The 112126-nt window shown below is 48.0% G+C and overlaps 6 protein-coding genes and 1 long non-coding RNA gene across 11 annotated transcripts; 3 read left to right on the plus strand and 4 right to left on the minus strand.

Annotated features, from left to right (window-relative positions):
- Positions 1-4417: 4417 nt before the first annotated feature.
- On the minus strand, positions 4418-35958 carry FAM229A (family with sequence similarity 229 member A). The gene is made up of 3 exons (XM_075606613.1): positions 35317-35958; positions 9887-10030; positions 4418-4674 (listed from the first exon to the last, which is right to left on the minus strand). The coding sequence occupies exons 2-3, from the start codon at positions 10009-10011 to the stop codon at positions 4572-4574; spliced, it is 228 nt and encodes a 75-aa protein (XP_075462728.1). The 5' UTR covers positions 10012-10030; positions 35317-35958; the 3' UTR covers positions 4418-4571.
- On the plus strand, positions 26764-32346 carry TSSK3 (testis specific serine kinase 3). The gene is made up of 2 exons (XM_075604691.1): positions 26764-27171; positions 31474-32346. The coding sequence occupies exons 1-2, from the start codon at positions 27018-27020 to the stop codon at positions 32139-32141; spliced, it is 822 nt and encodes a 273-aa protein (XP_075460806.1). The 5' UTR covers positions 26764-27017; the 3' UTR covers positions 32142-32346.
- On the minus strand, positions 33488-50077 carry BSDC1 (BSD domain containing 1). Of its 2 annotated transcripts, none has more exons than XM_075604690.1 (11): positions 50013-50077; positions 49496-49556; positions 48939-49055; positions 48260-48427; positions 45416-45470; positions 39482-39597; positions 38926-38994; positions 37732-37813; positions 36892-37368; positions 36089-36186; positions 33488-35119 (listed from the first exon to the last, which is right to left on the minus strand). In XM_075604690.1, the coding sequence occupies exons 1-11, from the start codon at positions 50021-50023 to the stop codon at positions 35087-35089; spliced, it is 1287 nt and encodes a 428-aa protein (XP_075460805.1). In that variant the 5' UTR covers positions 50024-50077; the 3' UTR covers positions 33488-35086. The 2 variants fall into 2 exon arrangements, with proteins under 2 accessions (XP_075460805.1, XP_075460804.1); XM_075604689.1 differs by lacking the exon at positions 50013-50077 and adding an exon at positions 49919-49968.
- Positions 50078-51830: 1753 nt separating this feature from the next.
- On the minus strand, positions 51831-84345 carry LOC142497208 (oligodendrocyte transcription factor 3-like). Its single transcript, XM_075604697.1, has 4 exons — positions 84098-84345; positions 71437-71533; positions 54165-54494; positions 51831-52961 (listed from the first exon to the last, which is right to left on the minus strand). Exon 4 carries the CDS (start codon positions 52924-52926, stop codon positions 52249-52251), a length of 678 nt encoding a protein of 225 aa, XP_075460812.1. The 5' UTR covers positions 52927-52961; positions 54165-54494; positions 71437-71533; positions 84098-84345; the 3' UTR covers positions 51831-52248.
- On the plus strand, positions 52177-95558 carry ZBTB8B (zinc finger and BTB domain containing 8B). 2 transcript variants are annotated; one of them, XM_075604695.1, is made up of 4 exons: positions 52177-52416; positions 88236-89178; positions 91633-91811; positions 92558-95558. In XM_075604695.1, exons 1-4 carry the CDS (start codon positions 52369-52371, stop codon positions 92846-92848), a joined length of 1461 nt encoding a protein of 486 aa, XP_075460810.1. In that variant the 5' UTR covers positions 52177-52368; the 3' UTR covers positions 92849-95558. The 2 variants fall into 2 exon arrangements, with proteins under 2 accessions (XP_075460810.1, XP_075460811.1); XM_075604696.1 differs by lacking the exon at positions 52177-52416 and adding an exon at positions 84282-84367.
- LOC142497209 (uncharacterized) lies at positions 87639-110846 on the minus strand. 2 transcript variants are annotated; one of them, XR_012802200.1, is made up of 2 exons: positions 110761-110846; positions 87639-88529 (listed from the first exon to the last, which is right to left on the minus strand). It is a non-coding gene; the product is annotated as an uncharacterized LOC142497209 (long non-coding RNA). The 2 variants fall into 2 exon arrangements; XR_012802199.1 differs by lacking the exon at positions 110761-110846 and adding an exon at positions 99841-99950.
- On the plus strand, positions 99092-111547 carry LOC142497206 (zinc finger and BTB domain-containing protein 8A.2-like). Of its 2 annotated transcripts, XM_075604694.1 has the most exons (4): positions 99092-99562; positions 100267-101205; positions 101670-101839; positions 109449-111547. In XM_075604694.1, the coding sequence occupies exons 2-4, from the start codon at positions 100296-100298 to the stop codon at positions 109779-109781; spliced, it is 1413 nt and encodes a 470-aa protein (XP_075460809.1). In that variant the 5' UTR covers positions 99092-99562; positions 100267-100295; the 3' UTR covers positions 109782-111547. The 2 variants fall into 2 exon arrangements, with proteins under 2 accessions (XP_075460809.1, XP_075460808.1); XM_075604693.1 differs by lacking the exon at positions 99092-99562 and having other exon boundaries at positions 99759-101205.
- Positions 111548-112126: the final 579 nt, after the last annotated feature.

The raw sequence follows: 112126 nt of genomic DNA on the forward strand, positions 1-112126 counted from the left end.
GGTGTGTTTATATGTATGTGTGTATGTATACTGTACATATGTATATGATCACTGTATGTGGTGTGTTTATATGTATGTGTGTATGTATGTATGTATACTGTACATATGTATATGAACACTGTATGTGGGTGTGTTTATATGTATGTATGTATACTGTACATATGTATATGAACACTGTATGTGGTGTGTTTATATGTATGTGTGTATGTATGTATACTGTACATATGTATATGAACACTGTATGTGGGTGTGTTTATATGTATGTGTGTATACTGTACATATGTATATGAACACTGTATGTGGGTGTGTTTATATGTATGTGTGTATGTATACTGTACATATGTATATGATCACTGTATGTGGTGTGTTTATATGTATGTGTGTATGTATACTGTACATATGTATATGATCACTGTATGTGGTGTGTTTATATGTATGTGTGTATACTGTACATATGTATATGATCACTGTATGTGGTGTGTTTATATGTATGTGTGTATGTATACTGTACATATGTATATGATCACTGTATGTGGTGTGTTTATATGTATGTGTGCATGTATACTGTACATATGTATATGAACACTGTATGTGGTGTGTTTATATGTATGTGTGTATGTATACTGTACATATGTATATGAACACTGTATGTGGGTGTGTTTATATGTATGTGTGTATGTATACTGTACATATGTATATGATCACTGTATGTGGTGTGTTTATATGTATGTGTGTATGTATACTGTACATATGTATATGATCACTGTATGTGGTGTGTTTATATGTATGTGTGTATACTGTACATATGTATATGAACACTGTATGTGGGTGTGTTTATATGTATGTGTGTATGTATACTGTACATATGTATATGATCACTGTATGTGGTGTGTTTATATGTATGTGTGTATGTATACTGTACATATGTATATGAACACTGTATGTGGGTGTGTTTATATGTATGTATTTATACTGTACATATGTATATGAACACTGTATGTGGGTGTGTTTATATGTATGTGTGTATACTGTACATATGTATATGAACACTGTATGTGGGTGTGTTTATATGTATGTGTGTATGTATGTATACTGTACATATGTATATGAACACTGTATGTGGTGTGTTTATATGTATGTATACTGTACATATGTATATGAACACTGTATGTGGGTGGGTGTATATGTATGTATGTATGTATACTGTACATATGTATATGAACACTGTATGTGGGTGTGTTTATATGTATGTATACTGTACATATGTATATGAACACTGTATGTGGTGTGTTTATATGTATGTATACTGTACATATGTATATGAACACTGTATGTGGGTGGGTGTATATGTATGTATGTATGTATACTGTACATATGTATATGAACACTGTATGTGGGTGTGTTTATATGTATGTGTGTATACTGTACATATGTATATGAACACTGTATGTTGTGTGTTTATATGTATGTGTGTATGTATGTATACTGTACATATGTATATGAACACTGTATGTGGGTGTGTTTATATGTATGTATGTATACTGTACATATGTATATGAACACTGTATGTTGTGTGTTTATATGTATGTGTGTATGTATGTATACTGTACATATGTATATGAACACTGTATGTGGGTGTGTTTATATGTATGTGTGTATACTGTACATATGTATATGAACACTGTATGTGGTGTGTTTATATATATGTATGTATACTGTACATATGTATATGAACACTGTATGTGGGTGTGTTTATATGTATGTATACTGTACATATGTATATGAACACTGTATGTGGGTGTGTATGTATGTATACTGTACATATGTATATGAACACTGTATGTGGGTGTGTTTATATGTATGTGTGCATGTATACTGTACATATGTATATGATCACTGTATGTGGTGTGTTTATATGTATGTGTGTATGTATACTGTACATATGTATATGAACACTGTATGTGGGTGTGTTTATATGTATGTATGTATACTGTACATATGTATATGAACACTGTATGTGGGTGTGTTTATATGTATGTGTGTATACTGTACATATGTATATTAACACTGTATGTGGGTGTGTTTATATGTATGTGTGTATGTATGTATACTGTACATATGTATATGAACACTATGTTGTGTGTTTATATGTATGTATGTATGTATGTATGTATGTATGTATGTATACTGTACATATGTATATGAACACTGTATGTGGGTGTGTTTATATGTATGTGTGTGTGTATACTGTACATATGTATATGAACACTGTATGTGGGTGTGTTTATATGTGTGTGTATGTATACTGTACATATGTATATGATCACTGTATGTGGGTGTGTTTATATGTATGTGTGTATGTATACTGTACATATGTATATGATCACTGTATGTGGGTGTGTTTATATGTATGTGTGTATGTATACTGTACATATGTATATGAACACTGTATGTGGTGTGTTTATATGTATGTGTGTATGTATACTGTACATATGTATATGAACACTGTATGTGCGTATGTTTATATGTATGTGTGTATGTATACTGTAAATATGTATATTCATTTTTAGATAGCACAAACAATGTATGCAACTCTCGACAAAAGAGAAATTAGAATACATTGAATTCTAATACAAATTACGTTCCAAGTCAGACGATAGGAAAGGAAATTCCTGCCCCGTGTACGTATGTACGTATGTATGTATGTATGTATGTATGTATGTATGTATGTATGTATGTATGTACGTACGTATGTATGTATGTACGTATGTATGCATGCATGTATGTAAATGTAGGTGCACACCTCTACTCTCTGCCTGCAGTCAGTACTTCCATGTCTCCATCTAGTGGTAACGTTTTGTATGTACAGTGTGGAAATCAGTGTGGGGTCAGACCATGCAGATAGATGCCACTTTGGAGGAGATTCCCTCAGGTTCGTTGTGAGACTGACACATCTGATCCGGCAGTAACTGCCATTCAAGTCATCTACGGTTAACGCTGTATTAGGCTTGTTACCCCATAACGGAAATCTGGTGCTGTTTTTTGTGGCTCTGTTTTTGCCGTTGGGAGACTCTCACACACAAACCCCATTCTCTCCGTCTCCCAACACCAAGTCCGGGTCAGTTTGAGAAACGGTGGCACTTTCTTACATTGTATTTTTTTAGATTTGTTTTCACTATATGTATTGGGACAAGAGTTCGCAAACGTTTCTGCTTGCGGCCCCCTGTCTGCTCTCCCCCCCCCTGCTCGCACCCCCCCCTTTTACCGGCTCCGTGGCATGGTGGCATCATATGATGTCACAATGTCATGTGACATCGCGTTGCCATGGCAATGCATTGCCATGTGACCCCGCGGCGTCATGGCGAGAGGCGGCTGAGACCAGGAAAGAGAGACTTACAGAGGCCTCGCGCCTCCCCCGGCATTTCATTTCAATGCTTTGGGGAAGAGCGCGGGTCCTCTGTAAATGCCGCGCTCCCCCCAATAAATCTCAAGTATTAGGATACTTCTGTTTTTTGTTTAACCAGTTTTAACTGCACTTGTAGCTCACCCATAGCACATATTGTGCGCCTATATTTTAACGCCTTGGGCATCGCACACACATATCCCCCATCCCTTGCGGTTTGCTTTATTATTGTTATTTTCCCCTTCTCTCTATGCAGTGGAAGAAATAAAACAGACTGTAACATTGGCAGTGCAGGAGCTGCTGGCAGGGTCTATCTAACCTTTACATGGTGGCAGACCTCACATGTTTTGGGCAAAGGATTGAACTAAACGACCCATATTTATGAGAAGAAAAAACCATGTAGTAATGAACTAAATAATGTGTCATATTTGATGTGCCACTGGGACTTCTGTGTTTATTTTCTTACCCTGGATCATATACAGAAAGTTATAAGTAGGAGAGGAAGGCTCCCTGCATAACACTCTAACAGCAAGGTAACTGCATGATAACTGTGACCAATGTCTTATTCTCTAATCAAACTCTCCCGGCTGCAGAGCTGGGAGAGAGGGGGGGGGGAAATCACCACATTTTTCAATAATAATAATAATAGTTTTTCCCCCTTGTATAACACCGACAATGTACGCAGCGCTGTACATAGCATGTTTGCAGGCATCAGTCCCTGCCCAGGTGAAGCCTGAGGCACAGGGAGATGAAGTGACTTGCCCAAGGTCACAAGGAGCTGACACCGGGAATTGAACCAGGTTCCCCTGCTTCAAAGTCAGTGTTGTTGTTTCTTGGACTCAGCGCCTTTACTCACTGAGACGCTCCTTCAATGATTTGTCTTTCAGTTATCAATCTGTGGCAGCTTTTTGCAGCTACAAATATTGCACCCAAGTTCCCGCTAAGTGCCCCCCCCACCCCAAGTGCCCCCCTCCCCCCTCCCAGCCCTCACACTGCACAGAAGGAAGATTCCCACAATGCCTGGAATAGAAAACATTTGAAGATGTCCATTTATTAGAATGTACAAAGCGTCCTCTCGCTGGCCGTTCTGCGTGTTCTCCCGGTCCCTCGGTGGCCCCTCATGTTCCCAGCGCCTCCCCGCCTCCCCCCCTCCCCCCCGCCTTCACTCTCAGGTGGTCCGCACCCTGCGGTTTCCCCCCATGGCGAGGTATACGTCAATGGGGACGTGGGGCAAGGTCAGGCAGTGACACCCCGGGCATCGCCTCAGCAACCTGCAGAGCGAGGGAGAAGACGGGTTAATAGTGGGATGCTACATACACAATCTAATATATATGGGCTTATTTCTTGGACACCTTCCTTTTAACCCCGTCTCTGCAAGAGGAGCCTGCAACGCACTGCTCTGCATGTTATACTGTCCTGCATGTTATTATACCCCTCTGTATGTTATTACACTCTGTATGTGATCATATTGCTCTACATGTTATATTGCTCTGCAATTAGTTGCTGGCCACCTGGTACTAAACGAGCTAATTAATATCCATATTTGTACAACACAGAAAACTAATGAAAGGGATTTATACAAACGTCCCCCTCCCTCGCCCCTGCCTTTAGAGTTGGGAAGGGCTCTGGTGGTGAGGAGCAGCAGAGATAAGGAGGTGTTAATGTGCCATCAGTGACACAGACACAGTGTCTGCAAAGAGCAGACCAAACAATTTAACAGGATCATGGAGTGAAAAAAGGGGCCTTTTTGCATCTCAAGTGTCCCAGCACCTGGGACCTCAGACGTGTTAGTTTGGGGAAGGGCAGAATGTTTCTGGGGCACCTTTTGGGACAAGGTAACTCAATTAACGTCACACTGATTGGATGAGAGCAGGGACGGGGCAGACAGCATATGTCACTCATTGTGCAAGAAGAGAACAGCAACATCAAGAGAATAACATCTGATCCAGTTGTATCTGCGTAACACCTTAGGCCGCGCTTATAGTGACGGCGACGCGATGTCGCCCGAAAACAAATGCATTGTAGCCGCCGCGTGCGCTTATAGTATGCGCGACGGCGACAAAGCGACGTGGCGACGCGATTTTCTGAAGCCGGGAATAATTTGATTTTTCAGGGGCTGTCGCCTCATGTGACAGCCCCTGAACCAATCAATACCCGGGTCGCCCGCGATGCCGCCGCAAAGCGAAATACAACTTTCGCTAGCGGCGACGGGTGGCGTTGCGTCGCCGTCGCGGGCACTATAGGCGCGGCCTTATTCTGTGCCAGGGAGTGCGATTTCTTTTACATCAAAATGGGCAGGACTTTTAAAAGTCATAAACGGCCAATATATTAACAGGCCACAGATTCCCCAATCCTGTATGAGTTTGTATCCAGGGTTAGGAAAGAAAGCTTATGTATGTATACATGGGGGCTGGAAATAGGGGGGTGGGGGTTATACATTTTTACATTGTGGTAATGTATGTATGTTACTGATTTCGTATGTACAGCACCCCACACACAAAGTAATTCCTGCCCTCCTGTCTTTATGGATAGTTAGCAGCAGTGTGGCTATATGTAGTTTACAATTTTTCTTTTGTCCTATTTTAATACAAAAGACATTTAAAAAATGCAAGATGCACACTGGATAAATACGCCGTCAGCAAACAGAGATTTGGGGGCCTATTCACTAAACTTCGATAAGTGCCTTAACGCTTGTTAAGTGCACTTTTCAAGCGATATTGCCGGTGTAGCTATTCACAAAGCTTCTATAACATGGCAATATAGCTTGAAAAACTGCTTTTTACTATGCGTTAAGACTCTTGCTATAAGAAGCCGTGCATTTATTTTTTACCAGTAACTGCTATTCACAAAGCTTCCAGATGCAGATCGCTGGTTAAACACTCACATTTTTTTATCATCACCCAAAGGGTGGCGAGATCGGAATCGTGATTTGCATATGACGGAGTTTATTTTATTTTTACTGCATAGGATTGAAGCTTGAGGTCCCTGACGCTGAACTGCATTCATTTCAGCTCCGAAAATCCCCGGATTCAATCCTAGGTAATAAAAATAAAATTACAGCCCAGCTTCATTACCTTAGTTGCTAACCCCTAAGGTAATGAAGGGGTTAAATAGCAGGAACTGCCTTGTTGGTGGTAGAGGGAGTGGGTGAAGGGGGTAGTTGCCCCAGGGTGGGTGGTTAGGCCTCACGGAAGGTGTTAGCCTCTTCATTGCCTTAGTGGTAGTAACCGCTAAGGTAATGAAGGGGTTAACTCCTACTGCAACCCTCCCGGGAGGCCTAACCACCCACCCTCGGGCAACTGCAAGTTTCACCCACCTCCTCTACCAACAACAAGCGGGGTAAATCTATTTAACCCATTCATTACCTTAGCGGTTAGCCACTAAGGTAATTAAGGTGTGTTTTCATTTTAATAACATAGGATTGAAGCAGGGTGTCTCTGGAGCTGAACCTCATTAGTTTCAAGTCTGGGGACCCCCTGCGTCCTGAAGTACAGACCTCCGTAGGGGGTGCGGGTATTTCCTGCAAGTGTAAATCGCCTGCGTCACGTGACCGGGACATTTAAATTTGCAGGAGATACCGGCACCCCCTACGGAGGCCTGAACCTCGGGAAGCAGGGGGTCCCTGGACCTGGAATGAAGGCGGTTAAGCTCCAGAGACCCCCGGCTTCAATCCTATGTTATTAAAATGAAACCTGCGCGATCGCTTGTAAGAGCTGCGCAGGGAGATGCAGCTGTCTTTGTGCAGCTCTTACAGACTGCAGGAGCCAAATCGAATGTTAACTTCATTGAGCTTGTGCGGCATGGCATGTTATTATTAGCAAATGGGTAAAACAATAGCGATTTGTCTTAGTGACTACCATTTGTACACAAAATGCATAGCGTTCAGTAGGAACATGCCAACCCCATCGATGTTGCAATTAACTTATCGAAGTTTAGTGAATAGGCCCCTTGGTATTTTCATTGCAAAATAGAGACAGTAAAAAAACAGCATCAGATGTAATTAAAAATCCTATTTAAAAGCGCAGTTATTGTGAATGTTGTTGTGATAATCCTAGCACTATTTTTTTTTTTTTTTTTAACACAGGCTCATGTCCCGGTTTCACAGCCAGGTGAGTTGGATATAAAAAAAAATCCCCATGCATCATTTATGGGGATACAGTACATGTAAACTGAATAAGGGTCTAAAGTAAAATAAAGCCCCATCCTCCCCCGGTCTTGCCTCAGTCTCAGCCTGTCCTAAGAAAAATATTGGTTGGTAAAGATCTATTTAAAACTACAAAAAACATGCCCTAATATTTAGATATCTTCAGCTGAAGAACTTTGTTACAAATAAGGGCAAATCTAATAAGATCAAACCACTTGAATGGCTCTAGATAGAAGCTAGAAGCACTGCATCTGCCTGAAGAATAGACCGAGCAAAAGTAAGGTACAGTACAAGTGAAACCTTTAATAGCTAGTGGTTAAAAAGGCTCAGGAACACAAACGGCCATTTTTCATGGCAAAACTCTGCCTAAAGAGGGGACCTTTGTGGTCTTGGAAGCTTGCACTCTTTTTAACCACTAGTTAGCTATTGAAGGGCCCACTTCTTTGAACGGCGATGTTATTCTGCTTTTGGCAGGAAGGGCCTGACGTCCATGTTGTATTACACATTGGCACCCTCTCTCATTGCGGATTGAAATGATAGGTAAATGCTTAATTGGGCAAAGGATCTTAGACAGCCCCTCCCAATGGAAGATTTAGAGACAATCTGGCATCTAATGTAATCCTTCTCTATGTCTCCTGGTCTAAGAAAAGTCATACTACCTGATTTATAGGTGACGTTTCCCCTCTCTACTGGAGAGAGCGCGGGCAACTGGGCTGCCCTATTACACATCTGGTGGAATTGCCCCAAAATGTCCTCACTCTGCATTAAGGCTGTAATTTAGCCACTAAGGCAGTGGTTTCTAACCTTTTTTTGGTTAAGGAACCCTATGTAAAATTCTAAGGAACCCCAACCCTCTCTAATAGCGCGTCAGAGATCAGATGCATTGTAAGGAACCCCAACCCTCTCTAATAGCGAGTCTGAGATCAGATACATTGTAAGGAACCCCAACCCTCTCTAATACTGCGTCTGAGATCAGATGCATTGTAAGGAACCCCAACCCTCTAATAGCGCGTCTGAGATCAGATGCATTGTAAGGAACCCCAACCCTCTAATAGCGCGTCTGAGATCAGATGCATTGTAAGGAACCCCAACCCTCTCTAATAGTGTGTCTGAGATCAGATGCATTGTAAATCTTTCTGTATTTGGTACAATTTTCAAATGACCTAGACAATTTCAGGGAACCCTTTAGGGATGCCCAGGGAACCCAGGGGTTACTAGGAACCTCTGTTCAAAAACACTGCTCTAAGGTATTACAGAGTCCCAACATAACACTGCTAGGTTTGCCTATTGCGGGCCTTTGCAAATCTGAATACAGCCTCCTATATCCAATCAGACTGGCTACCAGACACGTTACTGCGGCCTCCTGGGAGCGTCTAGAAGATCCTCCGTCAGATCAATTGTACAATCTGGATTGTCATGACCATGGACATGCAAACTCATTATCTCAAAGGCTCTATCTGTACATTCTTCAGAATATGGGGGCTATTGTCTATACAGCAACATTGTACAAAACGTGTATTGTCTCAGTAGGATAGGTTTTCGACTATTGAGTGAAGTCTCGTTATACATTCTGCATACTCAGCATGTCATACACCCCTCTCCTCCCCTATCACCTGTAGCAATGCTCTGTGAGCTCCCTTTATGTGCCTCTCCCCCTTTAAACATGTTACCTGTATCACACTGGATTACATTTGATATGTCAGTATATTGTATTACTTTTCCATTTGCTTTTGTTTATATGTGAAAAGAAAGAGTTGAAAAAAACCACCTATAATTTGGTAGAACATTAAACACAAAGCAGTCTGTCACCTCCGGCTCCTTTCACAAGTAGTCACCGAATAAACCAGGGACTCAGACGGGAGGGGACAGGCTGCCCGGATATGCAGCTCAGTAATGTGTCACTTCTCAGAGACTTAGAGGTGATCTCATTAACCCCTTCACTAGTATCCCTCTGTATATTAGATTGGAAGCCCTGTGGGCTAGGAATACATTGATTTATTTACCTGCATTGCTCTATAAGAGTGTGAGCTCTGTGGGATAGGGTTCTTTGCTAATGGATAGATTTCTACCTGTTTTCTACCTCTATCCGTCTGTATATTAGAGTGTGAGCTCTGCGGGACAGGGTTCTTTTCTAATGGATACATTTCTCCCTGTATTATACCTCTATCCCTCAGTATATTAGAGTGTAAGCTCTGCAGGACAAGGTTCCTTTCTAATGGATACATTTGTCCCTGTAGTGTCCCTGTACCCTGTGTTAGTTGTTGCAGTGTGTTACGCAATGGTAAGTTTTTTACAGTATAATGGTATGTGCTGGTTATGAAGCCCAAGGCCCCCTGTACCTGACTGGGGGAGTCCCAGGCATGGCAGGCTCAGGGTTTTCCTGCGCAGTGGACAGGCTGGGGGAGTCTCCCGCTTCGATGGGGAATCTGCGAGTAGCCGGACTATCCAACTCCTGGAAACTCATATCTGATCCCCAGCGCTATCTGGGGAAACACATAACTCAATAATAACACCTGCAGCATATAATGATATCAAGTATCTCTATACATTAATATTGTACACACTGTACTGTATAATGATGATGAGTATCTGTATACCGTGATAATGAACATGCTGCGCTGTATAATGATGCAGAGTATCTGCACACACTGATAATGAACATGCTGCGCTGTATAATGATGCAGAGTATCTGCACACACTGATAATGAACATGCTGCGCTGTATAATGATGCAGAGTATCTGCACACACTGATAATGAACATGCTGCGCTGTATAATGATGCAGAGTATCTGCACACACTGATAATGAACACGCTGCGCTGTATAATGATACTATCAATGTCATTATATTCTCTGAGTGAATGTTGAGGTGTTCAGTGACTCACAAGTTCATAAAATAGAGGGAACAACCCACAACATAGTGCAGCTGTGTGGTATACAGCGGGTCAGACAGGATGTGACTAATACTATTCACACTTGGTGAGTATATAGTACACAATAGAAATACCAATCAGTGATCCTAATGAAAACGCTGGAAGATTGTTACAAATAGAAAGATGGAGCAGAACAACACAATGGTGTCAGTCTGTTTGCTAGAGACACACTGGGGGTATATTGCGTATGTGTGAGGTCACTTTCCCAGTAACACTCCAGTTGATGTAAAAAAAATATGGAAATACTTTGGAATTGGGTTTTCGAGCTTGGTTAGATTCTGTATAGATGCAGCCAGCATTACTGCAGCCCGTGGCGCGCTGAAGCATTCACACTGCGCCAGCGGGAGAAGCGGCCATTGTTTTGAATCACCCGTGCATAAGGGGACGGGGCTATCCTGCCATTTCCCCCGCGGGATGCAATAACGTTGGCTATATCTAATTGTACATTGGGTGGAGGTCTGTTAGCCCTATTAAGCGTAAGCTTATCCACCCGTATTTAATCAGCAGGTCTAAGCACACACCGGTAATAACCGTGGTCATTGAGCGATTTCTTTCCCCGGGTAAAGGTGGAAATAGACACTCGCTGCCGCCGTATTCTTAGAAAGTATGTGTGTTTCTTGCGCAAAATTATTATCACTTTGTCCCCCTTGTTTAGGGCGCTCCTGTTTTTTTTAACCAGCTTTTATTGCACCGTAGCTCACACACAGCACATATAGCTGCAGATCCACAAAACGGTACTAAGCTTTAGCAAACCTTTACCGCCACTGATATGAATGGGAGCTGAGGCGTGCTAAAGCTTAGCACACTTTTGTGTTTAGGGTCCATAGTGCATCTAAATGTTAACCCCATAGACACTGCACACAGCACACATCCCATGCTATTGACTATATCAGAGGGGCGCAAGATTTTTTTTTGGGGGGGGGAGGGGGCACGGTGGTTACAGACGCCCTGCGCTCTTCCCCAAAACGTTTAAATTAAATGCTGGGGAGTGAGCGCAAGCCCTCTGTAACTCGCTTACCTGGTCTCCGGCAGCTTCTGGCGATGCGTCGTCATGGCAACGCCACATGACGCCAGAGAACAGGTAAGAGGGGGGGGGGGAGAGCAGACAGGGGGGCGCACCCCTGTACACTATGTCATTGTTTTGTTTCATTTTTTCTCCATGTAGTGGAGGAAATTCAAAAGACTCAGGTTTTCAGGATATCCCTGCTTCAGCACAGGTGGCTCAGTCATAATGTCTGAGCCACTGATTGAGCCACTTGTGCTGAAGCAGGGATATCCCTATTGCCTGACCTGTTGGTGGCCATTGAGGACTGAGCTTGGTCACCCCTGGCCTATACCTTGTCATGGTTGCAGCTTAACATGTTTTGGCGAAAGGATTGAACTAAATGAGCCATACTTATCAGAAAGACATATACACGGGAATGCAGTCACTTGGCACATTGGATGGGTATTGGGGCTTCTTGGTTTACTGTGGTATATTTGAGGTGATTTTCCCAGTAGCACTGCAGTTCACACTATTGAATATAGAGATATATAATACTGTGGGACTGGGTTTTTAGGTTAGCTAACATTGCGTATTTCTAAGTGTGTATCTAAACACTGATAATGAACACTTTGCGCTGTATAATGATACTGAGTATTGCTGTATACTTCCTGCCCCTCATAATGAACGTGCTGTGCTGTATATTAATGTTGAATGTCTCTTTACATTGATAATGAACACCCTGCATTGTATAATGATGATGAGTACTGTATATATACATTGATGATAAACATGCCATGCTATATAATGATACTTTGTGTTTCTATACACTGAAAGTAAAAATGCTGCACTGCATAGTGGTGAGTTTCTATCTATACACTGGTAAAAAAAAACATGCTGCTCTGTATTGTGATGCTGAGTGTCTATACACTGATAATAAATATGCAACACTGTATAATTATATTGAGTATCTCTGTACACTGATAATAAATTTCCCTAGCCAATTCCAGTCTGGGTTTCGTCCCAAACACTCCACCGTAACTACCCTGCTAAAAGTTTGCAATGAAATCCAGTGTGGAATGGAACGGGGACAACTCACTGGTGCAGTACTCCTAGATTTTGCAAAGGCTTTTGACACAGTTGATCATGTTATCCTGCTTAACAAACTCCAGAGCTCTGGAATAGGGAAACATGCTTTAAACTGATTTCAGTCCTACCTATCAGGAAGATCCCAACATGTGTCCATCTCAGGCTCTAACTCCAACCCCCTGGATATCACCTGTGGTGTCCCGCAAGGCTCTGTTCTGGGGCCCCTACTCTTCTCAGTGTTCATTAATGATCTTCCCACAGCTTGTAAGGAAGCCTCAATACACATGTATGTAGATGACACAATCCTATATGCACACAGCCATAGCCTCTCTGACCTTCAACACATACTTCAGTCTGACTTTTTGAGACTCGAAAACTGGATTTCCCAAAACAAACTGTTTTTAAACACTGACAAGACTGTAACAATGGTATTTGGGACCAAGACTAAATTTGTAAAGATTCCAGTGACTGAGCTCCTGATTAGAACCAACGCTAACACCACCCTAACACCCGTCACTAGTTTTAAATACCTGGGCTTATGGTTTGACTCCCATTTAACATTCGGGATGCACATTGATACCCTGACAACCAAGACCTATGCCAAACTAGGGGTACTTTACAGGAACAAATCCTCCCTAAGTCTCCTGGTCAGAAAGCATATTGCACAGCAGATGCTAATGCCAATTATTGACTATGGAGACATAGTATATGGCTCGGCTCCTCAAACCCACCTTAGCAAACTTGACACCCTCTACAATTGAATTTGTCGTTTTGTTCTGAAATGCTCAAAGAACTAGATTGGTCATCACTAGAGTCTAGGTGCAAAGTTCACCTTTCCTGTCTCACCCTTAAATACTTTCTGGGCAAGCTACCCAGCTACCTGAACAAGCTCCTCACCCCTACCTCATGCAGCACTTATCACCTGAGATCAGACTCCAAAAGACTATTCATGGTCCCAAGGCTCAACAAAGTGTCCGGACGTTCCTCCTTCTCCTTCCGTGCACCCCAAAACTGGAACAACCTACCAGAGACTCTCACATCCAGCACCAGTTTAAGTTCTTTCAAATCTAAGGCTGTCTCACATTTTAACCTGGTCTGTAACTGTTTCATACGCTCATAATATATATTTTCTTTAACTGTGCACGCAATGTCTCTGTATATAATGTATACCTTGTTCATTTATGTAACTGTACTTGTAACCATGTATTATTTGTTTTACTCTGTGCCCAGGACATACTTGAAAACGAGAGGTAACTCTCAATGTATTACTTCCTGGTAAAATATTTTATAAATAAATAAATAAAATAAACACTGCTCTGTATAATGGTGCTGAATATCTGTAAGCACTTCAAGTCCTGGACAATGAAGCCTCTGCTCTGTATAATTATGATGAGTATCTCTATACACCAAGTCTTTTATATTAATAATAAGCACTCTACTTGTATAATGATGCTGAGTATTCCACCCCTGGTAATTAAAGCCCCCCCAAAAGGAAAGACATGAGGACCCCCCAAAAGAAAACCCAAACTAGTATAGGGATCCTCAGCCCTCTCTAATTTTAACCTATTTCCCCATAGACCTCCTATTTGGAGACCTGTTGATTGCATTGTCATACTCCCTGTGTATTGTGACCCCAAATAATCCCTTCTCTGTTCCCATTTACTGGCTACTTTTGGGGTCACCCTGTGGGATTCTGTACCTCTGATCCCCCGAGAGTACTCCCCGGGGGTCCCAGGGATGAGGCCACCTGCAGAGTCCGCTCCTCCAACCGGCGCTCAGTGTCAGCGCAGAGAATACTAAAGCCCGGACACCCGCACAGGGTATCCGGGTTCAGGCATTGTGACCCGCGGCAACGAGGTCACAGAGGGGGTGACACCGTGTAATGTCACCTCTTTACAGCACCCACAGTGTAATTAATGTCACCACCTACTATATCAACCTGTGCTCTCTCCCAACCAAATCTCACCCTGTGCTCTGTCCCAACCAAATCTCACCCTGTGCTCTGTCCCAACCAAATCTCACCCTGTGCTCTGTCCCAACCAAATCTCACCCTGTGCTCTGTCCCAACCAAATCTCACCCTGTGCTCTGTCCCAACCAAATCTCACCCTGTGCTCTGTCCCAACCAAATCTCACCCTGTGCTCTGTCCCAACCAAATCTCACCCTGTGCTCTGTCCCAACCAAATCTCACCCTGTGCTCTGTCCCAACCAAATCTCACCCTGTGCTCTGCCCCCACCAAATCTCACCCTGTGCTCTGTCCCCACCAAATCTCACCCTGTGCTCTGTCCCAACCAAATCTCACCCTGTGCTCTGTCCCAACCAAATCTCACCCTGTGCTCTGTCCCAACCAAATCTCACCCTGTGCTCTGCCCCCACCAAATCTCACCCTGTGCTCTATCCCCACCAAATCTCACCCTGTGCTCTGTCCCAACCAAATCTCACCCTGTGCTCTGTCCCAGCCAAATCTCACCCTGTGCTCTCTCCCAACCAAATCTCACCCTGTGCTCTGTCCTAACCAAATCTCACCCTGTGCTCTGTCCCCACCAAATCTCACCCTGTGCTCTGTCCCCACCAAATCTCACCCTGTGCTCTATCCCCACCAAATCTCACCCTGTGCTGTCCCAACCAAATCTCACCCTGTGCTCTGTCCCCGCCAAATGTCACCCTGTGCTCTGCCCCAACCAAATGTCACCCTGTGCTCTCTCCCAGCCAAATCTCACCCTGTGCTCTGTCCCAACCAAATGTCACCCTGTGCTCTCTCCCAGCCAAATCTCACCCTGTGCTCTCTCCCAGCCAAATCTCACCCTGTGCTCTGTCCCCGCCAAATCTCACCCTGTGCTCTGTCCCCGCCAAATCTCACCCTGTGCTCTGTCCCCACCAAATCTCACCCTGTGCTCTCTCCCAACCAAATCTCACCCTGTGCTCTCTCCCAGCCAAATCTCACCCTGTGCTCTGCCCCCACCAAATCTCACCCTGTGCTCTGTCCCAACCAAATCTCACCCTGTGCTCTGCCCCCACCAAATCTCACCCTGTGCTCTGCCCCCACCAAATCTCACCCTGTGCTCTGTCCCAACCAAATCTCACCCTGTGCTGTCCCCGCCAAATCTCACCCTGTGCTCTGTCCCCGCCAAATCTCACCCTGTGCTCTGTCCCAACCAAATCTCACCCTGTGCTCTCTCCCGGCCAAATCTCACCCTGTGCTCTGTCCCAACCAAATCTCACCCTGTGCTCTGTCCCTGCCAAATCTCACCCTGTGCTCTGCCCCCACCAAATCTCACCCTGTGCTCTCTCCCAACCAAATCTCACCCTGTGCTCTGTCCCAACCAAATCTCACCCTGTGCTCTCTCCCAACCACATCTCACCCTGTGCTCTGTCCCAACCAAATCTCACCCTGTGCTCTGTCCCAACCAAATCTCACCGTGTGCTCTGTCCCAACCAAATCTCACCCTGTGCTCTGTCCCAACCAAATCTCACCCTGTGCTCTGTCCCAACCAAATCTCACCCTGTGCTCTGTCCCAACCAAATCTCACCCTGTGCTCTGTCCCAACCAAATCTCACCCTGTGCTCTGTCCCAACCAAATCTCACCCTGTGCTCTGTCCCAACCAAATCTCACCCTGTGCTCTGTCCCCACCAAATCTCACCCTGTGCTCTCTCCCAGCCAAATCTCACCCTGTGCTCTGTCCCCACCAAATCTCACCCTGTGCTCCTTCCTAGCCAAATCTCACCCTGTGCTCTGCCCCCACCAAATCTCACCCTGTGCTCTGTCCCAACCAAATCTCACCCTGTGCTCTGTCCCAACCAAATCTCACCCTGTGCTCTGTCCCAACCAAATCTCACCCTGTGCTCTGTCCCAACCAAATCTCACCCTGTGCTCTGTCCCAACCAAATCTCACCCTGTGCTCTGTCCCAACCAAATCTCACCCTGTGCTCTGTCCCAACCAAATCTCACCCTGTGCTCTGTCCCAACCAAATCTCACCCTGTGCTCTGTCCCAACCAAATCTCACCCTGTGCTCTGTCCCAACCAAATCTCACCCTGTGCTCTGCCCCCACCAAATCTCACCCTGTGCTCTGCCCCCACCAAATCTCACCCTGTGCTCTGTCCCAACCAAATCTCACCCTGTGCTCTCTCCCAACCAAATCTCACCCTGTGCTCTCTCCCAACCAAATCTCACCCTGTGCTCTCTCCCAACCAAATCTCACCCTGTGCTCTGTCCCAACCAAATCTCACCCTGTGCTCTGTCCCAACCAAATCTCACCCTGTGCTCTGTCCCCACCAAATCTCACCCTGTGCTCTCTCCCAGCCAAATCTCACCCTGTGCTCTGCCCCCACCAAATCTCACCCTGTGCTCCTTCCTAGCCAAATCTCACCCTGTGCTCTGTCCCCACCAAATCTCACCCTGTGCTCCTTCCTAGCCAAATCTCACCCTGTGCTCTGCCCCCACCAAATCTCACCCTGTGCTCTGTCCCAACCAAATCTCACCCTGTGCTCTGTCCCAACCAAATCTCACCCTGTGCTCTGTCCCAACCAAATCTCACCCTGTGCTCTGTCCCCACCAAATCTCACCCTGTGCTCTGTCCCCACCAAATCTCACCCTGTGCTCTGTCCCAACCAAATCTCACCCTGTGCTCTGTCCCAACCAAATCTCACCCTGTGCTCTGTCCCAACCAAATCTCACCCTGTGCTCTGTCCCAACCAAATCTCACCTTGTGCTCTGTCCCAACCAAATCTCACCCTGTGCTCTCTCCCAGCCAAATCTCACCCTGTGCTCTCTCCCAGCCAAATCTCACCATGTGCTCTGTCCCAACCAAATCTCACCCTGTGCTCTGCCCCCACCAAATCTCACCCTGTGCTCTCTCCCAACCAAATCTCACCCTGTGCTCTGTCCCAACCAAATGTCACCCTGTGCTCTCTCCCAACCAAATCTCACCCTGTGCTCTGCCCCCACCAAATCTCACCCTGTGCTCTCTCCCAACCAAATCTCACCCTGTGCTCTGCCCCCACCAAATCTCACCCTGTGCTCTGCCCCCACCAAATCTCACCCTGTGCTCTGCCCCCACCAAATCTCACCCTGTGCTCTGCCCCCACCAAATCTCACCCTGTGCTCTGCCCCCACCAAATCTCACCCTGTGCTCTGCCCCCACCAAATCTCACCTTGTGCTCTGTCCCCACCAAATCTCACCCTGTGCTCTCTCCCAACCAAATCTCACCCTGTGCTCTGTCCCAACCAAATCTCACCCTGTGCTGCCCCCACCAATCTCACCCTGTGCTCTGCCCCCACCAAATCTCACCCTGTGCTCTGTCCCCACCAAATCTCACCCTGTGCTCTGTCCCCACCAAATCTCACCCTGTGCTCTGTCCCCGCCAAATCTCACCCTGTGCTCTGCCCCCACCAAATCTCACCCTGTGCTCTGTCCCCACCAAATCTCACCCTGTGCTCTGCCCCCACCAAATCTCACCCTGTGCTCTGCCCCCACCAAATCTCACCCTGTGCTGTCCCCACCAAATCTCACCCTTTGCTGTCCCCACCAAATCTCACCCTGTGCTGTCCCCACCAAATCTCACCCTGTGCTGTCCCCACCAAATCTCACCCTGTGCTCTGTCCCCACCAAATCTCACCCTGTGCTCTGTCCCAACCAAATCTCACCCTGTGCTCTCTCCCAACCAAATCTCACCCTGTGCTCTGTCCCAACCAAATCTCACCCTGTGCTCTGTCCCAACCAAATCTCACCCTGTGCTCTGTCCCCACCAAATCTCACCCTGTGCTCTGTCCCCACCAAATCTCACCCTGTGCTCTGCCCCCACCAAATCTCACCCAGTGCTGTCCCCACCAAATCTCACCCTGTGCTCTGCCCCCACCAAATCTCACCCTGTGCTGTCCCCACCAAATCTCACCCTGTGCTGTCCCCACCAAATCTCACCCTGTGCTCTGTCGCCTACTATGACCCCTGTGTTCTGTAGTATCATCTCTAAATGGCATAGTAATGTTAACCCTAATGTAGTGTCACACGCACAGACACTGAAGCTGTCACCTCATAATACACTTCCGGTGTAATGTAACGCTGCAGCTCAAGCAATATCCTACATGTGTATTTTTATAATAAACTAGCTGATATACCCAGCGTTGCCCTGTCTCCCCCTCTGTCTCTGCTCCCCTCCCCAGCTCCATTCCCCCCCCCCCAACATTCCCAACTCCGTTCCCCCCTCGTCAAGCTCCGTTCCCTCCCCCCTTCACAGCGCCACACATCAATCCCCCCTGCACCTCACATCACTCTCACCCTGAAACCCACATCACTCTCCCCCCTGCACCACACATCACTCTCCCCTCTCTGCACCTCACATCACTGTCCCCCCCTGTACCCCACATCACCCTCCCCCCCCGCACCCCACATCACTCTCCCCCCTGCACCCCACATCACTCTCCCCCCTGCACCCCACATCACTCTCCCCCCTGCACCCCACATCACTCTCCCCCTGAACCCCACATCACTCTCCCCCCTGCACCACACATCACTCTCCCCTCTCTGCACCTCATACCACTGTCCCCCCCTGTACCCCACATCACCCTCCCCCTGCACCCCACATCACTCTCCCCCCTGCACCCCACATCACTCTCCCCCCTGCACCCCACATCACTCTCCCCCCTGCACCCCACATCACTCTCCCCCCCTGCACCCCACATCACTCCCCCCCTGCACCCCACATCACTCTCCCACCTGCACCCCACATCACTCTCCCACCTGCACCCCACATCACTCTCCCACCTGCACCCCACATCACTCTCTCCCCCTGCACCCCACATCACTCTCTCCCCCTGCACCCCACATCACTCTCCCCCCTGCACCCCACATCACTCTCCCCCCTGCACGCCTCATCACTCTCCCCCCCTGCACCCCACATCACTCTCCCCCCTGCACCCCACATCACTCTCCCCCCTGCACCCCACATCACTCTCCCCCCCTGCACCCCACATCACTCCCCCCCTGCACCCCACATCACTCTCCCACCTGCACCCCACATCACTCTCTCCCCCTGCACCCCACATCACTCTCTCCCCCTGCACCCCACATCACTCTCCCCCCTGCACCCCACATCACTCCCCCCCTGCACCCCCCTTCACTCTCCCCCCTGCACCCCCCTTCACTCTCCCCCCTGCACCACATCACTCTCCCCCTGCACCCCACATCACTCTCCCCCCTGCACCCCACATCACTCTCCCCCCTGCATCCCACATCACTCTCCCCCTGCACTCCACATCACTCTCCCCCCCTGCACCCCACATCACTCTCCCCCTGCACCCCACATCACTCTCCCCCCTGCACCCCACATCACTCTCCCCCTGCACCCCACATCACTCTCCCCCCCTGCACCCCACATCACTCTCCCCCCCCTGCACCCCACATCACACTCCCCCTGCACCCCACATCACTCTCCCCCCTGCACCGCACATCACTCTTCTCCCCCTGCACCCCACATCACTCTCCCCCCTGCACCTCACATCACTCTCCCCCCTGCACTCCACATCACTCTCCCCCCTGCACTCCACATCACTCTCCCCCCCTGCACCCCACATCACTCTCCCCCCTGCACCCCACATCACTCTCCCCCCTGCACCCCACATCACTCTCCCCCCCTGCACCCCACATCACTCTCCCCCCCCTGCACCCCACATCACACTCCCCCTGCACCCCACATCACTCTCCCCCCTGCACCGCACATCACTCTTCTCCCCCTGCACCCCACATCACTCTCCCCCCTGCACCTCACATCACTCTCGCCCCTGCACCCCACATCACTCTCCCCCTCGGCACCTCACATCACTCTCGCCCCTGCACCCCACATCACTCTCCCCCTCGGCACCTCACATCACTCTCGCCCCTGCACCCCACATCACTCTCCCCCCCTGCACCCCACATCACTCTCCCCCCTGCACCCCACATCACTCTCCCCCCTGCACCCCACATCACTCTCCCCCCCTGCACCCCACATCACTCCCCCCCTGCACCCCACATCACTCTCCCACCTGCACCCCACATCACTCTCTCCCCCTGCACCCCACATCACTCTCTCCCCCTGCACCCCACATCACTCTCCCCCCCTGCACCCCACATCACTCCCCCCCTGCACCCCCCTTCACTCTCCCCCCTGCACCCCCCTTCACTCTCCCCCCTGCACCACATCACTCTCCCCCTGCACCCCACATCACTCTCCCCCCTGCACCCCACATCACTCTCCCCCCTGCATCCCACATCACTCTCCCCCTGCACTCCACATCACTCTCCCCCCCTGCACCCCACATCACTCTCCCCCTGCACCCCACATCACTCTCCCCCCTGCACCCAACATCACTCTCCCCCTGCACCCCACATCACTCTCCCCCCCTGCACCCCACATCACTCTCCCCCCCTGCACCCCACATCACACTCCCCCTGCACCCCACATCACTCTCCCCCCTGCACCGCACATCACTCTTCTCCCCCTGCACCCCACATCACTCTCCCCCCTGCACCTCACATCACTCTCCCCCCTGCACTCCACATCACTCTCCCCCCTGCACTCCACATCACTCTCCCCCCTGCACTCCACATCACTCTCCCCCCCTGCACCCCACATCACTCTCCCCCCTGCACCCCACATCACTCTCCCCCCTGCACCCCACATCACTCTCCCCCCCTGCACCCCACATCACTCTCCCCCCCCTGCACCCCACATCACACTCCCCCTGCACCCCACATCACTCTCCCCCCTGCACCGCACATCACTCTCCCCCTGCCCCCCACATCACTCTCCCCCCTGCCCCCCACATCACTCTCCCCCCTGCCCCCCACATCACTCTCCCCCCTGCACCCCACATCACTCTCCCCCTGCACCCCACATCACTCTCCCCCCTGCACCCCACATCACTCTCCCAACCTGCACCCCACATCACTCTCCCCCCTGCACCCCACATCACTCTCCCAACCTGCACCCCACATCACTCCCCCCCCTGCACCCCACATCACTGTCCCCCCCTGCACCCCACATCACTCTTCCCCCCCTGCACCTCACATCACTCTCCACCCCTGCACCCCACATCACTTTTCCCTCCCCTGCACCCCACACCACTCTTCCTCCCCTGCACCCCACATCACTCTCCCCCCTGCACCCCACATCACTCTCCCCCCTCTGCACCTCACATCACTGTCCCCCCTGTATCCCACATCACTCTCCCCCCCTGCACCCCACATCACTCTCCCCCCCCTGCACCCCACATCACTCTCCCCCCTGCACCCCACATCACTCTCTCCCCCTGCACCCCACATCACTCTCTCACCCCGCACCCCACATCACTCTCCCACCTGCACCCCAAATCACTCTCTCCCCCTGAACCCCACATCACTCTCCTCCCTGCACCCCACATCACTCTCCCCCCTGCACCCCACATCACTCTCCCCCCCTGCATCCCACATCACTCTCCCCCCCCTGCACCCCACATCACACTCCCCCTGCACCCCACATCACTCTCCCCCCTGCACCGCACATCACTCTTCTCCCCCTGCACCCCACATCACTCTCCCCCCTGCACCTCACATCACTCTCGCCCCTGCACCCCACATCACTCTCCCCCTCGGCACCTCACATCACTCTCGCCCCTGCACCCCACATCACTCTCCCCCTCGGCACCTCACATCACTCTCCCCCCCTGCACCCCACATCACTCTCCCCCCTGCACCCCACATCACTCTCCCCCCTGCACCCCACATCTCTCCCCCCTGCACCCCACATCACTCTACCCCCCTGCACCCCACATCACTCTCCCCCCCTGCACCCCCCTTCACTCTCCCCCCTGCACCCCACATCACTCTCCCCCCTGCACCTCACATCACTCTCCCCCCTGCACTCCACATCACTCTCCCCCCCTGCACCCCACATCACTCTCCCCCTGCACCCCACATCACTCTCCCCCCTGCACCCCACATCACTCTCCCCCCTGCACCCCACATCACTCTCCCCCCCTACACCCCACATCACTCTCCCCCCCCTGCACCCCACATCACACTCCCCCTGCACCCCACATCACTCTCCCCCTGCACCGCACATCACTCTTCTCCCCCTGCACCCCACATCACTCTCCCCCCTGCACCTCACATCACTCTCGCCCCTGCATCCCACATCACTCTCCCCCTCGGCACCTCACATCACTCTCGCCCCTGCACCCCACATCACTCTCCCCCTCGGCACCTCACATCACTCTCCCCCCCTGCACCCCACATCACTCTCCCCCCTGCACCCCACATCACTCTCCCCCCTGCACCCCACATCTCTCCCCCCTGCACCCCACATCACTCTACCCCCCTGCACCCCACATCACTCTCCCCCCCTGCACCCCCCCTGCACCCCACATCACTCTCCCCCTCGGCACCTCACATCACTCTCCCCCCCTGCACCCCACATCACTCTCCCCCCTGCACCCCACATCACTCTCCCCCCTGCACCCCACATCTCTCCCCCCTGCACCCCACATCACTCTACCCCCCTGCACCCCACATCACTCTCCCCCCCTGCACCCCCCTTCACTCTCCCCCCTGCACCCCACATCACTCTCCCCCTGCCCCCCACATCACTCTCCCCCCTGCACCCCACATCACTCTCCCCCCTGCACCCCACATCACTCTCCCCCCTGCACCCCACATCACTCTCCCCCTGCACCCCACATCACTCTCCCCCCTGCACCCCACATCACTCTCCCAACCTGCACCCCACATCACTCTCCCCCCTGCACCCCACATCACTCTCCCAACCTGCACCCCACATCACTCCCCCCCCCTGCACCCCACATCACTGTCCCCCCCTGCACCCCACATCACTCTTCCCCCCCTGCACCTCACATCACTCTCCCCCCCTGCACCCCACATCACTTTTCCCTCCCCTGCACCCCACACCACTCTTCCTCCCCTGCACCCATCACTCTCCCCCCTGCACCCCACATCACTCTCCCCCCTCTGCACCTCACATCACTGTCCCCCCTGTATCCCACATCACTCTCCCCCCCTGCACCTCACATCACTCTCCCCCCCCTGCACCCCACATCACTCTCCCCCCTGCACCCCACATCACTCTCTCCCCCTGCACCCCACATCACTCTCTCACCCCGCACCCCACATCACTCTCCCACCTGCACCCCAAATCACTCTCTCCCCCTGAACCCCACATCACTCTCCTCCCTGCACCACACATCACTCTCCCCCCCCCTGCACCTCACATCACTCCCCCAGTGCACCTCACATCACTCTTACCCCCTGCACCCCACATCACTCTCCCCCTGAACCCCACATCACTCTCCCCCTGCACCCCACCCACATCACTCCCTCCTGCACCCCACATCACTCTCCCCCTGCACCCCACATCACTCTCCCCCCTGCACCCCACATCACTCTCCCCCCTGCACCCCACCCACATCACTCCCTCCTGCACCCCACATCACTCTCCCCCCTGCACCCCACATAACTCTCCCACCTGCACCCCACATCCCTCTCTCCCCCTGAACCCCACATCACTCTCCCCCCTGCACCACACATCACTCTCCCCCCCTGCACCTCACATCACTCCCCCCGTGCACCTCACATCACTCTCACACCCTGCACCCCACATCACTCTCCCCCCTGCACCCCACATCACTCTTCCCCCCCTGCACCCCACATCACTCTCCCCCCCTGCACCCCACATCACTCTTCCCCCCCCTGCACCCCACAACACTCTCCCCCCTGCACCCCACATCACTCTCCCCCCTGCACCACACATCACTCTCCCCCTGCACCCCACATCACTCTCCCCCCTCTGCACCCCACATCACTCTCCCCCTCTGCACCTCACATCACTGCCCCCCCTGTACCCCACCCACATCACTCTCTCCCCCTGCACCCCACATCACTCTCCCCCCTGCACCCCACATCACTCTCCCACCTGCACCCCACATCACTCTCCCACCTGCACCCCACATCACTCTCTCCCCCTGCACCCCACATCACTCTCTCCCCCTGCACCCCACATCACTCTCCCCCCTGCACCCCACATCACTCTCCCCCCTGCACCCCACATCACTCTCCCCCCTGCACCCCTCATCACTCTCCCCCCCTGCACCCCACATCACTCACTCCCCCCCCTGCACCCCACATCACTCTCCCCCCTGCACCCCACCCACATCACTCTCTCCCCCTGCACCCCACATCACTCTCCCCCCTGCACCCCACATCACTCTCCCCCCCTGCACCCCACATCACTCTCCCCCCCCTGCACCCCACATCACTCTCCCCCCCTGCACCCCACATCACTCTCCCCCCTGCACCCCACATCACGCTCCCCCTTGCACCCCACATCACTCTCCCCCCTGCACCCCACATCACTCCCCCCCTGCACCCACATCACCCCCCCCCCCTGCACCCCACATCACTCTCCCCCCTGCACCCCACATCACTCCCCCCCCCCTGCACCACACATCTCTCTCCCCCCTGCACCACACATCACTCTCCCCCCTCTGCACCTCACATCACTGTCCCCCCCTGCACCCCACATCACTCTCCCCCGCTGCACCCCACATCACTCTCCCCCCCTGCACCCCACATCACTCCCCCCCTGCACCCCACATCACTCCCCCCCTGCACCCCACATCACTCCCACCTGCACCCCACATCACTCTCCTCCCCCCTGCACCCCACATCACTCTCCTCCCCCCTGCACCCCACATCACTCTCCTCCCCCCTGCACCCCACATCACTCTCCTCCCCCCTGCACCTCACATCACTCTCCCCCCTCTGCACCTCACATCACTCCCCCCTTGCACCCCACATCACTCCCCCCCTGCACCCCACATCACTCCCCCCCTGCACCCCACATCACTTAACCCCTGCACCCCACATCTGCACCCCACACCTGCCCCTGTGTGTGACGTCACCCCGCCCCGCAGCCAATGGGAGAGAGCGCCAGCGAGACGGGCCAACCAATCAGAAAACGCACAACACCACAGACAACACTACAGACAAACATTTCAGTTTTATATATAGATCAGTTCTGAGAAAATACTTTAAGCATTTAAAAAAACATTTTTAATATTTGTAATGTAGGAAGCCTTTTTGTTTCTATAGAAACCATTTACAAAGTCACACCCCCTTCCCCTTTTGATAGGCTCGGGCTCTTGAGCCCCACCCTCTCTCTAGCAGTGCACCAATTGTATCTAGTAACTGCCTGGTCACAAGATCTTCCACACTGAACTTTGCATTGTGGGTAATGTAGTTCAGCAATAACTGAATTAAATAACCCTGAGCAAAGCGATTGATTACAGGAGAACAGATCGATCTGCAGCTTAGCTAATCACTTGTCTGTGTGCAGATTGTATTTATTTTTTTTTGTAAAATATTTTTATTGGAAATTCTGCAGACTTGTACATACATGGATGATAACGCGTGTATCTAGAGAGGACTTGTACATACAGTATATTTGTAACATGCACAATGTAGCAGATTCTTATACAGGTATCTCTTTATGTTCCATACAATATTTGTTTTGCATTATTTCCTTTTTATTTTTAATATAGTAACACTTGAACCTTCAACTCAACTTGTAAACATTTACTTGTACTATGTCAATCCGTTATATCATTTTACCTTCAACTTATTCCCTCTTGACAGTATTATACCCCAGCCTTTGCTTCGTCTGTTTTGAACCTCTGACAGACTAACCAAGTCATTTATATAAGGGCCCTTCCCTCCTCCAGTATGTTTGTACTCTTTTCGCCACTCCATAAGACTAGTGAAATAAATACCTCAGGATATCAGACAGAGGTGTATGGGTCGAACAGGAACCGAACTGCAGATTGTATGGATGCACACGTTGTATAGAAAACAAATATAAACGGCAGCTTGAACTGCAGCTTTTTAACCTCTTTAGTGTTAGAGGTCTGCAGCCCGTTTTAACATCACCGCCATGTATTGTCACCTACTTATGTCACATATTATGTAATGCCATCTCTATGTATTGTATATTGTCACCTTTAGTTTAATGTCACCTCCCTCTGTAATGTCACCCCCTCAGGCATTAGCTGTCACTCTCTGCATAAGCTTTGCCTCTCTGCTTTCTGTGTCGCTGCAAGTGTCACCTCCTGTCACTGCCCCCTCCGTTCTGGATTTCTGCCGCTCAGTGCTTTTCCTCACATACATCCCCTGTCACTGGCAGGTGAGGGGACCCAGTGAGGCTGACCCCCGGGGGACATGTGCTGCGCCTCAGGTTACATCACAAAGAGGACTTTGGGTTATCGTGTCCCAGATATCCCCCTATCCCCTCACCTAGTGCCCCCCCCCCCCAGTTGCTGCGAATGATTCGCAAGCTCAGCTTCCTAGCTGTGTCCCCACGCGATGTGACACAGGACAGGGTCGTGCAGCCTGGCGGTGGGTGACATGGTGACTCAGCGTGCAACGCTTGGCTGGAGCGGAGGATGGAAGATGACCATGATTTTTTGCTTTCCAACGGCTACCAGCTCGGGAAGACTATCGGGGAGGGGACATATTCCAGAGTGAAAGAGGCCTTCAGCATTAAGCTGCAGAAGAAGGTGGCCGTGAAAATTATAGACAAGGCCGGAGGGCCGGAGGGTGAGTGCAGGACGGGGGAGAGTCCCGACCCTGTGATAGAGAAGCTATGCCTGCAACGCATTATGAAGCAATATATAAATATAACATGCAAAGCAACACGTTGCACACTCCTCTGGCAGTGCAGGGATCATATGCAAAAATCCCCTCTATAAATGTTTAGAGCCAAGATCATAAGTTTTTTGTTCCTTTTGTAATTGCTAATGATAGTGGCGTTGTACAAATATACACAACCCATTAATTTGAGACAGGGGCAGACCAGAGCTTTGGATAACAGGGACAGCCCTTGTGGGCCCTAGCATCAGGTTGGCCATGATTAAGGTCCATACTGGGACCATGAACAGTCTTTTGGAGTCAGATCTCAGCTGATAAGTGCTGCATGTGGTAGGGTGAGGAGCTTGTTCAGATAGGCGGGTAGTTTGCCCAGAAGGTATTTGAAGGCAAGACACGAAATATGAACTTTGTGCCTAGACTCAAGTGATGACCAATCTAGTTGTTTGAGCATTTCGCAGTGATGTGTGTTGCAGTTGTATTGGAGGACAAAACGGCATATTGAATCTTGAAGGTATCAAGTTTGCTAAGGTTGGAAAGCTGTATGTCTGTTTGCTATGCATTTGGAGACCTTTTAAGATATCGTAATCAAATTTTGTATGATAGTTCCTGTATATTTGGATACAATTGGACGCCATTTTGAATCAAGATGGCAGACTAAACCTTTAAAAACTGCAGATGTTAATCAAATTCAGCAGAATTGTATTGTGTGTGTGTGTCTGTCTGTGTATGTGTGTGTATATGTATGTATATGTCATGGTCTTGAGCTATGGTTGACAGACACACAGGCTCTTTTATTACAATACACATATTCACTTATACACAGACACACCATACACACAGACATATATACACACATATATATATATTATATATATATCGTCGTTGTAGAGGTACAAGTCATTAACTACATTCTTTGAGTACTGAGGAAAAGGTGATTAAATATTATTTTTAACATTATTAAAATCATATTTAATGAGTTTCATGTTTTGGTAACTCTGAACTATGACTAAATAGGCACTTAATGAGTTTTTCAGTAGAAATATCAAGAAATTCCAAGTCAGGAAGTGCATTTAGTGAGCTTTTGCCAAAAATGCACTTAGAGTTTTACCTCTACAATGAAGATATATTCAATTGAAAAAACTTGGTAAAAGTGTAGTTAAGGTTTGTAAGAAAAACCCTTCGAAAGTCTGGAAATGTCTAAGTTAAGGTGACACGTAACCTTACCTCCTCCCCCATACTTTGTTGATGTCATCATACATGACATCACTAATGTAACCCCTCTTTTATTACTGTACCTCAGACTGTACACCTGGTGCTGAGGTGGGGGCCTAAGTCCATAAACCTATGTTAGCTATCACATGTGCGTGGAGCCAGTAAGGGGGGACAACACTTGGATATATATAACAGATTTATTTATAGGGTGTGTGTGTGTATATATATATATATATATATATATATATATATATATATATATATATATAATGTGTGTGTGTGTATATATATATATATATATATATATATATATATATAATGTGTGTGTGTGTGTGTGTGTATATATATATATATATATCAAACAGATATTAGAAACATTGTGATCCTTAGAAACAGGATCAGCGCACACAAGTCACAGCACACATTAACACCACAGTTCACATAAATGCTGCGTGTGTGTGTGTGTGTGTGTTATAGTCAACTCAATAGGCTTCCCAATCCTGGGTGGTCAGGCCTATATGTGTAGTACCATTGGAGCTTGTATGTGATAATTGTGTGTAGCAGACCTGTACTTTGCAAAGGTTTGTTTGTGTACCACTTTATCTCATGACCCGTCGGGGGATGCCCTCCGTTGGCAGTCCCGCTTGCTTCATGGTCTCTGCGGCTGATCTGTCTGGTTCGTTAGGCTGTTCCACGTTCTATAGCCAATGTAGTCTCCATGTGGGATGCATGCAGGTTGCTTTTCAGTGCTGACTCTCAATTTACAGAAAAAAACCGTGTACAAGCTCCAGGAGGTCTAGCAATAGTGCCTTAAAGCATGCATATATAAGATAATGAAGGGAGTTGACACCGGAAAATGAGGATTAGAGGGCTATGCAGTTTGACAGAATGATTGCGGATTACTGGGGGTAACACAGTAGGGACAGATAGGTGTGACATAGAATCACTAAGTCCCCCTAGCCCCGGCTATGCCCGGTGTGGAGTACCCTCTACTCACAAAGAACACCGCCTTGATCCCCCTCCTTCCAGCTGCTGCCCTGACACTGCCAGAGGCGTCTCCTGTTTGGCCTCCGGTGGTGAAACAGATCCTCTCAAACAGTAATAGAAAAAGGTAAGGATCGAATATCCAACCGCTCCGAAAAAAGAATATAGGCACTCACCAGCAAAAAGGGGTTACAAATTAACTTTAATGGTCTACATAAAAAAAACCAGTACTGACTACTCTCCCACGCGTTTCACGCCCACTGTGGCGCTTTCTCATCATTCTCGAGAAAGCGCCACAGTGGGCGTGAAACGCGTGGGAGAGTAGTCAGTACTGTTTTTATTTTTTATGTAGACCATTAAAGTTCATTTTTAACCCCTTTTTGCTGGTGAGTGCCTATATTCTTCTTTCGGAGCGGTTGGATATTCGATCCTTACCTTTTTCTATGACTCTCAATTTATCCTCACTCTTTCAGCTCCACACTGGCCATCCCTCCTATCATGGCTGCCCCCCTTTTAAAGCTCACTCTTCTTCTTAGTCCCTCCTCCTTCACAAGGCTTTCTAATGGCGTATACAGTCACATGTCGATAGAAAGGAACCTGCTAGGGGCTCAGCATACACAGGGGTTACACTAAAGACATCAGCAATTACGTCACAGATTGCATGATCCCATCACATCAGAGACTCGAATGTCATTGAACTAGTCTTGACCACACGTCATTGAGATCTGAGCAATCGACTTAACAATGAAATGATGAGAGAAACTATTTTTCTTTCATTAGGAAACTAGAAGTACCCGGCGTTGCTCAGGAATTCTAAAAACAAAAAAATACTGAGCTAGTTAATTATTAATTAGTTGATTATAAAAAAACAGCACTCAACTGAAAAAAAAAGGCACTTGCCCCCCCCCCCAATTTTTTTTTATCAGACTCCCTAGCTCTCACGCCCCTCATTTTAGCCGCTGGCGAGACTTACCGGCAGCGTGGGGTGGCATCTCCTGCCTCTCCCCCTGCAACAACTCCCTTGAATATGGTTGCGCGGCGTCGAATTACACCACATTGCCATGGCAACATGATGCTGTGACATCGTGTAGCGTCCTGTTGTCGTGGTAACGCAACGTCATTTGACGCCGTGCAGCCATGTTCAAGAGTTGCAGGGGGAGAATCAGGAGAATGCCGGGAGACGTCGCCGGTAAGTATCGCCAGCGGCTAAAATGCACTCGCCCCATGCGAGTGCATTTGTCGATATATATATATATATATATATAACTGTTTTGTACTGGGTCCTTGGTAGCACACTCTATATATAAATATACCACCGATTTGAATAGAACTGATTTCTTCTGCAGCACATTGAAGACAGCTTCCCAGCACCTTGACTGCTTTACATTCCATTCTAGTTGGGCCTGGTTTATAAGACAGGTCAGGTTTACTAGATTGGTCATCACTAGAGTCTAGGCGCAAAGTTCACCTTTCCTGTCTTGCCTTTAAATTTTTCATGGGCAAGCTACCCAGCTACCTGAACAAGCTCCTCACCCCTACCCCATGCAGCACTTATCACCTGAGATCTGACTCCAAAAGACTGTTCATGGTCCCAAGGCTCAACAAAGTATCCGGATGTTCCTCCTTCTCCTTCCGTGTACCCCAAAACTGGAACAACCTACCGGAGACTCTCACATCCACCACCAGTTTAAGTTCTTTCAAATCTAAGGCTGTCTCACACTTTAATCTGGTCTGTAACTGTTTCATTCGCCCATAATATATATTTTCTTTAACTGTGCACGCAATGTCTTGTATATAATGTATACCCTGCTCATTATGTAACTGTATTTGTAACCATGTATTATTTGTTTTACTCTGTGCCCAGGACATACTTGAAAACGAGAGGTAACTCTCAATGTATTACTTCCTGGTAAAATATTTTATAAATAAATAAATACTATAACTGTAAAGCCAATTTCCATGTGAAAAGTTGCACTTAGCAGCCTAAGCAACTACCGTGAAAAGTCAGAGGATCTCTGCCCCATGTAATCTCAGCCCCGTCTCTGTCATCCCCAGAGTTTATCCAGCGCTTCCTGCCACGAGAGCTGCAGATCGTGCGCCACCTGCACCACAAGAACATCATTGAGGTGTACGAGACGCTGGAGCCCGAGGACAGGGCCAAGATTTACATGGTAATGGAGCTGGCGGAGGGAGGCGACATCTTTGACTGCATCCTGCAGAGCGGGCCGCTGCCCGAGGACCGTGTCCAGGTGCTATTCCGCCAGCTGGTGGAGGCCATCCGGTACCTGCACAGCTGCGGCGTAGCGCACCGCGACCTCAAGTGCGAGAACGCGCTGCTGGACCAAGGCTGCACCCTCAAGCTTACAGACTTTGGCTTCGCCAAGCTGTTGCCGGCCTCTTACACAGAACTGACACGCACCTTTTGTGGGAGCACAGCCTATGCTGCCCCCGAGGTGCTACAGGGGGTGCCACACGACAGCCGCAAAGGTGACATCTGGAGCATGGGAGTGGTGCTGTATGTCATGCTTTCTGCCAGCCTGCCCTTCGATGACACCAATATTCCCAAGATGATGTGGCACCAACAGAGGGGCGTCACCCTTCCTGGGAACCTAGGCATTTCCGAGGAGTGCCAGGATCTAATGAAGCGGCTTCTGGAGCCAGACATGCTGCTTCGACCGTCCATTGACGAAGTCAGCTGGCACCCTTGGCTGGCGAGCCCATGATGAATGATTCATGCGTGCCCTCATGACGGTCCCTCTCTATTCTCATACTATGTGTCCCCCCCCCCCTCGTATCATTACCATGGTAAATGTGACCGATGACCCCCATGTACTGGGGAGAAGCAGACACAAAATGGGATGTTATGCTCCTTCCTGTTACGCTGCAAATAAAGCAGAGGTGTCGGGAATGCAGAAACCGCTCCTCCTGTCTGTGTTACTGAAAGCGATCAATCACTGCACGCAGTTATAACACAGCAGTGTAGCAAACACAATACGTATTATGCCATTGGTGGACAACAGGCAGCCCGTGGCAGCTTTACCTGTGGCCCCACCCACAGCCCTCTCCCTGGGCCCACTGCAGACCCAAGGAAATCCCCGGTGGACCCTGACAGGCCGCTCTCCCTCTCACTGGTGCAGAGGGAGAGAATACATTGTTGCTGCGGTCCAGAGCTTCTCCCGCTGGCCGGCAGATTTATAACTGCAGTCATGACTAGTGTCCTACTTCTCTCCCGTGCTCAATGCTAGGAAAAGACAGGATTGGGACAGTATTAACAAACTGATCAGGGAGGGGGCGGAAGTGCCTACTTGCTACTGCAGAGGAGCTCTATTCTAGTCCTCAAGCCCTGCCAACAAGTCAGGTTTCCAGGATATCCCTGCTGCAGCACAGGTGGCTCAGAGGCTCAGGAAGCTAGGATATCCTGAAAATGTGACCTGTTGGGGAGCTTGAGGACTGGAGCTGAGCACCCCTGCGCTACTGCAACATCTCTGCCCTGGGAAGAGGTGGAGACCCCCATGTCACTTATTCAATGTCACCCCCTTCATGTTCTGTTACTTCAGTGTATGTTAAGGGTAGCATGTAGCATGTAGCCTTTTGAGGACCCTTGAAGTATATATCGTCACCCACCAATGAGGGCGAACCGCTCACGTGACGTCACGGCTCCCCTTAGCCCGTAATTAGATGGCCAGGAGTCGCCCACGCAACATGAGTGCCTGACGTCACGGCGCTCGGGCGCCAGCGAGAGCGTTCTCACCCTGGGCGAATATGCAGTAGATGGTAATCTCTGGTGAAGAGAGCAAATGCATTTGGAAAGGGCTGTATGTTGAGGCATTTTGTAATAATAGATTGCCATCTTAAATGTGACCAACAGAAAATGATTCAGCACTTTTACTTTTTACGTTGAGCTCTATCTGTTTCAGTGAAGACTTTAATCTAACAATGTCTGACATTTTATTTTTGCTTCTATAAATGAGTAATGCCGTTGCAGGAGCTCCTTGCCACACTAGGGGTTAATGCACTGGAAATTCTGACATCACCCCATGTCCTATTCCCCATCACAAAGACACAGCCACACACCACATAATCTCTTTAATAGCAGTTAAGTGCAAGTTTTGTAAAAGATTTTAGGAGAAAGTTAATTACAAACAAACAAACAAAAAAACAAACTAAGAAAGCTGTGAGAATTTTCTTGTTTGTTTTCTTTTTCCAGCTACAAAAGAGGCCCTGGAGAAGCCCGATAACTTAAAATAGATAATATATATTGCACGAACGACCACCAGGCAAACCATACTGAGGAATTCATTACAAGAGGAGCGGGGCATTACAGGGGCTTGTGACACATTGCAGAGCCAGAAACCTCCCATGCCAAGCAATGTGCTACAGGCGGCTCTGCCAGAGAGGAAGCTACAGCAGCATTTTATGGTCAGGCAGAAGAGGTGGAATCTCACTCACGCCCTCCTTGAAACGGAACACGCTATGCTGTATGATGACAGAATATCACTACGCATGTCCTCAAAGCATCATAATCCCCTAGCAAAAAGTAGCCTGCTGCACCAATGCTATGTTGTGTCCTTGTGGCGCAGCTGTGGACAGGCTTCTGGGGGGGGGGGGGGGGGAAATTTAAGTATTTCTTTAGGGTCCTTAAGGCAGCAGACTGTTTAGGTTAGACGTGTGTAGATAGCTAGTAATGCTTTATGTTGTCACACTTTAATGTTCATTCAGAGTGAAGATCCACTTACAAATTGATGACTCCATGTATCAAGCAGGCATTATTATTATTATTATTACTCTGTATACAGATCCCACCACCCCACATAACCCCAGCTGCATCTGTCAGACCTTTGTGCAATGCAAGAAAGAGCAGTAAAGGAAAGCAGGACAGGGCAGCCCCAAACAGAGGGGGATTGGGACCCTTAACCTTCAGGGGCACAGAGGAGACGTCACAGAGTAGGCAGACAGCACATTTTAACTGAGCAGCCGGGTACAAGCACAATATCTGTGGACTCGTCTGCATTATGCACCCTCACAATAGAGCTCCAGGTTAGAAAGATGTCGCTAGCAGCAAAGGTAGGAGCAGTACTGTGGATGAGCTATTGCTCCAACTAGCAGGACAGTGTCAATCTTCTGAACTAGGAGCATTAGCAGGCACTGCGAAATAAGCTACACACAAGATCAGGCAAGCCACTGTGACCCTAAACCACCAGGATGTGTTTGTATACTTTGCTCTATCCTAAATTATTTTGCAATTGAGTGTACTGTACTCATAACTCCTTCAGTAGCAGAAAGGCCTGCAACGCATTGTACAGCAAGGTTTAGCAGGCTGCTCTGGTGCTGACGGTGTTAAAAATAATAATAATGAGCAAAACAGAATCAAAAGAGAAGTATCCAAACATTCATTTCTTTTATATCCCGCCACCCACCCCTGGGAGATGAAGCTGCTGATTTAACCCTCTCGTGCACGCGTCCGTGCTGTGTGTCCTGGTGCAGCAGTAGCGGTCACAGTATCTGCGTATACGAGTTCCTCAGGTTAAAAGGGAGGGGGGATAAGATTTTGGCAGAGGGAGGGTGGCAGAAGGAATTTACACGCTCAGACTCCTGACTCCCGCTCAGTCTGCCCTGATGTAGTGTCCAAAGTAGCAGGGGGTGGGAGCAGTGACGTCCACTGCTCAACTTATTCCCAGTTTTCCCAGTCCTCATCCTCCAGCTAGAAAGAAAACCCAGAGTGAGTACTGGTAAGTGATGGTCTGTGTGTGTGTGTCCCTCCCCTTGCTTCTGGGACACAGGAGGTCCCATCATTCAGCTCTCCTCCGTCACTATTCCTTACATGTGAACCTAACAAACTCACTCCAAGGGCAAGGATTCCCCTCAGTCAGGAGCAACCAACCTTGTGCATCACCTTACCTGGTCATCCTATGATTGTCCTTCTTTGACACCGTCCTCTCTGCTCCTTCTTACCATCACTATCCCTTTATTCTCCTTCCACCTTTGCTCCTGACTATCCCTTTCCCGTTGTGTCTTTGGCTCGCTCTCTACTTCATGTGTGGATGTCACTCAAGAAGCCTTGGTAACTGCCAAGCTACACTACGCTAACTTTCTATGCCCTTAAATGTACCAGGGACCCGTGCAAGATTCAGGACTCCATGACTGTCCTCTATTAACCCACCCAAACCAGAGTCAGACCCAGAGCACATCTGAGACACGGTAGTTTGTTTGTAAATGGTGCTCAAAGTGCTGGGGCTGTGTGAATGGAAGGGAGCATACACTGGTACATTTATATATAAGCAGTACTAAGCCTTAAGTGGGCATAGGATACCCTGAAGGTTGGGGTGGTTGTCCAAGGACACCCCCCCTTTCCTCATTGGGTTAGCCCCCAGTAATGTACTCACTTAGTATTCTCCTTCCCAGGGTCTCCCTTCCAATGCGTGCAGCTGTGTGAGGTAAATTCCAAGAGCCAGGGTGTGCAGCGCACAGCAATGATGAAAGAGCAGGTCTTGCAATAAAATTCCTTTATTTTTCAAACATCTGGTTGTGGGACAGCAGCAAACTTCAACGCGTTGAAGTTTGCTGCTGTCCCACAACCAGATGTTTGAAAAATAAAGGAATTTTATTGCAAGACCTGCTCTTTCATCATTGCTGTGCGCTGCACACCCTGGCACATCTGAGACACACTGACCTCTCCAGACACCTCCACCCGGGACAGGGCCATCTGCACCTCCTCCTCCGTCATGTCAAAGTCCTTCTCCCAGTCCTCACTGACGTCCGTGCTGGATCCTGCGAGCACAGGGGAAAAAGACTGACGCACAGAGGAACCCGCCCATCCTGGTTATCGCAGCTTTCTGCTGCGTCGGACACCCTCATGTTTATGCTTCGGCATTGAGGCACTCAATGTGATGGTAGAAACGTATAAACAGTTTTTAAACCTTGCACTGCCAGAGAGGCCTAAAACACATTGCAGGGCAATGCATGTCCCTGAGGCAGTGATAAGGTTAAGTATGTCAGCAAGAGTATGAGTCTAGGACTGCATTGCTGGAGGGTTACTACACAGCAATGATATGCAGCACTGGTTTCTGTCATACTGTAAGAATCTCCAACATGGATGACCCCTGACTTTGCTGCCTCCAGCAACATGGCTGACGAAGCAGGAAGTCAGCCTCTATTTGAGCTTCCATTCTGCTCTCCTTGCCTCCTGTTGGAACCTCTGGTTGCTGTTTTGCTTGCCTCAGATCCCTGCCTGCCTCTGGACTTCTCTGCCTCTCTCCAGCCCGGACCCCGACCATTCTGCGACTCTCCTACCTCGACCTTGATATTGTGACCTCTACTCAGCTGCTGCATTCTGCCCTGACCCCACTATTCTTACTGATTCAGGATCTAGATCCCAGGTACGGGTCAGTCTAAACACCCCACCTCTGCCTAACGGGTCTGTCTCCGGGACAGTACAAAGTGACGTATACAAACTTAACACATACAAGCGCTCACCTTTCTTGCCATTGTTAGAGGGGGTGGATTTGCCACTGTCACTATTCAGCTCAAACACCCGCAGGTCGGAAGGTGCCTCCTCTCTCTGAGTCTGTGAGCGGGTGGGTGGTTTGGCACCCGGCTCTTCATGGGTCGCAGGGACTCCCAGCCGATCTGCAGAGGTGGGTGCAGAGCCCTGGGCAAGCTCTGCCTTCTCCGATACTGGTCCCTGCAGTTCTTCAGGCAGGCTTGCACTGGGCTCTGTCGGTGTGGTGGGGCTGTGGAAGGCTGGGTTGGCAATCTGGGTGACAGGGGAGGCGCTCTCGCTGCTCTCTGAAGGGCTTGTGGCACAGGTGGGGTCTCTGCTCTGCTCGTCCGGCTGCTCACAGCTGCCTTCAACTTGCAGGGTGGGGATTGCAGTTGCTGGGGCTGGTGCGGGTATCCTAAACTTCTCCTCCAAACTGAGGCAAGACACAGAGGCTGCCCCTACAAACTCCTCTAGGGAGAAAGGAAAACAGCCAATCAGCTTCCAGAATCCTCAGTGTCCAGTTGACATTTAGATTGTAAGCTCTTTGAGACAGATTCATTTATATGTGGTGCTCTTGTCCAGTAGTTTGATAATCCCCTGTATTGAAATGTCTGTTCTGAGAAGTGGTATACAGATTAACATATACACACATACAAACGTTATAGGATGAAAGTGACAATTCCACTAAAAAATAAAATAAACTCTCCGCTAGTAACAAGATTGCATATATTTCTAGGGAGAGGGAAAATAGAACAAAGCTCCGTATAATACCATTTAGTAGTAGCAGTGAGATGCTTGCACTGTTTCCTTAAGACTCTCTCCCCTCCCCTTACCCTCCTCTTCCTCCCATCCAGGCTCCTCGGAATGTACGCTTTGCTCTGCTCTCTGCTTCAGTGCGTCCCTCCGCGCCTCCTCCTGGAAAGGGAACGCAATTACCCATGTGACACGGTCACTGTGCAGGGCCAAGGCCCATCATCGCCCTGCACTTCTGCAACGTGTCATTTAATACGGGGTGACAAGATGTGCAGATAAGCAGAGGGGATGCTCATCTTGTTCCAGAAAAAGGCTGATGACACTAGGGTTGGGCAATAACAAAAAAAAACTCCCACGATAGATATATATATATTTGTTTAAAAAATAATTTGATTTTAAAAAAAAAAGTCTGAAAATGTTCTAGTAAAATCTAAATAAAGTGTTCTCAAAATAAATATATTTTCTTTAGATTTACTAGAAAGGGCCTTTGATTTCCAAACCCCTTCCATGTCTGCAATTCTCATTTTCTTACCTACACCGCTCCAATCCCCCTCATTCATCCACCCCTCTCTCAGATACTCCATGTAAAATCGCAATTAATAAAACGTTAAAAAAATATATAAAACTGATTTTTTGACAACTAAGAAAATATTTTTATTAATTTTTTTAGAACAGTTAAGAATTGTCGAAAAAAAAGTTTTCATTTATTTTTATCGTGGGTTCTAGTTCCCCAGGCGGAGGATGTGGCTGGAGGGTTTAAAAGAAGGAAAGTGAGGAGAGGTGTTACCTTTCACTGCTGCAGCTACTGCGTCACACGCTCTCTCCCCAGGCTGCCTGAAGCTCCTCCCCCCTTCAAGTCTGCATTCAGAAGCAGGAAGGGAGGGAGGACTTTGGGAGAGACAGCCTTCACAGCGCGGCAGCTTCAAAGCCGCACCTTGACCACAAAAGCCGGCACCATGTAATACCGCGATAATAAATAATTTCCCAAATCGGCACACCGTCAGATTTTATTATAGCAGCATTACTATGTATGCTTTCCAACCCTAGATCACTCGTTTTGGGACAGTTGGGAACATTTGCTAGCCTTTGTTTGATTTACAGCTCACAACCTGTGGAAGGTCCCCTACCGAATTAAACATTGGTTTATAATGTCTTAATTCATTTCATCCTGCTTCTTGATCCCCAGCAGGTCAGCGAATGACGGTGCGCCAGTAATACTGAATCAGTCACTGCAAGAGATACTACCCACCGCCTCCCACCGCTCTTCTCCTCACCTGCTCCAGCTGATACAATTTATAGAAGTATCGCTGCCAGAACTCTGAGTGGGAGACGGCCGCCGGCACCTGAGGGAGAGAAGATTCCACTGGTCAGATCAAAGTGCGGATCTAATCATGTTCCCTACCAGCTACAGTCTCACTTCCCCGTGTGATATTTCTGCGCTCCAGGAATATCTGATGATTTCTCGGCTCCTTTGTGCAGCGACAACCTCCAGATTTTTTTTAAATCATATTTAATTACTTTGTGCTCACAGGGAATTAAAAAAAGGCTCCATTGTATCACTTCAGAATAGGGATGTTGACTTCCTGTGCAGCAATTGCAATGTATCAGTGATGTCACGATGACACAGAGGAAGTTAGGTTTTACAATATAAACAACGCAGTGCAGCAGATAAACTATTCTCACAACAGATGTGATCTCCCCAAACCCCAGGCTTTTACACAGTATACACTTTGCCCTTAGTTCTCTTAGCTGGTGTGTTATGCAGGAGGTCGCAGTGCGGGAGCCTGTGCAGGGGGTGAGAACTGCTCCAGAGCACGCGCGGCCCCTCACCATCTTGGTGTACAGTGCTCGGATGGATGGGCTGTTCATCAGCAGCTCGGAGACTTCCACCTTGTGCTCCTCCGGGTCCCAGTGTGACAGCCACAAATCAAACTGTGAGGGAGGTCCTGAAACAAACACAGGGCAGGTAAAAAAAGAAGCTGCAGAGGATCCCCAGTATTGCTACCTGGCGCCCAGCGAGGTATGTATGTATATCTTTATTTATATAGCGCTTCACAGCAGTAATACACGTGCCGCCCAGCGAGGTGCGATGCCGCCTTACTACCCTCCGCCCAGCGAGGTGCGACGCCTTCCAACTACCTGCCACCAAGCGAGGTGCGATGCCGGCTTACTACCTGCCGCCCAGCGAGGTGCGACGCCTTCCAACTACCTGCCGCCAAGCGAGGTGCGATGCCGCCTTACTACCTGCCGCCCAGCGAGGTGCGATGCCGCCTTACTACCCGCCGCCCAGCGAGGAGCGACACATTCTTACTACTACCCGCCGCCCATCGAGGTGCAATGCCGCCTTACTACCTGCCGCCCAGTGAGGATGCCTTACTACTACCAGCCGCCCAGCAAGGCGCGATGCCTTACTACTACCCGTTGCCCAGCAAGGCGCGATGCCTTACTACTACCAGCCGCCCAGCAAGGCGCGATGCCTTACTACTACCAGCCGCCCAGCAAGGCGCGATGCCTTACTACTACCAGCCGCCCAGCAAGGTGCGATGCCTTACTACTACCCGCCGCCCAGCAAGGCGCGATGCCTTACTACTACCAGCCGCCCAGCAAGGCGCGATGCCTACTACCCGCCGCCCAGCGAGATGCGATGCCTTCTTACTACCCGTCCGACACCTTTCTACACGCCACCGAGCGAAGTGTGACAACTTTCCTGTTACCCTCCTGCCCAGCGATGTACGGCGCCTTCTTACTACCCTCCTACCCAGCGAAGTGCAAAGCCTTCTTACTACACACTGTTGTGGGATCTGTGTCTTTATTTGTATAGCGCCATCCATAGACATGGCGCTTTACAGCAGTAATACACGTGACAGGAAAAATAGGAACAAGCGCTTCTGACTTAGAAATCAACATTAGGAAAGGAGACCCTGTCTGAAGAGCTTACTATCCAAGATCTGTAACGCACTACTATTACGCAGTGCTGTACGATCTGACGCACTACTATTACGCACGGCTGTACGATCTGACGCACTGCTACTACGCAGTGCTGTACGATCTGACGCACTACTATTACGCACGGCTGTACGATCTGACGCACTACTACTACGCACGGCTGTACGATCTGACGCACTATTACTACGCAGTGCTGTACGATCTGACGCACAACTATTACGCACGGCTGTACGATCTGACGCACTACTACTACGCAGTGCTGTACGATCTGACGCACTACTACTACGCAGTGCTGTACGATCTGACGCACTGCTACAACGCACGGCTGTACGATCTGACGCACTGCTACTATGCACTGCTGTACGATCTGACGCACTACTACTACGCAGTGCTGTACGATCTGACGCACTGCTGTACGATCTGACGCACTACTACTACGCAGTGCTGTACGATCTGACGCACTGCTACTACGCACGGCTGTACGATCTGACAAACTGCTACTACGCAGTGCTGTACGATCTGACGCACTGCTACTACGCACTGCTGTATGATCTGACGCACTGCTACTACCCACTGCTGTACGATCTGACGCACTGCTACTACGCAGTGTTGTACGATCTGACGCACTGCTACTACGCACTGCTGTACGATCTGACGCACTGCTACTACGCAGTGCTGTACGATCTGACGCACTGCTACTACGCACTGCTGTACGATCTGACGCACTGCTACTACGCACTGCTGTACGATCTGACGCACTACTACTACGCAGTGCTGTACGATCTGACGCACTGCTGTACAATCTGATGTACTACTACTACTACGCAGTGCTGTACGATCTGACGCACTGCTACTACGCACTGCTGTACAATCTGATGTACTACTACTACGCAGTGCTGTACGATCTGACGCACTACTACTACGCAGTGCTGTACGATCTGACGCACTACTACTACGCACTGCTGTAAGATCTGAAGCACTGCTACTACGCAGTGCTGTACGATCTGACGCACTGCTACTACGCACTGCTGTACGATCTGACGCACTGCTACTACGCAGTGCTGTACGATCTGACGCACTACTACTACGCAGTGCTGTACGATCTGACGCACTGCTACTACGCAGTGCTGTACGATCTGACGCACTACTACGCAGTGCTGTACGATCTGACGCACTGCTACTACGCAGTGCTGTACGATCTGACACACTACTACTACGCAGTGCTGTACGATCTGACACACTACTACTACGCAGTGCTGTACGATCTGACGCACTACTACTACGCAGTGCTGTACGATCTGACGCACTGCTACTACGCAGTGCTGTACGATCTGACGCACTACTACTACGCACGGCTGTACGATCTGACGCACTACTACTACGCAGTGCTGTACGATCTGACACACTACTACTACGCACGGCTGTACGATCTGACGCACTACTACTACGCACTGCTGTACGATCTGATGTACTACTACTACTACGCAGTGCTGTACGATCTGACGCACTACTACTACGCACGGCTGTACGATCTGACGCACTACTACTACGCACTGCTGTACGATCTGATGTACTACTACTACTACTACGCACTGCTGTACGATCTGATGTACTACTACTACGCACTGCTGTACGATCTGACGCACTGCTACTACGCAGTGCTGTACGATCTGACGCACTGCTACAACGCACTGCTGTACGATCTGACGCACTGCAACTACGCAGTGCTGTACGATCTGACGCACTGCTACTACGCACGGCTGTACGATCTGACGCACTGCTACAACGCACTGCTGTACGATCTGACGCACTGCTACTACGCAGTGCTTCACGATCTGACGCACTGCTACAACGCAGTTATGTACGATCTGAAGCACTGCTACTACGCACGGCTGTACGATCTGACGCACTGCTACTACGCAGTGCTGTACGATCTGACGCACTGCTACAACGCAGTGCTTCACGATCTGACGCACTGCTACAACGCAGTTATGTACGATCTGACGCACTGCTACTACGCACGGTTGTACGATCTGACGCACTGCTACTACGCAGTGCTGTATGATCTGACGCACTGCTACTACGCAGTGCTTCACGATCTGACGCACTACTACAACGCACGGCTGTACGATCTGACGCACTACTACTACGCAGTGCTGTACGATCTGACGCACTACTACTACGTACTGCTGTACGATCTGACTACTACGCAGTGCTGTACGATCTGACGCACTACTACTACGCAGTGCTGTACGATCTGACGCACTGCAACTACGCAGTGCTGTACGATCTGATGCACTGCTACTACGCAGTGCTGTACGATCTGACGCACCGCTACTACGCAGTGCTGTACGATCTGACGCACTGCTACTACGCAGTGCTGTACGATCTGACGCACTGCTACGACGCACTGCTGTACGATCTGACGCACTGCTACTATGCACTGCTGTACGATCTGACGCACTGCTACTACGCACTGCTGTACGATCTGACGCACTGCTACTACGCACTGATGTACGATCTGACGCACTACTATTACGCACTGCTGTACGATCTGACGCACTGCTACTACGCAGTGCTGTACGATCTGACGCACTCCTACTACGCAGTGCTGTACGATCTGATGCACTGCTACTACGCAGTGCTGTACGATCTGACGCACTGCTACTACGCAGTGCTGTACGATCTGACGCACTACTACTACGCAGTGCTGTACGATCTGATGCACTACTACTACGCAGTGCTGTACGATCTGACGCACTGCTACTACGCAGTGCTGTACGATCTGACGCACTGCTACTACGCACTGCTGTACGATCTGACGCACTGCTACAACGCACTGCTGTACGATCTGATGCACTGCTACTACGCACTGCTGTACGATCTAACTACTACGCAGTGCTGTACGATCTGACGCACTACTACTACGCACTGCTGTACGATCTGATGCACTGCTACTACGCACTGCTGTACGATCTAACTACTACGCAGTGCTGTACGATCTGACGCACTGCTACTACGCACTGCTGTACGATCTAACTACTACGCAGTGCTGTACGATCTGACGCACTACTACTACGCACTGCTGTACGATCTGATGCACTGCTACTACGCACTGCTGTACGATCTGACGCACTACTACTACGCACTGCTGTACGATCTGATGCACTGCTACTACGCACTGCTGTACGATCTGACGCACTACTACTACGCACTGCTGTACGATCTAACTACTACGCACTGCTGTACGATCTGACGCACTACTACTACGCAGTGCTGTACGATCTGACCCACTGCTACTACGCACGACTGTACGATCTGACGCACTACTACAACGCAGTGCTGTACGATCTGACGCACTGCTACTACGCAGTGCTGTACGATCTGACGCACTACTACTACGCAGTGCTGTACGATCTGATGCACTGCTACTACGCAGTGCTGTACGATCTGATGCACTGCTACTACGCAGTGCTGTACGATCTGACGCACTACTACTACGCAGTGCTGTACGATCTGATGCACTGCTACTACGCAGTGCTGTACGATCTGACGCACTACTACTACGCAGTGCTGTACGATCTGATGCACTACTACTACGCAGTGCTGTACGATCTGACGCACTGCTACTACGCACGACTGTACGATCTGACGCACTACTACTACGCACGACTGTACGATCTGACGCACTACTACTACGCAGTGCTGTACGATCTGACGCACCGCTACTACGCACTGCTGTACGATCTGACGCACTACTACAACGCACTGCTGTACGATCTGATGCACTGCTACTACGCACTGCTGTACGATCTGACGCACTGCTACAACGCACTGCTGTACGATCTGATGCACTGCTACTACGCACGGCTGTACGATCTGACGCACTACTACTACGCAGTGCTGTACGATCTGATGCACTGCTACTACGCACGGCTGTACGATCTGACGCACTACTACTACGCACGGCTGTACGATCTGATGCACTATTACTACGCACGGCTGTACGATCTGACGCACTGCTACAACGCACTGCTGTACGATCTGATGCACTGCTACTACGCACTGCTGTACGATCTAACTACTACGCACTGCTGTACGATCTAACTACTACGCACTGCTGTACGATCTGACGCACTGCTACTACGCACTGCTGTACGATCTGATGCACTACTACTACGCACTGCTGTACGATCTGACTACTACGTACTGCTGTACGATCCGACTACTACGCACTGCTGTACAATCCGACTACTACGCAGTGCTGTACGATCCGACTACTACGCACTGCTGTACGATCTGACGCACTACTACGCACTGCTGTACAATCTGACGCACTACTACGCACTGCTGTACGATCTGACGCACTACTACGCACTGCTGTACGATCTGACGCACTACTACGCACTGCTGTACGATCTGACGCACTACTACGCACTGCTGTACGATCTGACGCACTACTACGCACTGCTGTACGATCTGACGCACTACTACGCACTGCTGTACGATCTGACACACTACTACTTCACAGTGCTGATCGATCTGACACACTACTACCACTACGCACTACTGTACGATTGGACGTCCCACTACCACACACACTACTGTACGATCTGTGACACTACTACGCAGTGCTGTACGATCCGACACACTACTACCACTGCGCACTACTGGACGCCCCACTACCACACTCTACGATCTGTGACACTACTACTAGTACTACACCATCAGCAACATAACTACACACAACAGTAAAAGTGTTAAACTGACCCGCCGAGTCCATGGAAACACTGCATGTTGTAGTGCGAGTGAACTTACCATCAGGCTCGTTGCAGTAAGTGGCCGGGTCAGACTGCAAACTGTACAACCGTGCCTGAAAAATAGGGGCAACATTACCAGAATATTAGAAACACATGTAAAAAAAGTAGTTGTAAAAATTATCTTTTTGTTGAATTTGTAGCCCAGATGCGCACACACACACACACACACCCCACACACGCAGAAGTATTCACCCCCTATCAATAATGTCACAAGTTGTTGAATTACAAATAATGTATGCACAGTTTTTAAAACGAATTATTTTTATTCAAAGCTGTCGTGGTTAAATTGAACACGGTTATATAAGGAGGTTAAATGTCAGCAAAGAAAAAAAAAAGTGACATTTACTGGTTGTATTCAGCCCCTTAATTCAGTACTTGGTAGAAGCACCTTTCGCAGCAATTACAGCTATGGGTCTTTTTGGATCGGACCCTACTAGCTTTTTTTACATTAGGATGCTGAATTTTTGCAAATTCTTCACGGGAAAATTGACCCAGTTCTGATAAGCTTGTTGGGGATCGTCGATGGAGACTGTAATCTTCATGTCTCGTCATAAATGTGCGATTAGATTCAAGTCAGGACTTTGACTGGGCCACTCAAGAACATTCATTCTCATAGTCTAACCATTCCAGTGTGGCTTTGTGCTATGGATCATTGTCCTGCTGAAATGTGAATTTCCTCCCCAGTGTCAAGAGTCTTGACTAACAGGTTTTCCTCAAGGATTCGCCTGTACTTTGCACTATCCATTCTCCCTCCTATCCTGACAAGCTTCCCAGTCCCTGCTGTAGAGAAGGATCCTATTAATATGATGTTGCCACCACCATGCTTGACAATTGGCATGTTGTTGACTGGGTGATGTGTTGGACTTGCGCTAGATGTAACGCCTGGAATTTAGACCAAAAAGTTACATTTTTCTTTGCAAAAATATAGATGATACTGCAGACATGTGGATCAAGGTTTTGTGGTCAGACGACATAAAAATGTATCTTTTTGGTTTAAATTCCCAGCGTTACGTCTGGCCGCAAGCCCAACATTGCACAACACCCAGTCAACACCATCCCAACTGTCAAGCATGGTGCTGGCAACATCATGTTATGAAGATGCTTCTCTACAGCAGGGACTGGGAAGCTTATCAGGATAGAGGGGAGAATGGATAGTGCAAAGTACAGGTGAAACCTTGAGGAAAACCTGTTAGTCAGCCACGACTCTGACACTGGGGAGGAAATTCACATTTCTGCAGGACAATGACTCAAAGCACAAAGCCAAACTGGAGTGGTTGAACAAGAAGAGAATTAATGTTCTTGAGTGGCCCAGTCAAGGTCCTGACTTGAATACAATATTTATGGCGAGACATGAAGATTGTAGTCCATCGACGATCCCCAACAAAACTCTTATGAGAACTGGATCAATCTTCTCATGAAGAATGGGCAAAAAATGTCACCATCCAAAGCTAGTAGATGTCGATCAAAAAAGACTCATAGCAGTAATTGCTGCAAAATGTGCTTCTACCAAGTACTGAATTAAAGGAGCAATCCATACCAGCAAATGTTTTGGTGAAGTATATAAATATATACATATAATTGAAGCAGGGGGTCTCCAGAGCTGAACCCCATTCATTTCAGCTCCGTGGACTGCTGCTTCCGGAGATACTTACCTTCAAAGTAGGTGCGGTAGCTGCTCCGGCTGAACAAGCAGGACTTTAAAGTTTAAAGCTCCTGCATCACATGGGCCAATAGTAAGCCGCTCAAAATCTTTGGTCAGCGGACATAGTGAGCCCTAGTAGGAAAGGAGAGCGCTACCAGCACCTACTTCGGAGGCAAGTACTGTATCTCCATAAGCAGGGGGTCCCTGGAGCTGAAATTAATGGGGTTCAGCTCCGGAGATCCCCTGCTAAAATGCTGTATATAAAAAAATAAAACAATTTGCAAATAAAATCTGCTGCCATGGATTGCCGCTTTACGGGTCTGGATACTTATGCAAACAATATCACAAATGTTTTCACCCTTTGTTGATATTTAACTTCCTCTTCATATAACAGTGCTCAGTTTAACCACCACAGCTTTGTTGCTTTGAATAAAAAAAAAGTTTGGGGGGAAAAATGTGCTTTCGTTATTTTTAATTTAACAACTTGCGACATTATTGGTTGGGGGTGAATACTTCTGCAAAGCAGTGTGTGTGTGTGTGTGTGTGTGTGTGTGTGTGTGTGTGTGTGTGTGTGTGTGTGTGTGTGTGTGTGTGTGTGTGTGTGTGTGTATGTATATATATATATATATATATATATATATATATATATATATATATATATATACACACACACACATACACGTAGGTATGTGTGTGTGTGTGTGTGTGTATATATCACTTTTTTTACTCACCATAACTTAACTAAGTATGGTAAACCCCATCCTCATCGCTTCATTGCATAGCCAGTTAACCAACACCACACTGATAAGAGCCATTAAGGTCAAAACAGCTGTCTGTGGGTGGGTTTTCTGGCTATGCATCTTAACCCTGGCTGTGCTCAAAGCTGTGACCATGCAGCAAGCTTAAGCCTATAGGGAACCATGTCTAAAATGGTTTTTGAAGCAAAAAGTGGCACTGTGTGCTCATTTGCATGTCATTTCCCAGAATCCCTTGCTGCAGTGGAAGTGCTGTGTGCTGGGTGATAATGGTGAAAGGCGGGGTTGCAGACCTGCCTAAGACATGCAAATGAGCATACAGTATATTTACATTTGCTATATGCTTTGCTCACTTTTTTTACTCGCGATAACTTAACTATATATATATATATATATATACATACATACACAATATGAACTTGAACACAAACACAGCTACTGGTACCTTGGTACTGTCATAAGGTTCTGTTGTACCGGAGGCAGTGGCCATCAGCGTGATTACATCACAGTCAATGGTTAAGTCAGGGGGTGGGGCCAAGGTGTCAGAGATAACTCCCAGGAAGTCAGACAGACCTTTCTTTACCTTTTCTGTGGTCCCAGAGGAACCCTCCACCTGAAAGTGTACAGAAACCAGCTCACACATCATGTACTACCACCCACTGCCACAAGAGAGCACAAGTACCCCGAGAAGGAGTCTCACAAAGGTTATCACACAGAATTTCCACATTTCAGGTCTGTGCAGATTTTTGTGCTGCCATTTAAAGCAGCCATACTGACCAAACGTCCTGATTCTTATTAACTTCCAGCAGTACAATAAGATTATTCTGCTATGTTCTATTCTCCTCCTTATACACCAATCCCAGAACCCTAAATATTTAGTAATGTCATACCCTATGGATGTGAGGAAATAGGTGTGCAGCAAAGGTAGACAGAAACAAGGCACATGTACATGAGAGTTCCTCACAGTATCAAACACAAAGGATGGATCATTAGACTTATTCAGCTACACATTTCCCTCGTTCCTCTAGACTTAGCTTCTGTCACTTTCAAATGTTCCCTCGTTCCCATCCCAAGCACTGTTCAATTCCTTTACTGATGCTACTTCCCGTGCTCCAGATACTCACAGCCAGCTTCTCCTTGACCACGCTAGCTGTGGCTGCAATAGTGCAGGCCGTGTCATGCTGGACCACACGACCGAACTCCGTCAGGTCCCTTTTCATGAACTCGAGAGCCTCTGCAGACTGAGCACAGGGATACCCAATTACCGGCCGGGTCACCCCATAATAGTGTAACACGCTCTATGTTATATTGTTAATGTTCTACATCACGTTATTATAAATAGCAATCAGTCCTATGGTAAAGATCATTTACACCCAAGCATCTCAGAATGGTCTCCCTGTGTCTGGCCATATCCCATGCTGCTCTGCACATTGAGCCGTCTCCACTGTGCCTATATATATGTGCCACTTCTATTCTAAAGGATCGGTTATTTGTAGTATTGTTTTTCACTTCCAGCTCTCTGTACTTTGGGGAGGGGGATTCATAATAAGAGTCATTGGAATTCGATCAGCGTTAACAACAATTCAAAACGATGGTAGTTAACAATTGGTTTATGAATACTGCCGATTGTGTCCCCCATCCTAGGCAGACATACACCCCCACACTGACAGGCTACAAGTACCTTGTCCCGCACGCTGTTGTAACTTTGCTGTAACCAGCTCCTCCACCAACCCCCATCTTCCCTGAAAAGGAAAAACAGACAGGCTGAGGGCGAGTGTGGAAACCCACATAGGACACCACAGGACAACCGAGTTAGGTTCATATGGGGAGTGGGGGCCCTCACACCGGGAGCACAACCCCTTGGCGTACAGGACAGGGAGCAGGGTGATCAGAGGCTGGGGAAGGGCTGCTCTCTAACCCCGGCATGCATTGCCCGGGTGGGAGCAGTTTGGGGGTGAGAGGCATTGATGTGACTGAGGGATGAGCCACGGTTTGGGGCATGTGAGTGTATTGTGACTCAGAGAGCAGGGGCTATGTGGGTGTTTTGGGGTGAGCAGGGTCTCCCGGGCAGCCTGTTTGAGTCCGGGTGTTCTCGGGTGAGTACTTGGAGTGATGCTGGTGTTCCCGGGTATAGTGCATTTCCGGGTGTCTCGTGCCATCTCCTCCTATCACCCACCATACAACAAATCCCCTCTCACCCTTCCGCCATCTTGGCTCCGTGACATCACCAATATTTACCGACCTCTGACCCCACACTTTCAGTGCCCTCCCCCCGACGCACACCGGAAGTAAGTGGGCGGGGCTTGCGCGAGAGGGCGGGGCTTGCGCGAGAGGGCGGGGCTTGCGTGAGGCTGAGCGAACAAAAGATGGCGGCGGCGGCGGCGACAGATGAGAGGAAACATGTCATCATGTTAATGACACTAATAATGATAATTAGTGTAATGATGTTAACAAGAAGAGGGCTCACCAGATGTATTACACATAGCAATGTGTAGGTCGTCTACATGTATAAATATATACAGTGTGTGCAGAAATAAATATATATGTAAATAAATAGATACCAGAGCATACCTGAAAACGAGAGGCATATATATATCTATATATAGATATATATATATATATGCAAATACAACTGTATGTTCATCTGCATGTCTTAGGCAGGTCTGCAACCTAAGACATGCAGATGAGCATACAGTTGTATTTGCATATATGCTTTCCTGTGGAGGGTTTTTGTCACTTTTTTTACTCACCATAACTTAACTCAGTATTATATATATATATATATATGTTTAAGTGGCATCATAAAGCTGTGTCCCAACTTCAAAAGAATTTAAACTTTATTTATTATTATTTATTTATAAAATATTTTACCAGGAAGTGATAACTAAACTAAAATTGACCTTAGAATAACATATATATATATAGAATATATGCTAAGAAAGGCAGAGAGGATTCCTAAAATAAACTAATTTAAAAAGTGGGAGATATGTATTTTTGGGAATTAAATGTAGTTGTTACTCGGGCTGTAAATAGTCAAAGTACTGGCGCATCACATATGTATGTGTGTATGTATATACTTATCTGTAGTGTAAATATTAACTACTGCAGACGTCCATTTTCAAGGACCAAAATCGGTGAGATTTGAGGATTCTAGACCAAAAAGACCCACTTTGGTAGAAAGTGCTGAGTTTATAAGTCGGACTTCAATGAAGGGCTATGGCGGTTATTTATTAAACTGCAAATTACTTTATTTGGTGTTTCAGTGTAATCACATTTTAATGAATAATCCCAAGTGAGAGAAGTCATTGAGACTAATAGAAAACCAGTGAAAGGCGACAGATCCAGATTACCCTCCTACTGAAGTGGGAAATCCTCATAAAGTGCTGAAAATGTGCCATTTGACTACTTTCTCATTGAAAAATATTTCCTAATCCCAATGCAATTGTATGGTTTTATATATATATATATATATATATATATATATATATATATATACATGTAGAGGTATCAGTACCGTGTTAGCCGAGCTTCAATAATCAAAAAAATAAAAAAATAAATAGATGATACCGTTCTGTGGCTAACGAAATGCTTTTATTTGCTCGCACAAATAAAAGCATTTCGTTAGCCACAGAACGGTATCAACTATTTATTTTTTTTATTATATATATATATATATATATACACACATGCCCCAAGACCTATCCACTCTCCTGTTCCTACACTTTAGGACATAGATAATTTCTTGCAATGATTTAGTAAAAGAAAAAAAATACAGCATCAAATAATGATGTTGACACACACACACTTTCCTATGTGTGTTTATGTAGATACATTAGAACCTATTTTGGAGAGCCCCTCAGTCCTGGGGATTGTCAGGAAATCCCATGGTTGTGTGACGTTTGTTGCCTAATGAATTTGTTGTGTTCGTTGCCCCTGACTGACTAGCATCACCTCATATCTTAATGAAACACGAGACTCGTAATTTGCATTTTATATTTTATTAATAAAAATGACACTTTATGTACATTACACTATACACAGGAAGAAAGGTTAGAGGCCTGCGAGAGGTGCAGGGGAGATTTAACCCTGTCACTGCCAGAGGGGGCAGCAATGCATTGCGGAGGAAAATGTTTATAACATACAATACATTACACGTTCCAAAATGTGATACAGCATACAGTACATTTCTGGCTCCCTTTGGAAGGTGAGAGCTGTTTAGAGCTGCAAATTTGAATGATTGCTAACGTACAATCCCCTTTGTGACAAGTCATTGTGAGATCAACATATTAGAAGGATATTCAGACCTTCGCCTGATCTGACAAGTCACTTTCCATTCAGAACGCCGAGGCAGGAGAGATTCATATAGATCAGGGATCGGTTGGGGTGTCTGACATAAAAATAGCAATATCCTTTCTGCTTTGCAGCCACCACGACTCATTTGCTAGGTTTCAGGGCCGGGAGGCTGGCAGCAGTCCTGGGCAGTGGCTGGGGCACAGGATGGCATGCAGCGCAGGGACAGGGCAGTCCTGAGCAACACCGGTAGCAGCCGGCAAGATGGGCAGCAGCAGGAGCGTGGTGAATGTCCTGAGACAAAAAGCCCAGGTAAGCGGCTGCTGTGAAGTCTGAGGATGGCACGGCGCTCATCACAGGGGGCAGAGGCTGGGGTCCCACGCGGTGAAGTGGCAGAGGGTTGGCAGAGATCTGGGCACATCTGGGTGCACGGTGCCTGCCGTATACCTCGCTCACCAGCTTTTTCATCTCCTCCAGCGAGCTCGACAACATGAGGATGTAGTTGCGTGCCAGCATAAGGGTGGCGATCTTGGAGAGTTTGCGCACGGAGGGACCGTGAGAGTAGGGCATGACCTCCCGCAGACCGTCCATGGCCTGGTTGAGATCGTGCATGCGCATACGCTCGCGGCTGTTCACCTTCAGACGCAGATCGGGCCCTCCCTCCTGGGGTAATTCTTCACCGGCTACCAGCTTTCCCCGGGGGAGCTTTCGCTGCCCTACGCACAGCGTCTGGAACATCTGCCCAGGCAGGAATCGGGCCGGGCTTATCCTGCTCCCCAACTCTGGGGAAGATGACCTGCTTGATAGAGAGTCCGAGTCCATCCTGGAATAGGTTCAATGCGGCCCGATATGCACTTCTGTGGGAGATGAGAGCAGTGTCAGTGACAGCTGCAATCTAAAGTGCAAATCTTCTAGGGGGTGGGGGGATTCTTCTTAGCAGAAACCCTCAGTCACCCAACTCCTCCAGCTGCCTGCTTGCACTGGGGTCCCTGCAGTGCTTGTGTTATTTATACACAGCTCCTCTCAATGGACACAAAGGACCCTCACAATGCCTTGTTTGATATGTTACCCAATCACTGCGAGACACTTTTACTCAGGCAGTTAACATTTAGCCGTCTCCTTTGCATTTTAACCCTGTTTATTGGTTGTATCTTCTTCCTAAAACCCCAGCTCTCTGAGTCCAAACGCAAAATGAGAGTAATATGTCAGTGACGGAGAAATATTTGTACATAAATAAGTCATTATTGTAGCTGTCTGTGCAGAGCCGCAGGTTATATTGTGAACTAAAAAAACACAATAATGTGGCAGCCCAAATGTATGCAAAAGGATTTTATCGCCACTGCAAACAAGGCTTCCTCGGCATTACTGTGCATTATATTACATGAGAATATTAGCTACTGTTATTTCACAGACAACTTACAATAAAGAACAAAGGGGAGTATGTATGTATGTATGTATATTTTTATTTGTATAGCGCTATCAATGTACATAGTGCTTCACAGTAGTAATGGTTGCAACAAAATAATATGAGATGTAATACATAATGGGAATAAGCGCCTCAAACATAAAAGTAAACATTAGGAAGACGAGCCCCTGTCTCGAAGAGCTTGCAATCTAAGTGGTAAGTAGAATTTACAGAGATAGTAGGAAGGGGATACGTACGATAAGTGTGTCTGCAAGGGGCGAGTACTTTAAAGCTACTGAAATGCTTTTAAACAGGTGCGTTTTGAGATGGTGATGTGGATGTTAGGGAGCGCAGAATCTTATATGAGGACATAAGAGAGAAAAACACATGTAGTGCAGGATTATCCAGGATCCAGTAATCTCTTAGAATTAAGTGTAAAGTGAACGGAGCCAAAACTCACATGGTCCCCAAAGAACAAGAGGCACTGACTGGTATCTTTGCAGGTTTTCCCCCCATCAGCCTCGGTCCCCCCTGAGCCCCACAACAGTGACACGTGTGAAATCCGACAGCCCTCCCGGACCGTAATTATTACACAGAGAGATAGCATGTAAAAATATTTATGTGGTAAAAGGGATAAAAAGAAATGCACACTTACGTCTAGGATAGTGTGTAGCAGCTCACAACAAAGTGAATACTCGCGCGGTCAGCACTTTGTGTTCTCGGCGTCTACAGCTGTTCGAGATCCCCGCTTCTGGACCCCGCTAGCAGGTTTCGGCGCCAGCTGATAGAGTGCCCGTGAGAAGTTGTCCTGCGTCTTGCTGCCTCTGGTAGTGAAACACGGCACAAGGCGTTTCGCTAGATCACTTCCTCAGGAAACCGTGAGAGTTTTGAGATGGGCCTTGAAGGTGGAGAGAGAGGGTGCTAGTCGGGGAAGGACACCCCAGAGGTGTGGGGCAGTGATTGAGAGGTTTTAGGCAGGAGAGTGCTTTAGATACAAAAGAGGTAGAAGGAAGACATCTTTTAGCATCAAGTAGTAAGATGTTCTGATTTTTTTGTAGTTATATTTACGCATACAACGTCTTACAGTGTAAAGTGTATCATACAACTCAATCCATGTCAAAGTAGCAATCCTGCTCCTTACATTTTTTTTTAGGGTTATAGGATTGAAGCAGCGGGTCTCTGGGGCTGAACTATGTCAATTTCCCGAGATACTTACCTCCGTAGGGGGCGCCGGTAGCAGCTCCGGCTGGGCTGTGCGGGACTATCGAAATGACGGATCTAAAGCTCCCACGTCACGTGGGGCAATCGGAACCCGTGACTTCATCCCAATGCGGCTTCCTATTGGCCCATGTGACCAGGATATGTAAACTTGCGGAGCTGCTACCGGCACTCCTTACAGAGGCATGTATCTCGGGAAACGGGGTTCCCAGAGCTGACATTAATGGGGTTCAGCTCCGGAGACTCCCTGCTTCCCATCTAAGGGAATAGATAATACAATAAAAAAATTGAGGGGAGCATCTGCTCATTTAAAATGTCTACGAAGCAAAAAATGACACGCTGAGTTCATTTGCATGTCATTACCCAGAATCCCTGGTTGCAGTGGAAGCATTGTATACTGCATGATTAAGGTAGGTTTGGGGGAACTGTCTGAGACATGTGAATGTGCTCATAAGTGTTTTTTTATCTTTGCTATACAACTCGATACAAATACAGCACAGGTGCAAAAGTAAATATCCCTGCCCCAAAAAACTTACAATCTAGTATTAAATGCTTGGGATGCAGCTCTGAGAGGGTCTGCCTTACATGTGTGTGCCAGATTGTGATAAACACAACAACAAGTCTGTCACATTTGGTATAGACACTAATGGACCCAGATATATGTGGTGCTGGACATGCTGTGGGTGAGGGGTGAGCATGGATATTGGTGGAGTAGGAGTGCCATGTTGGTGCTTTATTATGTCTCGTGTGGAGTGGTTCACCAACTTAGGCCCAGATTCACAAAAGGGGGCTAAACTTTAGTGCGCCTTCATTTGAATAGGAGAAAAGGTGGGCTAAAGCTTAGCCCCCTTTTGTGGATCTGAGCTTTACACACATACCTGTAGCTTTTGGTTTCTGGTCTTGGGTGGTCATCCAGAATTATATTGAAGTCCCCTTTCGTGCTTTGCAAATTCATGTGGGATTGAATATGAAATAGTTGCTGGACTGCATGGGGTTCCTGCGTGCGCCTTATTTAACAACAGGGCGTGCTGTGAGTTTCTGCGTGTGCAGAACTAGCGTGTGTCTCTTATTAGGCCCTGTTCACGGGTAGTGAAAGTGCTCTGTGACCCAGAAAAGAGGGCCTTTATCCAGAGTGTATCTAGCAGCCTTCATATCACAAGCCTGCCCAAAACAAAACGCTCAACAAACACTGCTCATCCAGGACACACCACAGTCAGCTCAAATAAAACCCCAAACAGATTCCTGTTCTCTTCTTCCATCAAAAGAGACAGGCTTCAAAAGGCCCTTTCACTCCCTTATCTTCCCAATATATTTATTGGTCTCCTAGTAAGTGTGTCTATTATGCAGAAGGAAGAAATTTCACGGGCACTCTGGAGAAATAGATTTCTTTTCATTCAAAGGGTATTTATTCTTTTTCGTGGTATTTTACTGATTAAACCTGGTTTACTGGGGGCAGGATAATAGGACAGGCTTTATGTCCTATGGCTTTAGGGAAGAGTCTAATGAAGATTTGATTTACAAGGCCGCATAAAGTAGAAGAATGCACATGGCAGGGGGAAGATACCCAGCTCCTTGCTTGAAGTGAATTAAAGCCTTGTAGTGCTGTGTCTGAGTGCAGGAGAGAAGCCGCGTGTTTAATGAGGGAGCACAGCAATTGAAACCCAATATTGAACCAACTTATTGTAAGAGAGCAGAAAGGGGGATACCTTATTTAAAACATCAGCCCCATTACAGCAAAAGGAAGTTGCATGTAAAAAGACACAGAAAAGACCGTCTACTCTTAAAGAGAACCCAATAACCTTAGAAACGTTTAAATCACACGCATTGCAAAACCCAATGGTTCTAAAAGAGAAGACGAGCATGTTTAGAACTAGCAAGTATACAGTAACTAGATATCTCTGCCAGGTAGTGTAAAGCAACCCATCCATCTACAAGGGGCATTACAGAGATATATCATTACAAAGCAGGTGAGTTTATAAAAGTGAGTAGAGGAGACTATTCATAAAATAAATCCCACCATTCTTTTAAACAATGGAAAGGTGCAAATCCCAATAAGAACATATTATTATAATTATCTTCTCTTTTTTGTATTGTGCCAACACACTGTGAGGCGTAGTACAATGTGGGCGGGGGGACAAGCTATTGCTAAAGATCCTCTGTATTTCCCTGGGACACACTGAGCACTTTATTCGTAGTGCAATCCTTTAGGAACTTTCCACGTTGGGCAAATATTGAGGTGAAAACAGTTTCTGCAGGGATGTTTAAAAATGGACGCCGTGGTGATTTTCTAAAACCTGTTTTATACCTCAGCCTTGGACGCCGCTTTGAAATTGCTGCCGCAGTTTGTGGTACGTTGTGAGATGTGTTACTCAGTTGGGCTGTAGGTCCTGATTTTGCAGAGTTATATGTTGGTATGTGGGACTGCAGCTTTATGAGGAGTGAGTGGTTTTGTGGGGAGGCTTTTGTGTCTATATTTATGGCCCCTCAGACAGGAGGCTGCTCCCCGCACATCCCGTGCCACACTCCCAGACAGCTCCCCTCCTCATGTCCCTGCACCTCTTTCAGCAGATTAGCTCCACTTGCTCGCACTCGTCCTGGTAACCCTCGCACAAAGAGCAGAGCCCATCTGTACAGATGAGGCCTGCGCCCCTGACATCTGTCCTTTCACTGCAGTGACTCAGAGCTTATCATCCTCTGGTTTACACTGACCCCAGGTCGCTTCTGTGCAAACACAGGGAGTTGGTGGCCGGGGCCTGCTTTTGTCGTACAATTAACTCTAGGGTTTGTAGGGCAGAAGGGAAGTGTGCCCGTCCGAGCCTATCCAGCGAGGATGGCAGAATGGGAGAGCAGCAGCTCATGTGTGCCCTTCCAACATGGTGCACAGAAAAAGAAGTGCCCCTGTAGTTCCTCTACTCATGCTGGATGGAGGCACTTTCAAGCTAGTCCTATGGAAGTCCCTTAACAGCTTACTACACACACACAAAACGTTCTCTGTTCATAGAGCATCTCATGTACCTGCTAAATAGGCACAGTTGGAGGGTATGAGCCAGGGCAGGGGTATAGCTACCTGGCACAGTCCTGGTTTGCACAGGTCTGTAGAGTAACACAAGTCGATCAGGAATGACTGCAGACAGCACAACCTTTCTTTTTTACATTTTTATCACAAAAAGGTTTTCTTTGAAATACAATACCAGATATTACATTTCATAACTGTTCTCTTTATTGCCAATTTATTATTGCCTGTTGGTGGCCCTTGAGGAATGGACTTGGCCAGCCCGTGGTGTAAATAAAACCCAGTCTCACACAGGCTACCTGGAGCAAACTAGCAGGGATGCACGGAGCTTGCCTTATTACTGTCAGGCATTGTTATCCGGGCAGGTTCACTGAGATGTGCTATAAAATAATTACCATCTGTACTCTCTCACTATAACCTCACCCCGTTATACTTTAATTTTAGTTATTCAAAAAAAAATACTGATATATAAACAACCCATTCGCTGCCAGAGGGATTTGCAATGCAATATTTAGACAAATTCACATTCAGGGGTATATTAATGTAATGCTCTGACTAGATAAAGTTATCATAGGCAGGGGGGCTTAGCCCAAGAGCTCACAATCTAACTGTAGCGCATATAGAGACTTCAGAAGTAGTGAGTGAATGCTCCAGGTTACAGAGATTCTAGCTCCCACTGTCACTGGGCAGGATTCTTATTGTATTGTGCTGGGAAACCATGTCTTAAGAGGAAACGGACTTTGGTCTGTAAGTGAACGTTTCCTGCATTGTGTTTCAGGGTCTGAGCAGAATCAGAAAGCTGTTTTATGGAGTGAGGCTTTTGTGCCGCTGCATTACACACAGTGTAACACACACAGCTGTCACTTTCATATTTGTTCTTCTGTGAGTAATAGAGATTAAGGGGGTTATTCATGAAAGTGTGACAGTACCGATCTGGCACTACTGCACAACAGTCATTATTTCACGATCGGCACTATCGCCCTTTAATAAATAACCTACAGAGAGATCGCAGGCACCTCCAGTGCTGAGGAAGTTCCAACAGCATCTGTATAAGGCTGGTATTATACTAAGCGCTGGCGCGCGTGCAGCAATGATAAATACCTGTCTCCCTATGACAGTTTATCCAGTGCCGACTCGCGCACGCGCACATGGCAGACAGCGTTGGCGCGGCAGCTGTATGGAAATACAAAGACATTTGTATTTTCGAGTGGCTGCCGTGACACGTGACACTGAGCCAATCACAATGCGGCCTACCTTTGTGACATCATGGCCACGCCTCCTAGCCGTGCGCATCACAGTTTGGCCTATAGGCACTAAACGCGTGCGCCACATGCAGCGCCGTGCGCGCGCCTGCGCTTACTATATTACATGCCTCAGAAAGTAAGCAGGGTTAACAAATCCTGCCACAAAGCAGTAACCTCTGATACTCTGCTGGGTGATACTGAATTCCTGAGTTGTGCACATGAAGCAGAGACCTGTGAGGCCCTGAAAGCTCTGCACACTATCGTTTCATTTACGGAGAACTCTCATACTGGTCCATGTGTAGAAACAAAGATTTAAATATAAAAGGGTATCTCTGTTTACAATAAATACAATCCATGTTATGGAGACGCTGAAGAAGTGGCTCAGTGAGTAAAGTAATATATATTGGTATATACTTCGTATACGACATTACTTCATCCTTTATAAGGTAAGGAGGATGCGTTGTGGAGGCCAGCTAATTGCAAAAATTATAAGGGCATAAGCTTGCTATCAACATCTGCAAAGCTTTTGACTTCTATTATCTGGACCAGACTACTTAAACGTATAGAATTGAACTGCAGGGAAGAACAGGCTGGGTTTAGACCGGGAAGTGTGACAACCAGGGAGTCACGCCGCCCTCGGTGTGCTCCCCACTCACCTGCAGCTCCGCTGGGTCCTCCCGCGGCACGCAGGCAGCCTCCTTCCAAGATGCCTATTGCAGCTCCACGTGGGCACGCGCGCGCACGCCGGTGTCCCTCTTCTAGTGCCGGTCCTGCGGGCATGCCCAGTCACGCGCCCGCAAGCGCAGTCACGCGCCCGCAAGCGCAGCCACGCGGAGGCGCACCAGCCTCTTAAAGGCACAAGACCCCAAACTGTTGCTGCAATCAAATGCAGCCTTACTACCGGGCTCTATAGCTCCTCCCCCGGGAGCCCTTCTGGACCTATCCCTGTCGCAGCCTGGCCTACCCACACACCCCCACCTTGCTACCCTGCCATTGGTCTCTCTCACCTATATATACCCTGCGGTGTCACTAACTCGTCGGCTGAGCATAGAACCAGTTGTTCTCATCACTCTCTGCCTCCCTAGTCCTGTCTTGTCTTGCAGTCTTCCTCGTGTACCGAACCGGCTTCCTCTTCGACTCTCCGTACCTCTGGCATCCTGAACGTGGCATACGGCAATACGACTCTCCGCACCTCTGGCACCCCGAACGTGGCATACGGCAATACGACTCTCCGCACCTCTGGCACCCCGAACTCGGCAAACGGTAAACGATTACGTCTCTCTCTCTAATCCCGGACTTGGCTAACAGCACCCACTACCATCCGTACCTCTAATGCCCCGACTCGGACACCCAGATCATTCTACTCTCAAGACGTGCCCTCGTGGCTGTGGGTGGCGTTATATCCTTTCCCACCTCGGCACCGCGGTCCCGCCTCGTTTGTGGTGAGCTCGACCTGACATTATGCTCAGCCCCACAAACATGGACCCCGCTGAGGTGGAGCGTACTTCCCACACTAATCTCTTCGCCAGGCTAGAGACTTATCTGGAACAAAATGATAGGCGGGTGGATTTGCTTCAGCAGAGCCTTCATTCCCTTACCGTTCAAGCCCGAGCTTCCAGTCTGGGACCTTCTCCAACGACCTCAACGTCCTCCGCAACTGTCTCTACATCTCCTCTGTCTGCTATGGAACCCCGAACTCCGACCCCCAACCGCTACGCTGGGGACCCCCAAGGATGTAGGGGCTTCCTTAATCAATGTTTTATTCAATTCCAACTCTCACCTTCTCGTTTTGTCTCCTCAAGCTCTAAGGTTGCCTATATCGTGGCTCTTCTCTCCGACGAGGCGCTGGCCTGGGCCTCCCCCATTTGGGAACAACAGTCTCACATCACACAGGACATCGACCTCTTCGCCCGTGAGTTCCGAAGGGTCTTTGACACACTTGGACGGCAGTTAACGGCAGCTTCCTCTCTCTTCCACATAACCCAGGCAGATCGACCCGTCGCCCAATACGCTGTGGAGTTCTGCACCATCGCAGCCGAGACAGGGTGGAACAATGAAGCACTATCTTCGGCGTTTTGGCAGGGCTTGTCGGAGCCCCTAAAGGATGAGCTTGCGGCGCGGGAACGTCCTACTGACCTAGAGGATTTGATCGCCCTATGCATTCGGGTGGACCAGCGTCTGCAGGAGCGGAGGACTGAACGTTCTTGTCATCGTCAACGGGTTTCAAGGTCTCCCGTCCCGTCGTTCGTGTCCCCAGCACCTCCGTCTTTGGACGTCCCGGAACCAATGCAATTGGGAGGGAATAAGCTGTCCACTGCCGAGAAACAACGCCGGCGCAGTGCAGGTCTCTGTATGTACTGTGGCAATGCCGGTCACTTGGTGCTCCAGTGTCCCCATAAGCCGGGAAACGCCAAATCCCTATGAGATCCCGGGGAGTCTCGTTGGGAACACTGCCTCTCTTCCAGTGACGCTGTCTGGAGAGGGGTTTCATACTCAAGCACTGGCATTTGTGGACTCCGGTTCCGCAGGCAATTTCATTGATCAAGCCTTTGCTGAACGGAACAATATTCCACTTACCTGCAAGAGGATTCCAGTGGGCCTGGAGGCCATTGATGATCGACCACTACAACTGGCCTTCATCACGCTGCAGACGGTGCCTCTTCAACTTTTGTTCGTCTGGGTGCATACGGAGACCATTACCCTCGATGTCATCCACACTCCTTCCGTCGAGCTGATCCTGGGCCTTCCTTGGCTCCAACTCCATAACCCTCACCTCGACTGGACCAACCGGGAACCTATCCAGTGGGGTGCTCAATGTGCCAAAACCTGTACCAGGCTGCCCCAGAAGGTAGGAGGTTTGCGTACCATGCCAGGAGGTTAACTCCTTGCCCGTAGTATACTTGGATTTCCGTGATGTTTTCGACAAGGCACGATCCGAGGTCCTACCCCCGCACCGACCTTTTGACTGTCCTATCGACCTGCTGCCCGGGGCAGCCCTTCAAAGGGGGCGATCTTATCCACTTTCTCTTCCAGAGACTAAAGCCATGAACAGCTACATTATGGAGAATTTGGAGAGGGGTTTCATCAGAAAATCTTCTTCCCCAGTCGGAGCGGGCTTCTTTTTTGTAAAGAAGAAGGACGGGTCTCTTCGCCCATGCATCGATTTACCGGGGCTTGAATAAGATCACGCGCAAAAACCGCTACCCGCTGCCTTTGATTTCGGAGCTCTTCGATCGCCTTCAAGGAGCAACCATTTTTTCTAAATTGGACTTAAGGGGCGCTTACAATTTGGTAAGGATACACGAGGGGGACGAGTGGAAGACTGCGTTTAACACCCATGACGGCCATTATGAATACCTGGTCATGCCGTTTGGCCTGTGCAACGCGCCAGCAGTCTTTCAGGACTTCGTCAATGAAATTTTCCGGGACATTCTTAACAAATTTCTCATCGTTTACTTAGACGACGTCCTAATCTTTTCTAAGTCCGTCCAAGAGCACATTAAACACGTTCAGCAGGTGCTGTTACGCCTCCGGGAGAACCATCTCTTTGCGAAATTGGAGAAATGCCAATTCCATTTGACGTCCGTGGCGTTCCTGGGATACATTATCTCTGACTCCGGGTTCACTATGGATCCAGCGAAACTAAAGACCATTCTGGACTGGCCTCATCCGACCACCCTTAAAGCCGTGCAACGCTTTCTAGGTTTCGCAAACTACTACCATCGCTTCATTCGCAATTTTTCCACCACGGTATATCCCATCACTGCTCTAACCAAAAAAGATGCAGATCCCTCATCGTGGCCCAGAACCGCCATTCAAGCATTTAATCTTCTCAAGAAGGCTTTCGTCATCCCACCCAGATCCTAATCTCCCATTTACCCTGGAAGTGGATGCCTCTGACGTCGGGGCTGGCGCCATTTTGTCCCAAAGGACTTCGCCCTTAGCCAGATTACACCCATGTGCCTTCTTTTCTAAGAAATTTTTGTCCGCAGAACGGAATTATGATGTCAGAAACCGGGAACTCTTGGCAATCAAGTTGGCATTAGAGGAATGGAGACACCTCTTAGAAGGCACGGAAACCCCCATAACCATCCTCACAGACCATAAGAACCTCCTCTACTTAGAAGGGGCACGTCGAATGAGCGCCCGACAAGCCCGCTGGGCGTTATTCTTTTCCCGGTTCAATTACTTCATCTTCTTCGTCCCATGCTCCAAAAACCTGAAGACAGATGCTCTGTCACGGCAGTTCCTTGCAGAGTATAGGTCTGAAGAGCGGCTAGAGACGATAATTCCTTCCAAATTTATCGTATCCGCCAACTCCTTCGACATCATGGACAAGATCCGATCCGAGCAATCACAGGCTCCTATGGGGCTCAAGGTCCCGGAGGGAAGGCTCTACACCGCACTGCAACATCGCAAGAGAGTCCTCGAGTGGTGCCATTCCTCTAAATCAGCAGGACACCCAGGGATGCGGAAAACTAACGATCTCACCCAACGAACCTTCTGGTGGCCAGGGATGTCCAAAGATGTGGAGGAGTTTGTGAAGGCGTGTGGCACAGGTGCTCGCAACAAAGTACCCCGGGTCAAACCAGCAGGCCTTCTTCTTCCATTACCCATCCCAGATCGGCCTTGGAACCATATTTCTATGGATTTTATCCTGGATCTTCCCACTTCCAAAGGGATGAATACTATCCTTGTTGTCATTGATCGCTTTTCCAAGCAGACTCACCTTGTTCCCTTGAGAGGTCTTCCGAATTCCCCCAGGCTGGCGGATGTTTTCATCCAGGAAATCTTTCGTCTCCATGGAGTACCGTCAACCATCGTCTCGGACAGGGGGTCCCAATTCATTTCAAAATTTTGGCGAGCCGTCTCTCTAAAGATGGGTATTTCATTACAATTCTCCTCAGGATACCACCCACAGACCAATGGGCAGACGGAGAGAGCCAATCAAAACCTGAAACAGTACCTTTGATGTTTCGTAACCGATACACAGGACGATTGGGTGGATCTGCTACCTTGGACCGAGTTTGCCCTCAACTCCCTACGTAATGACTCCACTCAAGAATCTCCCTTTTTTGTAAATTTCGGGTTTCACCCATCCCGCTTACCCTCCTCCCCCCTATCCTCTGGGGTACCAGCAGTTGGCAAACGTATCACCCGGCTGAAAGACTTATGGAGGAAGATTCAGGAGAACCTAAGAGTGGCCGCCGGAAGACAGAAACTCCAGGCAGATCGCCATCGACGCCAGGTCCCAGAATTCTCTCCAGGAGACAGGGTATGGCTTTCATCCAGGAATATTCGACTAAAGGTTCCCACCATGAAGCTGGCACCCAAGTTCCTTGGTCCCTTCCCCGTGGTCAGGAGGATTAATCCAGTGGCTTATCGCCTGCGTCTTCCACCCTCAATGAGGATTCCCCCCGTCTTTCATGTATCCTTGCTAAAACCAGCATTTCAGAGTCCTCGTTTTTCCAAGACCACTTCTCCACTCCCTCTTCTGATCCAAGGTCAACAAGAGTACGAGGTCCAGTCTATCCTGGATTCTAGGATCTCCAGAGGAGGAGTACAGTACCTGGTCCACTGGAGGGGGTTCGGACCTGAGGAACGCTCATGGGTTCCCCACCGAGATCTCCACGCCCCTCGACTCGTCCAAGCATTCCATCGTAGGAATCCCTCCAAACCTTGCCATGGACGCCCGGAGGTCGCCCCTGAAGGGGGGGTACTGTGGCAACCGGGGAGTCACGACGCCCTCGGCGTGCTCCCCACTCACCTGCAGCTCCACCGGGTCCTCCCGCCGCACGCAGGCAGCCTCCTTCCAGGACGCCGATTACAGCTCCACATGGGCGCGCGCGCACGCCGGTGTCCCTCTTCTAGTGCCGGTCCTGTGGGCATGCCCGGTCACGCGTCCGCAAGCGCAGCCACGCGGAGGCGCGGCCACACGGAGGCGTACTAGCCTTTTAAAGTTACAAGACCCCAAACTGTTGCTGCAATCAAATGCAGCCTTACTACTGGGCTCTATAGCTCCTCCCCCGGGAGCCCTTCTGGACCTATCCCTGTCGCAGCCTGGCCTACCCACACCCCCACCTTGCTACCCTGCCATTGGTCCCTCTCACCTATATATACCCTGCGGTGTCACTAACTCGTCGGCTGAGCATAGAACCAGTTGTTCTCATCACTCTCTGCCTCCCTAGTCCTGTCTTGTCTTGCAGTCTTCCTCGTGTACCGAACCGGCTTCCTCTTCGATTCTCCGTACCTCTGGCATCCCGAACTTGGCATACGGCAATACGACTCTCCGCACCTCTGGCACCCCGAACGTGGCATACGGCAATACGACTCTCCGCACCTCTGGCACCCCGAACTCGGCAAACGGTAAACGATTTACGTCTCTCTCTCTAATCCCGGACTTGGCTAACAGCACCCACTACCATCCGTACCTCTCCTGCCCCGACTCGGACACCCAGGCCATTCTACTCTCAAGATGTGCCCTCGTGGCTGTGGGTGGCGTTATATCCTTTCCCACCTCGGCACCGCGATCCTGCCTCGTTTGTGGTGAGCTCGACCTGACAGGAAGAGGGTGTACGGACCAAATTTTCAAACTTCGAGAGCCGCATCGGTAGCAACACTGCAGCGTTCGCATCCTTAAGAAATGCTTGTGGAACCAACAGGACATGACAAATGTAACAAAAAAATTCGCATTTAACACCTCAATACACCATTTTACTGTATGGCTCAGAAACAAGGACACTACTCAAAAGCGATGTGAACCTACGTGAGTAAAGGCACTGACTGAAAACCATTACGCTGAGTTTCAATCAGGAAATACTGGTTCAGTTCCTGGTATCAGCTCTTTGTGACCTTGGGAAAATTCCTTTATCTCCCTGTGCCTCATTCACCAAAAACATAGATTGTAAGCTAGGCTGGGCAGGGACTGTGTCTGTAACATTCCTATGTAACAATGGTATTTGGGACCAAGGCTACATTTTTAAAGCTTCCAATGACTGGGCTCCAGATCAGGACCAACGCTAACACCAACCTAACTCCTGTTACTAGTTTTAAATACTTGGGCATATGGTTTGACTCCCATTTGGGATGCACATTGATACCCTGACATCCAAAACCTATGCCAAATTAGGTGTGCTTTATAGGAACAAATCCTCCCTAAGTCTGCTGGTCAGAAAGCGTATCGCACAGCAGATGCTAATGCCAATTATGGACTATGGAGACATAGTATACGGCTCGGCACCCCAAACCCACCTTAACAAAATTGATACCTTCTACAATTCAATATGCTGTTTTGTCCTCCAATGCAACTACAACACACATCACTGCGAAATGCTCAGAGAACTAGATTGGTCACCACTTGACTCTAGGCGCAAAGTTCATCTTTCCTGTCTTACCTTCAGGGCAAGCTACCCGCCTATCTGAACAAGCTCCTCACCCCTACCACATGCAGCACTTATCATCTGAGATCTGACTCCAAAAGACTGTTCATGATCCCAAGGTTCAACAAAGTATCCGGCCGCCCCTCCTCCTCTTACCGTGCACCCCGAAACTGGAACAATCTACCGGAGACTCCCACAGCCACCACCAGTCTTAGTTCTTTCAAAACTAAAGCTCTCACATTTTAATCTGGTCTGTAACTGTTACATACGTCTATAATATATATTATCTCTAACTGTGCATGCTATGTCTTGTATATAATGTATACCCTGTTCACTTAACGTAACCATGTATTTGTAACCATGTATTATTTGTCATCTTATCTCTGTGCCCAGGACATACTTGAAAACGAGAGGTAACTCTCAATGTATTACTTCCTGGTAAAACATATTATAAATAAATAAATATGCTGCGCACCGCGCACTATACTGTAATTGTGACACTCTTTGAGTCCCATTGGGAGAAAAGTGCTATATGAAATAAAGTTATTATTATTAGATGGGGCAGGAAGTGCTTTGCCCCATTATTTAACAGAATCGCCTAAAAAAAACTGCGTTGTACCTACATTTTGACCATGGTTAGTGATACTCAGCCCTGCTTATTTTCAATGATGGGCGCCCTTTGGTGCAGAGGATGAGTGTAACACAGACCCTAGTATATACAGTACTTCTCTGCTCCTGGTACCAACCAGAAAGCAGCTGTGAGTCAGGATGAAAAGATACGCTCCCCAGCAGTGGGACCGCCTCTTGCAACTGTACCCTCTGTCACCCACAACTAGATGGCCAAAAACCAGACCCCCCCAAGGTGCGGCCACTGGGAGACTGTCAGCTTTATTGCTGCAGAATGAGGAGGAGAATTAGATTATTAATCCTTTAACCCACTGGCCTACAGCAATTACCTTTTGTTCCTTCAATCCCAACCTGATTTAGAAAAGAGAAAGAAATGTGCAGGGAGCTTTGTCTCACATCTTATCACTGTGTCCTAAACTTTAACAGTCGGCCCTTTCTGAGCTGCTTAACGACAGACCCATAAAATTAGCATCTCTGTGAGTTGCTCCTCCTGGCTTTTGAGGCTTCCCTTCTCCCTCCCCCCTCTTTCCTTCACTCTTCCCCTTACTCGCCCCCTCTTTCTCTCACTCTCCCCCCTCTTCCCCTTACTCGCCCCTCTTTCCTTCACTCTCCCCCCTCTTCCCCTTACTCGCCCCTCTTTCCTTCACTCTCCCCCCTCTTCCCCTCCCCTTCTCCTTTTCCCTTCACTCTCCCCCTCTTCCATTCACTCTCCCCCCTCTTCCCTTCACTCTCCCCCCTCTTTCCTTCACTCTCCCCCCTCTTCCCTTCACTCTCACCCCTCTTCCCTTCACTCTCCCCCCTCTTCCCTTCACTCTCCCCCTCTTCCCTTCACTCTCCCCCCTCTTCCCTTCACTCTCCCCCCTCTTCCCTTCACTCTCCCCTCTCCTCCCTTCACCTTCCCTCTCTTCACTCTCCTTATTAATTATATTTTATAGCTTCTGAGCACATGGGGGGGGGGGGGGGGGGCAGAGAACAGAGGCAGCGGTCGGTATAAAGAAATACAGAATTCACTCCAAATATCTTTGGCACGTGTGAAGTAGTGTAGCTGTTCCTCAATACTTTGGATGGTTCAGGCCGCCTGAATATTAATGCTTAGTAAAAGAAAAGAAATGACAGATACAATGGGACCTATGTATTAAGGTTATGTTTGCCATTTTTTTCATTAGTCACAATTTCAGTGCTAAATGGTAATACAAACCTTTGCATTGTATGAATGAGGACTTATATACATACGATGCCTAATTTGTTGTTTGAAATTAATTGTGACGCAGTGAATATCTGACTGATACCATTTCACTTAAAACAGAGTTATGTGTATTTTTTGTATGTATAAGTGGTGTTAGTAAGTATAAATAATGACTGTAATATTATTTATAATAGCCATTCTACGAAAATAATACATTTTGGTCACTTATACAATAAAACACCCGTGATGCGTCGAATACATTTTTGGGTTTATATATAACAACTAAATTCTGCGCTGATGCCATTAACAGACTTTTGGGGGTATATGTTAAGTTACTTTTTTGGCGCACAGGAATTTATTTTTTTGTACATACCAATAACACCTGTAAGACATTTCTGCCGGCGCAGATAAATTACTGTCAGATTAGTACGTAGGCATACACAAGGGCAACGAAAAATTATATGTGTGCCAAAAAGCTGTTTTTCATGCGTAGTACACGGCCCCAGTGACTCACAGCCACTAGGAGCCTGCAATCCATTTGTTTCCCATTAGTTATAAACATAAAATTATTCAAATCTGAGCACACAATAAAAGTACCACACACATGCACACACACACACACATGCACACACACACATGCACACACACACATGCACACAACATACAATAAAAGTACCACACACATGCACACACACACAACATACAATAAAAGTACCACACACATCCACACGCACACCCACTGTGAACATACAATAAAAGTACACACACGCGCGCACACACACTGAGCATACAATAAAAGTACACACGTGCGCACACACATACACTCTGAGCATACAATAAAAGTACACGCGCACACACACTGAGCATACAATAAAAGTACACACGCAAGCGCACACACACGCATGCGCACACACACTGAGCATACAATAAAGTACACACGCACGCGCACACACACTGAGCATACAATAAAGTACACACGCACGCGCACACACACTGAGTATACAATAAAAGTACACACGTGCACACACACACACACTGAGCATACAATAAAAGTACACACGCCGCACACACACACACACACACACACACACACACACACACACAGAGAATACAATAAAAGTACAGACGCGTGCATACACACACACAGAGCATACAATAAAAGTACACGCGCGTACACACACTGAGCATACAATAAAAGTACACACTTGCGCGCGCACACACTGAGCATACAATAAAAGTACACACGTGGGCACACACACACACACTGAGCATACAATAAAAGTACACACGTGCGCACACACATACACTCTGAGCATACAATAAAAGTACACGCGCACACACACTGAGCATACAATAAACGTACACACGCACGCGCACACACACTGAGCATACAATAAAGTGCATGCGCACACACACTGAGCATACAATAAAAGTACACACGCACACACACACTGAGCATACAATAAAAGTACACACGCCGCGAACACACACACACACACAGAGAATACAATAAAAGTACAGACGCGTGCATACACACACACAGAGCATACAATAAAAGTACACGCGCGTACACACACTGAGCATACAATAAAAGTACACACTTGCGCGCGCACACACTGAGCATACAATAAAAGTACACACGTGGGCACACACACACACTGAGCATACAATAAAAGTACACACGTACACACACCAAAAAAGATGTCTGCAGCACTCGCTCAGTGAAGGATTGTAAAGAAATAACAATTTATTCCATCAGTATTGCAAAAGTGATAAAAATTGGCGACGTTTCGGACAATGAAGCCCTTTGTCACACTCCTCTACGCTGGACAAAGGGGCTTCATTGTCCGAAAGGAATCTTTCTTCGTGTAAAAGACGCACAGAAGCCTTGGTAGAGGCATCTCTACGATTAAAGCAGGCGCTCCCCCCTATCTTTTTCCACCAGCAGGACCAGGCCAGCAAAGCTAAAACGTGGGTGTTATGAGAGGGAGAAGGAAAACAACATGGAGCAGACATCTTAACCGCGCCCCACATAAAATACACATTATGGCTTCAGCACGTCATCTGCAAAATGTCTTTTGAAAAAATGAATTCCTTAACACTGTCATATAACAAACATTTTATGCTCTCTGCAGTGACTCTTCCCTTTGTCCTCTTTGCTGAACCAGAGATACCTGCTTGCGTTTGTTTGTAAAGACGGCTGCCATTATTGTCATAGGAAGGAATGAGTTTGCTGCGTCCTGAAGCGGCATTCAGCGCTGCTCGCTATTTTTTAAGCGTTTTTGTATTCATTTGAACCGGTGGGTCTCCCGGAGCCTATTCCCCCTTCCGGTTCCTGATAACATGATTTGGCCACCTTGCCCGGTGGCAACAACATGGCTGCGGGGTCAGCGTTACCTCCAGGGACCAATACAAGGACGCCAAAAAGGAGAGCTCCTGGGGACCGGGGTAGGCGGGTCCCTTCGGGTATGATAGAAAATAACCATTACGGGGGCTGGGAGGATTGCTGCTGTAATGAAATGTGTGTGAAACGACCTCTGAGGAGGATTTCCACCAAGGCCGTATCAGGGCTGGCCAACTCCAGTCCTCAAGAGCTACAAGCAGGTCAGGTTTTATGGATATCCCTGCTTCAGCACAGGTGGCTCAATCGTTCTGACTGAGCCACTGATTGAGCCACCTGTGCTAAAGCAGGGATATCCATAAAACCTGACCTGTTGGTGGCAATTGAAGACTGGAGTTGGCCACCCCTGCTTTATAGTGTTGAATATGAATAGCGTGCTTTGTTTTGCTGTAGTTTGTACAAAACCTCATTAAAAGCTCAGTAATTCAGGCAGGATGTTAAAACTCAGGCATCGTATTTGTAAAGTGCTCAGTACATGGTGGTTCTGGTGCAACGTACTGCAGGTTGATTACCAAACATCCTGGTTTAGCTGTGACAGTCCCGCTTAGCAAATGTCTGTGTAAAAGTACAAGTAAATCAGGAATAACTGTAGACAGCATACAATTCTTGTTATTATGAACAAATCTGTGGTTTCTCATAAATGGGAGTATATTATACATGATTTATAGTAGCCCCTGCTCTGTCCTCAATACATCGCTGGCTCATGTAAACCAGTCCTGCGCTTTTCCCAAACCGGTTACCTGTCTTCTTATCGCCTGTGTGCAAACTGCATCTACCAACGACTACAGGGCCTATATACTAACATATATACTCACATTGTATTGCATCACAAATGTCAGTGCTAAAAAGTAATACAAACCTTAAAAAAAGGGGGTTTGTGTAGGTATGAAGACTTCACACATGGCGCATCATTTGTTGTTTGAAATGATTTTTGACGCATCTCTTATGCCGAATACCTGATTGATGCAATTGAAATTAAAACAGAATTATGTGTATTTTTATTTTATGTATAACCAGTATTAGTAAATATCAACTATATCAAAGGAATATTACTTATAACAGCCAATAATAATACATTAGGTAAACCTACGTAACGAAACATCCCTGCTGCGTTAAGTACATTGCGTTTTTTTTTTGTAAAATATTTTTATTGGAAATTCTGCAGACTTGTACATCTTATACTATATTAGTGAAAGCACTGTATGTTTGCCTGCCTGCCTGCATGCATGCCTGCCTGCTGGATGTCCGGTGTCCCTAGGGGAAATCTCATTGGTCCCTTGGGCCGCCCCCGCACACCTCTCATTGGCCTGAGGCGGAGTGACGGCCCAAAGGACACACAGGGACAAAAACACACACACAGGGATATACACACACACACGGACACACGGACACACACACACGGACACACACACACACACACACACACAGTAGGGGGGGGGGTGTACATTAGCAGCATGTATAACCCGGGGGGGGGGGGGCGCCTCACATACCCGCCGGAGCCTCCGCCTCTTCCTCCCCGAAATCAGCCTCCCCCCCCCCCCCCCCCCGGTGCCGCTACAGTCAGCGGAGGAGCGAGTGCCCGGGACACAGCGGGGGAGCGGCCACAACAAGCTGCCTCCCGCCTCAGTTCCACGTGGGAGCGGCCGGACGGGTGAGTGAGCGGCCTTCACCTCCCCTCACCCCCCTTCAAATCACCTCCCCCCCTTCACCCACCCCTCACCTCACCCACCCCTCACCCCCCTTCAAATCACCTCCCCCCCCCCCCCCCGGCGCCGCTACAGTCAGCGGCGAGTGCCCGGGACACAGCGGGGGAGCGGCCACAACAAGCTGACTCCCGCCTCAGTTCCACGTGGGAGCGGCCGGACGGGTGAGTGAGCGGCCTTCACCTCCCCTCACCCCCCTTCAAATCACCTCCCCTCCACCCCCCCCCCCCCCGGCGCCGCTACAGTCAGCGGAGCGAGCGAGCGCCCGGGACACAGCGGGGGACCGGCCACAACAAGCTGCCTCCCGCCTCAGATCCACGTGGGAGCGGCCGGACGGGTGAGGGAGCTGCCGAACGGGTGAGTGAGCGGCCGGACGGGTGAGGGAGCGGCCTTCACCTCCCCACACCCCCCTTCACCTCCCCTCACCCCCCTTCACCTCCCCTCACCCCCCTTCACCTCCCCTCACCCCCCTTCATCTCACCTCCCCTCACCCACCCCTCACCTCCCCTCACTCCACTTCCCTTCCCTTCCACCTCCCTCCACCCCCCCTTCACCTCCCCTCCACCCCCCCTTCACCTCCCCTCCACCCCCCCTTCACCCCCCCTTCACCTCCCCTCCACCTCCCCTCCACCTCCCCTCCACCCCCCTTCACCTCCCCTTCACCCCCCCCCCCCACCTCCCCTTCACCCCCCCCGACCTCCCCTTCACCCCCCCACCTCCCCTTCACCCCCCTTCACCTCCCCTTCACCCCCCCCCACCTCCCCTTCACCCTCCCCTTCACCCCCCTTCACCTCCCCTTCACCCCCCCCCCCACCACCTCCCCTCCACCCCCCCCTTCACCTCCCCTCCACCCCCCCCTTCACCTCCCCTCCACCCCCCCCTTCACCCCCCCCCACCACCTCCCCTCCACCCCCCCCTTCACCTCCCCTCCACCCCCCCCTTCACCTCCCCTCCACCCCCCCCTTCACCTCCCCTTCACCCCCCCTCACCTCCCCTCCACCCCCCCTTCACCTCCCCTCCACCCCCCTTCACCTCCCCTCCACCCCCCCCTTCACCCCCCCCCTTCACCTCCCCTCCACCCCCCCCTTCACCTCCACTCCACCCCCCCTTCACCTCCCCTTCACCTCCCCTCCACCCCCACCTTCACCCCCCCTTCACCTTCCCTTCACTCCCCCCTTACAACCTCTCACCACCTCCACCCCCCTTCCCACCTCCCCCACCCCCCTTCCCAACTCCCCACCACCTCCCCCCCCCTTCCCACCACCTCCCCCGCACCCCCCCCCCTTCCCACCACCTCCCCCGCACCCCCCCCCCTTTCCCACCACCTCCCCCCCCACCCCCCCCCCCCCCCCTCCTTCCCACCACCTCCCCCCCCACCCCCACCACCTCCCCCCCCACCCCCACCACCTCCCCCCCCACCCCCCCCCCTTCCCTGAGGCGGAGTCACGGGCCAAAGGACACACAGGGACACAGACACACACACACAGACGTAGACACACACACACACACACACACAGACGTAGACACACACACACGTATACACACACACACGTATACACAAACACACACACGTAGACACAAACACACACACGTAGACACACACATAGACACACACATACACACGTACACACACACGCACGTAGACACACACGCACGTACACGTAGACACACACACATGTACACGTAGACACGCACACACACATGTACACGTAGACACGTACACACACACACACACGTACACGTACACACACACACATGTACACGTAGACACGTACACACACACACATGTACACGTATACTCACACACATGTACACGTACACACACACATGGAGACATACACACACACACATGGAGACATACAAACACATACGTGGAGACATACACACACACACATGTACACATACACACACACACGTATACACTCACACACGTATACACACAGGTATACATACACATAATGTATACACACACACACACATGTATACACACACATGTATACACACACACACATGTATACACACACACATGTATACACACACACACACACACGTGTATACACACACGTGTATACACACACACATGTGTATACACACACACACATGTGTATACACACACACACATGTGTATACACACACACACACACACACACATGTGTATACACACACACACGTGTATACACACACACACATGTGTATACACACACACACGTGTACACACAAACACGTGTACACACACACACACACACACGTGTACACACACACACACATGTGTACACACACACACACATGTGTACACACACACACATGTGTACACACACACACATGTGTACACACACACACATGTGTACACACACACACATGTGTACACACACACATGTGTACACACACACACATGTGTACACACACACGTGTACACACACACGTGTACACACACACACACATGTGTACACACACACATGTGTATACACACACGTGTATATACACACACATGTATATACACACACATGTATATACACACACATGTATATACACACACATGTATATACACACACATGTATATACACACACATGTATACACACACACACACGTATACACACACACACACGTATACACACACACACGTGTATACACACACAAACATGTGTACACACACACACACACACACACACACACACACTTATACACACACACACATACAATGTATACACACAAACATGTATACACACACACAAACATGTATACACGTGTATACACACATGTGTATACACACACACGTATACACACACACAATATATACATACACACAATGTATACACACACACACGTGTATACACACACGTGTATACACACACACACATGTGTATACACACACACGTGTATACACACACACGTGTATACACACACGTGTATACACACACACACGTGTATACACACACACACGTGTATACACACACACACGTGTATACACACACGTGTATACACACACACACGTGTATACACACACGTGTATACACACACACGTGTATACACACACACGTGTATACACATACACACACACGTGTATACACACACACACCCCAGCACCACCACATCAGCACACCGGTATCCCATGCCCCCCCAGCACACTGGCATTCTCGGCTCCCCACCATTCCCAGCCCCCATCAACACCATCAGCACCCACACATCGCCACCTTTGCACCTCCCCCATCGGCACACCCACATCCGCACCCCCACATCAGCACCAAACCCTCCCAAATCAGCACACCAATACAATCACCATCAGTACAGCCACAGCAGCACTACCACCGCACATGGGCCGCGTGGACCACTCCCCACCCAAATGCCACACCCACACCACAAACATCCCGGGCAACGCCGGGGCTCTCAGCTAGTACAGTATATTTGTAACATGCACAATGTAGCAGATTCTTATACAGGTATCTCTTTATGTTCCATACAATATTTGTTTTGCATTATTTCCTTTTTATTTTTAATATAGTAACACTTGAACCTTCAACTCAACTTGTAAACATTTACTTGTACTATGTCAATCCGTTATATCATTTTACCTTCAACTTATTCCCTCTTGATAGTATACCCCAGCCTTTGCTTCGTCTGTTTTGACCCTCTGACAGACTAACCAAGTCATTTATATAAGGGCTCTTCCCTCCTTCAGTATGTTTGTACTCTTTTCGCCACTCCTGTTCGACCCATACACCTCTGTCTGATATCCTGAGGTATTTATTTCACTAGTCTTATGGTATCGTCCATAATCCTATTGGGTACTTTTCTACCCCCCGGTCTGTTTTTTTTTAATGGTGTAGTGTTCAGAATCTTATTGGGGGATTCCTGGTTAGTGTGCGTGTTGCATACCATGTTGTGTGTTTAAAGTTTTCTTTGATTTTTGTCTTTGTCTCGTCTGACTGTGCGGCAATGAAGCTTTTCCAGATTTGGAAGAATCATTCCGCTTTATTTTCTTTGACGTTGCGTCTTTTTAGGGTTTATTTGGCGCACAGCAACATCGTTTTTTGGTACATACTACTTAGACCTGCACGCCTAGCATCGTCCACTTCTGCGCGCCCCCAACATAAATATTTTTGGCGCACATGCAGGAAGTTCATTCAAATGGAGCACATAAGTGCAATTCACATTGCGTTCGACATGCACCAAGTTTGCACTGGAAAAAAAAAATCCCCAGTTTGCAAAGCTCATTACATAGGCCCTATGGTGTTTGTGTGAAGATGTACTTTGGAGCACAGGTCGAGTGCACGTGATCGCCTGTGTTCCCTCTCCATGCCTCAAGCTGTGAGAGTTTAGCTCTGATGAGGCCAGCTCCTGATGAGAGGGAGGGGAAGCGAGATGCAGCAACACTGCTCAGGAATCCGCAGCCAGGCTTTGATGTGGGGCTAATGTGGAGGAATGTGTATAACAGGGAATGCACCTGTAAGATCTTGTAACACTGCGTGGAGTGTACATAGCATTGAATACTGGCCGCCAAGTAACCTTAACGAACAAAGAACATCATGGGACTATTTACTTTGTTTTACATTATTTTACTATTTCGGGGCATTTTGACAAATAATAATCATATTTACACGTTACATATTTAAACCAACAACACAATGTAACAGTTACAATAGGTATCCTAACACAGTGTAACAATTGAAAGACATAGTAAGCAGCTTGTAAATGAAAAGGTTTATTATTTGGGATATATGTCTATCTGTGTGTGTGTGTGTGTGTGTGTGTGTATATATATATATATCACATAATCATATCATATAATCATCTTGAGCCCATATTGGATGGCAAACCTCTCTACGGTCCAACAGATTCCCTAATTTAATTATTCTACTTTATTCTTGGTCATTTGATATATTTTGGAATCCAGTCAAGTACCATTTTTGTATGAAACAAAATGGCCGCTCTCACTGACTGCATTACCTTAAAAGGCCTGTGTCGTGCACGGTAGAACAAATTGTGAGAGCAATCAATTGGATCACGAAAAGTGGTCAAGTTACCAACAGAGACCAAATGTATGATTAATAAAATATTTATTTATTGTTCCATCAGACACTAGATAGCACAACGCTTCGGTCCCCCTGGGGAATTGAAATGTCAGCTATCTAGTGTTTGATGGAACAGCAAATAAGTATTTTATTAATCATAAATTTGTACTGTGCTGGTAAATTGACCACTTTCCGTAATTCAGTGGATTGAGATATACAGTGTGTGTGTGTGTGTGTGTGTGTGTGTGTGTGTGTGTGGTGTGTGTGTGTGTGTGTGTGTGTGTGTGTGTGTGTGTGTGTGTATGTAAATGTATATATTTATTGTGCCTCAAGCAGAAAGTTTTCAACAAGTGTATTCTGCCTCTGCTCACGTATGGATGTGAAGCTTCAGACAATGCAAAAAAGTATGGAGAGATGCATTCTGGGTATTGAATAGACAGGAAAAAGAATGGGTTCGAAACCAGACACAAGTCTGTGACATCACCAGGGTGAAGAATGAACGTGTCAGGGGGCCCAATATATCACAAGAACAAATGATCATCATTGGACAAATATGGTACTCGACTGGATTCCAAGAGAGATTTAAAGACCAATCAGAACGTTTGTTGTGGCAACATGGACAAGAGAGACTTGCACCCTCAGTGCCTGGAAGATCATTGGAGAGGCCTTCATCCAGCAGTTTAATCGACAAGGGCTGAAAATGATGATATATATTACACAGCAGTTTGTTTTCATGGGGCCTTGGATATGAATCGATACTGTGTTCTAGCACAGTGCAGCATGTTCGTTTTCAGGAAGGCGCTGTAAGTGGAAATATACTTGGCACCTGCATCAATTGCAGCACGTTTCTCTTTTAAGGAGACAGTTGTATAACGAGAGGCTCATTATCAGTGCACAGTGCACACAGTTACATCTCAGGTTGCTGGCAATATAATAAGACACCCCGTTAAATTACACAGCGCAGCATGTCAGGTTTCAATGTGATGTGAGGGTGACATTTTGTATCCCCACACATGAAATGTCACAGTAGCAGAAACCAAGAGGTTAGCTGGTTTATTCAGAGGCAAAGTTGAGAGGTTATGTGTGAGTCACCAGAGGTCACAGACCCAACTCATGATTCTACTGCAGGAGGTTTGATCTTGCTGCCCTTTGTAATTCTGAACAGGGCTGGTTAATATCAGACCTTGCCATGCTGGGAAATCCCGTCAGTTAATGCCTAACACATTGGACACGGTAGGGGGCTGCAGCATCTCATGAGGGGGCTACGAGAATTACAATATCAGTGAAAGCACTGACAATGACAGCAAAGGCAAATTAACACTGGGGAAAGAATAGAGTGTTTGTTTTTAACCTTGCTAAAGTCTGTAGGGTGTTGGTACAAGTATTCCTGGAAGGTCAGCCCTAAGAAAAGAATTCCAAAATCAGGGCCACCATTGCTCAATTTATTTTCCACGAAACCCCCTCACCCGGGGAGCATGCCCTGGAAAACACAGAAACGCACAATATTTTATCTTTATATAGCGCTGATAATGTACACGGTGCTGCACGCAACATTTTCAGACACTTTTGCTAATTCAAGCTGTTAATACATGGACTTTTGTGATATTCCCGTGTCCGTGGAGTCCTTGAATCTTAGCAGATAGAGTGCATCATACTCCCTGATTAATGTTACTGCATTTCACTGTGTGTTAGTCACATATTAATGCATCGCTGCCAGGGGCCCTGCTGTGCACGGATACATATTGCGCTGCCATGCCTGCTGCTTTGGCAATAAAATCATTAAGAGGTTTCTCCCATTATTCTTCTAAACAAGCTTTAGCGGCAAATAGCAGCCAAGCAAATGCACTGCACGTCACTCTGCACTGTGACACTTGGAAAAGCAAAGGGAGGGGCTCAGTACCTCCATGCCGAAAACCCAGGCTGAACGCCCCCCCGATACTTCCAGCCCCAGGGTGCATGTCATGCCATCCTTTGCACTGTGAGAGGCGTCACTGCACACTGGGACCTCTCCTTTTCTCTTTACACACTACCATTTGGTGACCTCATTAATTCCTTTGACTTTACTTATCATCTCTGCGCAGATGATACACAGATGTATCCACCCGTAAGCTCACACCTGCAATCCAGTCCCAAGTCTCTGATTGTCTCTTGGCTACATCCAGGCTCCACCACCTCAAACTAAATACTGTATGTCTAAAACTCAGCTCCTTATATTTCATCCCAAACCTGGCCCAACATCCCCTTTTACCATCACAGTAAACTGCACCACTATTTATCCTGTGACCAAAGAGCACTGCTTAGGTGGGACATTCGCCTCCACCCTCTCCTAGTACATTCACATTAATGCTCTGGCTAAAACTTGTCGGGTCCTCCTCTGTAACATTTTGCTAGGACTCCAAGGCATGGCCGTATCCTATCCCGTCTGGATTATTGTAATCTACTCCTAACAGGCCTCCCTGCATTGCAGCTTTCTCCTTTGCAATTTATCCGAAATTCTGCAGCTAGAATCATTTCACATTCTCTGAGAACAGTCCCTGCTTATCCCTTCCTTAAATATCTCTTATGGCTTCCCATCAAGTTCAGGATCACGTACAAAGTTCTCCTCCTTACCTTCAGGGCTCTTTACTCATCTGCTTCTCCCTATATAGCTTTGATTTCTCGCTATGCCCCTGCTCTTCTCCTGCACTTCCCACCCCTTCCACTGCTTTCTCATGCCTTATACCTTTCTCTGCAGGTATACGCTGCAGGTGCGACGGGATGCCTGCTGGTGATCTCCCCCTCCAGCCGAGCGATTGGTTGGACTTCAGATCCCTCGCGACTGGGGGGGGGCGTGGCCATGACGTCATGCTGCTGGTTCGCCTCATTGGCTGAACCGCTGCCGTGACGTGGCCTTCGCTCGGTCACCGCGCCAAAAGACAAATTTCTTGCATTTTGGCAAAGGCGGTCGCACATCGCGCTTTGTGCGCGCACGCACACACACACGCCTTCTAGGGCCTGCCCCATAGAGGGCTGTACTTTGTGTGCGGCGCGCACACCATCGCGCATGCAGCTGCGCCGACGAAGCCTTAGGCTACGCTTATAGTGGCGACGGCGACGGCAGGCTACGATCGCTGGAAAAATCAAATTCAGATGACTTCCAGCGATCGCGACCAAGCCGTTGCTCCGTCGCGCCGTGCTTACTATAAGTGTACGCGACGGCGGCAAAGCATTTGTTTTGACGCGACGTCGCGTCGCTGGCACTATAAGCGCGGCCTTAGAGTCCAATCCCAAGCATTGCAACTTGGTTATCAGTCTTCTATGTGGCACAGTGTCAAATGCCTTACTAAAATCTAGACAAGCTACATCCACTGCTCCACCCTAATATATTACCTTCCTCACTGTGCAAAAAAAATCAATTCGGTTTTGTTTCTTCACCGACATATTTCGAGTAGGGCAACTGATGCATTTGGTAAAATTGTAAAAGTATGGCCAAAAATGTCTTCTCTAATAACTTTAGTGCTGAGAGAAATGGGCTTTGGGCTCTAGCTACTCACTATTTTATTATAAAACCAGGGGATAAAGGAGGATTTGTAGTGATAATGCATAATGGATATTATCTTAATGAAACACTTCACCAGTTAAATGATACAGAAATGAACGTTGCAATCAAACAAAAGAATGTCCTAGTACCTGTATATAGAAGGCGCTCGCACAGGAACGTTTCAATTGTTGTGACATTGACAAACAGGATGGTTTGTTTTTATCCTACATATAGGGCTTTTCCCACCATGGAGACCCATCGTATCTGCTACTAATTCCATTACAGAACCAATGTCCCAATTTGTATACGGCAAACTTAGGAAATATTACCCTTTTTTTACTGTCATCATTGAGGGATTTAATGCCAGGTTTGAATCTTGTAAGAAACTTTAAGTGGTGCGTCTTCATATTCATTTGCTGCTATCAATGTGTGTTGATTGTGTAACAATATGCAACAAATTGATGGAATCAATGCAGTGAAAAGATTTCTGGAAAACAATGGATTTTAGCTGTACAGGCAGTCAGTCCTCTGTTATCCAACGGAATCCGGTCTGGAAGTAGCGTTGGATAGTGAAACCGTTGTAAAGTGAGTCCCATGTTAATCAGTGGCGGTGAGCGTTGGATAATGCATTCCGGCGCTGGAAAATGGCCCCACAGGATTGCATTGTGATGCGTCAGATATGCCTTCCGTCATAAAGTTAAACGACGGATAACAAGGACCACCTGAATTGAATTTTTGTTGAGAATTTGTTTTACAACATATTGCCATTTTTCTGGTAAATGGTGTCACCAATTACGGGGTACCGCAATGGGGATTGCTGTAGTACGTATGTATGCAAATGTATTTTTGGGTGCATTTGGGATTTGATTTTGTATACAACACCCAGAATTCATATATCAGGTCCATAAAACTATAGGCAACATACTGTATGTTGAGGATATATAGTATAGCAGCAGTTCTGCTTGCTCGCTTTTTTGCCTACCTAAACTTGGGGGTCCCTCGGAGCTCATCCATGGTCCCTCAGGTTCGGTTCCTGAGTGAGGAGCCCGGACTTCCGCCTGGCAAGCTGATATACTCAAAATAGTAGCAGGGTCAGGGCTTGCTCTGGTGGCCAATAAAAATGCGTCAACACTATCGGAAACTGGCCCGCTGACAGCTTTCTGGGGTCCCAGGTCAAGACTTCAGTCATGTTGAGGTGAAATGGGAGGGGAGAAGATGCTGGGGGCCTGTCAAGCAAGAGGGCGGCAGTAGAAGGTGAACGTAGGGTAATACACCATTCAGTGCGGATCCGGCAAGGCCTGCTCTCCCCGTCGGTGGCCCTGATCGGTAGATGATGTTGCTGCTTTCTTTTGGTGGCCGTGTTTGTAGAGTTACCACCTCTTCGGGTTTGATCCAAAGTCTCCGGGCTTAAGCATGCCATCTCCCGGCTTAAGCGTGCCATCTCCGGGCTCCTGGTTTCATTATGATTTCTCCAGGCAGGGTCGCCAACATGGGGTATTGAACCAGAGTGGCCGGTATTTGGCCACATTTGCTGTTGCCCCCACCGGGCCTCTTTCCCCCTGTGCCCTGCCCAGGGTCGGACTGGCCAGGGGGCCATTTGCCTATTTCAGTCAGCATGGGCCGGGGTAGTCTGTTCTGTGCAGCGGTCAGCACGTGGTTTCTTGTACTGCAAACTGCATCTGTATACTCTGATTGATACTGTACAGTTATATTGTGTAGACTGTATCCTGTAGTGTTATAGCAGTAGCACCCCTCTGTATCGATGCCTGCCCTGTATATACTGATACATCTACAGTATATACTGTGACCTGAATCTTAATACGGATATAGCTGTATATATATATATATATAATATATATATATATAGTACTGATACATTTATATACTGTATATACTGATGCACCTTTATACTATATACTGCGACCTATCCTAATATATTAATAACATGTATAAATTGTTACCTGCCAGAGTGCATCAACAACATGGGCTTCTGAATCTTCGTTTAGCGTTAGCTGTTAATAACAGCTAGGGTGGTCCCTCTACCGAGCCCCGATCTCATCTTCGGATCCAACCCTTTAAAAGGTGGCAACGCTACATGTGTAGTTTTTGTGTCAAAACCAACACACACAAACTACAGTTTTTTCAGGAAGCACGAGGTCTCTGGACATCGGGGCGCAACGGAGCAGCTCCTGGGGGACCCCCTCCTGTTCTGGTAGATAAAGCTGCTGCTTTATCATTGTGCGAAAGAGCATTGTCTGCATTTTTTGACCACCCGGTTCCTTTGCTCCTTTTTGTTCACTTTTTAATTTTGATTGAATTTATAAAGCACGGAGATCTTATTGAAGAAACTCTGAAGTACACCAGCATTTTCCTTCTCTTTGGGGTAACATACCACTTTGATTGCAAGCTGTCCAGGGCAGGCATTTCCTTTCTTATTGTCTGTTTTTTCATTTGTTGCACTTATTGTATAATACCTGTATTGCAGGGGGGCGCAAACTTTTTTCTTTGCACCCCCTGCTTGCTCTCTCACCCTGTTCGCGCCCCCCCCCCCTTACCTTCTCCGCGGCGTCATTTGACGTGACGACACGTTGCCATATGAATGACGCTGCGTTGTTATGGTAACGCATCGCCAGAAGCCGCCGGAGTGCAGGTAAGAGGCAGTTACAGAGGCCTTGCGCGCTTCCCCAGCCTTTTAGTTAAATGATGTGGGGAAGAGCGTGGGGCCTCCGCAAGCGCTCCACACACCCCCTGCTGTACTGTATTGTCTCTTTTGTAAAGTACTGCTAAGATTGTTAGCACTATATAAATAAAAATATACATACATATATATATATATATATATATATATATATATAGTGGTTGACAAATCACCAAAAAATCTACTCGCCACACAAAAAAATCTACTCGCCACCTAGTACCAAACGTGTGCTGCTTGGGCCAATATTTACTCGCCCGGGGGTTAAATCCACTCGCCCAGGGTGAGCAAATGTATAGGTTTGTCGAAGTGTGTGTGTGTGTGTGTGTGTGTGTGTGTGTGTGTGTGTGTGTGTGTGTGTGTGTGTGTGTGTGTGTGTGTGTGTGTGTGTGTGTGTGTGTGTGTGTGTGTGTGTGTGTGTGTGTGTGTGTGTGTGTGTGTGTGTGTGTGTGTGTGTGTGTGTGTGTCTGGCAGGGCATGGGTTGCATGGAGCCTACATACAAAGCATGACCTTATCCATGCAGCATTGAAAGGGTTATTTATTTATACAATGTTTCAATGTTTTACCAGGAAGTAATACATTGAGAGTTACCTCTCGTTTTCAAGTATGTCCTGGTTAATGTCACTATACTTCTCCAGACCTTCACCTCTGTCTACCAGGCATGTCACACCTCTTGCATGATGGGACTTGTAGTTTCCTTCATAACACAAAGTCTGCCAACACTTCGTATAAACTACAACTCCCAGCAGCCCCTGTAAGCTGCGGCTGTATGATTGGTCTTCCAAGGACGTCATGGTTAGGTAGGTCTCAGGCATTGGTCAGGTCGGGTTGCACCGTGCCGGGGCTGGCTGGAGCTGGAAGGTGAGGAGAATGGGGGTTTAATTCCTTTTATTCATAAGGATGGAGGGGAAGAGGCAGCTTGGGCCCTGGTCACCGCGGCAGGATGCATGTGTCTGAGGCTGCGAAGCACACATAGATCTCGTGTGATAAGATGCTCAGGGAGAGGCTGCGGAGCAAATGCCCCCTGTAATGAGGCACAGTGTCAATGCCCCTGAAATGAGGGACAGTGTACATGCCCCTGTAATGAGGCATAGTGTAAATGCCCCCTGTAATGAGGCATAGTGTAAATGCTCCCTGTAATGAGGCATAGTGTAAATGCTCCCTGTAATGAGGCATAGTGTAAATGCCCCCTGTAATGAGGCATTGTGTAAATGTCCCTTGTGATAAGATGCACGTTGTAAATGCCCCTGTAACCAGAAGTACATTGTAAATGCCCCTGTAACGAGAAGTACTGTGTAAATGCCCCTGTAATGAGAAGTACAGTGTAAATGCCCCCTGTAACGAGAAGCACAGTGTAAATGCCACCTGTAACGAGAAGCAGTGTAAATGCCCCTGTAACGAGATGCAGTGTAAATGCCCCAGTAACGAGATGCACCGTTTAAATGCCCCTGTAACGAGATGCACAGTGTAAATGCCCCTGTAACGAGATGCACAGTGTGAATGCCCCTGTAACGAGATGCACAGTGTAAATGCCCCTGTAACGAGATGCACAGTGTAAATGCCCCTGTAACGAGATGCACAGTGTAAATGCCCCTGTAACGAGATGCACAGTGTAAATGCCCCTGTAACGAGATGCACAGTGTAAATGCCTCCTGTTTTGTGAAGTGCAGTTTAAATGCCCCCTGCAATAAGATTTAGACCACAGTTAGTAGTGACATTAGTCAGGAAATACTGTATGCCATGGGAGAGGATCAGGCAGATGTAGTTTATTGTTGCAGCATCTTCATGATCCACGATTGCAGGTATCACGCACATTTGGGTTCAGGATGGAATGTTTGCCATTGTTTTCTCTGGCTATTTTACAATATGTTGTGTTCTGTATGAATAAAACGTGACAGGGCAAAGACTCCTCCGAAGCGGTATGCCTCACCTGAGATCTGACTTCCTTGTCATCGTGAGATTTCAATCGCGGTGCATTATGGGTAACGGATTGGACCAGGATCTCATGGAGACATGGAAATAGGAGTCATGTACAGGGAGTACTTCAGCGAGAAGTGTGTCTGGAACCTCTTCCCAGCAGAGATGTTACAGGCAAATACAGTAAAAGATTAGAACAATTCTTGGGTCTGTTGAAATCACATTCACCACTAATGCACATAGCGGGTCGTAGGCGTTTTACAACATGATGGTTCGCCTATAGAATTATTAGATGATACATATGTAAATTTCACAGATACAGTAGCACAGTGAAGTTCTGCAGGGTTTAGAAGTACAGTATATAAGAATAAAGTCACATAGAGAGTGCCTGCTAATAGTACAGCTCAACCCCGTTACAACGCGATCCGTTACAACACAAATCCGCTTATAGCGCGGTGCACGCGTGGCTCCCAATTCTCATATTTATGAGTACTTTACAACACGATTATTGGTACCTTAAATACTTTATTGTACAATGCATACAATTGTACATTATTTCTAACGCGATCCGCTTATATTGCGATGTGATTCTTTGGACCCCAAGCACAGCGGTATATGGGGGTTGAGCTGTACTAATACAGTATGGGCAAAGAAGGCCAATTAGTTATTACCTTTGGTTAACTAGTGTTTCAGTAACACAACAGTTCTTCATAGATCACAGACCTCACAATTACATTAAAGCGGCAAACAATCTCCCCAGGAGCGTATATGACTAACTTCTGTAATGTTAGGATCTTATCCCCTGAGCATGTCCTGCACAAATTTCTTAGTCCCTAGAGCAATGTTTTTCAACCTGGGTTCCCCGGGCTTCCCTAAAAGGCTCCTTGCAATTTTCAGGTAATTTGAAAATTGTACCAAATACAGAAGAATTTACAATACATCTGATCTCAGGCGCACTATTAGAGAGGGTCGGGGTTGCTTACAATGCATCTGATCTCAGGCGCACTATTAGAGAGGGTCGGGGTTGCTTACAATACATCTGATCTCAGACGCACTATTAGAGAGGGTCGGGGTTGCTTACAATACATCTGATCTCAGACGCACTATTAGAGAGGGTCGGGGTTGCTTACAATACATCTGATCTCAGGCGCACTATTAGAGAGGGTCGGGGTTGCTTACAATACATCTGATCTCAGACGCACTCGGCAGCGATTTTTCAAAATCCGCCGTCCCTAGGCACTTCCTGTGTTGGCCGCCTCCTTGCTGCCGCCCTTCTCCTTGCTTCCGCCCTCCTGCTCCTTTGGAATGCCAGCGTCATATGACGCAGTGGACGTAACCAACGTGACATCGCACGATGGCACGTTGCCATGGAAACGTGACGTCATTACGCCATTTGATGTTGCGACGTCACGTTGTCTTCCCATTAGGTCGGGTAGGCCCGAGGGCACGGCAAAAGCATAAGGGGGTGAAAATTTTTGCCGCCCCCAAATTTTGCCGCCCTAGTCCCGGGCCTAATGGGAAATCTGCCACTGGGCGCACTATTAGAGAGGGTTGGGGTTCCTTACAATGCATTCGATCTCAGACTCGCTATTAGAGAGGGTTGGGATTCCTTTCAATGCATCCGATCTCAGACGCGCTACTAGAGAGGGTTGGGGTTCCTTACAATGTATCTGATCTCAGACACGCTATTAGAGAGGGTTGGGGTTCCTTACAATGCATCTGATAGCAGACACGCTATTAGAGAGGGTTGGGGTTCCTTACAATGTATCCAATATCAGACACGCTATTAGAGAGGGTTGGGGTTCCTTACAATGCATCTGATCTCAGACGCGCTATTAGAGAGGGTTGGGGTTCCTTACAATGCATCTGATCTCAGACGCGCTATTAGAGAGGGTTGGGGTTCCTTACAATGCATCTGATCTCAGACGCGCTATTAGAGAGGGTTGGGGTTCCTTACAATGCATCTGATCACAAACACGCTGTTAGAGAGGGTTGGGGTTCCTTACAATGCATCTGATCTCAGACGCGCTATTAGAGAGGGTTGGGGTTTCCTCAGAATTTCACAATATAATTATAAGGTTCCATAACCAAAAAAGTGTGAGCACCACTGCTAGAGTCTCAGGTTACCATGGTAATGTTTAGACTGCTGTGGGCTCGGGAACAACTTAATTTTAACCTCCTGCACACTTAATATTTCAAATACTTTTAACTCCTGAACAGAGTATTGCATTTTAATAAAGACAAAAAATCGCAGAAGAAAAAAATCTATCAACACAGGCGGCAATCCTACCAATAAGTGTAAATTACATTTTTGAATTAGAACTGGGGGGGTTCTCCAAAGCTGAAGCCAGCCACTTTCAGCCCTGCTCCCTTAATGGAGCATACAACATGGCAGACGTTATCGTCCAATAGGGTGCAGCTTTCTCTTGGCCAATAGACCTGCAACATTTGGCAGCCATATTGTTTCACCAGGGGGGACCTTTAAACCTGGCACCGTCACCGGTAAGTACCGCGGGAACCAGGGGGTCCCAGTTTTCAATTAAAAAAAATAGAAACATTTACATCTAGGAAGTTTACATCTAGGAAGTTTACATCTAGGAAGTTTACATCTAGGAAGTTTACATCTAGGAAGTTTACATCTATGAAAAAGTTTACATCTAGGAAGAACTAACTTGGTTAGTTCAAGTGTATCATGTCTAATAAGCTGTCCACAGTTCTCGAGGGCAGTACGTTTGCTAGATCCTTTCATATATGTCATTATTGTATGTTACAAGGGGTTGAGTGACTATCTGCCCTTGTCGTTATCTTGTAGGTGGTTGGGAGTTGCCTTGTGGGAGCCATGGAGATGCCATCGTATTACAACAAGCTCCTGGGGGAGCTGAACGAGCAGCGGAAGAGAGACTTCTTCTGTGACTGCAGCATTATCGTGGAGGGACGGATCTTCAAGGCTCACAGGAACGTCCTGTTCGCCAACAGCGGCTACTTCCGGGCGCTGCTCATCCACTACATCCATGACAGCGGGAGGCACAGCACAGCCTCTCTGGACATCGTCACCTCTGAGGCCTTCTCCACCATCCTGGACTTCTTGTACTCGGGGAAGCTGGACCTGTGTGGGGACAATGTCATCGAAATTATGAGCGCAGCCAGCTATCTGCAGATGACCGATGTGGTCAACTTCTGCAAGGCATTCATCCGCTCCTCGCTGGACATCTGCCGGAAGATAGAGAAAGAGAGCTCGTTTGGGCAGGCGGACAGCGGGAGCGCTTGCCTCGGCAGGGAGGGTGAGGGAAGCGGAGCAGTGCGGGGGACATCGCCTGAGAAAGGAGGCGGTGGGGACTGCCAGAGGGAGCCCCCATGTGGAGACTGCAGCAGGTGCAACTCTGTCGAGCTGGTGGTGAAAGAGCATCTCAGCGTGGGGTTCTCCGAGGACAAGAGCCCCTCCAATATGGTGGAACCCAAGGAGGAGTTTGACTCTGATGTGGTGGAGGTGACAGAGGGTCTACAGCCATACCACACCCCTCCAGGAGTGGATCAGGAGGAGGAGAGTCTGCACGGGGGGGCAGGGATGGACATTTCATGTAATAACTACCACATGAAGCAATTTCTGGAGGCTTTGCTGCGCAACAGCTCTGCTCAGAGGAAGGAGGATGGAGTGCATCACTTCTCACGAGGCTTTGAGTCACGGCAAGATGACGCGGGGGGCCCCATGAGCTCCATGATGGACATTCAGGGCGACTGGTATGGGGAGGACACAGGTAATAACAATCAGAGGGATGTGGATAGGTAACAACAATCTGTGGGATATGGGCTTCTTATCAGATTCTCACAGCTGCAAAATCGAAGCAACAACAGCACCAGATTTATCAAAGGTAAAAGAAGCATTGAAAGCACAGGGGTTTTATTTTGTTTGATAAATCTGGTGCAGTTTTTTCTCCCAACAGACCAGAAGAGCTTTCAATCTAATCGTTAATATCTGAACGGGGTGCAGGTGCTTTGCACTGTGTCACATGGAACATTCCCACTTCCATAAGATGGGAAGTGTAACTTCCAGCCGAAATCTACTGGAAATGCACAAAACCAGTTTAGTTGCCAGAATCAAACATACGATCAGGGATATAAACAGTCAGTAGAAACCCTGATACAAGATAGAACCAATGCTGTATGGTGCTCCAAAACAGACAGCAGCAATAATCAGTCATATTGTAGCAAAGAGGAAGGTAGAATGGCCTAAAAAGGTCAAGTTGTGCGCCTTGCACTACACCAGTGGAGATATGGGGAACCAATAAATTGTGAATGTGTGGTGACGGAACAAAAACTGCAATAAGGGTGCGGAGGTGGTGCTGGCAGGGATGGGGTTAATGATAAGCAAAGAAGAGAAAGCTCCCTAATAGCCGCACAAGAGAACACCTATACCTATATTAAATAAATTAATATAAATGCAATAAATGCAATAAATATATTTTAATCATTTATTAATAAATAGTAATTTTTAATATAGGTATAGGTGCGGCTATTGGTATATAGGTATATGTGCGGCTATTAGGGAGCTTTCTTTCTTTTCTTTACTTATCATATTGTAGCAAAGTCTTATAAGGAGTACCCCTCCAATAATCAGTGATGAAGCTGGAAAATAACTATCCCCAATAGATGTATGACTGGTATATTGGAATCCCACGTAGCAATGTAGTAACGATAATATGTCAACCACCTACCGGTGTCCAGTGCTATTATAACATCTAAATGTAGGGGAAAAGTGAGCAATGAATGTCCAGATTTCAAATCACAGTCTATAGAACAAAGGAATGAACTCACATGAGATGTATGTCCTCGGGTAAATGGTGAGCCCACTGTATCCATTGGTCCAGGGGTAAGAGTGTGCATCCGTCTACAGAAATCAATGAACAGGAAAAGAGAGAAAAACGGAGCACTATATCCAGTGCTAGTCAGACAAAAACAACAAGAGTGCGTTCCCACGGAAAAAAATAAAGTTATTTAATGGATCATAGTAACAAACAGCACACCAACACGTTTCGGACTATACAGTCCTTTATCAATGGACATTCATTCACTGGATGTAGTGCTCCCTTTTTCTCTCTTTTCCTGTTCATTAAACCCTGATACACACAGGCTGAAAATATACAGTTTTAGCAGCACCTCAAATGAAGTATAGAAAGATAGTAAATGCAACTATGGTGCACGGGACCAAGGAGGGACCCTAATTCCCTCCAAAGTTACAATACAAAATACTGGGGGAGTTCCCAGCACTCAATCAAGAATATAAATGCAAAGGCAATTGGTGATATGCCAAGAACATGTAATTTTACTGGTATGATGAATACAGTATATAGAAAACTTTCACACCTACCAATGATGACTATATTAAAGCTAAATATCACATCAAACGTACGAAGTACTACGCAACATAACTCGTGGAGCACACAAAATATGGTGGGGAAAAAAGGGGGATGCACTGGAAAAGGGAAACAAGGTAAGGGAAAACAAGGGGAGGGAGAGGGGGAAAAACAGGGGAATAAGGGGGGCAACGTTTCGGGGCTCCTGGCCCCTTCTTCTGGCCCATTCCCTAAACCCAATCTGATCCAGGTACGTCCTTACCCCTGTAAAACCAGGTGCTCCCTAAATTAAAAGAGTGTAAGGACTATGCAGATAATGAACAGTATGGAGTTTTGTCCTGATACACATAGGGTGTCACCGCCCTGCTGTCACACACAGAATCTCAGCTACAATAGCAAAACTAAATTCCACCCAGAGTTTTTGTAGCTATTCTTTGTCCCGGCTGAATGAGAAGACCTGTTAAAAGGACATATCAATCAGGAACGTGCATTTAACATTTTGAATAGAGAATGAAAGATGGAAATATGTAATGTTTGTGTAAGATGTAATGTTGGAAAATGTTGCACACCAATAATCAAAATAAATCTGAGATACTAACTCGATGAGGGAAGGCCCGCTGCAATCCAGGTACAGGCTACACAAAAAAGGAAGAGTAGAGGCTCCACGGATTTTATAAATGCAATAATTTATTGAAGCCAAATAAAGTGTCCATTGTTTCGGCTGTCACAGCAGCCTTTGTCCAGGAACGGCATCACTCCTTGACAAAGGCTGCTGTGTTTATGTTGGTGTAAGAGCCAGCCCCGTGGGCAAGTCAGCGAGTGCACTCTCCTCACCTCCTGTTTGTCGCACATTTTCAGGGGACGTTCTGGTTGTACCGATCAAGCTGCACAAGTGCCCGTTTTGCCCATACACGGCCAAGCAGAAGGGCATCCTGAAACGCCACATCCGCTCACATACCGGAGAGCGGCCGTACCCCTGCGAGACCTGCGGCAAGAGGTTCACCCGGCAGGAGCACCTACGCAGCCACTCGCTCAGTGTGAGTCTGGACTGCGGGCCAATGGGAAATACCTTCACTCCCGAATTGTCTCAGTACCCGTCCAACCAAACAAATCTAATGTCCACGATATGTAGCCAGCGGTCCAGCAATCTTTTGCAAACAGTTCAACCACCTCATTGGCTTCCTTAGAGTCATCTAACGGAGCTAAAAGTTAAGATTGTACTTCAGTTGCTCTGGAAATTAGAAACAAATTGCATTTTTTTTGGTGCTTCTGAGTAGGGAAGTGTTTTAAGTATTTTCTTTACGCATGTCCTACCCTGTCCTTATCAGAGATCCAAATAAAGATAAGGAGAGAGGAAGAGAAGGGGCGATGCCTGTGCAAACTCTTATGGAGCACACAGTGACATAAGGAATCAGCCAGGGAACCCCTCCCAAGTCTCTGCTCACCGTGTTTACAAACTAAGTTTAAAACATTATTTAAAAATACTTATGTCACATTTTGTCAAATAAAAGGCATCACCCGGATGTGACCCCTAAACATGTCACTGTTATCCATACACTTTGGTCCTATGAGCCCCTCTAAAACCGAGACAAGTATTCATATTTTAACCCCATCATAGCTGGAGAACACGTCAAGTCTAAGCAGAGAGGTGCGGAGAGGGTACTTCCCACACAGTTTTCAAGGTTACTATTCTATTCAAACCAAAAACCACACAACAGCTTACCCTGGCCATGCACACGGTGCCTTCATCACACAGTTTGTGTAAACATCTCTCTGCTTTCAGGTTCACCGCTCCAACCGCCCGATCATCTGTAAAGGTTGCCGCCGGACATTCACCAGCAGCCTGTCTCCGGGCCTGCGGCGCTTCGGCTTGTGCGACAGCTGCACCTGCGTCACTACCACGCACGAGGACTCCCACAACGCGGGAGGCCACTCCGAGGCCGCGTCCGAAAGCCTGGACAAGGACGAGGTGGACAGTGACTGGCCCATTTACATCGAGTCCGGAGACGAAAACGAGGCAGGCGAGGAAGACACAGAGGAGAAAGACCAAATCCACCGAGAGGTGCTCATGTGACCCTCCCGTGCGGGAGGGAAAGATTCACCATCGCCTCGTTGTGTCGGGCTGCCTTTCTACATCACACTCTGTTTTCATTGGTATTCTATTTTATACTTGGTGGTGTTGTGCTGGAAGAGACGGACTCACTGCCGGAGGGTCCTGTACCGACCACATTGCACCGCACGTGACTGATATCGATGGTTTAGCAGTGTGTCGCTGGCCCCTGTAGCAGTGTAATGGTTATTATTTGACTTTTATTCGTAATGGTTTTTTATTTTTTTAGTGCTGTGCACTATGCTGACGTATAATTTGTGACATTGTTTATCTGACTTGTTCTTTTCTTTTCTTGTGTCATGTTTTTAAACGTGTGTGTGTGTGTGTGTGTAAGCAAAGAGAGTAAGCACATGGCATAGCATATACCTGTACAAAGATGTGTGGTTCGCTCCGTGATCACTGGCACATTTGTAAGGAACTCGTGTGTAGTTAAATGTTATCACAACCTGCTACAAAGCTACACTTCTCGGTACTGAAACCGATACTAGAAGATTGCACTGTAACATTACAATGCTTTTTGTAGCTGACAGCGGAGGAACTAAACGGACAAAACTGTAGTCCTTCCTTATCGTAAAAAAAAAAAAGAATATTCTCCTTTCTCTCCCCTGGCCTCCCTGATATTAACATCCCTGTGCGTTTCATCTGATGTTATGGAGCACTAGTTTTTCTTAACGTTGATCCCTTCTGGTAGGTTGAGGTCTGTTTCTGCTCTGTACCTGCTCTCCTCTCACTGAAGAAGACGTTTGGTTTCTTGGGCGGCCGGCAGAGGAAAATAGTGGAACAATAAATCAACATATATATTTTTTTGTAACGAGTGTTAGAGCTCAGAATACAAGGTGAGGAGGTGGGGCCGGGTCATTTCCGCTGCTAAACTTGTTTTGCAATGTCCTATCACCTGAGCTTGTGCTCCTGAAAACCGAGAATTGTGCGCTGAAGACGCGGGGCTGTTTGACTTGTGAAAAGCAACAACGTTTATGGGTTTTGTGGACTACGTCTTACGATATTGAAGCACTTGTAAAACATGGGACTGAATCTCTGCACGATTTAGTGCTTCCTCGGATCACATCAAGGAGAAGGAGGAAACTGCATTTTTGGAGTCAGCCCTGGATCCTCTTTGCTCCATTCTCGGCTTTTGTACACTCATTTACCACTGAGCTCAGTGCAAATCCTGTATAAACCCAGAACTAGCCGAGTTTATCCCAGCCCTTCCTGTACCCACAAGGAGATCTTACACTGTGCCCTAGGAACAGCATTGTAATTAGCAATGAACAGCAACCTCTTTGCAATAAGTGGCCTGCACATGGAATATATCTGTACCAAAAAGAAACATGAAATAGGGATGGATGAACTTTTTTTATTGCCAGAGGGAAGAACAAACACAATCCTCATACATACTATAGATGGTAAGCTCTGTGGGACCAGTGACCTCTTTTGTATCAATATGTTAAAACGTGGTCATACTTGTAAGTTATCCTGTCTTTCCGCAACTGATTTAGCCTTTCCCCGGCAGCGATGCAGTTAAATCTCGTTTGCAAACCGTAAAATATTCTGTGTTTTTTTTTCTTCCAAAATGGCCTTTATTTTCTTTTCCAGAAGGCCACGCGTCATTGTGAATCCGACCAGTATCGTCCATATTCTGGAAGCTGATTGGCATGAAATAAGATTTTCTGTTTAAAAACAATGGCCTGTTGTGAATTTTCTAATTATCGCTTTATAACTCAAGATTCCTTTAAGCAGCAATACAAAAAATGCCTTAGGGCTCCATGTATCAACATAGAGAAATGGGTTTAATAATACTAATAATAACTATTTATAGAGCGCTTTTCTCCCAATGAGACTCAAAGCACTTCGCAGTTACAAAAAGGAAAAAGAAGAAAACATTAAGGTTATAAACGAGACCAAACACAAGGAAAGATACAATACAGGGTGGGATAGTACTGTGGCTATTAAATGCCGGTCAGGCTGTGGTTCATTAATTATATGCCTGGGTAAACAGGTAGAACTGTGGTGTATCTAAGAACATCTGAAGCAGAACGTTTGATTTGCACCGGAAGGATTTTTTGGGGCAAATAAAAGGGAAAAAGTGGTGCAGACGCAGAATGTGATACACCTTATTATAATCTGTGCACCATGTAACTCCTCCCAAACTACTCCAATTTCCCAAGGGGCAGAAGGGGGAAATTGGAGCAATTGATACATAGGTGCAGAATGAAAATGCCCTGTGTTGTGCTCCAAAATGGCCTTGATGAATAGACCCCAATGAGTGTAACTTGTATAATGTTAGTATCTTGCACCCCCCTACCCCCCAAGCATGCCTTGCACTTTAAAAAAAAAAAATTGGGAGTGTTAAAAATCATGATTTCCTTAATCTCTGGTTTCTGAAGTGGCCATGGTAACCTGGGCTCCGAGGACAGCTCCATTTTAACATCTCAGGACATCATATTTCAAATACTTTTATTTCCTGGACGGAGCATCTCATTAAAAAAACAGTGTTGGAGAGGGCAAAAAGAGAGCTCTTTATATTACAATAAAAAGCAAAACAAATGTCCATAAGCACGGATTGCTGCTATAGAATAGGGTATTACTGCAGCATCCTGTCTTTGTGTATGGTACAAACTTTTTGTCATTGTGCTGAGCTCGGTTTGGTGCCGATATTAAACGTATTATGAGCCAAGTGTTGACACAGTAAATGAGGTGTCCTGTGGGAGTGCTTTCACGGTTATGTATGTTATAAAATGGGACTACAATGTTAACCCTTTGCTTGCCCCAAGACGTAGTCATGGTGCCTGGCACTCCAGGAGCCCTGTGACGTATATGCTACGTCACACCCGCAGAGCGCTTTGATTTCAGCTTGGATCATGTCCTGCCTTCCCTTAGGGCTCGTTCAGGGTGCCAGCTGCAGGACTTGGAGGGAGGGCGTGAGGGAGGCAGTGCTGCAGTTTGCTGGGCGACATGTGATTATCCCCCAGCAGACTTTTCAGCGTTGGGGAGGGGGCGGGGTTACACACAGCAGGGTAAGTATCCAAGTTGCAGTCATGAAATCATTCTGAAGAATGATTTCATTGGCTGCCTTGGTCCCTGTGACGCTGCTTCAGCTCCAAAAAACGAAATTTTCGTTTACTGAAGCTGTAGTAAGCGGCAACTCCTGGCTTCGGAGGCAGGGCAGTTGCTACCCTGACAACAAGTATTCAAATTGAATACTTTGTTGCTCACGGCAGCACGCACGTCAGCACGCCCTCCCTCCGAAGCCAGCACCCTGAACGAGGCCTTATTAGAACTCGGGACACGACCTGAAGTGAAGGGAAACGGGAGAGGATTCCCACCTGTTCCGGGTTAAGGGTTGCCGCGGTCACATGACCGTGCTGTGCCAGAGGTCCGGCCTGAAAACGGTTAAAGCAACAGTTCCGATTTCATTTTCTTTTATAGAAATGTAGAAACTATAATAACTACTGTAATATTTATCCCCAGGCCCCCTCCCCCAAGTTCCCAAGATAGTTACCGGTTTTCAGTTCCCAATAAGAAGCCGCGGCAGGAGAGGGGTGGGGGTGACATCTCAGCTCCCCATGGGACAACCACAGCGGCCATTTTTAATGGTCCATGAAGGAACACCGGGAACTAAACCAGTAAGTATCTAGGGAATTGGGGGGTCCCCACAGCCATAAATTACACTGTTCAGCCCTGGATGACCGCCGGTTACAATTCTGGAAAATTATATATATATATATATATAGTATGCAAAATTGCTGCTTTCATTAAAGAGCATTGTTAGCTCCAAAGACACTAATGAAAAACATTGTGTCAGTGTTGTATACACATATATGATGCACAGAACTTGATAGCTATGACGCTGTTGACCATGTATGATAGTACTCCCGGCAAGACTGATTCTTAATTGTTTGCAGGCATAAGCACAATGATTTTAATTGTTTAATTACTTTTCTGCACAGCACTAATCATGGACACCGCAGGACACCTGTACTTTCTCTACGCCTCTCTTTTCCATTGGATGGGGGATTATAAATGTATGCTTCATTCACTTGTTTAAACATCATGACAAAGGTCCCAAAGGGGACCGAAACGTTGATCACGGCAATAAAAAAAACTACTGTTAACCACAAGTGTGCTGAATCGTCTGCATTGCTGTACACACAAAAAACAAAAAGAGGAGCGCAGGGAAATGACTATAAGAACAAATTAATCTTTATGACATAAAATGACAATATATGAACTTACATAAAGTAAAATCTCGTAGGCGGCACGCTTCCCCCACACCACTGGTAGGTGGAAAATTGAGGGACTGCAGCCGTGCCCACCAGGACAGCTCTATCCGTAACTTCAAACTGTCGCCAAACCGAAAGGAAACTGAGCTGACTTGTCCCAGGGTGCACCACGGGCCACGTGAGAGCAACTGCTTAGCTAGAGCAGTGCTCTCTCTATACACAAGAAGGGGGGGGGAACCGCTCTGTCCAGCGTGTGATCTCACAATGTCCTACGTTGGGACAGCTGGAACCCTACGCGTTTCGGGTTTCTCACGCTTCTTCATTTCCTGAAGTGTATTCGTGTCAATCTTGATTTCAAGTTTTGCTTATTCTTAGTTGTTCTTGGGATACTGGAATATGATATTTGTTGTAAAGTATATTTGTTTTTTTTTACTTTGTTGCTGTCTCTCTGGTGGTGATACAGTTAAACATCTCCTCCCTCACTGTGCATTGGATCTGGTTCATTAGTGAGTCAGGTGTGTACAGGTGGGAGCTGTTTTTCAACATGCAGAGGCAGCTATTTAAGACACTACATATTTAGCACTGGTCACTCTTTGATAAAGCTCATTTGCGGAGAGAAACATGTTTGAGGATCCCTGTCTTGTATGTGTAACCAGGTCCCCCCGGTTCCTCTGATCTCCCCCCTCTTACCTCCGGTGCAGGGAGGTTGATGCCGGGCGAGCGGGTCGCCGGAGACTCGCGGAAAACGTCACTGCAGGGTGCTGCCATGTTAGGGAGGCTCACGCATGTGTAGTGACTCGGTTGCGGCGGCCATGTTGGTGCACCTCACGCATGCGCAGTAGCAAGCGCGAGAGGTAGCCATTACGTCTAAGGCTCTGCGGGGACTACAATTTCCAGCAGCCCCATGGGCTGCACAGCACATGGGCTGTTATGGCCAATAGGGTCCCTAGATTGTCGGAGAGGCAAGTGGATACATTTAGCATTCTAGGCAGTCGGGAGCAGGACGGCAAGGGAATAGGTAAGGTCCAGGGAGAAGTGCTCCACTGGATTAGGCCAGATTATTCCCCTTCAGGTCCCAGCTAGGCCCCGATCACTACCAGCTTGTGGTGCTACAGGGAAGCCCCAGATAGGGGCTGGAGCACCTGTCAGGTATCCCCGTCTACAAGTGCACCAACAGTAACACTTCTAGCGCTGTCACACATACATTGGGTGGGTTGGTTCCTGTGGACACCGGGTGGTTAGGTGCCATGGGCAACTCAGTACATTGGGGTGAACCCCACCGGGGCGTGGATACGGTGATTGGGGGCACGGTGTGGTGGTACAGCCCTGTGAGGCCTGAGTGGTCCTGTTATTGTTATTCTTATGTGTTTAGTAAACTTGTCTAACCATACCAGTGTGTATTACTTACATTGTGTCCTGTGACGGGTTAGCCCACACTGATAGGAGGCGCTGTCACCATACGATCCAGGCACACCCCAGGCTCCCAGCAGCGGAGGTTCAGGCCTCCTTTGAGCCTCAGGTAACGCACCCCACACACAGTAGCCGCCATATCTCCCATAGGGTGAGGAAACATGCGCTACATGTTTTGTGGCTAATATGCCTAATAAAGTTTTATTTTTATACCTGCCTCCAGCCCTTTTTGGAGTGCTCCATCTTTCCCCCTTCCACATCGAAGTACAATAAATGCAGTTTCATCAAATAAAAAGGCGTACAAATAGATTTCTGTAATGACGTTACCACATTACATCATCAGATTACTTCAGAGGGGGCTGAAGTTGAAAATATGTTAATCCACATTTGCAATAGACAAAACACACCCCTCTGTTGACTTTTTAGTGATAACCGAATGAATGAGCTCTCATATATTATCAGGCTGATATTAACATATCAGAAATCTCCTTATTAAAACTTCTTATACTAATGAATATCTCATGACACATGGTTCTGACGGGTTACAGTGAGGTTATCAGGGTGATATTAACATATGGGAGATCTCATATTAAAGCCTCTTTAATGTCTAATCACAGCAGGTGTATGGGGTGAGTGGGACATTAGACTCATTTTGGTCACGTGACTGCAGGTGGTTCCTGATTAATGGGGTGTGATCTAAGCTTTGGGATCTTTTTTCGGGTCCCTGTGAATTCATTATTTGGGCTAACTGGTGACGTCATTTTGACTTGACTCCAGTGTGCGCGGCGGGTTATCCCCGGGTGTTGTGGGGTTTGTTAATCCGGGTCACAGTTTGGGCCCCCACTCTCTCTCTCGGCTCCGGTGTCTTCATAGGAGCGCGGCCCCTTTAAGACAGTGTCAGCCCTCGGGCGTCGTCACGTGACCGGCCCTTTGTCCTCATATTCGGGCAGCGGAAGAGGCGCCGGGGGAAAAAAAAAAAAAAAAGCGGATGAGGAGCCCGGGAGCGGCGGCGAGACACCCGCGGAGAGGCGGGCGGGGGGGTCTCTCGGTGAGTAACGCGAGCGCGGAGGTGACCCGGGCATAGGAAACATCCTGCGCCCGGATCGGGCCCCCACACACCCGGAAGCCGCCGGCGACGGGAGGGGGTATGTGTCTATACCGGATGAGGGCAGAGAGGGCGGCCCCGTGACGGGTGTTTGAGCTCTCCAATAAGACTGGCGCAGGGTGACGTGACCGCTGTGTGTGTGTGTGTGTGTGTGTGTGTAGTGTGTAAGGGAGATACACCCCCACCCCCACCCTGGCGCACGCGCTGCCCGGTGTATTTACATTATTCGGGTGTACCGGGCTCCCGAGACACTTCGCGGGAGACAGACACCCAGCTCAGCCAATCCGAGCTCTCTAATCTGTTGTGGCACCGCCTCTGTTGATTAACAACCACGCTGACCAATCAGAAGCCTAGACAATGGAAGCGCCGCCTCTCTGTGACTGACAGCTGTTTTAGCCAATGACAGGCCAGGGTAGTTGAAGAGTGGGGTGCTGTAAAGTGATTACCTGTTTTCCATTATTGTGCTGGCTACATTAAAGATGGCTGCGTCCATGTTATTTATCCTCTCCATCCTAAACACACACATACTGTAGCTCTACAGCCATGCAATGCAGGGTAAAAACATACAGAGGGGTAAAATTAGCAGAAAGCATGAATGATAATAGCATGCAAAATATCACATGCCGCTGCTCTTGTGCGTGTTTTAGGGCTGCTGCTGCCCGCCCAGATCGGTGTTATGGATTTCTCATCCCACCACACGCGCCTCCTGCAGCAGCTGGATGAGCAGCGCCGGCGAGACCTGTTCTGCGACTGTCACATCTTGGTGGAGGGGAAGCTGTTCCGGGCGCATCGCAACGTCCTGTTCGCCAGCAGCGGCTACTTCAAGATGCTGCTGTCCCAGAGCTGCCGGGACGTGAGTCAGCCCACCACAGCCACCTTCGACGTGTTCTCCGCAGACACCTTCACCGCTATCCTGGACTACGTGTACTCTGGAAAGTTACCCCTGTCGGGGCAGAACGTCATCGAGGTGATGTCGGCTGCCAGCTACCTGCAGATGACCGATGTCATCGGCGTGTGCAAGATGTTCATCAAGTCCTCGCTGGACATCAACGAGAAGGACAGAGATGGCTTCTTCAGCCTGTCGGACAAAGAGCACGGCCGCCACCCTGAGCACTGTGGCCTCTACGATGAGGGCTGGGAGGTGGACAGCTGCCCATCTGCACAGCCGGATGTGGATATTTCGGTGTGCATAGAGGATGCCAACCACTGGAGCCCGTACAGATTCTACCACCGGGCTGGCGAGATGCCCTCTGCTCAGAAGGAAAAGCCAGAGCCCTCCAGCAGGAACCCAGATACGCAGCACAGGGTACCCCAGCTGCACAACTCTCCATGTTACCCCAGGGAGAGTGCAGGAGAGTGTGGCATGCCAGAGCTCGATGGCACCACCCACCACTCAGATGCAGAGGTAGAGGTGTCCCAGGGAGGGTACACACCAGCACAGGGCACTGAGGCTGTTCCGAACTGCTGGACGGTGACACAGCACAGAGAGAGGAGGAGGTCCTCAAACAAAAGCAGAGCTTCGAAAGCAGATGAGCTGTACGACACCATGCCAACCATTATGGGCATCATAGGAGGCTGGGGGGAAGGTGAGAATTGACACAGACTGGACATTAGTTCTCCATGTTGTTGTCACATGTGATACTGCTCGTGTCATAGAGGCTGCGGTCACTTGAGATTCCTATCAAACCCCTCCAAGTGGAATAGCAAAGCCAATCCTTTACCACCTTCAGTCCATTCCCAAGTCTGCAGTAAGAAACAGGACATAATGTTCCACAAGAAGCATACAGCATCTCAGTACACTGCAGCCTCCCTAATACGTGCAGGCCACATTTTACAAAGTAAGCTGCCTTTTGTAAGCCTGTTGCTGTGTAGTAGTGCTGACACTCCTACATTCTTCTTTACTTCCCATTGTCATGGACAGACATCTGTCTCTTTTTGTTCTAGCCTAAAACCTGTAAAGATTAGGTGCTTTACAGTCACATTGCTTTGGATGGCACATTTCTCTTGGGTGTTGCAGTCCTTTAACACTTTGCGTGTGTTTACATCCTAGAGGAACTGCCAAGCATGCGTTTCAAGTGCCCGTTCTGCACCCACATGGTAAAGAGGAAAGCGGATCTGAAGCGCCACCTGCGGTGCCACACGGGTGAACGTCCATACCCCTGCCAGGCCTGCGGGAAGAGGTTCACTCGGCTGGAGCATCTGCGCAGTCACTTCCGAACGGTGAGTTACGTTATACAGGGAACAAGCGGGAGCTGTGACCAGGAGCCTCACAGAACTTTGGGGAGACTCTTTGAGATTGGGGGCTCCTTGTGTCATCCTGCATGAAGCAGAACAGGGGCAGGAACAACAGTTGTAATGCGAAGGATTAGGAGTGATAGTTACTGAGAAAAGGGAAACACCGTGAGGAGGGGACAGAGAAATAATTTTATTTATAAAATATTTTACCAGGAAGTAATACATTGAGAGTTGCCTCTCATTATAATAATAATATGTTCTTGTATAGCGCTGCTAGTTTTACGTAGCGCTTTACAGAGACATTTTGCAGGCACATTTCCCTGCCCTGTGGAGTTTACAATCTATGTTGTTGGTGCCTGAGGCACGGGGAGATAAAGTGACTTGCCCAAGGTCACAAGGAGCCGACACCGGGAATTGAACCAGACTCCACTGCTTCAAACTCAGTGCCAGTCCGTGTCTTTACTCACTGAGCTGCTCCTTTTCAAGTTGATGACAAATACATGGTTACAATTACATACAGTAGAGTCTCGGTTATCCGACCTAAACGGGACCAATACCGTGTCAGATTACCGAATATGTCAGCTAATACGGAAAGTGTTATCAAACATTTGCGCCCACCAGCCCCCATCTCACCAGGCTTACCGGCAGCACAGCTGGAGCGGACTGGCACAGGAATCAGACAGCTGGCGGCGGCAGTAGAAGACCATGTTAGCCGAGGGAACAAGTTGAAACAGCGGGCGGTGGCTTGGCGGCGGAAGGAGAAGGCATGCGATCGGAGAAGGAGCAGAGCAGCACAGGAGACGTCAGGGGAGGAACACGCTCTAACACCGGACGTTCACCAGCATCTGACTTCTGATGCTGGCTCCAGATTTCAGACACCAGTCAACTTCTGGCGTTACAGCGTGTTCCTCCCCTGCCGTCTCCTGTGCTGCTCTGATTACATATCTTTTCCTGCTTCTGCCACCAACGCCCGCTGTTTCAACTTGTTCCCTCGGCTGACATGGTCTTCTACTGCTGCCGTCAGCTGTCTGACTGCTGTGCCGCCGGTAAACCTGGTAAGTGAGAAGGAGGGAGGGGGAGCATGTCGGATAAAACGAAGTGTTGGTTAACCGAGACTCTACAGTAGTTACATTAAGTGAACAGAATTATACATTATATAAAGACATTGCATGCATAGTAAGAGATATGTTATAGGCGTATGTAACAGTTACAGACCAGATTAAAGTGTGAGACAGCGTTAGCTTTATAGATCTTAAACAAAAACACAGAGATAAAGAACCCCTATGTTGGGAGCACTCGGCGGCTAATGATACTGATGTAAATGGTCAGAAATGGGACTTAATGGGGACAATTGGTTTTAAGTATGAATAATGAAAATATGTTAAAAGCAATATTTATTAGGAGATAACCTCACATTAAAATAAATGGTCCTCAATGTAAATAAATCCTCTGTTAATGGCGAATTAAAATAAAGGTGGAGGTGGGGTGAAAAGAACCAAAAGGAATATATGTTCTATTGAATGTTGGTCTATCTGTATACACTATGACAGGGCGGATAAATGTATACACAGTGATATAATTGTATTCAGATGGTAGATACAATGTGTGACATAAGCATGTTGCAAAATGGCTCAGTATATACCAATAAAACAGCTCCAAACCATATCCATGAATAATAAACTGTATATAACCAGTGCTGCGAGTCCGACAAATTGGCAGGTATATAATATCTGCCAAAGTGTTTTATGACAACGACTTGTGCCCGGAGTCCTCACTATAGTGACTGAAGAACTTAATGATCCAAGTAAAGTGTAAAGATCACATAGTATAGTGCAGTTTGTAAGTAACTCAAATGGTGAGTCGTCTGCTCAATTCAGACAAACTCAGTACAAACACTCGCTAAGTACATCTGTATGTATCCAGAGCTGTGAGTCTAACAGGTGGACAGCTAACTGATATCTGCCCAGGTGTTTGCAGACAACGGCTTGTGCCCGGAGCCCTCACTGGTATAAGTAACGGGCTGCTAGAGTCAAAGACACTTCAATTATACACTGTAAAAACCATATACATACTGTGCTGGTTATAGGGAACTGCGTGGTTGAACGCAAAGCAGACTGAGCATGTCTGCGACAGTACCTCCAGCGCCTCGTACCACCCTGTATCGTTCGTGTATAGCCTGTTAGGTAAAATACCACCCTCCTCTCACAACATACAGACCATGGGAGTCTGTGTACCGGATACTCCTCAGCAGTTGGAGATAGTGAGCATATACCGGACGTGACGAACCCGGAAGTCTCGGGAGCGTCACCTATGACGTGATTACGTCTATGGATGCCGACGTACGTTTCGCTGGTAACGCTTTTTCGAGGCACATGCATAGTAAGAGATATGTTATAGGCGTATGTAACAGTTACAGACCAGATTAAAGTGTGAGACGGCATTAGCTTTATAGATCTTAGACTGGTGACTGTGAGTCTGGTAGATTGTTACAGTTTTGCGGTAAGGAGGGGCGGCCGGATACTTTGAACCTTGAGACCATGAACAGTCTTTTGGAGTCAGATCTCAGATAAGTGCTGCATGTGGTAGGGATGAGGAGCTTGTTCAGGTAGATGGGTAGCTTGCCCTGAAAGTATTTGAAGGAAAGACAGGAAAGATGAACTTTGCGCCTAGACTCGAGTAATGACCAATCTAGTTCTTTGAGCATTTAGCAGTGGTGTGTGTTGTAGTTGCATTGGAGGACAAAACAGCATATTGAATTGTAGAGGGTATCAAGTTTGCTAAGGTGGATTTGGGGTGCTGAGCCGTATACTATGTCCCCATAGTCTATGATTGGCATTAGCATCTGCTGTGCAATTCGCTTTCTGACCAGCAGACTTAGGAGGATTTGTTCCTATAAAGTACACCTAGTTTGGCATAGGTTTTGGATGCTGAGCTATCAATGTGCAACCCAAATGTTAAATGGGAGTCAAACCATATGCCCAAGTATTTAAAACTAGTAACAGGGGCTAGGTGTAACATAGTGCTCACCACAAACCGAACGCGGCCGCAAAGCCGTGGTGGGGATTGAATAAAAACCAACCTCCAGCCACGTCAGCGTGTCCGGAGTGCAGAGTCGTAGTCGTTAAGCTGGGTCGGGGTTAGAGAGGTGCGGAAAGTTGTAGGGATTTGCCATGGTCTGGGTTGGAGAGTTGCCGATCGTCGTGGGTACTTGCCATGGTCTGGGTTGGAGAGTTGCCGATCGTCGTGGGTACTTCCCATGGTCTGGGTTGGAGAGTTGCCGATCATCGTGGGTACTTGCCATGGTCTGGGTTGGAGAGTTGCCGATCGTCGTGGGTACTTGCCATGGTCTGGGTTGGAGAGTTGCCGATCGTCGTGGGTACTTGCCATGGTCTGGGTTGGAGAGTTGCCGATCGTTGAAGTTCTAGCCATGGTCAGGAGTGGAGAGAGTCGGAGTCCGGGTACAAAGCCAAAGGTCAGAGAAGAGCAAGAGGAAATCACAGAACAAGGTAACAAGGCAGAGATGCAGTGAACACTTCGCACTGAAATTAGTATTATGCTCACCCATCTACCAAGGGGCTGACTGAGCCTATATACTACCAGGGACCAATAGGAGACCAGCAGGGAAGAACGTCAGCAATAAGTTGTTCAGTGGTAGCTGGGTGAGGAGTCTGCAAGAGACGTGATGTGTCCAAGAGAAGCCAGGCTCCGCTTAGCTACTTGCACGCTTTGTGTCGTCCGCACGGGACCAGAGAGAGGAGGCGGGAACCGTGGCGACAGTCTCCCTAGCTGTGCGGCGCCTGTGTGCTGGGTAAGTTCGTTGGCCGGGATCCTCGGGGCTGTGGGAGGAGCCGGGGGTGGGAAGCTCGGTGAGGCGCCCGATTGCAGGCTGTGGTCGGTGTGACGGTAACTTTGTGACAGGCTATAGTAATACACCAAATAACTGGGTTGAACTGAACGAGGCTTAGATATAATAAAGTATATTTATTCCTTAAATAGGTGAACACAGCAATATAGTACAGTAACAGGCAAGAAGTAACACTTACTTGGGGATGGGGGATGAGAAGTATCGGATAGCAATTCTCCAGCAAACCGGTAACAATCAAGATGGTATTTGAAGACAATGGATATAGGGTTGACCACAGTTTATATATCTTTGCAACCCTATTCTTAACATTGAGTACAGGCTATTGGATAGCAATTACCTGTAGCCAATCTTTAATGTGGGAACACATTTTAACCCATGCCCCCCAGCTAGTTAGCCCATGCGCACTAGGACCCTGAGGGTCTCATTTCTGTAGCCCCACATTTACATCAGGGACGCCCGCCAGTCTACCAAAAGGAATATCTGGCAGGATGCCCCTTGTTTGTAGGTGTAAAATATGACACTCACAAACCACTCTAGTTTGAGGTGTCTACGCCTTCAGGTAACCAGTGAAGGTGGCAAAACCCTTTGAACAATACTTAGTGTCTAGACATTGGGTCGCCTCTCTGACCATCTGCTTCCCTTTGTGCAAAGGAATCTCCTCTGGTTTTTATCCCTGCCTTGGGATACAACATTAAAGGTAAAACATGAACATATTAAAATATCCGGTTCCGTTGGGTCCAGCGGGTCCAAACTACCCAGATCTCAATGCCGGAACTGGGACCCCATATGGTCCAAGTTTCAGCCCGCTACGACCTTCGGAACCGGAGATACACAAATACTACTTAAACCGTTTCCTATTTTAATACAACATTCTCTGCTGTAAATTAAATCACGGTTTTTCACTAAATCCCCATTGAAAACAACGGGCTCCGTCGCCATAGACTTTCAATGGTAAACCGCCGCCATTGGCGGCTATGTGAATCCGCCGCCATAGACTTTCAACGGGGCATCGCCGCCGTTGAAGGCCATGGGGTTTCTCCGCCATAGCCCGTCAATGGGAATCGGCCGCCATTGAAGTCTATGGGAAAAACTCCCGAACCTTTAAGGTGGTCCATACTCCGTCAGGTTGGTCAGAGAGGGTCAAGGATGGTTCTGCAGTCATGCCGGAGCAGTGACTACATGTACCCCAAACCCTGGCCCTCTGGACCCTCCAGAACCAGAGATATGGGCTTATGGTTTGTAGCGTTTCTGACTTAGTCATTTTCTTGAGCTGCTTCTGCCGCCGCCATTGAAACCTATGGCGCGACCTGCTCTTTCAGCACGACCCTTTCCGGGGGTCCTGGATTCGGGGACACGTGGTGGTCGAGTGGGGGGGCGGTCTAGGAACTAGGGGCAAAAAGAATTTTATTTCTGGGTGCCCTAGAACCGAAGATTCCCACACTACTTAACGTTGAACTTGACTAATCAGTGATCAATGCTCTTTTTCAGTTAAAGTATCCGCTTTGCGGTTTTGCGGTTTGGACGGCAGCCAACTCGTTCCTGGAAAGCGCCGTCGAGGAATCTCCATTGAAGTCAATGAGCCCATTGACTTACAACGGGAAACCGCCGCTCCTCCTCTCGGACGCCACCTGCTGGTCTTCGAGGGAAACAGGTCCAAAACAGCTAGATCCGCCATTGAAATGAATAGAGCTTCAATGGCGGCCTATGGGATCCTGCAAAATGGTGCCTGAAAAGGCGGGAAAATTAAACAAAGGGCTATAATCACTATACAGCTATTAACCCTTGCCCTCCCGGATGGATCCCAGTGTGTGTGTGGTGCAGACACTGACATAATAATAAAAAATGGGAACAGGGGAACGTACATTTTCATGATATAACAAGGTGCAAACCACATTCCTGGACCGCAGTCCAGTTAACCCCTTGTCTCCCTGGTGAGGTCAGGGGGTGGCCATATGGGGTGCAACCCCTTTAATACCGGGCCAAACCCTCTCTCCCTCTACAGTCGGTTTGCTCTGCAAGGTGCGCGGCCCAACCCTTGCGGGCCCTTACGCTAGGATGGTATTAGTGTTGGTTCTGATCTGGAGCTCCGTCATTGGAAGCTTTAAAAATGTAGTCTTGGTCCCAAATACCATTGTTTACAGTCTGTAAAAACAGTTTTTTTTGGGAAATCCAATTTTCAAGTCTCAAAAAGTCAGATTGAAGTATGTGTTCAAGGTCGGAGAGGCTATGGCTGTGTGCATATAAGATTGTGTCATCTGCATACATGTGTATTGAAGCTCCCTTACAAGCTGTAGGAAGATCATTGATGAACACTGAGAAGAGTAGGGGCCCCAGAACAGAGCCTTGCGGGACACCACAGGTGATATCCAGGGGGTTGGAGTTAGAGCCTGAGATTGACACATGTGGGGATTTACCTGATATGTAGGGCTGAAACCAGTTTTAAGCATGCTTCCCTATTCCAGAGCACTGGAGTCTTTTTAGCAAGATAACATGATCAACAGTATCAAAAGCCTTAGCACAATATAGGAATATTGCACTAGTCCTAAATTGTTCCATTCCACAGTGGATCTCAATGCAAACCTTTTAGGAGGGTAGTTACCGTGGATTGTTTGGGGCGCAAGCCAGATTGGAATTGGTTAGGGAAATTTGTCTTGGTATAGTAATTGCTTAATTGGAAGGGAACACATTTTCCATGACTTTGGATAGTATAGGGAGAAGAGAGATTGGCCTGTATTTTGAGACCGTTTTTGTCCCCACTTTTGAAGATTGGGACAACTCTGGCAATTTTCTAGGTAATAGGGATATGGCCTGCAGACAAAATAGAGTTGATAATGGAAGCAATTGGTTTTGCAATGCTGGGGCACCAAGTTTTAGGAACTTAGATTGCAGTAAGTCAGGTCCACATTGGCAGCTTAGTTTTAATTTAAGGAGCACTTGTGTAATCTCTTCAGATACTGGGACAAAGTGAAAATTGTGGGCAGTGTTGGGAGAGGGTGGGGCTATATTGGTACTCCCAGAATGAGGTTCATGTTTATGGTTTGGGTTGCGTTTTGCTAATATGTTAGTAGCACACCTCACAATGTAGTCATTGAATGCATTTGCAAGATCAGTGGGATTTGTCAGAGTAATATCCTCCTCAATGATATTACAAAGTTGTTGATGGCTAGAAGGCTGTAATATATTGTTGATGACTTTCCAGAAGTCAGCTAGATTTTATGTATTCTCGCGAAGATTATCAGAGTAATATTGTGCTTTTGTGTGCCTTGTGCACATATTCCGCAGGCATATCCTTTTGTAGTGACATTTAATTTGTAGCTTTTACCCAAGGCATCCCTAAGATGGTAGAGCGCTATAAGGTCAGTTGTAACCCACGGAAGGGGGCCCCCATATTCGGTGACGTAACAGAAATCAGGACAAGCACTGTGAGAAGGGGACAGACATGACAGAGACAGAAAAAGGACAGTCACTGCAACAGGACCGTGACAGGAAATGACAGCCACTGAGTAGGGGATAGAGACAGGAAAAGACAGTCACTGCGTGGGGGACAGACATCACAGTGATAGAAATGGAACAGTTACAATGTGATGACAGAGGTCAGGGATAGTGACAGTGAGTTTACAGGACAGAGAGACAGAGAATGGGGTGAAACTGGGCATAGGTTTATAATTATGCAAAAGAACAATCATTCAGGGCGGGTTATAATGTGTGGAACTGGTTCTCTCCATGCAGATCCACGAGGCCGGGAAGCCAATCTGCAGAAGGTGTAAGCGGCACGTGACGGAGCAGACTGGACAAGTGGTGCAGGAGGGGACACGGCGTTTCCGGCTCTGCAACGAGTGTCTGGCAGAGGTTGGGGTGGACAGTTTTCCCATCGAACTGGACGATGACGACCTCCCCATTGTGCTCTCGGGGGACGAGGACAAGGCCATACCCTGGAACTTTGATGACGAGGGGCAGGCGTCCGACCCGGAGATAATAGAGGACATATCATCCGACCTGGTCATACATCAGGTGGATGACAGTGACGACGAAGGGACAGAAATCAAACCGATTATCTGCTAGGAAAGGAGCGCGGAAACAGAAGGTTACAGCGACGCCACCATGGTGACACTGGCCAAATGGACACTCTGGTGACACCCAGCTGTCCAGTTATATTGATCCAGTTGAGTCAAATCCGTGTCTAGCAGCCAGTGAAAACAGCCAAAAAATTAGCCTGTGGCCCGAAATATGAACAGCCCTGGATAAAATAAGCTATTTGTATTATTTCTACGTTCTGTTAGTGATGAGAGCCAGGGATCACACAGCACAGTAGCTGATCATGTATTGTTGGGGTATGTGGCTGGGACACATATTGAAGGATTGTATAAGGAGGAGTTGAGGTAGGAGTGCGCAGTTCTCCTGGATAGTAAGAACACTGCACTTCCACCGACTCGCACCACTCTTCCCTATTTACAAGACGCTGTTTCCGTTATTTAGGCAACAAATGGACTTCAAACACAATCTCCCCTTTTTACTCCGTCATGAAATGTTTTTTTTAAAGATTGTTTACGATGGAGAGGCTCAGCCTAGGGGTCAGAACTCTGCTCTCCTGCATGTACGGTCTGCTCCATTTTGTCACATTTATTTGAGATAAATGAGACAATGGTGATAATCCACCTTGGCAAAATCAATGGAGAGTGCAATCGCTGCAGGCAGGGACTCTGCTCAGAGGAATAAGGGGCGGTAGAATACATAGACCGATAAACCTGCCCCGAAGAGCTGACAGTCGAAATGTAACACTTGCGCTACACAGCAGCAATCCAGTGTTAGAACTGCTTTTTGTACATTATTAAGTTATGTCATGGAGTATATAAACCGAATGGTGTCAACAGGGAACCCTGCCCTGAAGAGCTTACAATCTATTGTAAAAACTACCAACAGTATATATAACAGATAATCCTGATCGTGTGAGAAGAAGCAGTGTGTAAGACTTTTGCTTTATACAGTAAATTGCCAATCAGTAAAATGGTATAGTCCTAGGTGGCGGAGGGTATAACATCACCGGATCTCCAGTCGGTATCTGCCTCCTGCTGATATGGGAATGGGAGGGAGTTTGCACTTAAGACTGCACTGTGCAAGGCGCTGCCTGTATTTAATATAAAGGATTTTTTAGCACGTTTTCCACGATAATAAAATTAGTTTGTACAAAGCATGTAACATGTACGCACTGCGCCCCATGTAGAGATACATGTGCTATATGTGTTTATGTAGGGGGTTGTTTGTGTAAATATACATACACAAAAACAGGAACTAGTAATCTCGATTAACTGCCATCTAGTGCACTTATTCCCTCAGCTGCTGTCTCGAAGGCTACAGCCCTGCTGCCTGCGCTGCACGCGCGTCTGCGAGGCTGGCGGTCCGTGCAGCAGAGTCCCCCGGTCAGCAGTGAGCTGCAGGGGGAAAGAGGGGGGGGTTGTGACGTCACCCGGCAGGTTCGCCCTCATCGGCTGAACCGCCCGGGGGCGTGGCCTAGCGCTCGGTCGCGACGCCTGATCTCAATTTCCTTGAGAGCAGGAGTTTCTGTCGGCGCAGCGCGGCGCCCGGCCCCATTGTGGGGCGGCTCTTGTCCCTGCAGCGTCCACCACAGCGGGCGCAGTAGCCAGCGGGGACCTGGCCTAAGTTTCCCAACATGCCACTTAGATTGTAAGCTCCTCGGCAGGGATTTCCTTTCCTATTATCTGACTTTGTTGCACTTATTGTAGTATAATTCCCTGTACTGTTTTGTCTTTGTAAAGCGCCGAGTACACTGTGGGCGCTATATAAATAAAGATATACATACGAAAAGTCAATGAGATTTAGTCAAATGAATAAATCACCTTGAAGTTTCATCTCACTCAAGCGCTGGTTCCTGTTTTTGGATTGTACATTACCCAACCTCTGCACCTCATCATACATCCAGTTGCAGTGCTCAGCTCTCTGCTTAATCTATATAAATGTCTGTGTGTTCTATATTTTACATATATACACACACACACGCACACGCACGCACGCACGCATATCTATCATCTTTAGCAGTGGTGGTTCACCTATAGCTCCTTTTGGCCTGTATACTTTTTGCATAAATATAATAATTATTTTTGTGTGTGTGTGTGTGTGTGTGTACACACACACTGTTTTCCATATGCACCATACACATTAGGCCGCACTTATAGTGACGGCGACGCGACCGTCACAATTCAAGTTTTGGCGATGTCGCTGGCTACTAGGCCAGTGACGTCAGAAAGGGGGAAGCAGAGAGGCAGAGGGACGGAGCTGATTGGCCACAAGTGGAGACCGTCGCAGGAAAAATCAAATAATAGTGAGAGCCGATGACGGCGACAATGCATTTGTTTTGACATCACGTCACCGGCACTATAATCGCAGCCTTA

This window comes from Ascaphus truei, chromosome 6, assembly GCF_040206685.1.
Source record: "Ascaphus truei isolate aAscTru1 chromosome 6, aAscTru1.hap1, whole genome shotgun sequence".
Classification (NCBI taxonomy): domain Eukaryota; kingdom Metazoa; phylum Chordata; class Amphibia; order Anura; family Ascaphidae; genus Ascaphus; species Ascaphus truei.

Coding starts and splice junctions, on each gene's coding strand:
- ZBTB8B (XM_075604695.1), top strand. CDS start 52,369: ATGGGCAGCAGCAGGAGCGTGGTGAATGTCCTGAGACAAAAAGCCCAG. Junction 52,417..88,235: donor TCCTGAGACAAAAAGCCCAG/GTAAGCGGCTGC, acceptor GTTATCTTGTAG/GTGGTTGGGAGTTGCCTTGT. Junction 89,179..91,632: donor CTGGTATGGGGAGGACACAG/GTAATAACAATC, acceptor GCACATTTTCAG/GGGACGTTCTGGTTGTACCG.
- TSSK3 (XM_075604691.1), top strand. CDS start 27,018: ATGGAAGATGACCATGATTTTTTGCTTTCCAACGGCTACCAGCTCGGG. Junction 27,172..31,473: donor CAAGGCCGGAGGGCCGGAGG/GTGAGTGCAGGA, acceptor TGTCATCCCCAG/AGTTTATCCAGCGCTTCCTG.
- LOC142497206 (XM_075604693.1), top strand. CDS start 100,215: ATGATAATAGCATGCAAAATATCACATGCCGCTGCTCTTGTGCGTGTT. Junction 101,206..101,669: donor CATAGGAGGCTGGGGGGAAG/GTGAGAATTGAC, acceptor TTTACATCCTAG/AGGAACTGCCAAGCATGCGT. Junction 101,840..109,448: donor TGCGCAGTCACTTCCGAACG/GTGAGTTACGTT, acceptor CTCTCCATGCAG/ATCCACGAGGCCGGGAAGCC.
- LOC142497208 (XM_075604697.1), bottom strand. CDS start 52,926: ATGGACTCGGACTCTCTATCAAGCAGGTCATCTTCCCCAGAGTTGGGG.
- FAM229A (XM_075606613.1), bottom strand. CDS start 10,011: ATGAGTTTCCAGGAGTTGGATAGTCCGGCTACTCGCAGATTCCCCATC. Junction 4,675..9,886: donor CCTGGGACTCCCCCAGTCAG/GTACAGGGGGCC, acceptor CTCGCTCTGCAG/GTTGCTGAGGCGATGCCCGG.
- BSDC1 (XM_075604689.1), bottom strand. CDS start 49,953: ATGCACTATACCCGGGAACACCAGCATCACTCCAA. Junction 49,056..49,495: donor ACAACAGCGTGCGGGACAAG/GTACTTGTAGCC, acceptor CCCTGTGCTCAG/TCTGCAGAGGCTCTCGAGTT. Junction 39,598..45,415: donor TTACTGCAACGAGCCTGATG/GTAAGTTCACTC, acceptor TGTTTGTTTCAG/GACCTCCCTCACAGTTTGAT.